Genomic DNA, 144,179 nt, shown 5'->3' on the forward strand with positions numbered 1-144,179 from the left:
TGTATAACCGTTTAAAGCCGGGTCAAGTACCTTACCTCTACAAGTCCCTTAGTCTAGTTTTGCTTCCGCGTGCAAGTGCTAGGAGTAGCACTAGACTTATTAGGAGCTCGAAAGTGAAGATTACTAGTTTTGCCACCCTCCTAAGACCGTGGGGGTATGGTGGGGCGAGGGTTGGGCTTGGGTTGGTGCATTAGTTGACACGTGGCTTGGGTGGCAGACATGGGCTAAACCCACATTCAACACGGTATGGTAGGGCAGGGGTTTGGGACGTGGGTTTGGTGGGCTTCGCTGGGTTGACCCGCTGGGCTATTTCAATATTATTTAAAACAACAAATTTAATTTTTTAATATTTTTAAATAAAGAAAATTACAAAAAAAAATTCCTAACTTTTATATTTGTTTTTTATCTCCTCTCAACGCCAAGACTAGTTGTAACTCGTCACCCTGTAGGTGATCAATGGGCTGGGATAGAATTTCAAATCATCCCGTTTTTGTTTCTGGGCATCTCTAGCGGCATCTTTAGCTTCTTTGCTCCTTCGTATTTCGGCCCTTTGTTGTTGGAATACGTTGAATGTATCCAACTTGCATGAAATGTCATCCAACTGCTCGCTATATATTCCCCTACGCGAGCTAGAACTCCCAGCTGAAGGCGAGTTAGTTTTTTGAGCACGCCTTCTTGAGGCATTTCTTCCATACTCAGGCCGGTTTGGGCTTGGCGAATCATCCAAAAGGTCCTCAAACTCTTGATCTCGTGCATCAGATTGGGCTTGGGACGAGGCCCTTGACCTTTTGGAAGACGAGTTAGTTTCGCTACCAATGGGGATAGTCGCCCACTTTGGATGGAACTTACAAATCTCCCAACAATGCATGAAACGGAAGTCGGTCCCCACATTTGATTTGAATGTGACCACTGCATTTGTGAAAATGTCGGCTTCGGTTTCACCACTTTTAGGGTTTTGCTTTGCTTTATTTAAAAAACCACTAAATTTTGTAAGTTGAGTGCTTATCTCGCTCCACTTTGAGGATAAGCTATCGTTTTCACGATAAACCTCCATTCCCATTTCTTCATGGAATACTCTACTAACCGATCCCAACAGGGCGGTTCGATGTTGCGAATTTCCTATTTTAATAAAAAAATTAATATATTACAAAGTTATATAAAAAATAACCATTAATAAAAACAAAGGTTAAGAATATAATGTTGAATGTTGAGATTGTTGACACCAAGCCCTCGCCAATGCAACTTCTACAGCAACGACCCATTTTTGTTGTTTTCGTTTGGCGGTTTCAACTACTTTATCCGCCTCGGTTTTTTTCTTATGACTTCTCTTTTTGATGGGTTTCGATGCGGGAGGACCATCATTGGATGGTTGAGTTTCGGGAACGGATTCGTTTTGTGAAAGGTCGATGGAGGTTGGTGAAAGGCCGATGGGCGATTGTGAAAACGGGGTAGATATCGAATCGTCGGTGTGTGGGAAGTTAGTAAACACACGATTCCCGATAGACGATGCATAACTCGCCATGTCGGGCATAGAAGAGTGTATGAAAAATGGACGAGGAATTAGACGATTGGGTGGTGGGCTAGGATTACTTTCTTGGAGTGCATACGGGTTGTTCGGGTCATAAGCACGGTTATAAGGATGCATTTTTTCGTTTTGTAGAAGGAGAATTGAAGATGTATAGAAGATGTGGTTGAATGTGGTAAAAAATGGAAGAAAAATATGAGTTTTATAGTGAAAGAATGGAAGAAAAAATTAATTTTTTTTAATATAGCCGTTGGCCAACGGCTAGCCCAACGGCTCTTTTCTTTTGGCCATACACAGCCCGCCATGTCAGCTCGGTTCCCCCGTCCCACGCCCAGCTTGAAACCCAAACCCCAAGGGCCACGCCTCAACCCAAGCCCACCCGAAGTGATGCCTTAAACGTTTTCCTCCAACCCACGTCCCATACAGCATGGCCTAATGAAATCATCCACAATGCTAAAGATTTCAGACTCCCACAAGCACACCATTACAGACACACGCCATCACAGACACCACATCATATTTTCACTCATTATTCAAAAAACACCCAAATTATCTTCAAAGCTACATTCTTTTTCAAACATCCTATCCTAAAATATAATAAAATAAATAAAATATAAATTTATATAGCCCTTAGTGTGAGATCCAGGTCCCACCAACATTCATCCGCATCCATCCGGAAATCCGAACGCGTTCGATCAAGATCAATTCATCCGCCTATTCACGTTGGAGATGCTCTAAATAGTTGTGTTTGAGCTCACGCAGGAAAAAAAAAAAGAAAAAAAAAGAAAAAAGAAAGACAGATTTTTTTTTTTTTTACAGAATATATTTTTTTCCGGTTCCGTGTAATTACGCGTTTGCACGCCACCACGGCCGTTTTGATAAAGTAATCATTCTTATATTCATATGGTCCAAAATCTGAATAGTCTACTCTTCTGAATATCAAATTAACAATTTGCAGATAACATTAACATTGACCCACTCACCAAACAGGTCACCTTCCCCTACTCTTCTTCTTCTTTTTACTCTGTCTAACCAGACCAAATCAGTCAATGAAAACACCCCGCTATCCAAACACCAAGATTCATATATAACCATCATCTTCTTCTTCAAACCACACATGTTTTGAAATCTTTTTTTAAAAAATAATATGGCTGGAGATACAAGTGAAGCTACAAGACAACTGGATCAAACACCCACATGGGCAGTTGCAGGTGTTTGTGCAGTCATCATCATTGTTTCCATAGCTTTGGAGAAGATTCTGCACAGAGTTGGAAAGGTACCAATTTTATTTTTATTTTTATTGTTCACCCTAAAATTAGGATGTTAAGATTTTTTTTTTTTTTTTTTTTTTTTTTTTTTTTTTTTTATAAATTTGCTCTATTTAGGTTATACATAAGCTTGATTTTTCATTTTAGTGTTGACCCTAAAATTAGGATGTTAAGAGTTTTAGCTTTTTTTTTTTTTTTAAGATTTTTTTTTGGTTGAAATTTGCAATATATAGGTTATACATGAGCTTGATTTTTCATTTTAGTGTTGACCCTAAAAGCAGGATGCTTAAAGTTTAATAAAGTTTCAGTCTTTATTGCTTTTGTGTGTGTCATGAAGTAATCTTGAATTCTGCACTAGATTTTTTTTTTTTTTTTTTTGAACGGCGAATTCTGCACTAGAATGATCTTTTTCTTACACAGTTTTCCCCGTGCCAGTTTTCTATTTTTTTTTTTAATTTTTATTGCTGACCCTAAAAATAGGATGCTTAGAATTTTAGTTTTTTCAACATGTTTTTTTTTTTATTATTGAAATTTGTCTTATTTAGGTTTGACATGAGCTTGATTTTTTTAATTTAGTGTTGACTGCTTATAGTTTAATAAAAAGTTTCATTCTGTTTTTGTTGTGATTCTTCTATTTTATTATTGACCCTAAAAATAAATTTAATAAAGTTTCAGTCTTTTTTTAATTTTGTTGTGATTCTTGATGAAATCTTGAATTTTGTACTAGAATGATCTTTAGCTTATTTTGAGGTTACTAAAGTAATGAAATTTTTTATCAGTTCTTCACAGATAAGCACAAGAAAGCTTTGTATGAGGCTCTGGAGAAGGTCAAAGCTGGTAAATAGCACAATTTAACTTCAACTTTTATCCCCAAATTTGTCAAGAATTATTATTTTTTTTGGTTATTTTAACGGTTTTCTTTTTTTTTTTTTTTTTTTGGAATGTGTAGAGTTGATGATTCTAGGGTTTATCTCACTGATATTGACTTTTAGTCAGTACTACATCGCAAAAATATGCATCCCGGTTGATGTTGCCGATACAATGTTGCCATGTGCTAAGAGGGATACAGACGAGAAAAAAGAAGAAGGGACCCACCGGTTGCTTCTATGGTATGCGGAAAACCGTAGGTCTTTGGCCGGTGCCTATGCGTCAACCTGCAAGAAGGTAACATAATTGATCAACCTGCAAGAAGATATTATAAATAGTTTACTGGATAAAGTGAAATATGCTCATATAATGTATATATGTGTGGGCGCTTGGGGGGCTAAAGTGAAAGTGCACTAATTTTAACGTTATTTTACTAATTTCGTGAAAATAACGTTAAAAGAGGGGGATGGTTAATCATGCATCATGTGGTGGCGTTGATAGCCGAAAGACAAGGGGGTACATGCACTAATCGGCGTTTGTCTCAATTGCTGAGTGTTATGTGCCTTATGTCCAAGGCTTGATACAAAACTACTATCGAGCCGGGGGTCTCATTGGAAGCAGCCTCTCTATTCCTACGAGGTCGAGGTAAGGCTGTCTACATCTCACCCTCCTCAGACCCTACCTTAGCTTTGCTATTGGTGGGATATACTGAGTATGATGATGATGATGATGATGATGATGATGATGATAAAAAGGCTAACGTGTAAAACAAATGCGACACATGGAGATTTTGGTTGTACGTAGAGCAACGCCCTGCGTACATGAAACTCTCGCGTCACGTTTTTTTAAAGCTAGATACCTTGTGCAATAATGTGTATCGATAGGTGACTGTTGTATTGATATTATGGGTCTTATTTTGACAGGGGAAGGTACCGATTATAACTGTGGATGGGCTGCACCAGTTGCACATACTCATATTCTTTTTAGCGGTTATACACGTTGCATACACTGCTATTACAATGGCTCTCGGGAGATTAAGGGTACATTACATTTACTACCATTTTGTCACTTGTTTTAACCTTTATGCATTGAGTGTAGAGTTTTAGTTGTTTGTTAGAACTCGCTAGTCGCTAGTTGGCCGGTGAGGTAGGGACTAGCGACTACTCGGGATTACTCGAGATTACTCGGGATTAATCGGATCGGAAATTTTATATGTAAATTTTATTATTTTTATAAATATGTATATATATACTCACACATCCATATCAATATAATACTTAAAAAGGTAAAAGTAGTTCAAAATACAAACTAAACTTACATATAAGTCATAACATAACAAGTCTCAGTACTTAAAATTCAAACATTAACAAATAGCTCAAATGTAATCGTCATCCCCGTAGTGTTCAATGATTTCGACACCATCAGACTCGTATTCTATCTCCTCGTCTACTTCATCCTCTTTCTCCGACTCAAATTTTTCGTCATATTAGGGTAAGGGATAAGGAAAATGGGCTAAAGTTGTAATCTTGGGCCTGTTTTGTAAGGATTTCAAATGGGCCGACTAGGGCGACTTGGGCCAACTAGGGCGGCTTTGACCGGCTTTGACCGACTAGCGATTTTTTTACTGATTAGTGAAAAATTACCCAGTAGGAGGCCGACTAGCGACTAGTCGGCGATTAATCGCCGAGTAATCGCGATTTTTGCAACACTGGTATTAGTTCAAGTTTCAAAACGGGTAGGGTTGACCCGCAAACACATTTTTGGTCGAATGTTATAAACAATTAATGAATTATATTGATACAATAATACTAGGTTGTATGAATTAAAACAGACTTTAATTGGCTTTCAACACGTTCTTCATTTAGTTAAATTTGTTCTTTTTACTCAACTGTTTAATTTTGCAGACCGCGCGTGGCTGGAAGCAGTGGGAGGAGGAGACATCATCCCATGACTACGAGTTTACCAATGGTAATTTTATTTTTATCGACTTTTAATAATATTTATATCTAATCTAACTTATAATAAAAGACTCCAAATAATGCCACATGGCATTCTCTCCTTCAACCTCAAAAAATTTATTTATATTTATTTAATAAATTTATTTTAATATTAATATATTAATTAATAACCAATATATAGATATCACTTAATTTTATCTTTATCTTTATCTAAAATTAATAAATAACTTCAATTTTACAATTTAGACCCTTTGTTTTTTTTTTTAACCCAAAGTTTTTCATCTTTTACAATTTAATCCCAACTCTTTTTTATTTTCAATTTTGGTTCACCATACTTTTCATCTTTCCCAAGTTTTTCGTTTCGTTCTAAATTTTGTAAGTTAACGCACCGCAACGTGCGCGTGGTGTTCAACATTTTTTCGTATACTTTTTCCCGTTTAATTGGCCCGTCGCGTCACATCTATTTTTCTGCGTTTGACAAGTTCGTCCAACACGCGGGTCTTGGATGGACTTAGTTATTTTTTTGTATGTTTAACGTTTCGGTTTAATTTCTCAGCAACGAGCGTGCGTGATTCAAAGATTTTACGTCTGTTTTTCGCTCGGCTTTATTTTTTCCCCGTTTTTATTTATTTTGTTTTTACGAGCTTTTTCCGGTGTTTGTGGTCGCTGACAATGGTATAGTATTGCTACTACTTAACACAGTTTTATTATAACCGCTGCAACGCAGGGGCTTAATACTAGTTTAATATATAAAATTACATTTATTCAACCCGTGTAATACACGGGGTTCTAACCTAGTTAACAATAAAGGAAATACCATTGTTGCTGAATTTACCCATGAACTCTAAATAATTCATGGAATTACAGATCCTTCACGATTCAGGCTTACCCACGAGACGTCTTTTGTGAGAGCACATACCAGTTTTTGGACTCGAATCCCGTTCTTCTTTTACATTGTAAGTTGTTGAGTGATCAATGACAAGAAATGGAATAAAAATTGTATATGTTTCGTGTATATTTACACTATACAACGTGATGTATATATTGCACCTCATGCAAGCTTTTTTCATGTAGGGATGCTTCTTCCGTCAATTCTTTAGGTCCGTTAGTAAGGCCGATTATATGACCTTGCGAAACGGATTCATAAGTGTAAGACTTTTGTTTTATTTATCTTTTCCCGTAATTATTTATCTATTTTTTGTTGTTTTCGTATGTGAGATATCGTTCTATGTATTCTTGCAGCTTCATTTAGCTCCAGGAACTAAATTCAACTTCCGAAAGTATATCAAACGGTCATTAGAGGATGATTTCCAAGTTGTCGTGGGAGTCAGGTACAAAAGATTTTGTCACCCGTCACGTAGGGCTGTAAACGAACCGAACGTTCAGCGAACAGTTCGTGAACCGTTCGGCGGGAAGTTCGTTTATGTTTGTTCGATTTGCTTAACGAACGAACACAAACAAAAAAATTTGTTTGGTTAGCTTAACGAACGAACACGAACATAGGTCTCATTCGTTCGACTGCGTTCGTGAACGTTCGGTAATATGTTTGGTTACGTTCGTCCGTGTTCGTTTGATTATATTAAAAAATAATATATAATAAACTTTTTATCTAAACATATTGAAAACTTGAAACCCTATTTTTTTTTAAGTTAGCTAAAATTTGGACATGCTAAGACATTTTTGGGGATAATTATGTCTAAGTTAGTTAAAGTTGATTCATCGTTTGGTGGTGTATTAGACTTCTTGTGTTTTGATTTATCATTTAATGGTTGTATTTAACTACTTATATCCAATCTTTTAAGGATAACAATATTTTTATTTTTTTTATTTTCAAGTTAAATGTTCGTTTGCATTCTTTTGTGTTCACTTGCGTTCGTTTGTGTTCGAGACCAGTGTTCACTTGCGTTCGTTTGTGTTCGAGACCAGTGTTCACGAACTGTTCGTGAACAATTGAATTTCCTTAACGAACAAACACGAACATAAACTTATGTTCGGTATGCGTTTGTGAACAGTTCGCGAACATGTTAATTTCCTTAACGAACGAACACGAACATGGCCTTGTTCGTGTTCGTTCGGTTCGTTTACAGCCCTACCATCACGTTAATCATCATTTTCATCAAGTTATCATGCTTATATTTCCATTAACATGTGTTCGTTCTGAATATTTCAGTCCTGTGCTCTGGGCATCGTTTGTCGTCTTCTTGCTTCTAAACGTTAACGGTAAGTCAACAACACTTTCTGAGTCAAACTGTTACTATTTCTACACACAATTCATATGGATCCTTAACCAACTATTTCGTTTTTATATGTTTGTAAGTTATTGGTAATTTTAAGACATTTCACAAGATGTTTGTAACAATTTTCGATATCAAATTAGAAGTGTAATCTGTTTGACTCAGAAAAAAAGTCAAAAGTCAATCTCTTTCAATACGCCTTGCTTTAAAATCCGCTAAATCTGGCAACTTTTCACCCTCTAAGATCCATATTTCTTGCAGGTTGGCAGACGTTATTTTGGGCATCGCTAGCTCCGTTAGTCGTAAGTGTCACACTTCCACTCGTTTAAAAAATTATCGAAAGATGTAAAAACGTGTAATCCGAACACGACCCATTTAACTGAATTATCTAAACAAGTCAAACGGGTTGACGTTTTAGCGGATTGTAAATGTGCTAAACTAGACAGCGGGTCGACCGTTTTAAATTAAACGGATTGATGGCTCAACATGCTTAATTAAACTGGTTAAACATGTCAACCCGAACATGACCCTTTTATTAAACAGGTTACATATGACAACCGAAAACCTAATCTTTTTTACTGCGCAGATTATCTTAGCTGTTGGAACGAAGCTTCAAGCCATCTTGACAAGAATGGCTCTTGAAATCACGGAAAGACACGCAGTCGTTCAAGGGATTCCTCTCGTACAAGCCTCCGATAAACACTTTTGGTTCTCGAGACCCCGCCTGATGCTCCATCTCATACACTTCGCTTTGTTTCAGGTACTTAGTGAAAATTTGATCAAATATCTGTTTATCCTCATCATGTCACTAACCGTTTTACTTGTGCTCGCAGAATGCATTCCAGTTAACTTACTTCTTTTGGATTTGGGTACGAAACTGATCTTTTTTTTATTATTATTTCTTAGAGTAAACTTCCGTTTTGCTCCCTGTGGTTTGGTCACTTTAACGGTTTTGCTACAAACCTTTAAAAATAGCCATTTTACTCCCTGATGTTTCGGTTTTTTTGCCAGTTTGCTCCCCGCCTCTAACTCCATCTAAATTGTTTGTTTTTCCATTTTGCTGCCCGCAGGGAGCAAACTGTCAACAAAACCAAAACATCAGGGAGTAAAATGGCTATTTTTAAAGGTTTGGGGCAAAACCGTTAAAGTAACCAAACCACAGGGAGCAAAACGGAAGTTTACTCTATTTCTTATTAATTATTGGAATTTTTTATGTGGTAACGTGACGTTGAATTCTTGTGCTTGAACAGTATGAGTATAGCATCAATTCTTGCTTCCATGATAATATGAGACTTGTGATAGTCAAACTTGTTCTAGGGTAAGAATTTTCTCTGCTGGTCAACTTTTGATAGTCAACTCTGGACTGTTTGCTGATTTCGGTTTGTGTTTAATGCAGGGTTTTTGTTTTAATCATGTGTGCCTACATAACTCTTCCTCTATATGCGCTTCTATCACAGGTTCGACAACGAGTCAATTTGAATTATACTTTATTTACAGCAGCAGCCAAACGATGAAACTTAACCAAAAAACAGTCAAAACAGTTACCAATAGAAATCTGTTGTAGTCGTTAAAGAGTTATAGTGACACAAAGAATTTCCAATTTGAAGTTTTGAACCATTGTTTTTATAAAAAAAGTGTCGGGTAAACTAAAAACTCGTTATGAATTTTTTTTACCCTCAAAGTGGGGTGTAAACGAGCTGAGCGAAGCTTAAGTTTGTCTATGCCCGAGCTCGAGATCTATTTCTAAAGCTCGGCTCGTGTGTATTTTGTCAAGCTTGAGCTCGTCCTGGGCTTGGCTTTTTTATTATTTATTAGTTATATAATTATTAGTTTTATTTATAGCATAGTATATATTACTTAGTTATTTTTATTATAATTTTATATAAAATAATAATTTCTATGTAAATATATATGTTTAAGGGAGAGGATCATGAGAAAACTACATCTAAATGAGAAAACTAGAAAACTAACTAAAAAAGCCTAAAAAAAAGCTAAAAAACATGCCAATTTTTTTTTTTACAAATTTTTATAAAAAAATCGCTATTTTTTATATATAAAAAAAATTAAAAAAAAAAAACGTGTACTGCACATGTGCATTATATGCGTACTACACATGTGCATTATATCCGTATTAGTGCACATGTGCAATACAACAAAAAAAATTATTTTTTTGAATTTTATTATTATTTTTTTTTGAAATTTTTTTTTCATACATAAAAAATAGCGATTTTTTTTATAAAAAATTGTAAAATTTTTTTTTTTGGTACGTTTTTTAGGCTTTTTTTAGTTGGTTTTTTTTGGTTTTCTCATTTAAACTAGTTTTCTCATGATCCATCCCCATATGTTTGGTATATTAAATAAAAGTTATATAAATAGCAGGCTCGTTTGGGTTCGCAAGCCTGATCGAGCTTGATAAGCGAAGCTTGGCCTCAAGCTTGTTTATTAAAAAAGCTCCAATAGAGTCTCGAGCTCATTTAAGTTCGGCTCAGTCCAAGCTTTTAGCGAGGCGATCATGAGTAGCTACGAGTGGCCTGGCTCGTTTACACCCCTACCCTCTATTTTTAAGGCGATAAATGAGATTTATACTAGTTTTTTGAAAGAGTATCACGACGACCCAGAAATAGCGACATTTTTCTGTCTGTCACTAATATTCTGTTGCTTAGATTGAATTGTTGGTTACGAACGCATATGCATATGATTTGTTTAACATATGTATATGATTTAAACAAGCTAGCTAGGCACGAGATATATTGACGTGATGGTTTATGTGCAGATGGGGTCGACCATGAAGAAATCCATATTTGACGAACAGACCGCAAAGGCGCTGAAGAAATGGCGAATGGCGGTGAAGAAGAAGCACCGTGGCAAAGGTGGAAGGTCCCCAGGCCCATCGACAGGGACCAGTCTTACCGCCAGCCCGGTTCACTCTATGGCATCGACCATCTACCCGACAGGTGGAGCTATGCTCCACCGTTTCAAGACGACCGGTCACTCCACACGCTCTTTCACATACGACGACACGGATGCATCAGATCTTGAAGCGGAACCACTCACTCCCAAAGATTCTTCTGCTCACTTGCTTGACGTGCGGGTTGATTATCAAAGTGATAACGAGATTGAGTTGGTCGAGTCGGCTCAACAAGATGAAACAAGAAATGAGGATGACTTTTCATTCGTTAAGCCCGCGAAGCCATTGGAATAGTTGAAAAATTGTCGTGGTGCGGATTTATTCTTTTAATTTTTAGTGTGCTTTTATGCCTTAATACCATTTTTATGTAATCTAATACAATGTTTTGAAGGAGTAAATAGGGAAGAGTATTTGGGATGAACCGTCTAATGTGATCGTCGTTATCGGGAAGAGTATCAAAGCAGGCCCATCGACATGGACTGCTTTGATACTCGAAGATGAAGTCAGAGAGATTCCATTAACAGATATCCCAAACATCGGAAATTTCTGATTCGGAATGGATATCCCAAACATCGTTATCGGGTCCGGTTTCTGATACCAATTTTTTTCACACTTCTACGATGGATATCCCAAACATCGAAAATTTCTAATTCGGAATTTTGGTTAAGTCGAGTTAGGCTTCGGATTAAGATTTACACACTCCTACATTCTACCTCATATAAAAGTACTTAAAAATACAATGTTTTAAAATAACTCAAGCCCATTTGGCCAAAAGGGACATGCAACCTAACCCTAAAAGAATAGAAACAAATGCTATAACTTGAAGCTTAGAGCTCTTTTGAACTTTTGATTTCATGAAATCCATAGCAAGGAGATCCACAAGTGCCATATAAATAAGTATCCCCGCCGATGCAGCATTAAGTATCCCTTGGAGGATAAGAGCGAGGTGGCTATTCTCGTCATATGTGTTTGAGATCCCAATCCCGATCGCAATCCCTATGGGAGTTGTAAGGGAAAATAATATGAACAACACTGCCACTTTCCTTACCTTGAATTTGGCCTGCAATATACTACTTTAGAATTGAATATTTTCATGGAAATTGATAACAAATTAACTAAAAAAGAGTTGTAATAGGTACCTCAGTGATGCAACTTCCAAGGCCCATGCCTTCAAACATTTGGTGAAAACTCAAAGCAACAATAAGTGGTTTGATTGTTTTGGGATTGACCGAAACTCCTAATGATATTCCAATTATTACTGAATGTATTACAATCCCAGCTTCCAATACCTTCATCACAATTCTTGATTTTTAGTATAACCATATAACTATTCGCCTAATGGAAACATGGTGTTGGATAAGATCTTGCGATTTTAACCAGTGAGGGTTTAATCCTCATGGTGTACAAGTGTAGTTTATTAGTAGAATTAGGCTATGTCTTGTTGATTAACTAAACCCATTGCCACATCATAGCCACGTCACTGTTACATAAGAACTTAACCATTAACTAAATACTCGTTAACAATGTGTTATTGATTAACTAAAGTAAACACCCAATACCAATAACTAAAAAAAAGATGGCATGTGATTGGTTGAAACATCTATGGGCCCCACAACCAAACCATCTTCCTAATCCTCCGTTAACCCATTAACCAAAACCACATTGACGAGGCCTATTAACAACGGTGTTCCCTCCGTTAACGGCTGAGCTGGCACATTAATGGCTCAGCTCGTTAACGAACAACGTATAATCTTATAAAGTGTTTGAGTTCTTGTTATAATTTTTTTTTTTGGTTAATATCACAACTAGTGATATAGAAAAAATGCCCAAAGAAGTAGTTAATGTACAAATATTCATTTAACTATTAGTATATTATAAGAAATTAATTAGTTTTAGAACTCAAAGAAAAAAACACTTTTTATTTGTTGCCTATTTAAATTCATAAACTTTTACTAAATAGATCTTCATTTCCATAGATGCCACCCTTTGACTAATATTAAAACTATTCTAATATTATGCTTATTATCATATTCATGATTTTATGGGTATTTCAAGATTAGTTTTTGTTGAGAAATTCATTCTTTCTAACCAAAAAACAAGCCCAATTATAGTAACTAAAATCTTCATATGTATTTAACATATTTTATAATAACCACTATTGACCAAAACTCTATTTATATTGGGAAAAAAAATGTTATGTTATATATTTTCCCCGACTCAAACACTTCTGAAAATATTAACAAAATAAAGCATGAACACTTTGGAAGAGGGAGGTCTAAGGTTCAAGTCTCACAGACGACAACAGTAATAAAAAAAAGCATGCGTGTGTACGTACCACCGACATAACTTTGTGATTGACAAGAACTTCCGACGAGCCATGTGCATGACCATGTTCGGTATGTGTATGAACATGCATGTGATCCTCCACCGTGTTGTTATTATAATAATTGGTAATCGCGGTTTCCCCCATCATCACGAGCACTGCGGCTAACATAGCCACAAAATTTGCCAATGGAAAATCACCCCAAGCCGTATCGCCAAGACAAGGGTTTTCCAAGCTCTCATTAGCGTCCGGAAACACATGAACAAAACCCGTTGCTAAAATAACACCAGCCGCAAAGAATTTTACCAACAAGAAGAAGTCACTCGATTTAAACATCTTCCCAAACAAAGGTATACAAACACCAAGGGCACCCGCCGCAAGAATTGAAGCGATGGCGATCAATTTAAATATGAGAGCTTGGGTCTTGTTGGAGTTGTTTAGGTCGCCTGAATTTTCTTCGCATGTACATTCTCCATGAATGCAGATTGGTAAGAGGAAAAGAAGAAACAAGAATTTAACATTCATGGTTTATTGGAGAAGATGAAGAGATATGTGTGATTATTAAGGGTGTGTTATAACAAGTGTGACGGAGAGATATATGTAGGGGTTGAGGAAGACGAGTGAAACTAGAATTGGTTAGATATGTCGACATTATGAATTTATTGAGTTCCGAAATTTGTGTTTTAACTTTCAGTCAATATTCTCAATAAATACTTTCTTTTTAAAGATGTATGGTTAGGATATCGCTAACCGGGTTAGTACTTAGTTTTTTTTTTTTTTGAAGATAACGCAACTTTTATAAACAACCGACGATACCGATACGCTCAAAACGAGCAACAAGTGTCCTGAATACAATGGGTTGGTACTTAGTATCACCTAGTTAATGTTAAAATCTCCTTTGCTTAGTATTTAACACAGAACCTTCAAGTGAAGCAAAACTTTTCACCTCTTCCTTGACCACCAGACCAAGAGATGATTCGTTTCAATCAATAAATACTAATTACTACTCTTTTGATTTCAAATATAAAATTTATATTTATATATGTTTTCGAAATTCAAATGAAAATTTTAACCTTATTAATTACCTAGTTTCCTAAATGATTATTATGTCGACATTAATATATAATGACCATTTAAATGACTAAAAATAACATAATAATACTTAAAATAGTTATTCACTACGGTTATAAACTTATTAGACACTAGTTTATAGACCCGCGCATTACACGTGTTGAATAAAGACAATATGTTACGTAAACCCGTGTAACGCATAGACTATAACCTAGTAACTTAGATAATAATAATTCATTATTATAATAATATAATAATTACGAATAGATAATAATAACAATAGCAATAACAATTTTTCTCATTTGTTCCTAAGTTTCTTTTTTTTGTCATTTTCATCCAACCCATTAACTTCATCAAAAAGGTGAGTTTAATGAGGGACATTTTTATCTTTTTACTTATTTAATTTATTGTTTTTTAATCCAAATAATACCCACCCCATTAGTTTATATAATCGCTTAAATGTGGACTTAAAAAGCTATGTAAATATCTTCTATTTAACTTAATCTTTGTTGATATTATATTACAAAAATAAATTAAAATATAATTTAAATTATATAAAATATAATTTAAATTTTAAACTATATACCATATTCATTTTTATAGGTTTTATTGGCATGACGGTATAAAATTCGTTAAATAAATAGTTATATTTGCAATAAAGTTTTTTTGTGTCGGACACCACATGTGTTATATATTAACAATAATTAGATATTAATCTAATATATTGTTAATAAAATAATAATATTGCTAAATTAAGAGATACATGTGTGTAGTTATTCGCAAACAAATTATTTGGTTAGATTAGAGAATCTAGGTCTACAAGTATATAATCTAATTTGGTTTGATCAGCAATGATTAAAAAATAAAATTTAATGTCACATATGAAAATAAAAATAAATAAATAAAATATACAATAGTATAAGATAAATATTTTTATGTATTACGTATTTATCTATACTTATATATAGATTAATAAATTGGATATATTAATATGATATAATAATAATATGTATTTATTTGTTGTTGTGTATAAATTAATAATTTGTTTATTAATGTGATATAATAATAAGAAGAAGAATATTAATAATAATATTAAAGGAGAGAATGTCACATGGCATTAAGATATAATTTTAAGGAGAGAATGACATGTGCCAATAATATGATTTCTTTTATTAGTATTAGATTAAGTCCAAAAGAGTAAAGTTTTTTAAGGCAACGTTTTCTCCTACTATATTCCACCAATAATCGTACATAAATCTCTTATACCCATATTTGAACCTAGGACCTCACCTTTAAGAGGCTAAGTCTCTATCAAGTGGGTTAGCCCCACATTGGCAAAAAAACGTTAAGTACATAGATGGTCTATGTGGTTTGTGCTAAATAACAGGTTTCAGTACTAACTTTTTTAGTTGCATGCTTGGGTTTATAGTTCTGATTTGTTACGAGTTTTAGTATTAACACTAACTTTTGTTTTGTTTTGTTTTTTTTAATCAAGTAAAATAACAAACATACCATTTTATAATTAGAAAGACCATTTATGTAATTAACTTCATTTTAATCATGATAACTGTCGTAAGGGTCAATCAAAAACCTAATTAAACTACGTAGATAGCGTAAGTATGGTATCGTATCCACAAGGAATTTGTGGTCAGTGTAGAAGATTTTAATGAAAACTAAAATTACCGAACTTGGGAGTTTGATTAATTGATTTTAAAAACAAGAAAACTAATTACAAAAGTTGTGATCAATATGAGAAAAAGCAACCCCCACCCGGAATCCTGATTGTTCGTTTAACACAAAAACCCGTTTATAAATTCAAAACACCACATAGACATGGCCTTGGGATTAATGGATTTGATTAATTATCAGAGATAGTTTTTAACATTCACCATGAAATCTAATAATCCGTTTAGTTATACCAATTACCCACCAAATTGCCAACTCGCTAACAATGCAAGGAAGTTGCCAATACGCTTGATAAAACGACAAATAATTCAAATATAAAGAAACGTTGCACAAATCCAACACGAGTAGTCAAGATTTACCGGTTTACCGAATCCACAAACAAAGTTCAATGAAAAACCATACAATCGTTCATCCGGGCGGGAGCTACAAGTATCTTAGCCACGCATCGTAGTCATTACTGCTTCAAGGTTGATTCGGGAACGATTAAACATCAATAGAAAGCTTGAAAGATGAAAGAATGATGAATAATTCATCCTGGAACTCGTATGTGATGGATGGGACTTGAATAATGAGAATTGGTGATCAATTAACCTATTTTTGGACTTTAAATAATATTTCTCGACGTCAACATCGTCTGCGCGTCGCAGACATATCCTAAAACACCCCCGCGTGTCGCGGGGGTCACCTGCTTGACCAACACGCTTTTAGTTTGACCGACATTAATTTGCAAACTCAGGCGAGTCGCGACACGTTCTCAAGACTCTTCCGTGTGTTATGATATCCAGGTTTGACTATTTAGTTTTCAGCCATGCATCGACTTGTTGGACCTTTCCTTTCAGCTTTGTTTCCTCGTTAACTCTTGTTAGAACCTGTTTAAGCAACGAAACATCAATGTACAATATATATATATATATATATATATATATATATAAACACATATGATTTACTATGTTTAACACGCTAAAACTGACACGAATTATTATAAATTACTACATATTTAGACCCGACATCACATCCCCACACTTTTCTTTTTTCGTCCCGAAAAAATTATATGCAATGGAATCACAAACAGAAACATCGGCATTCAATATATTCGTTTAATTATTAACACATCAAATCCCACGTTAACCAAGATTGCAAGTATATGATCCACCTAAACCCAACCGCCAGCTTCCGAGCCCTTATTCACGATTCATTTAAGTTCAATTAATTATAGTCATCTATTGATCTCACACTCAAAAGACTACAACGCCACCTAATCCCGTTTCAAGCTTATAAGATTAAAAGATAAATAATCTATCGTCTTATATATAAAACTCTTATGCTATTCCGATTAAACTTATGGTGGATAATGGATGATATTGCGAGCTTTTCATGTTTTTGTATACGATCAACTTAGCGGACATACCCCACCCGAGTCACCATCCCAGTGGTTAATGCCATAAGTCTCACATATTTATTTTTCTTTTTCTAACTCCGCCTAGAGGGTATGTGCCACATGAGTCACCATCCCCGTGGCAATACCATAGACTTCGTCAATACACACTAGCTCAAATGGATGGATGGAATATTTTTTTCGGGCGCCACACTGTTTCGGATTTATTTTCACAAAAAGAAACAGATGTGCCAATTTAATCCAAAAAACTTATAAGTTTTTTACTTATGATGTACCTCTTATACTCTTCACAGTTTCAGCTTTGCCATGACTCCTAAGGTGAGAACCCACAAGATTCCTAATTTAAGGTATTTTATATCAATCCTAAAGAACTCTTCAACTGGCTGGGCCTACCCACATATCCTAAATTAGACGTGTGACCGACCGTTTATTATCTCATATATATAGTAATAAAATGCCAACGATCCAATTATACATATCATTTTCCATTTATTGCAAAAACTCCTCGAAACATTTTCTTTTTTTTCAATTTTTTTCGGTTTTTTTTCAATTTTTCAATTTTTTATGACTACGACACGACTACGACACAACTACATAAACGCTAGTCTCCTTCCCCACACTTATTTCCTTCATTGTCCTCAATGGAGCGAGAAACTATCTACGACAAAAAACATCGACTCAACCCGAAACAAAAATACAAACAAAAGAAATAAAAGAGAAATAAAATGGAACAGACTCCCCTGATTTTCCTTTTTATCTGCACTCGCCTAATTCCAAGCCTTCCAAAATGTCACGGGTCCTTTAGTCGCACTCCAAGCTAATATCCCGAACCGTTTAACCACATTCTAGCAACATCATCAACATAACTATATCATATATATCAAATATCCCAACCGGATCACCCTTACATTTTTCCCATAAATATCAAGTATCAGATTTAAGTACAGACCATCATCATTAAGATAACAAAATAAAGGGAAAAAATACACATTAACCCAAAATTTCTGGTGGCTGACGTTGCTAGAACAACCTACTCCACTTCTCCAGTCTCTTTACCTGCATCTACATCCTCCATCTGCTCATCACCCCCAACTGACTGACCAGACTGATGTGGCGGAAACCAATCCGGTATAGCAATCTGCTGCAGCTCCATCATGTATCTCATCATGTTCGACTGCATCGCAAACATGTCAACCATAGTATCATAAACCGTCTCCAAAGTCAATGGACCGAGTCGTGGTAACCTCAACGGGTGCTGTGGTCGTGGTCGCTCAACTCGGGGAACAACAACATGTCGCCTCGTATGATGCCCCGACTGCATGGCCTCAGCTGCAGACATTCCCCTAAGTGGCAACAGCGCCAAAAACTTGACGTGTCGGAGCGTGTACAGATTTTTAACGTATTTTTAGTACCTTTTTTTACTCTTTAATCAAGCTTTAAATTTATAAAACACTATATAAAACTATCACTCTCTACAACACATTAGGGCAAGTGCACCCATCCTTGGCAAAGTATAGTGATAGTAAGATACCAAGGTCATCCAAGGACACAAGAGCTTTTAATACTGATATATCGTCGACGTCTAATCTAACCAAATGTAGAGAATTATTTTTTGTTTTTAAATAAATAAAAATATAGAGACAAAATAGATAAAACAGATAGACAAGATAGAATCACTTGGATCCGACTCATCATTTATGTATCCTTTGATGATTTCCTCGCTTTATGTTTTTTAAGAGATTATTTTAGTTATTGTGACATGTCCCTCTTTTGGAGGCAACGCTACCCTCAACCATATTGGTCTGAGTCAGCAGGGATACAATCCCGCAAGACCGGATTATTGAAAGATAATTAAGTAAGTTATTAATGCAAAAAGTAGCATATCCCTCTTTTGGAGGCAACGCTACCCTCGGCGTAAAAAACTTGATGTGTCATAAATCATAATATGTTGAGTTACTTGCAACCGTTTTATAGGTGGCTGTGTAGACTTCGTGTGATATACAAAAGAGTAGTGGTAGTGTAATAATCCAAACATTAAGTCGTATGAAACATAAAGCTGAAGTCCTGGACATCCCCTAAAGAACAACCACAATCCTACTGAATAACAACAAAAAGTAGCTGATTATCCCAACAATTGGTGCAACTAAAGCATCTATGTCGTCTTTGTTTGATGTCTTCCCACCATTTGCAAAAAAAATAGTTCCTTACATGTTTCTACTACCAAAAGGTGGGCTCTGTTTGCTACAGCCCTGTTCCAAAAAACTTGCTTGTCTTCTTTTGTTATCATATACAATTATTTGTTCATAATGCCTAAAAATATAACGATAAATGATTAGACAAACAATTTATATTAGTTATACCAAATTTTTAAATAACACAACATGATTATGTTTTTACAACATATAACTAATCTCCATCAACAAAAAAGGAGGCTATAGAGTCTACCAGCCATATATTGTAATATTAAAACAAAGGTTACAAGTTTACATGTTTTTCTTTCTCTTATATTCCTTCTGTTTTAGTTTCTATTGCTTTCATTTTTTTACTTTTAAGAAAATTAGAGTGTAAAAAAAACTATAAATCTTACAACATCTCTCCGTATTTCCTCAAGCTCTTTAGAAGATTTTGCAGAGAACTTCTCTTCATAGTACCTCTCTTTCCACCCGGGCACTCCCAGTTTCGTCTGACATCAAGAAAATATTAAAGATAAGTAATGCACTCATCGTAAGCAAAAAATATAGACTTTCTATGCATCTCTAATCACCTTATCTCCGTCTGGCTCGTCAGAATAAAAGCATCAGATTTCTCACGATGTATCTCCTTCAGTTTTGTTTTCAGTTCTTCTTTGTTGTCAAGTACCTAGAAATTAGTAACAGTTATGACAATAAAATCTCTTATCCACCACATATAAAAAAGTTCTTCAGTTTAGATTTACGGGAAACATATATAATCTCTTTCAAAGCTACACTCAACTTCAACTATGGCAGCACCAACAGTAGACCTGGAAGAGCTACGTGTAAGTTTTTGGGGTCATAGTGGCTCGGGTAGCCTTAGATTGGTATGGTGATGATGAAGGCCCAGAATCAAGTCATGAGCCATGAAACCACCCAACTGCAACTAATGATTCAGGTTCTGATTCTGGTCTAGCATCAACTCCTATTGTTTTTTAAGATTTCGCTTGAGCTTTGTCTCGTTTTATCCTCTCGCCTTGCCTCTGAACAAAACGTTTAAGAAGTAGACATTAAAACGGTTCAACCTTTTCAAAAACGTATTAATATATAAATCATGTTTTTTAACCTGATGCAACCTCTATACTATAAGAAAGAAAATCAACATAAACATATAACAAAAGATAGTCACCTTGCTTCCATTAGTTAGATACATGTTCAAGGTCCTGAACTCCTTTTTATATACGTGTAAAAGTAAATGTCACACCCGCTTAGAGGCGGAAGCGCGAGGTGTGATCGTGATTGATTCTCATTGCATACGAATAAGTAAACATACTACATGAATAAAACAACTCTAAATGCCATTCATAGATTCATGTTTTAAACATAAGTTAAGTAAAGTGTTTACATCACTTTCAAAAGATAACAAGTTTAAAAGTTTACCTCAAATTTCAAAATTCTAAATGTTCAAGGATTTACTCCTCATGTCACCGCAAAGGGACGGGATATGATAATAAATCCTACAAAAGTGGCATGGAGTGTAGACACATGACTTCTTGAAACATAAACCCGCAAAGCTTCCACTATCTTCCTGAAATACATGTAAGTCTGAAAAATCGTCAACAAAGTTGGTGTGAATTCATGCAGTTAATTTGTATAAAACGTATGAGTTGTATTCGTATGAAATATGGTATGTAATTGTAAAAATGAGATAAGTTGTAAATTGTAAATGTAAATAAGGAAATCGAGATCGCTAATGTTTAGCTAGGACATTAACATGTGTGACGACATGGGAAGCATCCAAACCTAGGCGATTTATACATCAGTTACCCTTCGACTGTGACCCAAAAGCACTCTTCCGTGTGGGTCAATGTGGACCAAGAGTGAGGCTGCCAATACCTGCTAGATCTTACCTTTTGCTCCTTGGTCTAAATTTAGATTAATGGTTCTTACATATACCCTACTTGCACATGATCTATTGTATCATTCCTTAGTTTTTAACATACCATTGTACATGTATTTTACCCAAAGTTTTGAAAACAAGAAAATGTTTAAAAGTGGGGACATGAACTTGCTGTTTTGCGTCTTCGTGCGTCTTAAACTTCACTGGTCTCTTCTTGGTTTGGGACGTAACCTATAAGTGTTCTACATATGTTAATATCTAAACTTATGATTTACTATGTACAAGTTGTCCATCTTGTTTTATGTATTTGTTTTGTTTTAGATGTATATGTTCTTGAATTGTTAATATATATTTTACAAATATATATAGAGTTTCGTATACTTGTGAGTTGTGTTAAGGGATTTAGTTCTTATTGTGGCTTCGTGCCTCGCACGAGTAAGATGTGCATGTCCGAGACATGTGTGGGCCGTGCCCATTATAGTCAGGTAACACCCGTTCGTCGCGTTATCATTAATTTAAATTGTGTTTTGTATTTATATGTATTTTATTCTGAAATAAATAATAAATATATATATATATATATTGAATTTAAATGCGATAAGTGTTAAAAATAATATATTTTTAACTTGTCCTCATATACTTATACTTGTATTATTTTCCAAAATAATTATAAGTGATTTGTTAAATAATATTTTATTTCTAAGTATAAGTATCCTTGAAATCTTACCAAGTGTATACTTAGGCAAGTATACATGTATTTAAGTATAAATACTCATGTATTGAGTATTAGATGTCAAAAATCACTCCTTATGGTTTTTATACTTTTCGGAATTATATTTCTTAAAAATAATATATTTTTAAGGCTTGTTCGAAAAATATATATATTTTTGTCATGCTTGTTATATATATATATATATATATATATATATATATATATATATATATATATATATATATATATAGGGAGAAAATCATGCGAGAACCACCTCTTATTGTGAGAACCGCGAGAACCAATGTGAACACACAAAAAATGCCTAAAAATAGCTAAAGATCACACAAAATTTTTTTTTTGAATTTTTTAATATTTTTTATAAAAAAATCGCTCCTTTTCGAAGCCAAAATTTTTTTTTTTAAAATTAAAAAAAAAAATTTTTCAAAAAATTTTTTTTTTTTTGCTTCTAAAAGTAGCGATTTTAACATAAAAAATATTAAAAAATTCAAAAAAAAAATTTAGATTTTTTTTTTGATTTTTTTAGGTTTTTTGGGGGTTTAGTTTTTAGCATTTTAGCTTGGGGGGGGGGGGTTAGGTTTTTGGGGGGTGGGGGAGGGGGGTTTAGGTTTTTTTGGGAGGGGGGGTGGGGTTAGGTTTTTTTTTAGGTTTTTTTAGCATTTAGCTTGAGGGGGGGTAGGTTTTTTTTTTTTTTGGGGAGGGGGGTGGGGGTTAGGTTTTTTTAGGTTTTTTTAGCTATTTTAGGTTGTGTTCACATTGGTTCTCAAGGTTCTCACAATAAGGGTGGTTCTCGCATGAGCCCCTCCCTATATATATATATATATATATATATATATATATATATATATATATCACTTATATATACATATATATAGGACAAAGATCCGTTAGTAACCACCCTTTATTGCGAGAACCGCGAGAACCAATGTGAACACAACAAAAAATGCTTAAAAATAGCTAAAAAACACACAAAAATTTTTCTTTTTTTTTTTAGTATTTTTTTGTAAAAAAATCGCTACTATAAGTAGCCAAAGAAAAAAAAATTAAAATTAAAAAAAATTGAAATTAAAAAAAAAATTGGCTACTAAAAGTAGCGATTTTAACATAAAAAATATTAAAAAATTAGATTTTTTTTTACTTTTTTAGATTTTTTTTTTAGATTTTTTTAGGTTTTTTGGGGGTTTAGTTTTAGCATTTTAGCATGGGGGGGGGGGTTAGGTTTTTTTAGTTTTTTTTTATGTTTTTTTAGCTATTTTAGGTTGTGTTCACATTGGTTCTTGCAATAAAGGTGGTTCCCGCATGAACTTTACCCTATATATATATATGTATATATATATGTATATATATATATGTATATATATATATATATATGTATATATATATATATGTAGGCTAAGTATCTATGGAAAACCCATTTAATCAAGAAAACTTGGCAAACCTTAATTGTGTGGTCAAGATTGATCCACATCATCTTTTTAAAACACATGTTAAAAGGGCATATTTGTCATTTGATCAAGCTATCATTTCACTTTCTTCCCAATCCCATCAACTCATTTATTACCCATCATTTCATTCTCCCTCTTTCTTCTTTCTTCTTCTTTTAGAATTCAAAAAATATCATTCTATCTCTTTCTTCTTCTTCTGTAAATTCACCATCATCATCATCATCATCATTCATTCTCTCTCTCCATGTTTCAAAATAAACACCAAGAACACGCACAAAGTTGTTGTTTATGAGGGGAGAAGCTGATATGTTTAGAGAGAGAAAGCTGTTTTCTAGAGTGAGAAACAACAATCTTCATCATGTTCATCAAGAACACCAAGAACACGCATACAAGTGTGTGTGTGTGTGAGAAAGAGAGAGAAAGTTGTTGTTTATGGTGGGAGAAGCTGTTGTGTTTAGAGAGAGAAAGTTGATTTCTAGAGTGAGAAACAACAATCTCCATCATCTTCATCAAGAACACCCAGAACACATATACAAGTGTGTGTGAGAGAGAAGTAAGTGTTTTAACATGTTCATCTCTTGAGTTTCTTGTCTGAATGGTTTTTTGAACTTTTTGTAGTGTTTATTTTGAAAATCATTTCATGCGTGATTTTTTTTTGTTCAAATGGTTGTTAATAAGTTTTTGTGTGTGAGAGAGAAGCAAGTGTTTTAACATGTTCATCGTGATTATCTATTGAGTTTCTTTTCAGAATGGTTTTTTTAACTTTTTGTAGTGTTTTATTTTGAAAATCATTTCACGCATGATTTTTTTGTTCAGATGGTTGTTAATAAGTTTTTGTGTGTTCGAAGTGTTCTAGTAATGGTTAAATGTTCATGTATTTTGCAGGTTTTTGATGGTAGATAATTAGTTTGAAAATTCATGTTAAATTTCTATGTTGTATTTCTCTCTTCAAAGTGTATTGATATTTTTTATGAAGATTAATGTTAAATTTCTAAATTGTTTGTCCAGCGATTTTGAGTTAATGATTGCTTTTAGTTGTTACATGTGTTACAACGTTAAAGTTACACATGAGTATAGTTGTTACATGTGTTACAACGTTAAGGTCACACATGAGTATACACGTTATACGTCTTTCATATAGTTGTTACATGTGTTACAACATTAGGGTTACACATGAGTATGCATGTATATATTTTCATAAGTTTAAAGGTTTACATTTTTTCATTTCTGCATGTGTTCAACATATATTGCCCCGAAGTATAACACATGTTACAACATACAGGATAAACATTTTAGAATGTAGCTGGCAGGAATGTAGCTAGCAGAAGTGTAACATATGTAACAAAATAAAAGGATAAATAGATTGTATATATTATAAAAAACATTACCATCAAACTTAAACTTAACATAAGTGTTTTATATGAATTTAAATATATAAAAGCATCCAAAAACTATCATACAGGACAAACACTAGAGAGGTAACACATGTATAGCCACGTTACACATGTTACATAGGAGATTAATAAGTTTTAACTATAGAAGATTAATATTGATGTACTTGTTTTGTTCACAGGTGAAAAGATGTTTTATGTTCAAGATGAAGATGGTTATCAAGAAGCGATGCCCGCCGAAGGATTAAAACGCACCATCAGGTTTTCATGGTGACGATGGTGTGTTTTTTGGTTGGCTGCTATGTGTTGTGAAGATGGATGTTGTTGTGAATACCATTTTTAGAAGCATTACAACTATTGATATAAAATTCATTTTTATTTTCATTGTTAGTATGCCCATTTTTGGATGAATATGGATGTTGTTGTGAAGGCAATTTTTTTTGGATGCAACAACTATATGTAACATGTGTAACCTTGACGTTGTAACACATGTAACACCTATATGTAACATGTGTAAGATGGCTTACATTTGTGTTAATAAGTTTAACACATGTTATATGTTTAAGTTTTTATAAAAAAGTTAGTTACCTTTAAGTATGATTGTAATGTGTGCAATTACTAACAACCCATGATGAAAAGTGACTTTTGTTTTGATTAACATTTGTAACTGGTGTTGGACGTAACATGTGTAACCTATTTGAGAGGTAACTAACTAATAGCAAAGAATGACCTGATAAAATATTGGTCATATCATTCCTTTGGTACATGTGTTACATACGTTAAAAAGGAAACGTTACATATGTACAATGGTTTTTATATATGTAACATGTTTAATGAAAAATAATAAACTACTATTAAACGCATGAGCTATTGAGTATCATTAATTAGAAAGTCAAAACATCTAACACATTACAATCATCTTAAACATTACAATCTAAAAAATATTACAATCTTAAAGAATACTTGTTTACCAATTGACGTGACATTTTGGATGATGTAATGCAGTTACATATGTAATTTAACTAAGTTTTAATTGGCACCTAAGGTTGCACATATGTAACCCATGTTTTTTAACATGTGTTACACTAGAGGGTAACACATGTATAGTCATGTTATACATGTTACATACAGTGTTTACACGTGTTACAACATCAAGGATACATATGTTTCATATAGTTTTTACAACCAAAAATGGCCTTCACGACAACATCCTTCTTCATCCATAATGCAACATGTGTAACAACGTCCAAAACTGTTGCTTCGTTTCTAGTATATAACGTGTGTGACATGGCGATCGTCAGAAAACACATAAAAGCCACATGTAACTTGTAACATGATATAGAACCAAGTATCGGTTTACTATGGATACGATGTAACACATGTTACAAACAACATGTAACATGTGTAACAATGCTAAAAAGTGTTGCATTTATTGTATAACGTGTGTGGCATGACGTATATCATGTAAAAAGTGAATGTTATGCATATTTACGGGTTGAGATTTTATAAAAGTTAGTTTCCCTATCCCACTATTGAGATTTTATATGCACCCGAAGTCCTATTTTTTCCAACCTCGCCATTAGATTTTATAAAAGTTAGTATCCCCAGTTATATTACATACATAAAAGGAAGTTGATTTTAGATCAATACATAACCGACATGTGTATTGTTCAAATTGCTAGTAATGTATGCAACTACTGAGAATGTGGGACTGGTGTAACAAAATAAAGGGACAAATAGATTATATATATTAAAGGAACAAAATTTATGTAACATGTGTTACGAGTTATACATGGACAATTACATCATTGTTAATCTTGTATAGTTAAATTTATCAACGCAAACATAACAACATTTATGTAACATGTGTTACGAGTTATACATGGACCCAAAGGGGGCTACACATATGTACCACATGTTTGGAACTTGTGTTACATTAGAGTGGTAACACATGTATAACATGTGTTACGTGTTACACATGTGTAAAATTTTTGTTGTAACACATGTAACAACCATATGTGACATGTGTAACATGGCTATACATGTGTTACCCCCTAGTATAACACACACAAACAGTTACCCAATAACTTGCGTAATATGATGTAGCAAAATAAACACATGGATACGCTGAATGTTACACATATTCCGAATACATTATGAAGTTTCTAAAGGTAACACATGTTATAACATATACGATAAAAAAAACCCCAAACAAGCTACATATAGGGGCTTACACATATGTAGCACATATTTGTAACTTGTGTAACACTATAGTGTTAACACATGTATAACATGTGTTACGTGTTATACATATGTAAACTTTTTGTTGTAACACATGTAACAACTATATGTGACATGTTAACATAGCTATACATGTGTTACCCCCTAGTATAACACATAAAAACAGTTACTATTCAGATCAAAAGCCCCAAACAAACAACCAAACCCACAAAAAACAGTTAATATTCAGATCAAAAGCCTCAAACAAGCAACCAAACCAAACACAACTTTTTATTTGTAAAATAAACGAGATCATCAACGATTAGATTATGAACTTTTCAAAGGTAACGAATATATATCAACAATAACATTCATTATCACAATTCTAAAAAAATTAATCCCTTTAAAACAAAAAAAAACCCTACAAACTATCAAATCTATTTTACCAATACACACACAAAATCATTCAACTTTTACCAAACAAATAACATTAAGACATGGAACCAGTCCATGTCATACGTGTGTGTGTTCTTGGTGTTCTAACAACCTTCTCTCTCTAAAAACCCATGTAACCAAACGATTTCTGACCTTCTTCTCTCACACACACTTGTGTGTGTGTTCTTGGTGTTCTAACAACTTTCTCTCTCTAAAAATCCATGAACCAAATGATTTCTAGCCTGCTTCTCTCTCACACACTTGTGTGTGTTCTTGGTCTTGGTGTTCTAATAACTTTCTCTCTCTAGAAACACATGCAACCGAATGATTCAGGCCTGCTTCTCTCTCACACACTTGTGTGTGTGTTCTTCATAAACACGAAGGAGAATCTTGTTTCTCTTTCTCTCACACACTTGTGTGTATGGTTTTGGTGTTTCTCTTTCTTTAATAATAACGATTCAGGCTTGCTTCACACACACACACACTTGTGTGTGTGTTCTTGGTGATTGAAACATGAAGAAAGAGAGAGGATGAGAGAATGGATGATGATGATGGTTTGATGGTGAATGTAGAGATAGAATGATATTAATGAAATGAAAAGTAATGATGGGTTTTTCTAGAAAAAAGTGGGTGTGTATGTGTCAGGAAGAAAAAGAGATCTTTTTGTTATTCCAATAATACCCTTAGATCCACTTTTTGTACTTTAAAGATATTTAATTTAAATATAAAAGACAACAAAAAATAGGAGCCATTGATCAAAGATAATGGATGGTGAGGATGAGGTTTACTAGGTTTTCTTAGTACAAATAAGTTTTCTATAAATCCATGCCCTATATATGTATATATATATATATATTTGTCCAAATACTTGTCCAAATGTCCAAAGTCCATGAATTTGATAAGGAATATATATATATAAATATATATTTTGGTATTTTTGTCCATACACCCATGTATGGGTGATTATGTATGTATTGTTTATAAATAATTCCTTGTGTATTTTTAAGTGTACTTGGTTTTTATACTCCTTTGGAGTATTTAGTGTATTTTAAGTTCCTAGATATACACTAATATATATTTACACATAATATACACATAGCACATAATTTTGGTGACCACTAAATATATATTTTTTTTCTAAAAATATACATATTTATACTTGTTTTAATTCTTGAAGAAAACTCTATCTCTTAACTTGTATTTTTGTATGAAAATTAGGGGAAAGCCATGTTTTAGTTTCTTGAACATTTTAGTAGAAAAAGTCTTGCAAACTTTATATTTTTCTAAGTGTCAAAATTTTATAAAAAATTTGACATACTTTCCCATAAAAATTGAGGTTTTCCCATGTTTTAAAACATGTGTTTATTTTCTTTTAAACATCAAAACTCAAGCTTCAACAATTTTGCAAGTAAGAACTGTCACACCAAGTGTTGTAAAAGTCGGATTCCAAGGCCGAGTACTCGGCGAGTACTCGGTCCTCGGAACCCCTCCGAGGCGACTTCCTCCTAGGCGGACTCAATTAGTCGGCCTCGGTTAAACACGGCACCTAGTTGGCCTAGTCGGCGCCTAGTCGGACGTAGTCGGAAAGAGTTGGCCTAGTCGGTCTAGGCGCTCAACATGGTTTGTTGACTTTTAATTAGTCAAAATCGGTCAACATCGGCCTACTCGGCCTTGTACTCGGACTACTCGACCTTGTACTCAGACTAGTCGGACTTGTATTCAGAATATTTGAACTTTAAACATGTTTCATTTTAAATTATACTCAGTTGACATGAATTATGCTTATTTTAACATATATATAATATATAACAATTAATTGAGTCCGCCTAGTTACCATGTCCGCGTACTCCCCGAGTACTCTCCGAGTACTCCGATTACTCCCAACTCCCCAGTCGGCCGACTAGGGACCGCCTAGCGACTTTTACAACGCTGGTCACACCCCAACCGATGGCGGAAACATCAGGGTGAGGCACTGAGCGAAACATATTGTTCAGGAAAATCCATAACAACTATAGTTACCAAATATTTAACGTCATGTCCCATACCATAACATATAAAGTAAAACAGTTATTACAGACATAGTGTTCTTAAAGACAAACATTGTTCCGAAAACTCATAAATTATTTAGTTTGTTTCTAGACTACCCTAGCTTGATTCCACGACATCCAGCAAATAAAAGCATCCTAAACACCTGTCACATACGTTAAAATAGGTCAATACACATAGTGTAAAGGTGAGCATACAAGTTTAATAACATATAGTAGCAAAAGCGATTTACGCATAACCAGCATGTAACACGTAGAAATGTGAAGCTAGTAGGCTATCGACAATGAAATATGCACAGACATGACCGCGAGTTGTAGAATGCGTAACACATATCACCGCGGTGACATGTGAAGAAATACCCTTAACAACCCCTGTCCACGACAGGTGCTGAGTCCAAACTATAGTACTATCGTTGCTAAGGTGTCAGACAACAATCACTGTGTAAACATAACATACAAGCATTCATCGAATAACACGTATAACATGCAGAGCGGTTAGCGTATAAAAGTGTTTGCGTTGTGTGTCGATGTGATTTGATATAGGTAACGTATGTAACACCCAAAAGTGCGTTAAGCAAAAAGGGATCGAGTATACTCACAGTTCGTGTTAAATAATTAACACAAGGTTGGATTGAAGGGAGCGCTAAAGAGATTAGCCTGATCAGATAACAACAGTATAAGCATTGAACAGTGTGTTAAACAGTGCGTCGAGTGAAACGAGGGACGGATAGTGATCCGATCGGATGACCGTCTGGACGGATGGCCATTCGGTCGGAGGGTCGTTCGTTTGGGATGGATGTGTTTGTGTATTAATTGAACGAAGTTTCCGTTGTAGCATTTTAAAAAGTGAGAAATATCTCTATTTGTCCAGCCATCCGGTCGGATGGTCATCCGGACGGATGGCCGTTCGATCGGATGGTAGTTCGTTTGAGTGGAAAGTTGCAAAGGATTATACCTTCCGTCCGGATAGTCATTCGATCGGATGGTCGTCCGATCGGATGACTATTCGTTGGAAGCTAACATTTTTGAAGTTTTGCAAAATGTTTAAGTGTTGAAAAATCAACAGTCACCTGATCAGATCGTCGTTCGATCGGATGGTGGTCCGATCGGACGGCAATTCGTTCGACAACCTGTTTGAGTTGAGGACTGGTAAAATCAGTTAAGTTTAGAAAGTTTTGCGGTTGAACCGAGACGTTAGGACAACGTGTCAAACAACGGAAACCCATCAGGTCCAACTCATCCGGTCGGACGGGAATCACCCCGTTCGATCCGAACCAGCTGTTCCTATCGGTGTTTCATGTTCAACCCGTAAGTCGGTCATCTCTTCGATAGTAATCAGTTCTCAGACCGAAACTTCACTAGAGAATGAGTAGAAGGCCTGAACGAGCTCCGATTCTATCGGTTTTGAGCAAAAGTGAAGAATGTTTGAAGAAAAGTTTGAAACATTTGAATTATGTTTAGATTTAGGTGAAATCAGTGTTTAAACATTGTGGAAATCTGTTAGATTCGGACCATTCTTGCTGGAATGAAGTCATTCTCCGGAGTTCATACAAACCCGCGATGACGTCACCCTAGAACAGCCCAAAATCAGGTGATTTCATGGTTAAAAGTTGTGATTTAATGGTGAAGTTTATGAGAAAGTGTGTGTTGATTGTGAAAGTACAAGATTTGGGATGCAAACTTACAGGAATCGCGAGGAATCGAGAGAAAAGTGGTCTGAGAGTGCGTGGGTCGGAGGAGAGCTGTCACATCATGAACAGTGATGTGACAGGTGGGGTATTTATAGGTGAAGAGGAGAGAAAGACGGTGTGAGTTAGTGGGCCGGAGGGCCTTTCGATCGGATGGTCATCCGGTCGGATGACCATTCGATCGAATGGTCCTTCGATCAGATGGCTCAAGTGAGTTGGTTTCTGACTTTTCATTTCGTGCTTTGAGCGTTGCGATGCGTTTAAGCGAATGTCGAATAAGCGATGCGATAGTTTCAAATAATAATAACACAAATAACATAACCAACATACAACAACATAAGTAACCTTGCGTTTCCAGTTCGCGATGAGATTGCGTTGCGATAGAGTTGCAATTGCGTTTTTGAATAACACCTTTAAACATATCATCTACACACACAAGTAAGGCACATAACAACACACACATAGAATAATAACCAATAAATGCGATTCAATTTGCGATGCGATAGCTATGAGATAGCGTTAAGTAGTTTAGCATTTTAACTGCGTTTATCGCATTGTTACTTCACATATTACAAATCGTAAACAAAACATAGCGGTAACTAGCATACATCGATTATCGAGTCGGAGAGTACAAGTAATAATTAAGCAAGGAATGACAGATCTGATTAGCAATCTTTTCTTCCTTTGACTTGTACTTTGACTTCAAAAAGGTGGGTTGTTACAAGAACCACTAAATTCATCCATACTTTTTCATGTAATAAACTTGAAGTTCCACAAAAATTTGTAGTAATTTAGATCTTCACTTTAAACATGTAGATCTACTTGAATTAAAGCTCACTTGTTAATTTTTGTAAACTTTGTTGAAACTTTAATTTGTAAACTTGTTCATCCACTTGATTAGTAGGTTTAAGAACATGAAAGCTTCATTTTAAAACAACTTACAAGTTCATTTTTAAGATCTTCAAGTTTACTAACATGTTTCATCATGGATCTTTCAAGATCCATGCTTACACTTGTTAGATCTAAGCTTCTAACAAGCTTACATATGATAGATCTTAGCAAAATCACAAAATCACAAAATCAACAACAACAACGTCATCACATACTTCAAACATCACTGAAACACTCTATTTTTTTAGATTAAGTTGTTTTTTTCAAATGTTCATCTTTTAAAGTTAAGTTCTCTTGATGGTTTAACTCGTACACATGTAACAAACTACTAACAAGAAGCAAAATGAAGATTAGAAGGCTTCCTACTAGCTCTTGTGGCTAGGGACGTGGCAAGAGAACAAAGAAGATGTAAAGATGACAAAGTTGGTGGATAAAAGCTCCACAAGAAGGTCCTTCCACTTCCAAAGCTTGTAGCCTCCTTAGATGATCTTCTTACACACTTGAACACCCTTGGAATGGCTTGAAATTAGCTTGATGATGGAGTTGAAATGATGGGTGTTGGAGCCGTGAGTTGAGGGAGAGGGAGGAGGGAGGAGTGAAATGTGTTTGAAATTTGGTTGTGGGAGATGAGAGGATAAGGTAGGTGATGTTGGTTACTTATAATCCATGCACATTATCTTTCCATCAAGTAATACTAATACCCACTAAGTTTAAAGCCAACATTAGGAGACAACATGAGGGCATGTGGGGCCCTCATGTTGACCGTCCACTTCCAGGGGTAAGATGTTCAAAGTTGAAAGTTGAAGGTGTAAGGTGTAAGTTTGATGTTTAATTATGTGTTATATGTGTTTAAGTGTTTTTAGGTGTTATAAGATCATATCTAGTTAAATAACACTAAAACAATGATTCTAGTTCATTTTTGGTGTTTTGGTAGTGTCCGGTTAATTGTTTGGTTGTTGGTTCGTTAAGATGCTATCTTGTGTAATTTATAAGGTATGATGTACCTTTTGTGCCATGGTTTCATCCCTAACACTTTTCAAGTTATTCTGGATGTTTTATACTATTTCTGCATCAATTATAATATGTTAAATGCTGACTTTTTGCTGAAAAATGCTGAATTTACTGTTTATAGTTCGTTTCGGACAGTTTTTGGTGCTTGTTTAAGTTTCCGAAAAGTGTTAACATAAACCCTTGTTCTCCCACTTGGGTTTTAATATATTTTTGATGTCGGACTGATGTGTGTGGTGTGTTATATAATTTTTTGTATATTTTTAGCCCTTTTTAACACTTTAGTCAAGTTTTAAATTTATAAAACACGATATTTTACTATCACTAAACACACATATGGGCAAGTGCACCCATCGTGAGCGTAGTATAGCGTTGGTAAGATACCGAGGTCGTCCAAGGACACAAGAGCTTTTAGTATCGGTTTATCCTCAATGTCTAATCAAATTAAAATTTTAGAAAAAGGTTTAAACATGAAAATAAAAAAACTAAAAATGCTGAAAATAAAAATAAAATAAAAACAGATAGACAAGATGAATCACTTGGATCCGACTCGCCTTTAGTGTAACCTTTGATGAATTTCGCACTTTTGCACTTTTTAAGAGATTATCTTAGTTATAGTAGTAGGCCCCTCTTTTGAAGGTAACGTTACCCTCAACCCAGTAGTTTGAGTCAGCAAGGATACAATCCTATAGGGTTGGATTATTGAAAGATAATTAATTAAGTTATTAATGGGGTAATGTGGTAGGCCCCTCTTTTGAAGGTGACGTAACCCTCGGCTAAGTGGTTTGAGTCAGCAGGGATACAATCCCAAGCAGCCGGGTTAATGTAATAATAGTAGTTTACATATGAGGGGATCAAGCCATTCGCACCCCCGCCATCCAATACCAATGGGTATTGAAGGAGGTCCTAGTAAGCTTGATCCAGGTCCTTGCAGGATCTATACACTGAACAAGGCAAGAACCTTACCAAACCATTCCCTTAACCCCCGACCAGGTAGCCAACATACCTCTATATAGACCATAGAGATATGAATGGTGTAAATCTTTTATTTTATATAGACAGTAAAATAACGCCAAGACACTACGGACAAATGATAAGGAAGTTTCACCTTCAACATAAGAAACTAGTTATTAATGTCATTAATACAAAACCAAATAAAAAGTGCGAAAAGATAAAAAAAAGTATTACACTAAATGCTTGTCTTCACCAAGTGATGTAAGAGACTTAGGCAAACATGGCCTTTGATTGTCAAGAACTCTTACTATCAATCTTGGATCCCGAGACTACTACACACACTCTATGATGTATGATGGATGATGGTGGTGGATGTGGGTTGTGATGGTGGTGGAGGGTGGGTGAAGTGTGAGAGAGGTGGTTTGCCAAGGGATGCTTTTGAAGTGAACCAAGCACCTCTATTTATAGCCTGCACAGAAGCCCGAACACGGCCCCGTTTCCATTGAGCACGGCCCCGTGTCCATCCACTTTCTCTTTTTTCATTAATTGCAGTTTGTCTGCATTAGTTGACCACGCCCCCGTGTGCAGAAGCGTATCTGTACTATCAAGATTTGCTTGGATTCTGTGAATCTTAGCGTTGACCACGACCGTGTGGAGCTGGGCACGCCCCCGTGTTGGGAGATAGAAGTTTCTATGCTTTTGTCTTTTCTGCAGACGATTGGGCACGCCCCCGTGTCCACTGGGCATGGGGTGTGTTCAGCCTCCTGATTTCTTGTTTTTGCTTGGGAAGATGCTGTCGAGGGGTCAGGCATGCCACGTTTATTCCTTTTCTTGTATTATTGTTAGATTTGGCTGCATTTTTGCTTCTTTTGTTCATTTAAGCTCATTTAACCCTGAAAATACAAAAGAAAGACAAAAGCACACTTTTTCCAACATTAGTATTAAAAAAGGGTTAGTTTATGCCTCATTTGATAGCAAACAAGGTTAATGGCAAGAGAAGCCCGTTAGGGCAAACATTACCAGGTGCACACTTTAAATTTAATTGCACAAATAGTAATATGCAACAAATACGTAGAGATTGAAAGTTGCATATGTAGATTAAAAACTTGAAAAAAAAACCCGAATAGAAAATCTATCCGGGATATTGTTTCCAAGAGAAACAAATAAAGGCATTACTTACATGGGGTGTAATGGGAAAATTATAAAAGGGTCATGTATACCAGGTATTGATCGCTTACTCTGGCCAAGTAAGTGGTGAACACGCGGTACCATGAACTTTTTATGATGGACATGCTTATATCCGATGTAGTAAGGACGGGGTGAATGGGACAAATTAAAAAGTACCCAAAAGAATCAAATGAGCAAAATATTTGATAATAATGTAAATGCACAGCCGGGTGACGGAAGCGTATTACATTAGGATAATGAGCCCGAGTGAAGGGACAAAGATTGATGAAAAATGATTTAGACATGTATTGGGAGGGAGTGTACTTACACTCGAACCCGGAGAATGCAAACATGTAAAATGATTAAGATATGCATTGGGAGGGAGTGTACTTACACTCGAACCCGGAAAAATGCAAACATGTAAAATGATTTAGACATGTATTGGGAGGGGGTGTACTTACACTCGAACCCGGAGAATGCAAACATGTAAAATGATTAAGATATGCATTGGGAGGGAGTGTACTTACACTCGAACCCGGAAAATGCAAATATGTCTCTTAACGGGTCATTTTTGTAAAACGTCAAACTTGAGGACAAAGTCGGAATATAAAAATGAAACGAGGTCCTAATGCATACCGGGAGTGTTGCAATAATAACGACTTCGGTAAAACACCCGGTTGATGGGTAAGAATTAAACACATGCGTAGACCGAGACACGGGAACTCGGACGGAAAGCTAAGAGACTCGGGTTTTGAGTCATAACTAAAAGACGACAAGATGATGTAAATAGAAATTTTGATAAATTATGTTCAACTATATTTTTAGTTGAACGGGTCGAATACAATATAATGCTGGATGGCATAAGTAAGCGCAAGCCGGATAACGGTAGAGTTAAACGCAAAAGAATAATGAGCCAGTAATGGTAAAGGATCCAATATGAGTATATGCAACCCAGAAAATGGAGAGCATAAGATGAACCGACGCATGAATGACGTGAAAAGTCATAGAGTCGGGATAATGATCCGAAATAAAACGATTGCAGTCACTGTGACACCTCGGATCTTTCCGGATAACCTTTCGATGTAACAAACGTGTACGTAATCGACTAACAGTAAAAATGTATGAAGAACTATTTGTTATTATGTGTTATGTGCCGATTTACTTATGTGTATGTATATATATATAAGTGTTATATATATGTGAACCAAACCCGAGACCCGACTCGAGACCACGGTCTCGAGTGAACAGTGAAACACTTGGGCCGGTTAAGGCCTTGTAGCCGAGAAACCCAACCCGGAAACCCTTAGCCCAACTCGGTGCACTATATAAACCCAACCCCACCTCCCTTAATCATTTTACACACTCTCTTCTCACACTCTCCTCTCATCTTCTTCACTAAACCCTAAAACCCTAAAGTTTTATCAACCAAGACCACTCCTCTCATCCCTCTCCTTCTTCTCGGGTTCAACCAACATCGAGAACATACTCGGCTTTAGCTCGGAACCACCAATCGGAAGCTCATTCATCGACCCATCATACCCACACACCTTGAATCTCTAACCGGTTAGTGCTTATATGTTTATGATTGTTGATGTTTGTTATGATTTTATGCTTGTTGATGTGATTAGAGGTTTTAGTATTCTTGTTGGTTTGAATGTTAAAGAATGTTGTTGGTTTGGTTGTTCATAGCTTTGGGTTATCCGATGAACGTTAAGGAGTTGGTTAGAATTGCATGTTCTTAGGATTTGTTTATTAACAAATATGAAATCTATGTTGGAATAGGTATTATAATCCTTGTCAAGAAATGATACATGGTTTTATAGCTTCCTGTTTGGATTCGGGTTTATTTAGAATTCATGATTTCTTGATTAAATGTTTGAAGTTTTATTGAATGAATGAAGAACAGTTTGAATGTGTATAATAGTTTGAAAATGCCGATTTTGATCCAAATTGGTGCACAAATCGACCAACAAACATGTTTTAGTGGAAATAGTACAACATTTACATGAAAATGCAATTTCATTGGATAGTACAAGTCTGCAGGTTCTAGAAGGGATTGCCATGCACGTTATCACGGTTGCGAGTCGCAACCTTTGGTTGCTACTCGAAACCACACATGATCAGTCGAAATCTCCCAGTTGCGAGTCGCAATCAGCACGCATCAAACCTGGTTGCGAGTCGCAACCACACCTGCTAAGTCGCAATCTCCAGTTACGAGTCGTAACCAAAGCGTGACGGACCGAGACCGCAGTTGCGAGTCGCAACCACCTTAGTTTCGACTGGGATGTTTTATGTTATTGGGCCTTGACTGTTTGTCTTGTTGTTTTGGGCTTCAACTGTTGGGCCTCCTATTGACTGGACTTCATTTTGATCTGCTACTGTATGTATATATGTTACTGTTTGTAGTTCTGCCTGTTAACTGCTTGTATACGTGTATGCTATACGTGTTTACTTGTACCCGACTTGACCCATATTTGGTAACCATGTTAGGACGTGGTGACCAACACACTTAACCAAGTAACGTATCATACCGAGCAACCCAAGGTGAGTTCACAACTTAAAAGCATGCGTCCCGGTGGTTTGGGACACGAGACCGAAACAACCCTATCCCCTTGAAAAGGGGATACCGTCTACACTCCTTCCCTAGTTATTGGGAAACAAACTTACTTTATCTTCCCTTGTATTGGGAAACCTTTTTAGTTAATTACTGTTTATACGGATTGCAACTAACGGCACTAAACGCAACTCTATCACTCAAGTCCCTACTACATAATACCGATTAGTCGCCGGTGCCAGGCGAACGGGTTATTAGTTGATAGCGCTATTTAGGTTTTACCAGCCTCACACCGTGCCATGGTATGGGATCGGTCGTGAACTAATGTACTCAGGCATCTGTCAATGATGATAGAACATTGACATCGGGGCATCCTGCGGAAACGCATTCGGTTACCTAGTGTTCGGTATTAGAAAACAGTTTAGTCGCTAACTTTTGGGGTAGCTCCCCATGGCATGTATAAACGGATAAATTAACTGGTGAAACAAGTTTTTGGTAATTAAAACTGGACAACTAGTGAACTCACTCAGCATTATTGTTGACCCCTTACTGCATGCTTTGCAGGTGGCCAGTGACTGGAGCAGCTGCTTGGGATGTGTAGTGGTCGTCTGCCCGTGTGTTGGGCATTTATTATGTTTACCTTGCGAACAATGTTCAAAACTGTTAATTATGCTTCCGCTACATTTTCTCTGAACTTAAAACTCTGAACTTGATATTTGCTAATCGTATGGTTAGTAAGTATTACTTCAATATTAACCAATGCTTAGTATAATTGGTGGCTAGATCCTGGTCAGTCACGCCCTCGAAGCGGGTGTTATCCGCGGGTGGATTTTGGGGGTGTGACAGTCACGAACTACAGTCAAGGTTAACAGATCTGAAACTTGAAACCAAATGATTTTGTAAATATAAACAAGGTGCCTTGACACCGAACATATATTTTAAGAAATAACGTTTTTATAAACCGAACATATATTTACTATCTAATAAGTCTTGACACAGATAAGTGCAAGACAATACATTCGAAAAGAAAGGTTTTCAATAAAAGATTTTAAGGAGGATAAATACCTTGAGAAAACAAAGTATATAAAAAGGCCCGAGTTAACGGGACATAAAATAAGACGGGTTATGACTTCCCGAACCCATTAAATTAACTAGGAATAATTAACCTAGTTGATAATATGTGATTAAGTTATAAATAGTGGATTGTAGCTTGAATTGATCGAAATAAAACTTTGAGGGACTAAAAGTGGGCAATTGGAAACAAGTTTTATAATTAAAACTTAAAAACACCAAAACACACACATATGTGTGTGTTTGGTCGATATATACAGGAGAAGAAAGAGGGCTTCTCTTCAAGAACCCTAACTCACGAAAATTGCCAAAATCAAAGAGAAATCGAGCCGGGCAATTGGGGCTTTTGATAAAATCGTGATCACCAAGCTTAGGGGATCATATGGTATGTTGAATTTCGATGTTTGATGATACTTGTGAAATTTGATAGTCATGCATGAGTGAAATCTTGTATGATATATGAAGGTTATAGTGAAATTGTGATTTCTATGAATCTAGGAACGAACCCTAGATGTGAATTTAGTAAAATAGTGCCATAAAACTAGAAGTTTAACTAATGACCTTGTAGGTGATAAGTGGGTTTTATGGTACTATGATGAACACTTGAAAAGTGATGATAATTATGTGAAATTATTGTTGTAATAATAGTTCTAGATGATGTCTATATACACTAGACATAGAGGCCTGAATTCGATGTTAAAACTTGGTTAAAACAATAACCATGAACTTGATAAAAGAAGTATACGAATTTCGCTCATAAGGTGTTCGATAAAATGCTTAAGTGAAATTGGGTACCTACTAGTTCGTAGATAGAACTTGATTAGAATAAGTATTTGGATAAATGCCTAATGACAGGGTGAAACGGGTTTCATCTATAGATGAAAACTCGTAGATTTTGCGTAATGAAAGAATAATGTAACGTTAATAATTGAGAGCTAAGATAACTTAGTGTTAAAATAGCATGAACTCGGAATAAATATTAGTTCAATTGGTGGCCTAAGAATAGAGCCATCGAGTAAAGGGCGGAACGCCAACATAAGTTTGTTAAACTTAGTTGCTCAATTTCACATGCTAACAGGCGGCTTGATTCCTAGGAAGTCAAACCGACCTATAATAGAGTTCGGTAAGAGAAGTAGTATAAAGTGTCATAAGGCGTAAAGGTTATGATCTTGAATGACTAATCTAACCACCTTGTGGAAATTACATGATAGTTTTGACGCTTAACAAGCTAGGTGGAAGCTTGGAAAGGAAGCGGGTCAAACAAATCAAGGATGGAGGAAAAGCATAATTCGGATGCAAGGTAAGTATAGCTTACACTAGTCATATATTTAGAATGTTCTTTTGTCGTATTGATTACGAATAAGACAAATGCCTAATTGAGATATGGTGTTCTGGCGTGTAGTTGTACGGAACAAGATAACCAAATAGGATAAGAAACCATATTGATGGTTAAAAAATGAGTTAAATCGGTAATTCAATCATATTATGACGAATGAAACATGTACTTTTAAGGGTTATCATATAAGGTAAATCATGATAACCAATAAGGGTAAAATTGTAATTTGGTCACTCGTTGACAATAATTGTTGGTTTTGAAAGATACTTATTTCGTAAGCCTTAATAGGCCAAAAAGCGTTAAGAGGTGATTTACAATTAAAATGACCGCGCGGTGTAAACCAGAGCGAGTCGTGTAGACGAGATGTGTAACACCCCAAAAATATAAACCCTTATATTATAAAGTTCAAAGAGTTAATAAACAAGAAATTACTGATTAAGAACTTAACCTAGTTAAATTTTAGTCTTGAAATAACTCATACTATGGTTAAAACACTTGAAGTTAGAGAAAATGGTAGTCAAGGGACTAAACTTGTCAAAAATCGAAAGTTTACTACTAATTGTGACAAAACCAAACCAAACACACCAAAATTGGTGTGTCTGGTCGATCAAGGAGAAGAGGGGCGAACAGGAGCTCTCCAAACCCTAATTTCACAACTAAAATCTGCAAATTGAAGCCTCAATCTCGTTCCAAATCAAGTTCTAAACACGAATTAGCAAACCCCTTGTTGTAAGGATCAAAAAGGTATGTAAAATCTTGGCATTTTGATCCATCACAATTCTAGGTTAACTTTGAAAAACTGAAATTTAGCCTAGATATGTAATGCATGGATGAATCTTGAAGTAATTTGATGTCTAGGATTAAACCCTATGTGATTTCTTGTCAAAACTTTGCATCATGTTTGTAAGGTTTGGGGGTTTACATGTGGGGAACAAATGGACTTGAAGGAAACTTGGTGAATACTAGAGATTTGACTCTTGTTCTAACAAAATCTGAATTTGTGAAATGATTCAGAAATATAGATGTCAAGATGTATGTAAAAACTTGTTAAATAAAGTGAAATTAGATGTTAAATTTCATGCCACGAACTTGGTAACGATTGTAGGAAAATCTGACCCGCTAGGTGTTTGTTGAAATGCCTAAGTGAGGACTTAAATGTTAAAATTTGGATAAAAACGCAGATTTGATAATGGTCCATAATGATGTGATTATGGTCATGAAAAGAGTTCTAAACATGTTGTGAAAACTGAATTTTCTAGGCAAAGAGTCCGGTTCATCTAGCGGACAAGCCGAGGGGAATTCACGAGGAAAAGGCGCGCTCTAAAGGTACGAAATTTATTGTTTCGTTACATTATACCTTATTGTTAGTTTTATGTAGTCAATTTTGAAACACGACAACCAAGATTTACCAATTCGTCACGAATATGACTAGTGTCTTAAACAAGTAAATGGGTCAAAACAAGTGAAAATGCATGAAATCTTACATATCCGTAATGGTGTGTAAGTTTAACACCCAAACGGGTCAAACAAGTTTTGGTAATAAGCACGAAGCATGACACTATTATATAATGCGTGAATTACATGATGGGTATGCCGTGTATCGAACACCATACTCAAATTAAGAAACCTTGTTCTTAATATAGGAGCTAAGGTGCAGATTCGATGCATGAAAATAGTATAAACAATTAAATAATAAGTCTTGTAATCTAGTGTGTAAGTCGATTTCGTAAGCACGCCCGCTCAAGAATAGTTGAGTAATATCATAAGCCAAATACAAGAATGGAGAAATAAGACCAGGCGCTTAACAAATTATGCGAAATAAAGCTGTTTTGATGCATAAAAGAATCAGCAAAACTGCATCAGAAACGAGGGAGTGATGTGCAGGGTGGGATCCTACTGACTTACGGTAGGCTCCAAATTGCCCAGAAGCCACCGTAATTTACGGTATCACCGTAAATTACGGTAGAGCCCAGCTTGATGAAATTTTTATTTCATTTTCTTGAATAAGTTTTCGGACCAAATTCGAATATGTGAATTCCCATCTATTATAACACTAATGCTTGTTTAAAACATTAGTTTTTCAGGTACTCAAGAAGGAGGATGGTGATCAAGCAAACGAATCGAACCGAACACTCAATTAGAACGCTTCCGCATCCGATCTTTTGTTCTAAAAACTATGTAAACTAATGGTAGTTATTGTCTTGAATATGGTTTTGTAATAACAATACATGTATGATGTGTCTCGATATGGTTGAAACGCTAAAAGTTTGTGTAAGCTCTCAAATATTTGGGAAATCAAATGCATATTGTTAATATAAATCTTGTACTATAAACTGAGTGTTACAAGTTGGTAATCAGAGCTTAAGGTTGCCAATAAGTGTTCGGTTCGAGCTTGATCAACATCCGGTAAGAGTAATTGCTTAAGTAAAATTTAAGGAGTATAGAAATAATTCACGAACAAATATGCATGGAAAAGAGTGTGTAAACACACTCAAACACAAGAAAAGCATGAAACAAGAATAATAGAATCAAGAGTGTGTAAGCACACTCAAACACAAGAAAGGCATGAAACAAGGATGATTGAGTCAAGTTACGAACTTGATCAAATCAAAACAAGTAAAGCATGTATTATAAATGAAATGTTTAACAATGTATGTAAACCTTTCAGTGTCAAAGATGGCAAGCGGAGGTGATGGTGATGCGGTGCCAAGAGTCACCGAACAAATGAGAATAGTGATTGCCGAAGAGGTTGGAAAGGCGATCGAAAACAGTTTGTCGAACTTCATTGATAAAATCCAAAATACGGTTTTATCAGTAGTAGAAGAGAGAATCAAGAAGCTAGAAGATAATTCGAATCTAGCAAAGGAAAAATATGGGGAACGAAAGCCTTGTTCATACAAGGAATTCATAGCTTGTAAACCACCTATATATAATGGGGAGGTTGATCCAATCGTGTGTCAACGATGGATAGGCGATATCGAGGGAGTATTCGAGAGAACTCACTGCGATGAGAATGACTACGTAGCTTATGGTACGGGTCAATTAAGAGGTCAAGCGAAAGATTGGTGGGATAATAAGAAGAAGGAGATTGGAAACGAAGCGGCCAAGGCCATGATGTGGGAGGAGTTTAAGACGCCGTTTCTTAAACACCATAGCCCCAAAGCGGTTATAAACAAGATCAAGGAAGAGTTCATGCAACTCAGACATAAGGGTGAATCCATAGACAAGATCACGGGGATGTTAATGGACAAAATGAAGTTCTGTGACGATCTGATAACGAACGAAGAGCAAAAAGTTTATTACTACCATAACATGCTAAGCGCAGAATATAGGGAGTTCATAACCCCTTCAAAGTATGAGACCCTTACCGAGATTGTCAATGCCGCTCGGGAAAGGGAGATTGAGCTGAAAAAGAGTATAGAGCGGGGTGAACGAAGGGCACAAGACATAAATCCAAGCCCTACCAAGAAAGCAAGAACGAATGAAACGACGAAGAAATCAGATGCAAAGGGCGGTACACCAAGTTGCAAAATCTGCGGCAAGAATCATAAGGGTGAATGTCGCTTCAAGGATAAGCCTTGTCCTATATGTCGAAAAACGGGACATATGGCTATATCATGCCCGGAAAAAGTGACCGTTTGTTACAACTGTTACCGAACGGGTCACAAAAGATCGGAGTGCCCAGAATTGGCAGGAAAGAAAGAAGGGCAAGACTCAAAAGGTGAAGCCACAAAAGCCAAAGCAAGATCTTTTCAGTTGACCGCTGTTGAAGCAAAGGTCGAACCTGACGTGGTCTCAGGTACATTCACTATAAATTCAATTCCCGCACGTGTGTTATTTGATACTGGTGCGAATAAATCCTTTGTTTCATATGGGTTTATTCGACACCCTTCATTTGTTCTAACAAAATTACCTATGCCTTTAGAAGTAGAGATAGGTAATAATAAAAGCTTTATTGTCTGTGATGTATGTGAAAACTGCACGATGAATATTGATGACGAGGAATACACAATAGACTTGATCCCGATGTCGATGGGAGAATTTCAAGTGGTAGTGGGAATGGATTGGCTATCCCGTTACCACGCAAAAGTGGTTTGTTTCCGAAAGAAAATAAAACTAACGTCTCCTAGCGGAAAACAAGTTACGATATATGGAGAAAAGGGAGGTAACCCGGTGATATGCACGATGCTAGAAGCTCATAAACTCATGAAACATGGATGCAAGGCCTTTATGGTATATGCAAGCGAAACGGAAAAAGAGCTCCTCAAAATTGGGGATGTACCGGTCGTGCGAGATTATGAAGACGTGTTCCCGGAAGAACTACCGGGGATACCGCCAGAACGGGAGGTAGAGTTCGGAATCGAGTTGATTCCGGGCGCGAAACCCGTGGCGAAGGCGCCATACCGGCTTGCGCCATCGGAATTATAAGAATTAATGTCTCAAATTCAGGAATTTCTTGACAAGGGATTTATTCGACCGAGTGTGTCCCCGTGGGGCGCACCAGTCTTATTCGTGAAAAAGAAGGATGGCAGTTTACGCATGTGTATTGATTACCGAGAGTTAAACAAACTCACGGTAAAGAATCGATACCCGCTCCCGAGAATTGATGATTTGTTTGACCAACTACAAGGAGCGAGTTGGTTCTCCAAAATTGATCTCCGATCCGGTTATCACCAGTTGAAAGTCAAGAAGGAGGACGTACCCAAGACGGCTTTCCGTACGAGGTACGGGCATTATGAATTCCTCGTAATGCCTTTCGGATTAACCAATGCGCCCGCGGCTTTCATGGACCTCATGAACCGGGTTTGCAAACCCATGCTAGATAAGTCGGTAATTGTATTTATCGACGACATTTTGATATATTCAAAGAGCGAGGCCGAGCACGTGTGTCATTTGCGGGAAATATTAGACACCCTCAGACGAGAGAAGTTGTATGCAAAATTCACGAAGTGTGCCTTCTGGCTACGGGAGGTACAGTTTCTTGGGCATCTTATTAGTGCTGATGGAGTACTAGTAGACCCGTCCAAGATAGAAGCTGTGTCGAAATGGAGCCCTCCAAGAAATCCCTCGGAAATCCGAAGCTTTTTAGGGCTTGCGGGATATTATCGGAGATTCATACAGGATTTCTCCAAAATTGCCTTACCATTGACCAAATTAACTCGTAAGGAGGAAAAGTTCGTGTGGGGCATTAAGCAAGAAGAAGCTTTCCAAACACTCAAGGAAAAATTGACCCACGCTCCGGTACTGACATTACCGGAAGGGACCGAAGACATGGTGGTTTACTCGGACGCTTCTCAATTGGGGCTCGGATGCGTGTTAATACAACGAGGCAAGGTCATCGCCTACGCCTCGAGGCAATTGAAGATTCATGAAAATAAATATCCGGTTCACGACTTAGAATTGGCAGCGGTGGTGTCTGCCTTAAAGATATGGAGACATTACTTGTACGGAGTAAAGTTTACAATCTTTACCGACCATAAAAGTTTGAAATATTTCTTCGACCAGAAGGAATTAAACATGCGGCAAAGACGGTGGTTGGAAACCGTCAAAGACTTCGATTGCGAAATACATTACCACCCCGGTAAGGCCAATGTAGTGGCCGATGCGCTGAGCCGCAAAACAGATTATACCCCGATACGGGTACGATCAATGCAACTGGTTGTGACTTCAAGTTTACTAGAACGAATTCGAGAAGCACAAGATGAAGCTGTAAAGGCGGAAAACTGGAAAAAGGAAAGAATTATTGGTCAAGTTAAAGACCTTGAAGTGGGCAGTCACGGCCTAAAGACTCGTTTTAATAGAATCTGGGTTCCTAACACATGTGGGGTTAAGAAGCTTCTACTTGATGAAGCTCATAAATCCCGTTATTCCATTCACCCGGGAGCGACCAAAATGTATCATGACTTGAAGCAAAGCTATTGGTGGCCCGGAATGAAGCGGGACACTGTGAAATACGTGGAAAAGTGTTTGACATGCCTACAAGTCAAGGCGGAACACCAAAATCCGTATGGTAAACATCAACGGTTAGAAATCCCGGTTTGGAAATGGGAGCAAATCACGATGGACCTATTGACCAAACTACCTAAAACAAGTCGTGGTTTTGATGCTATTTGGGTAGTCGTGGATAGGTTAACTAAAAGCGCCCACTTTATTCCGATTCGTGAAACTTATACATCTGAGAAAATGTCGGAGGTATACACCAATGAAATCATAGCAAGGCATGGGGTACCGATATCCATTGTGTCAGACAGAGATACTCGGTTTACTTCAAAATTCTAGCGTGAATTCCAAGAACAGATGGGAACTAAATTGTTCCTTAGCACTGCTTATCATCCACAAACGGATGGGCAGAGCGAAAGAACAATACAAACATTGGGTGATATGCTGCGGGCTTGCATTATTGATTTTGGGGGTAGTTGGGATGTCCATTTACCCTTGGTCGAATTCGCATATAACAATAGCTATCACGCGAGCATTAAAATGGCCCCGTACGAGCTATTATATGGTAGAAAGTGTCGGACTCCGGTATGTTGGGGAGAAGTGGGTCCGCGAGGGCTAGCACCAACTGATATAATCCGAGCCACAAATGCGAAAATCGACATAGTTCGGGCACACTTGAAAGCGGCTCAAGACCGGCAAAAGGCATATGCAGATAAAAGAAATAGGCCAATTGAGTTTCAGGTTGGCGATATGGTCATGCTAAAGGTTTCCCCATGGAAGGGTATTATTAGATTCAGAAAAAGGGGAAAGTTAAGCCCGAGATTCATTGGGCCATTTAGAATCATTGAACGGGTTGGTAAGGTAGCTTATCGACTTGAATTACCCGAAGAGTTGAGTGGGATTCATAACACATTCCACGTATCACATCTCCAAAAATGTTTGGCCGACGAGACCGCTCATGTCCACTACGATGATTTCGAGGTAGATAACAGTCTCAACTATGCAGTAAAACCGATTGCGATTTTAGATCGTAAAGAGAAAAGCTTGAGGAACAAAGTGATAAATCAAGTCAAGGTCAAATGGGACCACAGAAAAGGGTCAGACACTACTTGGGAACCCGAAGAGGAGATGCGGCGTCTCTACCCTACATTATTTGGTACGTAATTCGGTTTCGGGGACGAAACCCTTTTAAGGGGGGTGGACTTGTAACACCCCAAAAATATAAACCCTTATATTATAAAGTTCAAAGAGTTAATAAACAAGAAATTACCGATTAAGAACTTAACCTAGTTAAATTTTAGTCTTGAAATAACTCATACTATGGTTAAAACACTTGAAGTTAGAGAAAATGGTAGTCAAGGGACTAAACTTGTCAAAAATCGAAAGTTTACTACTAATTGTGACAAAACCAAACCAAACACACCAAAATTGGTGTGTCTGGTCGATCAAGGAGAAGAGGGGCGAACAGGAGCTCTCCAAACCCTAATTTCACAACTAAAATCTGCAAATTGAAGCCTCAATCTCGTTCCAAATCAAGTTCTAAACACGAATTAGCAAACCCCTTGTTGTAAGGATCAAAAAGGTATGTAAAATCTTGGCATTTTGATCCATCACAATTCTAGGTTAACTTTGAAAAACTGAAATTTAGCCTAGATATGTAATGCATGGATGAATCTTGAAGTAATTTGATGTCTAGGATTAAACCCTATGTGATTTCTTGTCAAAACTTTGCATCATGTTTGTAAGGTTTGGGGGTTTACATGTGGGGAACAAATGGACTTGAAGGAAACTTGGTGAATACTAGAGATTTGACTCTTGTTCTAACAAAATCTGAATTTGTGAAATGATTCAGAAATATAGATGTCAAGATGTATGTAAAAACTTGTTAAATAAAGTGAAATTAGATGTTAAATTTCATGCCACGAACTTGGTAACGATTGTAGGAAAATCTGACCCGCTAGGTGTTTGTTGAAATGCCTAAGTGAGGACTTAAATGTTAAAATTTGGATAAAAACGCAGATTTGATAATGGTCCATAATGATGTGATTATGGTCATGAAAAGAGTTCTAAACATGTTGTGAAAACTGAATTTTCTAGGCAAAGAGTCCGATTCATCTAGCGGACAAGCCGAGGGGAATTCACGAGGAAAAGGCGCGCTCTAAAGGTACGAAATTTATTGTTTCGTTACATTATACCTTATTGTTAGTTTTATGTAGTCAATTTTGAAACACGACAACCAAGATTTACCAATTCGTCACGAATATGACTAGTGTCTTAAACAAGTAAATGGGTCAAAACAAGTGAAAATGCATGAAATCTTACATATCCGTAATGGTGTGTAAGTTTAACACCCAAACGGGTCAAACAAGTTTTGGTAATAAGCACGAAGCATGACACTATTATATAATGCGTGAATTACATGATGGGTATGCCGTGTATCGAACACCATACTCAAATTAAGAAACCTTGTTCTTAATATAGGAGCTAAGGTGCAGATCCGATGCATGAAAATAGTATAAACAATTAAATAATAAGTCTTGTAATCTAGTGTGTAAGTCGATTTCGTAAGCATGCCCGCTCAAGAATAGTTGAGTAATATCATAAGCCAAATACAAGAATGGAGAAATAAGACCAGGCGCTTAACAAATTATGCGAAATAAAGCTGTTTTGATGCATAAAAGAATCAGCAAAACTGCATCAGAAACGAGGGAGTGATGTGCAGGGCTTACCGTAAATTACGGTGGTACCGTAATTTACGGTGGCCTGCAAATCTGTTACGGTGGGATCCTACTGACTTACGGTAGGCTCCAAATTGCCCAGAAGCCACCGTAATTTACGGTATCACCGTAAATTACGGTAGAGCCCAGCTTGATGAAATTTTTATTTCATTTTCTTGAATAAGTTTTCGGACCAAATTCGAATATGTGAATTCCCATCTATTATAACACTAATGCTTGTTTAAAACATTAGTTTTTCAGGTACTCAAGAAGGAGGATGGTGATCAAGCAAACGAATCGAACCGAACACTCAATTAGAACGCTTCCGCATCTGATCTTTTGTTCTAAAAACTATGTAAACTAATGGTAGTTATTGTCTTGAATATGGTTTTGTAATAACAATACATGTATGATGTGTCTCGATATGGTTGAAACGCTAAAAGTTTTTGTAAGCTCTCAAATATTTGGGAAATCAAATGCATATTGTTAATATAAATCTTGTACTATAAACTGAGTGTTACAAGATGGCAATAAGCTTCATCTCGCTAATATAATCGGTCATTTAGACCAAACGGGTCAAAAGGTGAAAATATCACTTTTTGACAATATCGACTGATGGTTTATTGAGTTGCATGATTACAGAAATAATTATCGAGTGGTTATTTACATCGCTATTACTTAGCGGCTATTGAGGCAAGGTATTTAAATGGGTCAATATAATGATCCGAGCCAGGTACGCCTTATAGGATAACTCCCATTTAAACGTAAGGTTTAATGAGAGTTAATTGGAGTCTAAAATAGATTTTGGTTACTTAAATAGGTAAACCGAATGTTACAAACGATGGTCATTACGTTTGAAAGGCCTATTGACCTTTCAAATAAAATCATAGTTAAAAAGAGGGCTTATGGGTCAAACATGTTACAGTAATCCCTCATCGTTAATGAAGGGCCAAGATGGACTAAAACGCCCTTATAAGTTAAACTGAGCAAACAACCCTTAAAGGTTGTTTGGAAACAAGTTTTATGATTTGATAAATACTTAGAATAAGTGTAGAAGCTGAAAGAGGTAATACGTTAGTCAAACGTTACTATTTGAGTCTTTGCCGTAAAATAATGATTCGAGAGGTAAAAATTTGGTTTATATAGATCACCACATTAAACCCACCATAAATACAGTTGTGGTGGAAGATTATATGATGAGAAATGTGGTAATGAAATGCTAGAAGCAATCAAATGTGATTTTTGGTTTGAAAGTGCTTAAATACCCTTAACGGGTCAAAATAAGCACTTGAGCGTAAACGGGTTTTAAGTACGTAAGAAACTCGTAACTTAAACCTAATATGATAGGAGATAATAAAATTATGATTTTCATGAGTTTAGGGAGCATATAAACCCGTTTGTTTGATTTGTACATGAACGGGTCAAAACAGCAAGGTAACAAGAATAATGCAGAAGCTACCGTAAGTTACGGTAGCTACCGTAACTTACGGTAGCGACTGAAATGGTTACGGTAGATCTCAACTGGCTTACGGCATCCCCTGAATGTCCAGTGGCTACCGTAAGTTACGGCAGCGCCTAGTTATTTTGTTGAGTTTTGTTTTACGAACCCATTTGAACAAGTTTTAAACCCCGTTTGACTAAAGCATTTCATGTTTATGAAATGTAGGTACATTTTGGATACCGGAAGACGATCAAGCTCAACGAAGAACCGAACACGATAAAGATACATGCTTCCGCACGTTGCCTCATCGTAAATTTTAAACGGCGGATTCGATCACGTTATGTTGAATAACTTATTATTTGTAAAAGTTTTAATAAACCCGTATTTATATAGTATGTGTAGTCTTAACTACACATCTAATTGTTGGTATTTACATGGAAAACCGTTAAATAGTAACTAGGGTCTTACAAGTTGGTAATCATAGCTCAAGGTTAAAAGAATAAAGTGTTCGGTTCGAGGCTTGATCACAAATCCGGTAAGTACAATGGTTTAGTATCATTAAAGTGTTGAGAACAACACACATGGTTATTGTCACACCCTGGCTTTGCGGAAGCGTGGTTAATGTTTGGTGTGACTTCTTAATACCATAGCTTAATCATAACAAGCTATATGAAATAAACCATGCAAGATCATCCATTAAATTAAGTTTTAAAAACCAAATACAACAACATTGTCTTAGGACGTTGACTCAAGCAACTGAAACTACAACATAAAACATAAAAACATTGTTCAACAGACACAAACATCAACATGATAATAACGCAGTTTAAGGACTGTGACTCGTCCAGGAAAAAGTCACATCCCCTAAACCCGAATGACCTCGTAACACTTTGCAGCGGGAAAACGTAACATACCGCGCCAGATCTTTAGTTCCCTGAAATACATGTAAGTTGGAAAAATCAACAATAATGTTGAGCGAGTTCATGTGTAAGTGAGTATGTAAAACCTTTGTATGTATAAAATCCTGGTATGTAGCAAATAAGGAAAAAGAGATCACCAATGGTTTGCAAGGCCATTGATATGTGTGAAGTGCAAGTAGGAAGACTCAAACCTAGCGGATTTATGCGTTGGGCACAAAGTCACCCCGAGGTCCGTTATGCTGGGCCTGGGGCTGGGCTCGCTACACCCAGATAGATCTACCGCTCCTGTCCCTCGGTCCTACCCTGAGGATTAATGGCCTCAAGTTTCCGCCTACCCACTCACATGATCTAAGTAGTAAACCTCCTTACGCTAACCATACCATGTATAAAGTACTCATAAATATAGTAACATGTATTTCACCCCCGCAGTTTAGAAAACTGAAAACAGTTAAGAGAAAAGGGGGACATGAACTCACAGTGGTGCGTCTCTACCAAGTAAGTCTCCTGATCGAACCGCTGTGCGACGACCTACACGTACTAAATCTATTAGACGGACGACCGTGCCTTAGCTTAAGGTTTAAGTTTTTGGGGAAATAGTTAGACAACCATTTCGTGTTTACACTTTGTAAATACTTGGTAATTATTTTCCTTCCCAAGGATGGGGATTTAATACATGTGCGTTCGTATAACTTCGAAATATATTATTAAGTCTCACTTAAAATATATTTTAATTCTAACTCCAAAGTATAACTTTCCTCAAACCACCAAACAGAGGAACCCAAATCCTTTTCTCAAAACATAACGTTCCTTCCTCGTTTGGCACCAATTGCTTCTCCATCCCACGGAGATATTCTTCTTCAAGGTTTCTTTCCTTAAGAGCTTCTCTCTGCGCGGCACGAATGCGCAGAGAAAGATCGGTTTGGATAATCATCTCCAAAGCCCTAACCCTTATGGGCTTGATCCTTTCTTTTCGACTTAGGGCGTCGGCGACCACATTCGCCTTCCCTGGATGATACTTTATCTCGCAGTCGTAATCATTCAACAACTCAACCCATCGTCTCTGTCTCATATTCAGCTCCTTCTGGTTGAATATGTGTTGTAGGTTCTTATGATCTGTGAAAATTGTACACTTCGTACCATATAGGTAGTGTCTCTAGATCTTTAAAGCAAATATCACTACGCCAAGTTCCAAGTCATGTGGGGTATAATTCTTTTCGTGCACTTTCAGTTGACGCGAAGCGTAAGCTATAACTTTCTGGCGTTGCATCAACACACAACCCAATCCTTGATGCGAGGCGTCATAGTATACCACATAATCGTCTGTACCTTCCGGTAGTGCTAAGATTGGCGCATTGCAGAGCTTATCCTTTAATAGCTGGAACGCTTCTTCCTGTTTGATTCCCCAATCAAACTTCTTATCTTTTTGGGTGAGGAGCGTCAATGGTTGAGCGATCTTTGAAAAATCCTCAATGAACCTTCGATAGTAGCCAGCCAAACCCAAGAATTGTCGAATCTCGGTTGGCGTCTTTGGGGTCTCCCAATTCTTGATCGCCTCGATCTTGGTGGGATCCACATGAATTCCATCTCCATTCCCACGTGTCCAAGAAATTGGACTTCACGTAGCCAAAACTTGCACTTCGAGAATTTGGCGTACAGCTGCTCCTTCTTCAGCAACTCCAAAATAGCTCTTAGATGCTGTTCGTGCTCAGCCTTTGTCTTTGAATAAATCAAAATGTCGTCGATGAACACAATCACGAACTTGTCCAAATATGGCTTGCAAACTCTGTTCATTAGATCCATGAAAACTGCAGGTGCGTTTGTCAACCCAAACGGCATAACTAGGAACTCGTAGTGTCCATAGCGAGTTCTGAAGGCTGTCTTCGGGATACTTTCCTCCTGTATCCTTAACTGATGGTATCTAGATCGAATATCGATCTTAGAGTAAAATCTTGAACCTTGCAGTTGGTCGAATAAATCATCTATCCTTGGCAGAGGGTATCTATTCTTGATCGTCAGCTTATTCAACTCTCGGTAGTCGATACACATACGGAAACTACCGTCCTTCTTCTTGATAAACAGGACCGGAGCTCCCCAAGGCGAGAAGCTTGGTCGGATAAATCCTTTGTCTAACAACACTTGAAGTTGTGTCGACAATTCCTGCATCTCAGATGGGGCAAGTCGATAAGGTGCCTTAGCCACAGGTGCGGCGCCTGGAACTAAGTCGATGCGGAACTCTACTTGCCTCTGAGGCGGCAATCCAGGCAAGTCCTCTGGGAAGACTTCTGGATATTCCCTCACGACAGGGATGTCTTCGATTTTCGGCTCAGCAGCTTTCTTATCTACAATGTGTGCCAGGAAGGCAGCACATCCCTTTTGTAAACACTTACGAGCTTTCAGGCATCTGATAGTTCTTAAAGGCGTATCACGCTTCTCCCCATGAACCACAATTGTTTCTCCATCTTCGATTGGGATACGAACGACCTTTTCGTGACAAACAATCTCGGCCTTGTTACTCGATAGCCAATCCGTTCCCACTACCACATCAAAGCTTCCCAACTCGACAGGTAGTAAGTCTAGCGTAAACCCGTGCCCTCCAAATTCCATCACACATCCTTGGACAACCTCACTGGTCTCAACTAGTTTCCCATTTGTTAATTCGATCGAATATGGGACGTCTAACTTACTAGGCGTCAAACCAATAATATTCTTAAATTCTAGTGACACGAAGCTATAATCGGCACCAGTATCAAACAAAATAGATGCAAAAGTTTTGGTTGTTAGGGAACGTACCAGTAATCACGCCTGGATCCTGGCATGCTTCACAAACTCCGATGTTGGATGCTCTTTCACGGTCTTGTTTCAACTTCGGGCATTCCCTCTTAAGATGTCCAACGTCCCCACAATGGAAGCATCCTGGCACTCGGCTATTTCCTTTCCCATTTCCACCTTGAGCGTTGTTACTGTTTTCTCCTTGTCTGGGACTCTTCATCCCACAATCATCCTTGTTATGTCCTTTCCTCCCGCACCTAGGCTTCCGACATCCACATTCATGGTGATACTTGCACCCAGCACGTCTTGGTTTAGTTTCTAAGTAAATCTTATCATTGGCCTGTTTGTTGTTAGGGCAATCTTTCTTGAAATGCCCTTTGTCTCCGCAGTCAAAACAACCTCGAATAGATCTTTGTTCATCATTATTCGTTCGGGTATCTTCGGTGAGCTTCCTTTTGTTCTTTCCGGACGACTCTACCTGAGTCTCCTTGTCAGGGTTTGCAAGTTTTTCTAGTCTAATGGCTTCCGTAACGAGTGCCAAGCCCATCTTACTTGCAGCCATAGTTGTTGGTGGCGCAGATGCTGTCATTAAGCTCAGGACTTGAGGTGCCAGTTCCCAAATGAAATGTCCTAATTTCCTCAATTCTGGTTCCACCAAGTACGGAACGACTCGTGCCAAATCATGAAGTCTTTGCATGTATTCCAACATTTTCGGACCTTCCATTATCAGGCTCTGGAATTCACCTTCCAACCTCTGGGTTTCTGTTTGGGTGCAATACTTCTTACGCATTATTCCTTTCAACTCATCCCAAGTCAACGCGTATGCTGTAGTTAGGCCCATTATCCGAACCTAAAGATTCCACCATAATCGAGCTCCATCTTGAAACAACTCAGAAACGTATGGGACTTGTTGTTCTGGCGTACAACCACTCATTCGAAAGATGGATTCCATACTTTCAATCCATTTCACAAAAGCTATGGCACCCCCAGTGCCGTCGAACTTCGGAGGCTTGTAGTTGAGGAAGTGCCAGTAGGGACAACCGTTATTTTCTGAGGTGCCTCCGCTAGGTTCGGAGCGTAGGGCCTCGTGCTGTGCTATAGCTGCAGCAATTATCTCTTGAAGTTCTGCCTCCAAGGTGGGCATGCGCATTTCGCGTCTGGGTGGCATCTTCTAAAAGATGTTTCACGTAGGTTAGGTCATAGCAAGTCAAGTGCACGTATGTACTCATCAATATCAACACATAACATCTCATGCTAAAAATAAATCAACCACATAACATCTCATGTCATAGAACTTAAACAGTAGATCAAACATCAAAAGTGATGAGAATACTGCGATTGCATTGCCATAAATCGAGATCACAATGTAAAGTTTTCAAGTACACAACTGTATCATACAACCTCAATGACTTAGTAGGGGACGACCCTAGACAAGCCGTGAGATCGCTGGACGTATTCAGGAATCCTTGGTTCGTCCATTTTCAAATTCCAGGACTCCACCTAAAGCTTCTGGATTCCAGTCCTAGAACAACATTTCTTCTCAATCATTTCCTTGAGCTCGTCCCAGCTCAGTGCATAAGCAGCATCTGTGCCAAGGGCCTGAACCTGATGGTCCCACCATGAGATTGTGCCATCTAGAAATGATCCCGAGGTAAAGGTAACACTCTGTTGGGGCGAACAGTTAGTCATTCTTAGAATGGAGTCAATCTTTTCGGACCAACGAACAAATGCAACGGCGCCTCCTGTTCCGTCGAAGTTCAAAGGCTTGCAGTTCAGGAACTGCTTATAGGTGCAGTCAGTTGGAGGGTTATTTCCAGTAGTGCCATCGCTGTGCTCAAAGCGGAGGGCTTCATGTCGTGCAATTGCCTGTGAGATGCGTTTTTACAGCTCGGCTTCTATCCTTGGCAACGTACTGGTGTTTGTGTCATGCCTGGGTGGCATTCTCTTCTGCCGAAGTGGCATGAAGCGGGTTAGACAACATTTCAATTGTCTATGAGATACATAGCACCATAAGCCATCATGTAATCACCCAAATTCACACGTAAATATACTCAATGTATGAGTGAGGAAATAAACTCTGAGCCTTCACATAGGTTTGCCAATTTGGCTCGTTGCTTGAAATAGAATGAACTCGAGGCTACATCGCCTTGGTCATTCGTGTTTGAGTTATTTCCTGCTACATTGGTTTTCATTAGCTTGACCCGCAGAGTCCACCAGGATTTCTGTGCACTACAAGTCGTTATTACGTGGGCCCCCGTAATAATAAATTGTCTTGCACAGTTAACCCAAATTTTCTCTCGTCCAAGCAGATGATCAATCAAGGAGCAACAGCAGGTGCATCGGCATAAACAGGGTCATGCTCCAATGCGGGGTCAAGAGCAACGCCTGGCTCAGGGCCACGGCTGGCTCCGGATCAACAAACTCCATCTCAAAATCAGCTGGATCAACAAACACCGGGGTTACAGGATCCTCCAAGGGCTGGTCTAAGTGTATGAACTCAATGTCATGGTCTGGATCAAAACCAGGTGGAAAACAGGATCATCCTCAATATCGTGATCAAACTCAAAGCTGTGTGCGGGAACTGGTGCAGCTGATGACGCCATATCAGGGTCGGTGTCGTGTGAATGGTGCTGCACTCCCTGTATATGCGAAGATGCGGACGTCAGAAACTCAAATGAGTCTGGGACAGGGGAATGGGCATGAGCTTCCTCTGCAGGAGCGTCCGCAAGCAGTAGGCTATTACTAGCAGTAATAGGGCCTCGCCCTCAAGTGGGTCCTCCTCTAATAGTTTGACATCGTCGTTGGAGACAACGTCGGGGGGCATATCAACAATGGGATAAGTGGCAAGGAGCACAGGAGCAGGGATCACCACGAGTGGCAATCCCCAACAAGATGGCCATCAGCAGGCTCTGCTACGACATCGGGCAGCGCAAAGGGATGAAAGTCGTCATCGTCTGTGCTGGTAGTATCGGAAACGTACACCTCGTGCTTTGATGAAACTGTGTCGCCTGATACTATGGCCATGGAATCTGTAGTGTCCGATTCTCCAGTATCTGATGAAGGCATGACGTTTTGTAATATAAACACACATATGCACAAATAATCAATCATATAGTCAAATAAACATATTAGTCACCAATAAGCAATCATATAGTTCTCCTAGTCCCACTAGCCTCCCAGTCTGCTAGACTGAATCTCCTAGTCTCTCAAACTACCTTCCCAGCCTTTCGGATTGTTCTTCCTAGTCCCACTAGCCTACTTCCTCAGCCTTCCAGACCAAGCCTCAGCCTCTTAGACTGAGCCTCAGCCTCCCAGACTGAGCCTATAAATAATAAATGAAATGTGCTCAACATTTGTTTGTAAAAACGTTTTGGATCTGGACTTAAGTGGTATGCAGTGTAAAAATGTTTTCGTGAGAGCCCTAGTGATCATAGTCTAGACTCGAGAAGGAATCCTAGTTCGCTATGATCAGAGCTCTGATACCAAGCTGTCACACCCTGGCTTTGCGGAAACGTGGTTAATGTTTGGTGTAACTTCTTAATACCATAGCTTAATCATAACAAGCTATATGAAATAAACCATGCAAGATCATCCATTAAATTAAGTTTTAAAAACCAAATACAACAACATTGTCTTAGGACGTTGACTCAAGCAACTGAAACTACAACATAAAACATAAAAACATTGTTCAACAGACACAAACATCAACATGATAATAACGCAGTTTAAGGACTATGACTCGTCCAGGAAAAAGTCACATCCCCTAAACCCGGATGACCTCGTAACACTTTGCAGCGGGAAAACGTAACATACCGCGCCAGATCTTTAGTTCCCTGAAATACATGTAAGTTGGAAAAATCAACAATAATGTTGAGCGAGTTCATGTGTAAGTGAGTATGTAAAACCTTTGTATGTATAAAATCCTGGTATGTAGCAAATAAGGAAAAAGAGATCACCAATGGTTTGCAAGGCCATTGATATGTGTGAAGTGCAAGTAGGAAGACTCAAACCTAGCGGATTTATGCGTTGGGCACAAAGTCACCCCGAGGTCCGTTATGCTGGGCCTGGGGCTGGGCTCGCTACACCCAGATAGATCTACCGCTCCTATCCCTCGGTCCTACCCTGAGGATTAATGGCCTCAAGTTTCCGCCTACCCACTCACATGATCTAAGTAGTAAACCTCCTTACGCTAACCATACCATGTATAAAGTACTCATAAATATAGTAACATGTATTTCACCCCCGCAGTTTAGAAAACTGAAAATAGTTAAGAGAAAAGGGGGACATGAACTCACAGTGGTGCGTCTCTACCAAGTAAGTCTCCTGATCGAACCGCTGTGCGACGATCTACACGTACTAAATCTATTAGACGGACGGCCGTGCCTTAGCTTAAGGTTTAAGTTTTTGGGGAAATAGTTAGACAACCATTTCGTGTTTACACTTTGTAAATACTTGGTAATTATTTTCCTTCCCAAGGATGGGGATTTAATACATGTGCGTTCGTATAACTTCGAAATATATTATTAAGTCTCACTTAAAATATATTTTAATTCTAACTCCAAAATATAAATATTTTTCCCAAAAATATTATATTTTATTTCATAAAATTTTCCAAAATAAAATCCTTGACGAAATACGTGTTCATTAGTATTTTCTGAGAATACGTAAGTTACGTTTTAAAGGTCGGGTGGTAATAATAATTACTGGTGTAACTTAAATAATTATTGTGAAGGCGTTCGTATTATTTTGGAATCGTTAACATTTGGTAATATTATTTTTACCCTAAAAAAATATTTGTATAGTTCACAAAATAATCATAAAAATCTCACAAGTGTTGTTATGAAAAATATATACTAAATATATATTTATCAAGTTTTATTTTGTGAAAATCCCACCTCCGACACTTAGTAATTTTGTAATAAAGATCGTGGCGAAATTTATATTTTGAAAACAAGTTAAAAATGTATTCATAACACTTGTGGTGAAAATATTTTCCAAGTGTTAGGTTTTTGGAAAAATTTCGCCAGAGTTTCCCCTGTAACTGGAGGTGGCCACGCTTTTAAGCGTATCATTTTCTTTTCAAAATCCAAATCAACAATGTTCCCAACATTAATCAAACAATATTCAAACCATCAAACTAGTCAATATAGTTATAAATTGCCAAAAATTCATGAACTTGTGGTTTATCCAAAATATGTAGTAACTTTCATTAATTTTTGTGGATCTTTTATATAATCTACTTGGTTTCTTGTGAATCTCGTTTTTAAAGAAAATATATTCTCACATCTTCTTGTAAAATTTGACAAAAAATAGTTCTTTGTCGAAACTTAGTGTTACGCAAGTGTTTACACACTTGTGTGTTTACAAAAATCATTCTTATTCATGAAAGAGCCGGTTTTAAAAATATGTTTTATTTTGGCACTTGGTTCTTTGAAAATACCACTTGTAGATCCGTAGATCTACTAGTTTTGAACACTATTTCATAAGTAAAATCGTTTTTACACAAGTTCATGCTTCGTAAGTGGTAGTGTTCATCATTTAACCCCTTTTTACACTTAAACATACTCTATTTCATGATCCATGAACATGACTAATCCGGTTTAGATGATGATCTGTGCTACCACAACATAGATCGGCACTAAATAATTACACAAAACAAGTTTTACAAGATTTACACAACAACATAGCTTTTAACCAACATATTCATCATTTTAGTAGACTTTTAACATATCATCTTGTAAGTTCATGAGTTTTAACCGTCATATTTCATTTTAACCACTTTAAAATAGATCGAGAGGGCGTTTATAGCAACTTACTACTAGCTCGAGGCTAGGGAAGAAACTAGTCGAAAAACGCGTGGATAAAAGCAATGAGGTGAGGTTCTTCACGATCCGAATGCACCAAGCTTCCTTGTGTGAGATCCTTGACCCTTGTATGCACTTGGAAATGCAAGATCAAAATCGAAAGGTGGTTGGGTGTTTGGGGGTGTGTTCGGCCGAGAGGGAGCAAGGAGAGGGAGAGAGGTGTGATGTTGTGTAAAGTGGTGAAGGTTATGGTGTGTTATAGTTGTTACTTATAGGCAAAATTCATGTCCATTAACCAAGAGTCCTCATGTCTCCAAGATATTAGGCAAGGATGAATTAAATAATCACCATAGTACAAAGGGTGGTCACATTGTGACCGAACTCGGTTAGGGGGGGGGGGTTATCCGGTTCCATTTCAACTAAATGTTAAGTATTAGTTGGATGATTAGGAGGTTAACTCGGTTACTAGTATGTTATGCATTAAAGCGGGTGTTAGGGTATTCAGGGACCCTAACTGGTTCAGAAAAATAAAAACAATGTTGTTGGCAATATTTTTATGTTCCGGGTAAAGTCCGGTTGTTCGGTCGGATAGTGATCCGTTAAAGTGCTTAACAAAGCTTTAAAGTGTCGTTATTACTATTTTTAGTGACACAACTTATTCCCGACACCTTGGAAAGTGTCTAGTAATATTTTTCTCATGTTTTGGCACTTTATTAGTTAGCTAGATGCTGAATTTTTGATTAAAGTGCTGAATTTTGTACTTAGAGTACGTTTTAGGCACATCCGGTCACTGTAACTTATACCTAGTGACGCAGTTCTACAACCCTTATATCCCTACACTCTCTACTAGTGTAGTAAACTATCTCGGGCTCATACAGGCCTTAGAGGCAGTGTCTGCCTGATGCTGGCTATATTAGCATGTTTAATGGGTTATCCGTTCATGGTGCTACTGTGCTTTCGTGCATCAAGGTTGTCACTAGAGTTCAGTATGTAAATAATAGAGTGACATCAAATAGAGTATGATGCAAGTAAGTGTACGTATCAGAATTCAAGTAGCAGTTTGTCCATAATTTCAATCAAGCACAGTAATTAATTATTAATTAAGTCGTACGGATACCTGGTTTAGTGAGGGTTGTCACAGTTATCGTGCAATACACGTTACACCAATAAAAACGATATAGAATAGATTTAGTCAACGAGATTACACGCGTTGATGCGTATAGTAGAAAAGCCTTGTATTATAATACGGGCATCCATTAATGTCGAAATTACTAATTGTTGTAAATGTTTTAGTTGAAGGACACTCGCATATGGAGATAGCGAGAGTTAACAAATCGCGGATTTGACAAAGGAACGGTCTAAAGAACATGCTCACCAAGGACCTAAATCGCGTGGTGATAGCAAACAAGGTTAATGGCAAGAGAAGCCCGTTAGGGCAAGCATTACCAGGAGCACACTTTAAATTTAATTGCACAAATAGTAATATGCAACAAATACGTAGAGATTGAAAGTTGCATATGTAGATTAAAAACTTGAAAAAAAACCCGAATAGAAAATCTATCCGAGATATTGTTTCCAAGAGAAACAAATAAAGGCATTACTTACATGGGGTGTAATGTGAAAATTATAAAAGCGTCATGTATACCAGGTATTGATCGCTTACTCTGGCCAAGTAAGTGGTGAGCACGTGGTACCATGAACTTTTTATGATGGACATGCTTATATCCGATGTAGTAAGGACGGGGTGAATGGGACAAATTAAAAAGTACCCAAAAGAATCAAATGAGCAAAATATTTGATAATAATGTAAATGCACAGCCGGGTGACGGAAGCATATTACATTAGGATAATGAGCCCGAGTGAAGGGACAAAGATTGATGAAAAATGATTTAGACATGTATTGGGAGGGGGTGTACTTACACTCGAACCCGGAAAATGTAACATCCGTCAAAACCGGGTCTCCGAAATTCGACCCGGATTGCAAAACCGGATCCTTTTCAATTATTATTATTATTATTATTATTATTATTATTATTATTATTATTATTATTATTATTATTATTATTATTATTATTATTATTTTTATTTATTATTTATTTTTTTAATTAATCATCACGTTTTGCGTTGGATTAAAACCGGAATAAAAGTGGAGATTTATAAGCGAGACTCTGTTAACTCGGTTAATGGTTCTAAGGGAAACAATTAACTACGTTAAAATTGGTGGCTTTAAAACAAGTTTTTAACTTAGAAGGATCAAAACCGTCAAGATATTAAAGTTACAAGTTAAGGGGTTGTTTTTGTAATTTATGGAAACTATCTATTTAAAACGGGTTAGCTAACTAGGTTAGGAAACCTAGTTAAGTTAGTATATATTTTAATTAACTAGCTTAGTTTATAAAAGAAACTAACTAACTGAGTTAGTGTTTGGGTTAATCAAGTTAATAGTGTGTGTAAGATTTCAGGGACCAGTTTGTCAATTAATGGAAGTTAGAAAGTGCAGGGTCCAAATCTGTATTTAATGAAACCTTAAATTAGAAACAAAGAAAAATAGCGGGTTCAGTAGGAGTCGAACCCGGGTACACCACACACAACAACAACAACTCAACCACTCCACCACCTTGCACTTTGTGTAAGAAACTCATGCTGCATAATAATTAAACGCAACCTCAGAGCCTAAAACCCATCATCTTCCTACTTCGTTGACCTGAAACGCAAAAAGGACGTGAAAATAGAAACCAAAACGTTTTGAACGTCAATTTTAATGACTAATTAAGTCTGATAATCATCCTTAACAATGTATAACTTCGAGTTAATGCTTTTCTTGACCTTTAATCGTCCCATAGTCATCTTAATCGAATCAACCATCATCACCATGAAAGCTTTTGTTCAACATGTGGGTTTTCAATCAAATCGTGGAATTGGCTTCTAAAACTTTTACCATTTGTTCTCTTGATCAAACCATACGAAACCCCATTGGAATTTCTCCATTTCATCATCTCTACATCGCGAATTTAATCGAAGAACGAATCTAGGGCTTGTAACTTGTACAGATGATATCTCCTTCAATTCTCAACCTTTTCAGGTAATTCCAAAGCCTATTGTGCTTTATTTTTCATCCTCTACAAAAGCCCTCTATCAATTTCAGTGATAAGAGGCTGAATTATTCGAATTTAATTTTAGTTGAAATTAGGGTTCTTCGCTTTTAGAATTTGGGGCTTTTAGATTTAAACCTACGTTCTTGATGAAATTGAAAGTATAATGTTGTTATATATCATATTAGCATGTTATGTGTAAACTTTGGGAATTTTTAGATATCAAATTGGAATTTTGGTGAATTATATATGTTTTAATCGCCATTTAAATCAAATAAAAATACAAGATAGTCTTAAATAAATTCAGTATATATTTTTGTTGATTATTTCAGGTTATATAAACACTATGAAATTTCTATTTAATTTTTCCTTTTTTTTGGGGAATTCATGAATTGAAATTTGGATTTATACATGTTTTAATTATTTAAAAATACTAGTTTATCACAAATAAATTCTATAAATATTATTACTGATTTTTTTATATATATATTCTATAACTAGGCTATCACCCGGGAACATCCCGGGATAGGAAAAATTATATTTGAAATACAAATACATAGATAAAATTAGTAAACTAATTAGTGTGTTCTTTCCCTTCCTAAGAAAATCTTTTATTCGGTTTTAATAATATCCCAATTTGGCCTCCATGAGTGTTTAAAGGTTTCATGTGGAATTATTAACTTTTAGGTTAAGACTGAAATATATTTATAATAATGTTTGGAGATGGTGAAGATATTTCTATGTGATGATTGTGTGAAGTTTTGAGAAGTGATAGTTGTTGATGTTTAATAATGCCCTGTAATAGTTTGGATATTTGGTCCAGATAGCAAAGGATTAAAAACATATTTACATAAACCCCGTTAACTTTTGTAAAATGTACATAGATATAGTCAAACTCATTTAGTATGATAGTATTTTTTTAAACCTTATTAATTAAATGAAAACAGAAAAAAGAAAAATAAATATTAAATTGAAATATGTTTAAAGCTTTGACTGGCATTTTTGAAAAGATTGAATTCTATTTGTGTATAAAATCTTTGAAATTACTAATACAAATATTAAATTAAATAGGAAAGTTGTGTAAACGTATATAAGTAAATTTGAATAATATATTTTTTATTGACATATGGTATTATAGTAATAGAAAATGTAATTATACCAGGTTAATGGGCCGCTTTATAAAAAATGATTGGGCCGCTTTATAAAAAATAATCCAAAATCACATATACCAACAAATACTGGCCGACAAATTTAATTTGTAAACTATCATTGGGCCGTCCAAAACAACTAATCAGAATCCCTGATTTTAATTGGGCCGCAATTATGAACCAATATATTTATTGACCATACCAAAAAATGAAACAAAATACAAAATCCTAGTATTATTATAGTAATGAAAAGATTTAATTTGAGATACTTGAAAGAAAATAGATAGTTCGAAAAACAAAACATAAAAAGATGAAATAGTTAATAGTATCTAATTAAATCATATTTTCTAAAGGAAAGGCGAAACGATTGTCTCCAAAAATAATGCACCTTTCGGTCCGTTGTAGTTGTCAACATGTTGGATGTAGTTAAAAGAATCATTGCAAAGCACAACTTCAACAGTATCTCCCCAAATACTTGTTATCAACCACTTGTTGTTTTGAATTATATTTGTCCTTTCCTGCGTCTCCATATGATGAACTATGCGAGCCCTATTGAAAGAAAATACCTTGATCCACTCATCATGTTCATATTTGACCAAATCTGCAATTAGTTCACCAGCATATTGAACGACAATCACATGCAGCTTGTTGGAAATTGTTAGAAAATGTCCTTGACAAGGATTGACTTCCATATGCTCCGGAAAACGAAGTATACTAAAAGTTTCAGATATAACATCGAAAACAACTATGTTCCTTTCACCGGGTGGAATCCAGTAATTGGAAACCATGAAATATATTTTTTTGTCGGAATAAATTCCAGGAGACCATGAATAAAAGTTTGAACCTAACTGAGTTCCGTTCAAGAAATTCAATTTTCTCCATGAGTCATTATGTCGTGAATATACACGAGCAGTAACTACGTCCCAGTAACAATTAATATGAAGCACTTTTAGATCGTTGTGCTCGTCAAAGTACATTCCACCCGTATCGTTGTGTCGACCAAAATAACGACTAAAATAGTCGTCCGATATCAACTTAAAACGCCTCGTCGTTGGATTCCAAAGGACGAGCTCATTGTAACTCCTTTTAATGCAAAGTAAAATCAGTCCGTTAAACGAACCTATAATGCTTAAAAAGGATGGCTCGACATCGTATGGAAAAGTAACTGTTTCGCTTGTATCTTCTTCTAAGTTGCCAGCTACAATGTCATCAACGACAATTGAATTTTCTTTCAAGGAGAGCAACTTCTTTTGTATTGAATTTCCAACTCGTCGAGCATGGATGAAAACAAACTTTGGTGTAGATAATTCATAACACCATTGTTTAGAAACACATTTGAAACGACAAACTACCTTTGCAGGTAGTCTCAATAAGATCTCTTCAAATATCATGTAATCCCCAACACGTTCCATGATTCGTAATACCCTGAAAAAAATTAAAAAAAAAACGATTGTATAAGCTTTTTAAGATTTATTAATTATTATATAGTTGTAACAGGAACATTTGTAATACAAAATACAACAAAAATAAAGTATAATATTCTGATTTACAATAAAATATTTAGCATTCATCTTTTTGTGAGTAATACAAATTGAACCAAAAAGACTCATATACATAAAATTGCTAGTTGTATAAAAACTTGAAAATTATCAATGGAACATTGAACATTTATAATACAGTATACATTAACTAACCGTGTAACTGCAGATGTTATGTATAAGAGTTGAAGCATGAGAATGAATTACAGAAAATATGGGTATTTATAGGACTTTCATCATATATTGGAAATCTATTATTATTAAAAAAAGATGTCAACTTTAAATTAAAAAATACGTAACATATATATTATCCATAAATATCATATTTCCATACACATGACTACAAACGTATATTATGTTAACTCTTGTTAATGTTAGTACCAAATAATGCAATAATATATAACAAATCTTTGAGGAAAATTAAAGGCGATTCAAAATCTATTTATAGAATGATTTTATATATTTTTAAGCAAATAATGAAATAATTATGTAAGATTCATCGCATTTTTTTTTAAAAAAATGTAGTACGAATTTTATTGATAATTTGATTGCAAATCAATTGGAAGATTGACTAAAATTGGTTTGGTGATATATTTAAGTATATATTTAAATATAAATATAATGTTGCTATTAAGTGGCCAAAGATTAATCAATCTTTTGTAATGATTATAAGGAATAATTGTTTGCTATAATAAATATAACAATTTGTTAGATATCTTATTATTTTGAAAAGCCTTTAGTGCAGCAAGTTTAAAAATTAATCTTAGATAATGGATAAATTAAATTGGTTGGTCAATGAGTTTATTTTTGGTTGTATTGGATCAAATGGGTCAATTTACATACCTTGGGTTACAATTCATTATGTTTAGACCTTCTAGATTCAAAAAAAGTGTTTTCATATTGGGCCAACTTCCTTTTGACCCACACAAAAAATTTTTGCATTGTTTCTTACTTTATGATAAATATGTATTAGTGTAATAACATATATGTAAAAATCGTTTAAAGAAACCGAAATAAATTTGAATTAAGAGCACCTTTTATATTATTAATAAAATATTAAAAAAACATATAACGATCAAATACCCACATCAAACATACTAAAAATCCAAAATACCATTGTTACAAATGTAAAAATCAAAAAAACTGATTTTAAATAATAGAAATATGAGCTAATTTAATTTCTTGCTAACTTTCTCCGAAGTCTTGAAAGTACTTGAAGTTGAAGACATGTAGACGTCATCCAATGTACGTTTTTTATTTTTATTGGTATCACAACTGGTGTTAACATCATCGTCCTTCACACTTGGGATGTGATTTTTCTTCTTTATAAATTCTTTATCATTTACCTAAAACAAATGTGAAAATAAATTAAAAAAATAATATAATTAAAAATTATATAAATATTAATTTATTAGTTTGAAACGTATATTGAAAAAAAAAATTACCTCCGTAATCTTCATCTTTTCTTTGAGCTTATTAATAATTGACTCATCATCAGTCAAGTTCGTGACAAAATACATCTCATCAAAGTTAGTAAGATTATAATTTTTCCTTTTTTTTTGGGAATTCATGAATTTAAATTTGGATTTATACATGTTTTAATTATTTAAAAATACTAGTTTATCACAAATAAATTCTATAAATATTATTACTGATTTTTATATATATATATTCTATAATTGTTTTGAGACTCTTATACAAATTTTCTATAATTTTAGATAATTATCTTATTAATGGATTAATGGATCTTCATTTAAGTAAATAAAATTTCTTTATAAAATTTATTATTTTAAATTAGAACATGTGATAACCATGAAATCAAAGGTATGATTTTGTTAGATAAATTTTATTAATTAATCAAAACTGGTAGCATTTAAACGATTACGATAACATACTAAATTGATTATTACTACATAATTAATCATGACTTTTTATATAAGTATCGATTTATCTATTATATTGAATAATCATTTAAGCCCCAAATAGGAGAACCCAAATTCCTAAAAATTTACAAATTGTCCTTTCGTTTAGTATTTCGTTTATTTAGAATCTTGGTTATATTTATTCTAGGGTGATTTAGTCAATTGTTATACCTCGTGTACTCGTGCGATAATTCTCGTGGATTAACTCTTCGCAACATGTGAGTAATTTCTTCCATTTCCCCTTTTTTTAATCTTTTACAAATTTTGGGGTGCATCACGTTACACTTTTCGATTTACTTAACATGCTATGATCAAGTGTTATTATGTGAACGTCTTATGTATATTCTATTATTCTATATGCTATCTGATGTCAAGTCTATTGCATGCTATTATTCTAGTGGATCCACACGGCTGACTAGGTTCCCCACGGCCATGGGTTGTAGCCTAGTATCGCCAACAGTATTAGACTCGCTCCTCGGGGTTTGAGCCTAATGCACGCTATTATCAGGAGTCTATTTATTTTGGTTGTTTGTGTTGTTATTGGTGGTGTATTCTTGTTTGGTAAATTTGGATTTATGGATATGTTTACTATGTTGATGATATGAGACCATTTACACACTAACCTTGAGGTGCATGTTAAAAATATTTTTTTTTAAAAAGAAATAAATATAAAACTGTTTTTCTATAAAACGGAGGAAATTGTTCACCAACTTATTTGTTGGCCCAAAAATATATTTTTCTAACGTGGTGCAGGTTTTCAAAGTTGATGATCAAGTGATGTGGACACGTAGCATGGGCCTTAGGAAAATAAATTGAAATCTTGATATGTTTGTTTTGAACAATGTATGAACAATTTTGATTATTATATGATATGTGACTATTTAAATGAATATGCTTTAAATATTGAAACAATAATTAGTTGTCATGAGCTATGGGCAATCATCATGCGCCGTACCTTTCCGCTGCGGGTCGGGGTGTGACAGAAAATGCAAACATGTAAAATGATTTAGACATGTATTGGGAGGGGGTGTACTTACACTCGAACACAGAAAATCAAACATGTAAAATGATTTAGACATGTATTGGGAGGGGGTGTACTTACACTCGAACCCGGAGAATGCAAACATGTAAAATGATTAAGATATGCATTGGGAGAGAGTGTACTTACACTCGAACCCGGTAAATGCAAATATGTCTCTTAACGGGTCATTTTATAATACGTCAAACTTGAGAACAAAGTCGGAATATAAAAATGAAACGAGGTCCTAATGCATACCGGGAGGGTTGCAATAATAACGACTTCGGTAAAACACCCGGTTGATGGGTAAGAATTAAACACATGCGTAGACCGAGAAACGGGAACTCGGATGGAAAGCTAAGAGACTCGGGTTTTGAGTCATAACTAAAAGACGACAAGATGATGTAAATAGAAATTTTAATAAATTATGTTCAACTATTTTTTTAGTTGAACGGGTCGAATACGATATAATGCCGGATGGCATAAGTAAGCGCAAGCCGGATAACGGTAGAGTTAAACGCAAAAGAATAATGAGCCAGTAATGGTAAAGGATCCAATATGAGTATATGCAACCCAGAAAATGGAGAGCATAAGATGAACCGACGCATGAATGACGTGAAAAGTCATAGAGTCGGGATAATGATCCGAAATAAAACGATTGCAGTAACGAACTACAGTCAAGGTTAACAGATCTGAAACTTGAAACCAAATGATTTTATAAATATAAACAAGGTGCCTTGACACCGAACATATATTTTAAGAAATAACGTTTTTATAAACCTAAATTCTGATTGGAATTTAGATAGTAAATGTTAAAGATATAAGTCTTGACACAGATAAGTGCAAGACAATACATTCGAAAAGAAAGGTTTTCGATAAGAAAGGTTGGAATAAACCTAAACATGACGTGACGCAATGACGATCAAGAAAAGTAATGTGAAGTAATCATATTATAACCCGAGTGATGGGTATAAAGTAACTGGACCGATAAGTCTAGTTAGTGAGACCGATTAAGGTCAAAATTCAAATTAAGAAATTGCTTAATACGTTATTCACTACGAAGAGTAACGTAGAATAAATATAATTTATAAACTTATGTGACTAAGTGGCCAACGTTTGGCGACCCGGTCAAGTAAACAACAAAGGTATATAGATACAAGAGATAAAGTGACGGCCCATGAGACCTCACTAACAGAAAATACTGATCACTTATTTTGAGGGATCATAAAGCTATAAGTTCACGAACAAAGGAGGTGTTATTTTAAAAGTGAAAAATTTCACTATAGACCCCGAACAGATTAAAATAATGGACTCATGAAGAGTCTGAAAGTGTAAAAGCAATGGATTTCGCTAAGTTAATCGAACCGGTTGAAATAACGAAATTAACTTATTTTAAGTTGCGTCGTTTTATATGAAGGCACGCATACTTTATATTCAAAAAGGTATTACCATGCTTTTATGGTAATACTAACAAATGGTTAAAGTGTTAGGTAAGAAAGGTTTCGGGGACGAAACCTCTTTAAGGGGGATATACTTGTAACACCCCGAAAATGGGTTTGGTAATCGAACCCCATTAATACTAAAAGAAGGGTAAAATACCGTTAGCGGTAAAAGTAACCCGGTAAATATTAGGATTTGAATAAATAATCCTAATATTAAATAAAAAGTGAATAAAAGATTTTAAGGAGGATAAATACCTTGAGAAAACAAAGTATATAAAAAGGCCCGAATTAACGGGACATAAAATAAGACGGGTTATGATTTCCCGAACCCATTAAATTAACTATGAATAATTAACCTAGTTAATAATATGTGATTAAGTTATAAATAGTGGATTGTAGCTTGAATTGATCGAAATAAAACTTTGAGGGACTAAAAGTGGGCAATTGGAAACAAGTTTTATAATTAAAACTTAAAAACACCAAAACACACACATATGTGTGTGTTTGGTCGATGTATACAGGAGAAGAAAGAGGGCTTCTCTTCAAGAACCCTAACTCACGAAAATTGCCAAAATCAAAGAGAAATCGAGCCGGGCAATTGGGGCTTTTGATAAAATCGTGATCACCAAGCTTAGGGGATCATATGGTATGTTGAATTTCGATGTTTGATGATACTTGTGAAATTTGATAGTCATGCATGAGTGAAATCTTGTATGATATATGAAGGTTATAGTGAAATTGTGATTTCTATGAATCTAGGAACGAACCCAAGATGTGAATTTAGTAAAATAGTGTCATAAAACTAGAAATTTAACTAATGACCTTGTAGGTGATAAGTGGGTTTTATGGTACTATGATGAACACTTGAAAGTGATGATAATTATGTGAAATTATTGTTGTAATAATAGTTCTAGATGATGTCTATATACACTAGACATAGAGGGCTGAATTCGATGTTAAAACTTGGTTAAAACAATAACCATGAACTTGATAAAAGAAGTATACGAATTTCGCTCATAAGGTGTTTGATAAAATGCTTAAGTGAAATTGGGTACCTACTAGTTCGTAGATAGAACTTGATTAGAATAAGTATTTGGATAAATGCCTAATGACAGGGTGAAACGGGTTTCATCTATAGATGAAAACCCGTAGATTTTGCGTAATGAAAGAATAATGTAACGTTAATAATTGAGAGCTAAGATAACTTAGTGTTAAAATAGAATGAACTCGGAATAAATATTAGTTCAATTGGTGGCCTAAGAATAGAGCCATCGAGTAAAGGGCGGAACGCCAACATAAGTTTGTTAAACTTAGTTGCTCAATTTCACATGCTAACAGGCGGCTTGACTCCTAGGAAGTCAAACCGACCTATAATAGAGTTCGGTAAGAAAAGTAGTATAAAGTGTCATAAGGCGTAAAGGTTATGATCTTGAATGACTAATCTAACCACCTTGTGGAAATTACATGATAGTTTTCACGCTTAACAAGCTAGGTGGAAGCTTGGAAAGGAAGCGGGTCAAACAAATCAAGGATGGAGGAAAAGCATAATTCGGATGCAAGGTAAGTATAGCTTACACTAGTCATATGTTTAGAATGTTCTTTTGTCGTATTGATTACGAATAAGACAAATGCCTAATTGAGATATGGTGTTCCGGCGTGTAGTTGTACGGAACAAGATAACCAAATAGGATAAGAAACCATATTGATGGTTAAAAAATGAGTTAAATCGGTAATTCAATCATATTATGACGAATGAAACATGTACTTTTAAGGGTTATCATATAAAGTAAATCATGATAACCAATAAGGGTAAAATTGTAATTTGGTCACTCGTTGACAATAATTGTTGGTTTTGAAAGATACTTATTTCGTAAGCCTTAATAGGCCAAAAAGCGTTAAGAGGTGATTTACAATTAAAATGACCGCGCGGTGTAAACCAGAGCGAGTCGTGTAGACGAGATGGCAATAAGCTTCATCTCGCTAATATAATCGGTCATTTAGACCAAACGGGTCAAAAGGTGAAAATATCACTTTTTGACAATATCGACTGATGGTTTATTGAGTTGCATGATTACAGAAATAATTATTGAGTGGTTATTTACATCGCTATTACTTAGCGGCTATTGAGGCAAGGTATTTAAATGGGTCAATATAATGATCCGAGCCAGGTACGCCTAATAGGATAACTCCCATTTAAACGTAAGGTTTAATGAGAGTTAATTGGAGTCTAAAATAGATTTTGGTTACTTAAATAGGTAAACCGAATGTTACAAACGATGGTCATTACGTTTGAAAGGCCTATTGACCTTTCAAATAAAATCATAGTTAAAAAGAGGGCTTATGGGTCAAACATGTTACAGTAATCCCTCATCGTTAATGAAGGGCCAAGATGGACTAAAACGCCCTTATAAGTTAAACTGAGCAAACAACCCTTAAAGGTTGTTTGGAAACAAGTTTTATGATTTAATAAATACTTAGAATAAGTGTAGAAGCTGAAAGAGGTAATACGTTAGTCAAACGTTACTATTTGAGTCTTTGCCGTAAAATAATGATTCGAGAGGTAAAAATTTGGTTATATAGATCACCACATTAAACCCACCATAAATACAGTTGTGGTGGAAGATTATATGATGAGAAATGTGGTAATGAAATGCTAGAAGCAATCGAATGTGATTTTTGGTTTGAAAGTGCTTAAATACCCTTAACGGGTCAAAATAAGCTCTTGAGCGTAAACGGGTTTTAAGTACGTAAGAAACTCGTAACTTAAACCTAATATGATAGGAGATAATAAAATTATGATTTTCATGAGTTTAGGGAGCATATAAACCCGTTTGTTTGATTTGTACGTGAACGGGTCAAAACAGCAAGGTAGCAAGAATAATGCAGAAGCTACCGTAAGTTACGGTAGCTACCGTAACTTACGGTAGCGACTGAAATGGTTACGGTAGATCTCAACTGGCTTAGGGCAGCCCCTGAATGTCCAGTGGCTACCGTAACTTACGGTGGCTACCGTAACTTACGGTGGCTACCGTAAGTTACGGCAGCGCCTAGTTATTTTGTTGAGTTTTGTTTTACGAACCCATTTGAACAAGTTTTAAACCCCGTTTGACTAAAGCATTTCATGTTTATGAAATGTAGGTACATTTTGGATACCGGAAGACGATAAAGCTCAACGAAGAACCGAACACGATAAAGATACATGCTTCCGCACATTGCCTCGTCGTAAATTTTAAACGGTGGATTCGATCACGTTATGTTGAATAACTTATTATTTGTAAAAGTTTTAATAAACCCGTATTTATATAGTATGTGTAGTATTAACTACACATCTAATTGTTGGTATTTACATGGAAAACCGTTAAATAGTAAGTAGGGTCTTACAGTATGACATGCAAGCATATAATGTTGACGTTAAAACACATAATTACATACAATAAATAATTATTAAAGTAGTACGGAAGTTACCGGATTTGTGCCGATTGTCACAGTAAATTTATTGCACCCTGAGGAGACAATAATCTATTTGTAATATGAAATGTTTTCTTAAATCCATGTGCGTACGGTAGATAATATGAAGCGAGAGCCAAGAATGCTACTCCGGGATAGGTTATGCAGTCAAAAAAATTTCAACCATATTTTTGTTTTCTTCCCAGATGCAACACCAACACAAAATGCTAAATCCAATTAGCCTTTTAAGTTGCGATTTTTGCTTCAAAACCACGGCAACAGTGGTAAAAGTACACAATACCTACTAATTTGAATCTATAGCTTTTAAAGCAAAATGGTAGTCCTTGACTTAAGTGTCATACAACCTCATACACTAAAATCATAAGAACAGAGAGTAAATTAGAAGTAAAAAACTTAGATATATACACTATTTAGAACATGAAATATGGTTATCACTTTCACAACATACCTCTTAAGATAAGGCCCTAATTCCTGTCTTTGTTGCTGCAATTGTTTCAATTTTTAAAAATTGAAACACTTTTAGTTACTAAAGTCAAGCCTCAAAATTTAACTTATTCAAAGCATAAAAGAGGATGAGAAAAAGACAACGATATGACTGTTACAAAGAGAGGAAAAAGTATATTCTAAATTTAGAATAACTTGTGTGAGTTCTTAGAGCAAGGTCAAATGGAAAAGTGTTCATTCAGGACAGGAGCTTCCAAAAAAACATCAACCTTAGTATATCATTTCAACGAAAAGCATATATTGATTGTAGATTAGATAAAAGGAAATCTGAGATACAATTGTTTCTATGATCCTTATGAGTTGGAAGTTCAAAAATCAATCTTAGGGAGTAAGAAAACAATTGCAGTGATAGCAAAGGAACTTAGGGTTTGCAACTGACAACATAAACCATAGAAAAACTCGAAACAAAAATGCAATTACTTGAGGACATTCGTCTGATTTGAGACTTGAGATTTGAAAATTGTGCGCCATTCGCTTGTTTGACTACGGTGGCATGCCTGGTTCTTTCTTGTAATTGTAAAGATTACTTTTTTCTTGTATCATGTATGCATATTCAGAAATAGAAGAAACCCTGCTGACAATTAATACATTAAATTTGGACATTTCAACTGATAGGAGATGAAGGGGTTGACACTTAATACATTCAATTTCAATGAAAGGTATCTAATGGGCGATGAAGATGAAGAGAAAAGGAGGGGTAGCATGGGAATATGTTATAAAGGTGTTGAAATCCCTAAAATGCCCCTAAAGTATCTTAAATTTTTGGACAATACGCAAGTTTACCCCCTCTAAAATAGCTTGGCTCTCTTGTACATATTACTTCAAAATGTGTACATAATGTAAAATTACTATAAGGATAGAAAACCTAATTTGCTTAATAAGGTAGTATAGATATAGATATAGATATAGATATCTATACTATATTAATAAGCATATCCAAATGACTTCTTAAGGTCATATGAATTTCTTTAAAACACCCTTAATGCATGATGTACAACCCTCTAAAGCACACTACTAATTTACCTTTCTAGTTATACCCTCAATCACACAAAAAACGCGGCCAACAAAAACCCTAAATTTCATTTCAAATTTCAAATTGAGAGCCCCTTTTTTCATTTTCGTTCTCTCTCTCCCTCAAAGATCTGGATTTGGATCTGTGGATCCAAAAGGAAAAACAATCAGAGATCTTCAACAGCTTCGAACTCCACTACGATCCCTCCACACACTCCCTCGATCGCACATTCCTTGAGAAGAAACAAGAACTTTGTGAGTTTCGAACTCCTCTATTCACAGGTATGATTTTATAGGCGTTTTGATTCCCATCTCAGTTTATACTCGGGATTTTGAGAATCCCATGTTTCTTTTTTCAGATTCAGTTCATTCTCTCTGGACTTAGGGTTTTCACATCACACACGGAGGAACCCCAATTTCTTGAGTGTTTGTGGTGATTGCATCAAGAGCAGGGGATTTTGAGAAGCCCATGTTTCTTTTCACATCACATCACACACGGATTTGGTACAATTTGTAAATTGTTTCACTTTTTATTGTTTTTGCTAGGACTGTATTCAATCAGCTAGGGTTTTCATCTTTTACAAACAAGGGGAAGCTGCGGCCGTCAATATGGTTCTCAAGTACGTTTTCTCATCTTTAATTTATCACTTCAACATATATATCCATCATCTATATCTATATTGAAACATGTTACACAATATTGTTTCTATTGTCTGCATAAGTTAGGGTTTCAAACGCATGAAATTTGATTTATTGCTCATAAGGAACTCAGGTTTTCACTAAATCTGTATGATTTTCACTTCATTACCTGTTTATATGCGAATTTAATTGCTGTATTGATTAATAATAGGCTATTGATGCTTGATTTTAGGTTTTTCTAGAGATGCTATTTGGTTATAATGTTTAATTTTACTTTTACTTTGGTTGTTGTTATAGGATTGAGCTATGCAGATTTAGTGGCCAGAAGATTTACCCTGGCAAGGGTATTAGATTCATCAGATCTGATTCACAGGTATATAATGGTGAATCTGTTTTGGATATTTCAATTTTAGTGCAGTTTTTGAATGTGTAGATTGATTGTTGTGTTTAGGTGTTTTTGTTTGCAAATTCCAAATGCAAAAGGTACTTTCATAACAAGTTGAAGCCGTCAAAGCTTACATGGACCGCGATGTACCGAAAGCAGCACAAGACGGTGTGAAGGGGTATGGTCCCAAAAACCCGCGCAAAACTTCCTCCAGGTCGCGCGACAGACCATACTCCTTAATCAATTACACTTCTGATTTCAACCTCGCACGGGCTGAGCAGCATTAGCCAACGTTGCGCGGGTCCAAACGAGACAACTAATAACTTAGCATCCAGAAGATGAGCCTCCTAGCGCCCATACCTCGCGCATACCAGTTTCCATGTGAAACATGGGCGCGCAAGGATGCGGCGTAAAGACGACTTAAAGTACAAAAGGTACAAGTGTCAGATGAAAAGAGCCAATCCATATCCTCCAGGCTCTGCTCAATCGTGCTCCACGATCATCTGACATGCAGGAGACAAAAGGTACTCAAGGACGCCAACGTGGCACCAATCACGGGGCAGAGACACCTGCCCCACGATCTCCACTAACTGGCTGATGACAGAGACCGACAACAGCGACACGTGGCTCCACTCATGGTGCGCCAGCACCAAGAGGCGTCCAGAACACACTAACGGTCGACACCAGTGAGACAAAAGGCATATCCGTTCTACTGTCGTCTTCTGGCCCAAGGCCCACCATCCCACATCCTCTACACCACTCCGACTATAAATAGAACACTTCATTCACAAGTTAATTCATTCTATTCTCTCTGCTCTCACTCATTACTCACCTTAATCTCCTCGAGATAGTTACTTATTCTCACGCCGGAGCCTGGTTAAAAGGGAAACCCCCATATTCCCCTCTTAACGAGCTAACGATGTTCTGTTTTGCAGGATAATCACTCATTAAGGAGCTCGAGAAATCAAAGAAGATTAACCCTTATGGTAGAAACATAAACCAAACTAATTAACCCCTAAATTAGTTACATGTTTCTTCATTGGCGCCCACCGGTTTTTTCTACAAACCACTTTCATCTTCTTTTCTTTGAGCTTTTCGTTGTCTTTCCTCCGACCATGGCTGGTCAAGGAATCGTTCCCGAATTTGGATTCGGAACAAATGCACATGTGACAGTGGGGGAGGACAATCAGAATCTCCAAGCCCAGCAAATCGAAGAAATTGGTGAAATCGAAGTCACCAACACTGGGGACCTCACGCGAGCATCACTCGCATCATCCAGTCAACAACCCCAGGAAACGACGCCGGGCCTTCAAATCCGACCCCACCCCAGAACATTTCAGCGTTACTAGGGCTACCCGAAGGCGAAACTCCAGCCTCGTGGTATACCAAGCAGATTGCCACCATCAATGCGGCGTATCAATCTCTGAGCGCACAGCAAGCAGTTCTCACAGCAGAGCCGTCCTTGGTCACACCACAGGACCTGAATCAAGGGGCGCGCAAGCCACCTCAATAGAGAAATCTCCAAGGAAGAATCAACAGGCCTCCTCCCCAGAGAAGACCAAGCGTGCACGACACGCGCGACACACGGGGAGAAACGGAAAGTTACTATGACCACCCGTCTAACATCCAGAGAGGACCAGTCCACAGCCGGCTCACCCTGCGCAACATGAACAATGAATGGGATGACACCGACCCAAATGATCCAACGTGGCAAGATGATGAAGGCTCTTCGGTCTTCAATCGCTTGCAGAGAAACCATGAATACTACAAGCCAAAACAACATGTCGGGTACACCGAAGAAGCGGAGCGAGACTTTCGCCTTGCTTATCGACCAGCGGAAGCTGCAGAACATTCAAAGTTCATTCCAAAGATCGCACCGGCACCATTATCAAAAGAGAAATTACCACCGACAGTTGGAAAGTTTAATGGGTTGACTGATCCTGATGATCACGTCAGAGTTTTCATAAGCGTGGGCTGCATGGGAGGATGGAATATGCCCATGTGGTGCCATTTGTTCATTCAAACCTTTACAGGAGCTGTCCGTGCATGGTTTGACAGCCTCCCCCTGGGAAAAATCAAATCATGGGTTGATTTCAGGACTCAATTCGTCAATCATTTCAGCCAACAAAGGCGTTACCAGTGTGATACAGCTGAGGTAATGGATATTTGCCGCAGAGAGAATGAAGGTTTGGAAGATTTCATCACTCGCTTTAACAATGAGTGTTTGGAGATTGGTGGCGTGAGTGAACAGCTTATGCGCGCTGCCTTCAAGAAAGCAATTCGCTGTGATAGCCTCATCAGGACTATCACCGAAAAGGATGGGATGCCCAAGGAGTGGGACAAGCTTATGGACGCAGCAAAGATCGTTGCACAGACATAAGAATCCCTGAGTGGGTCCAAATCTGGCTATGACACCAAAGAGCATCACTCATCCCATCATTACTCAAGGGATCACTCGCGCGATTCTAGCAGACACGAGAAGAGGAAAAGATACTTCGACTGGAGTTCAAGATCAAGTGAGGACAAAAGCAGGCGTTGGGAGGATGCTCGCGCTACAATCGACAGAGCACGACACACGAAGACAGACAGAGAAGACCACCAGGAGAGGAAATGGACTCCACTGACCAAGACGCCTCTTGAGGTCCTCAACATAGAGAAGCTGGATCTCAAAGATCCACTACCAATGCGCAGCAAGAAGGGCCAGGACCCTAACCTGTTCTGTGAATTTCACAAGGACACAGGCCACTTGACTAACGACTGCATCCAACTGCGTGTAGAAATCGAGAAAGCTCTGAAGAGTGGCAAGTTGGATCACCTCCTGAAAAACGTGCGCAAGGACATCAAGAAGATCCAGAGGAGTGGGTGATCGCTAGCCTCGCCACATCACCTATCAAGAATAAACACCGGGAAAACCACCGCGCTTGACGACAGTCAACGTTTAGGTGACTTGACACCGTGAAGAATCAAAATTCCACCACAGGTGGTGTGCGCAAGAAAAATATGTAATGTAGTACTGCTGTAAACAGGGGCTACGAGCCTAACAAATTTGCTAATACAAGCGCTCTTTACATATTGAATCCTTACTCTACAATATTTTCTAGTTACAAATGCATGTTAAACTTTTTATTAACACGAAAACACTACAGTAAATTACGAGCCATCGAGTTGTGCCTTCAAGGTTCCCTGTGAACATAGCGGGACCGAGCAATTACACTCACACAAGAACCATACTTACGTTTATTCGCGCTAACTTGACCAGAGTTTCTAGCAACAGTGCAACAATTGTAACTCGAAAATGGAAAGCAAAACGTAAAGATCATATTCAAAAGGCGCAAAAGCGCAACCATTACAAACCATTATACAAGTGCGACAGCGCACGGAAAATCTGAAAACAAAGTTACAAGGCACAAAGCCTATTAACACTATTCGGGTTGATCACCATCCCCATCGTCATCGCCTTTATCATCACCACTATCGTTTCTGTCACACCCCAACCGATGGCGGAAACATCGGGATGAGACGAAGTGTGTAGATTGCTCAAAACGTCATAACACTATGTGACAATAATTAATTTAAATTCAAATTTCATTTCAAAACTAAATGTCATACATAATTCACAAGGAAATAACAACTTTGTTTCATAACATAACATAACAAACAAAATGATAGATTAATCTAGGTGTGTATCTAGTCCACCCTAAACTTGTTTCATGAATCATCCATACTTCAATAATCAACCTGCAACATGTATTAAAATAGAGTTTCAATGCAAAAGCAAAGAGCGAGTATACAAGTTTGTTTACATAGCATAATAGAATAAAAACTCATATCCAACATGAACATAACAAAATAGTTTCAACGTGCTAGTTTACGTAGTCCAAGTGATAGCCCAAGTTTCCCAATGCGTTTAAAGTACCTAACCCAAAGTTTAACGGGAGGTTGATATGTCTCCTCCTAACAATACCCCAAAGACTAACGGGGAGGTGCATTACTCCTATAGCGCTACTATTGTTAAGGCGGAACTACACACAAGAATTAAACGTTCACATTGCACAAAAAGTCTCAAGATTCACAAGTTTCATGTTTCATGTTTAAATGGATAGAGTAAGTTTCAAATAAGTTTCAAGTGTCGTGTGCGTTTAATATAGAATACATGTTGCACCCAAAGTGTTAAAAGTAGAAATGGGTTCGAGTATACTCACGGTTTACAAGTGGTGACTTGAAGTTCCGAGAGCAAGTTTGTAGATGAGTTAGTTTGGAGCACCTTGTCCTTCTACACAAGGAAACGTAGGTGTGTGAGTTTGGCGTAAACGGAAGATTATAGATTCGGAGTTTTTAAAATATAAAGAAAGTAACATAGGTGAAAATAATCATCTTGTACACATAACTCTTGTTCTTGACACTATTGAAACTCAAAAGAGTTGGTATGATTTCATGGATTCTAAGATCCATTAGAGTCGTAACAAGGGCATGGTCATAGATGATGTAACGTCCACTTAACAAATAACTATTAAGTCATCATCAAGTCTTAGTTACTTAGATGTATACATATAGAATAACTTAGATATTATATAGTTGTACAAGTCTTAAGATTCAAGCATGAGGTAGGAGATTAATGTCTCCATTTAGGTACCTCTTTGTCTCATAGAATACATACATGAGGTAGGAAGAACAAGCTTCCATTTAGGCACCTCTATTGTTCACCACTACACTTGTTGTTATAAACAACAAGGAGCGTCATGAACATACAAGTATCAAAGTATTAACAACAACTAATCTATAGTAAAACATCAAGTAATGAGTGGATTCTTATGAAGGATAGCCCAAGCTAATCCAACCATCACACATTCAACAAGTTTCACACTTGAACATTACTTGTGGGTAAAACCCTAATTAAAACAGAAGGTTTATGAGGTTTTAACCTCTGATTTAGATGTCTCAACCATGTTTTTAAGCTTAACCAACCATAAGAGGGGTTGTAAGCATTAGGACATTGGTTTGAGATGTGTTTCACACAAGTTAGATGAAGTTTGCATAAGTTTGAAACAAAACAGAAAGTTTTAGTCCATTTTAGGGCAAATCCAAGCCTGATTCTTCCAAGGAAAAACCAAGGATTCAAACCCAAGGAATTAACAAAGCAATAGGAAGAAGAACCAAGTGATTTGGTTGAGAAATGAGCAAGTTACACTCACTTTAGTAAAGCTTCACGAATCTGTCCAAAACTCAGATTCTCAGCTGATTAGAGAGCAATTTAGTGAAGATTTAGGAGTTGTGAAAGTGTAAAGAGGGTTGGAGAAGGTGGGTATTTATAATGGAAGAGTTAGAAGGTGATTGGAGGTGGATTAAAGGTGATTGGGTGAGGTTGGAGAGTTGGATTTCGTGCAAAATTTGAAAGAAAACACAAGTCTGCCGAAACAAGGCGCTCGCGTAGCGCTAGCAACCAGGCTATACCCGTCGCGCTACGCTAGCACATGGATTATGAAATTAAGTTTGAAAAATGACAATTTGGCCCCTGTAGTTCATAGTTTAGGGTTTTTAAGAGTTTTAGGGGATGTTCTTGTCATATAAGCATTGTTTAAGGGCAAGACAAGTATGATTATCATAAACCAAGTATAATTGAGTGCATGAATGTCGAAATTTAGTATCGTTCTCGTTCAAAACACGTTCAATGCATAAGTTTAGTTTAATTATAAGTTTCGCACATAGTTTCCAAGAATCACGATTAAACATAGACTGATTCACCAAATCGAACATACGAGTATACATAGAATGCGTTTAACATAGATGTAACAAAATATAAGCTTCATTAATGATCCAAGTCTCGATTTTGATAAAGATTACAAGGAAAGAAACGATTACAAGAATACAAAGTTTCCAAAAATAGAATTACGAATCAAACTTTCTATAAATGGAAAGTACAAAATAGCCGGGCGTTACAGTCTCCCCTCCTTTAGGAAATTTCGTCCCGAAATTTAGGAAGACGTAGGGAAAAGATGAGGATACTTTGACTTCATATCCTTTTTGAGTTCCCAAGTAAATTCAGCGCCACGTTTTCCTTCTCATCTAACCTTGACGATAGGAATCTTGCTGCGCCTTAATAGCTTGACTTCTTGCTCAACGATTTCCACTAGTTTTTCCACAAAATGCATAGTATCGTTGATTTGAAGATCTTCGAGAGGAACTTGAAGTCCTTCATCAGCGAGACATTTCTTTAGGTTCGAGACGTGGAACGTTGGATGAACGTTGCTGAGCTCTTGGGGTAAGTCGAGTCGATAAGCCACCTTACCAATCCTTTCGAGTATCTTGAAAGGACCGACATAACGAGGGGTAAGTTTTCCCTTTTTACCAAAACGAACCACTCCTTTCCAAGGAGATACTTTGAGTAGGACATGGTCCCCAACGTTGAACTCCATTGGTTTTCGTCCCTTGTCAGCATAGCTCTTTTGACGATTTCGAGCCTTGAGTAGATTGTCACGGATTTGGAGAATCTTATCCGTTGCCTCTTGTATGATCTCAGGGCCAGAAAAATGCTTATCACCAATCTCGTGCCAGCTTAAAGGAGATCGGCATTTGCGACCATACAATGCCTCGAAAGGAGCCATCTGAATACTAGAGTGGTAGCTATTGTTGTACGAGAACTCGATCAAAGGTAAATGCACATCCCAACTACCACCAAAGTCGATGACACAAGAACGGAGCATGTCCTCTAGGGTTTGGATAGTACGTTCAGTCTGTCCATCCGTTTGAGGATGAAAGGCCGTACTGAGATTTAAATGAGTACCCATAGCGGACTGAAAAGTTTGCCAGAGACGCGAAGTGAATCGACCATCACGATCAGAAATGATGTCGAGAGGAACACCATGATGGCGTATAACTTCATTGGTATAGATACGAGCAAGTCGTTCAACCTTGAAATCCTCACGAATGGGAATGAATTGTGCAGACTTGGTCAAACGATCAATGACCACCCAAATACTATCGTAACCAGCAGGTGTACGAGGAAGTTTAGTTATGAAGTCCATCGCAATGCTATCCCATTTCCAAACAGGGATTTCAGGTTGTTCGAGTAGACCAGAAGGTCGTTGATGCTCGGCTTTGACTTTCGAACAGGTAAGACACTTGGAAACGTACACAGCAATGTCTCTCTTCATACCAGGCCACCAATAGGATGTACGTAGATTATGGTACATCTTGTCGGCGCCAGGATGAATTGAGTACCTAGATTTGTGTGCTTCGTTCATGATAAGGTCACGAAGATTGTCGCGATCTGGGATCTAGACGCGATCACAACAATAGAGAAGACCATCAGGTTTCGAAACGAGTTGATTTTCAGAAGCTCCACGTATTTCTACAGCCATGGAACCTTCATTGATAGACGAGTATTGCGCTTCACGAATACGATTGTGAAGATCGCTCGAGATATGAAAACAACGAATGACATCTACATGAGCTTTACGACTAAGTGCATCGGCCACGACATTCGCCTTACCAGGATGGTAGCGAATCTCGCAATCATAGTCGTTAAGTAATTCCACCCAACGTCGCTGTCGCATATTGAGTTCCTTTTGGTCAAAGATGTGTTGCAGGCTCTTATGGTCAGTGAAAACCACACACTTAGTACCATATAGGTAGTGTCGCCAAATCTTTAACGCAAAAACAACTGCGCCAAGCTCGAGGTCGTGGGTAGTATAATTTTTCTCATGTATTTTGAGTTGGCGAGAGGCGTAAGCGATGACTTTGTCTCGTTGCATGAGCACACAACCAAGACCACGATTTGATGCATCACAATACACCACGAAATCATCATTCCCATCAGGGAGAGCGAGAATAGGAGCGTTGCAAAGCAAGTCCTTGAGAGTTTGAAAAGATTCCTCTTGCTCAGGACCCCAAGCAAAAGGTTTCTCCTTTTGAGTCAACGAAGTGAGAGGAACGGCGATCTTTGAAAAAATCGAGATGAATCGACGGTAATAACCCGCCAAACCTAAGAAAGAACGGATTTCAGAAGGAGATTTAGGCGCGGTCCAATTCTTCACAGCTTCGATTTTTGCAGGGTCGACATGGATTCCTTTTTCACTAACAACGTGTCCAAGGAATTGAACTTCTTTGATCCAAAACTCGCATTTAGAAAACTTAGCGTGTCACACCCCCAAATAACCACCTAGGGCATGTCCCTATTGGAGGTGCAACGATCCAACAAAGAGCCACCAATCATATCAAACACAAGTTATAATGTATTGAAATACCCAATTGAAAGAAATGTATCGTTTGAAAAGTTAAACCAAAACCAAAGTATTGAGCGGAAGCATAAAAGTATAAATGTATCTAAACCAAATCAATGTAATTGTTTATCATGACCATAACCACTCCAGCAGCATCAGACAGCAAGCTCCCAAGTTCCTTCAATAATTACCTACAAGCATGTAAACAAGTGTGTCAGACTACGCTGGTGAGTTCAAGGTTTTGTTAACAAGTTATGTTACCATATGTATGTTAATGCGATTTAATGTTGCGTTACGATGTTGCTCATGTTAGATACCCTAGGTAGTGTGCCCATAAGTATCCGGGGAGTGGGTACCCCTTAACGACCGTTTGCTATGTTGCCTTCGTTAGATACCCTAGGGAGAGTGCCCATATGTATCCGAGGAGTGTGCCTCTAACAACCATAGCCATACCCAGATAATTAGTTCACGCCCGTCCTTACGGCCCGGTGTGAGGTTTCCCACCTAATAGCGCTATCAACTAAATACCTCCATTGCCCTCCAGGCAATCAGATGATCAACCCCATGTTCAATAACCAAAACCGATTAAGTTGTTTACCCAATGTTTCCCTTCCAAATGTTTACCAGTTGTCCCAAACCACCGGGACGCATGCTTGAGAAAAGTGCAGTGAACTCACCTTCGGTTTGCTCGGTATATTACGTAAGGTTACTTGTTTAACAGTCTGGCAAAACGTCCTAACATGGTTACCAGTAACAGTCAGTTTCGAGTGCACAAACTCTAGATGTTTCACACATGATTAATTCACATAGTCCTATTCACATACTACATAGTCCATGTATAAATAACGCACATACTAAGATACATGTTGCATCATTATCTAATGCACAACATTCATTTGAGCCACATAACATTTCGTATTACGGCATACTTAATGAACAACAACTTAACAGCCCATACGCGATGAAACACCGACGTTTCGTCGAAGCCATGCATGACGAAACTCCTTTAGGTTTCGTCGAGTCCCCTATGGCGAAACCCCTCTAGGTTTCGTCGACAATAATACCGCCTGCAAAACCTACTGTTTGATTACATCATTCTCATTTATATCCGACCAAATCAAAAGCAAGTCACCGATTATCAAAGCCTAATCCCTATTTAAGAGAGCACTAGTAGTCATCATATCAAATCTTAAATGCACATGCAAGACAAGAACAAAATGGCCAACAACCCTTTTAAAAATTATTATGTGATTGGACCTTCAAAGCATTTGACATCCGTTTATTAAAGTTACACATGGTTCACCTTTTTATAAATGCTCAATTCATTTATTTGACTGCAAGTCCTTTCATGTGAACTGCCACTACCACATGAAACATTTATTGATTCATCATGTTACTTCCTAATCACATAATCACCATGACTTCCTTGAATTCAGCGATTTATCAATGGCAATTGTTATAGTGATCATGCTCACATGCAATTATGTCCCCTTATCTTCCAACTAATCTGTGAACATCATGCATAAACTTAAATCTTCACATGAGCACTCAGATTTAGATCATTGTAAGTCATGGAAGTTTTGGTGTACTCGATACCCTACATCACCGAACATGACTCATGCAGGCAACATCAACCAAATAACAACCAATCGATCATCCCATACAACCCTAGTTTATCGATGATATAATAACAATCAGGATGAAACAAAACAACTTATCGATTCAAGTCATAACTACTCATCAACGTTAGTCATCAAATCATTCATTACCCCCACATAACACTTTTGAATTTTTATTAGTTCCAAGGTCGGCAGAATGGATTATAACAATTTACACATAGTCAAGACAATCAACAAGAACTACATCCCATATTCATCATGAACTTTAATCTACTAAACGACTTGCATGAAGAGACATAACACGCATATTATACAAAAAATCATACTAACCGGAATAGTGAGTGCACAAGAATCTGAGACTTTGATGAAGAGGGGGGTATCTACTGCCGTCGAACGATCAAGAAGGAGAAAGGCTTTTGTGATGAAATTCTAGGTGTTGGCGTGTGTAAATTTGAGAGAGATAGAGTTTGCTTTATGATGAAACCATCCTAATGTGATACATATACGGATTGATAGAGATTTTAGGCGGTTTGTTTGTTACAACCGATCTGGGCCTAAGCCCACCTCACTATAAACATTAGTCTATTTCTAGTTAAATGAACAGGATGTCCGGGTAATACTAATGGGCCGATTCCCTACTTGGCCGGCCGATAATGGACTCAAGCCCAATGTTTAATCAGCCTGATTATTAGCCTAGATGTGTACAAATCCATTTACTTGGTTGCTACTATTTAATTTAGATTGCCATAGGATGTAAGTAAACTGTTTCTTTGATGGGCCGATTTCAGCCCAATATGTTCCTATTGGACCACGAGGGTTTTGGGTGCGGCCCAATTAAAATGGCTATCATAACACGAACACGAGGACATGGAAACATATAAAAGAGAAATACGAGAAACAAGATAACGTGACGAATAGATACTGACCTTGAAAGTTAGGGTTGTCACATCATCCCCAACTTGAAAGAAATTTCGTCCCGAAATTTGAAAACGGTCACTGAGGAAGCTAGTTTTGTTAAGCGTTTTCGCGGGGTGTCACATCATCCCCTACTTGAAAGAATTTTCGTCCCGAAAATTGATCTAAAACAATGGCTTGAAGTGAGTTCCGACGAACTCGATCTATAGATACTTTACAACGCCTGGGGGGGGCTAATCTTGTGATCAGTGGAAGTCATGGTATGGTGGTTAGCGTTTTGTTATATCAGTTGCCGATCAAAGAAACAGGGAATTAGTGAGGTTCGTACAAAGAATCGAGCGAAACAGGGGTCCATTAAACATCCGAAGGATTTGGCCAGCAAATTTGTTGTCAAAAAGTAATTTCCAGTAGTGGTGCATGGCGGCATGGCACAACAGGGAGGTTCGTTACATTGCGGTCGCGCGAGTGTATCATTTGTCCAAAACAGAGTTTGGTGGGTAAAGGTTAGTGTTGCAAAACGACAAACGCGTGTAACTGTGACTGCTTCACTTTTAACGGCGATGACAAGTGAAGGTGATAAGGTTCGTCTACAGGGATGCGTGGGTATAGTTCTCCTAATCCCGTGTTCGGAAGTTCCATCTAGCGATGCCATCACATGGTTAACTCTATTGAAACAAAGGTGCACTGGAGGCCCTTGTGATCGGTCTAATTGGTGCATTCGGTACCGTCCAAGTAATGCCTCCCACTTAAATCCCATGACCACGGTTTCCACCGGAGGTTGTAGGTCGTGCAGTTCCTCTCCGTAACACCATCATGGTATATCGCTGGATCATCGGTACCCTCGGATAGAAGCGTTGCTTCGCGTGTTGTAGGGTTGGGTTTCAAAAGCTGTAAGGACGTTCTCCGATTTTATTTCTCAGGAATTCACAGCTCCCCGCTATGCTAAGGGGGTTGAAGTTGCGAAACCTTCGAAAATCCTATGATGAAGCTGTGATGGTATCTAGCAAACCTAAGGGATTTCTGTTTCCCATAAGGAATCTGAAATTGCATAAGGTCAACCTGAAATTCCGCCTAACGATGTGGAAGTAAACCAGCTCACTCCTCAGAAGGCATGTCGGAAAATTCACGGATAAGTGGAAGACACTCGATCTTCCTTTCTTAAAGTGGCGAATCGGTGACAAGAGCTAGTATGGCAGGGTAGCCCTTCCGTAGACACTTCCGGGCTTTCACGACTGGGGCAATGCCAACAATGGCACCACTACGATGATCTTAAACTGATAAGGATTCCCCACTGGGGAGAGGGAACGCACGATTTTCGGGTTGCAGAGAATTTTCCGCTTGATACCTAGATAACCAAGTCCATGTCAACGACCATGTCAAAACTTACAAGAGTATTGCATCAACCAATAGAGGCATTGCATCAATCCATAGGCATCGGATAATACAAAGGCCAGCGAGAGGTTTACCATAATTAAGGTAACTGTCGTAGAGTCAAAGATGTGACTCTTGTGGTGCAAGGGTAAAAAGAGGTAAAGTGACGATTCAGTACAAGAAATATCCTTTAAACGATAGAATAAGAAACCCATTCAAATTAAACCATATAAGTCACTACATCGAATATTCGCAAAAGTTTTAATCACCATGATTGTTTATACGAAAACAACTGAAAGAAGAAGAAGAAAAAAAATAACTAGGTAAACGATTGAAAGACGAGTCAGTCATCCACGTCACCATCCCCGAGGTCACTACCATCATCATCGTCTCCGTCATTATCCGAGACCTCCTCTGGCTCTTCTTCCTCCTCTTCCGGCTCTTCATCAGACCCTTCCGCCTCTGGTTCGGGAGGTGCCGGGACTGGGGCTGGCTCGGGTTCAGGTGCGAAGCGAGCTTCCTCCAAGTGATGGACCCTCCAATCTATCATACCTATCTTTTCGGCATGCGAGTTAAGCCTTTCATGATCCAATCGAGCGTCTCTCAGTATCATACCTTGTACCTCACGCCCTTTTAGGGCTTCTGCCTTCAAGTCAGTAGTCCTCCTAATAAGTTCCTGTATCTGCTTCTCTTGAGCTTCCAATCGCCCTCCTTGGGTATCAACCTTTCTTAGTAATTTCTGATTTTGCTCCATTAAGACTTGGTTTTGTTCTATTAGAATCTGGTTATAATCTCGGAGGGCCTTACTCACAGCCGACTTGGCCTGAGCGCTGAGGGAGTTAACTGGTAGTGCATGCGTAGGTCGGGAGGACGACTCCCCGCCCTGTGCGAGTCTCTTCCTATAAGCAGCACGCGTCTCCATCTGACGCGGGGGTGAGTGGGTATCAGCGGGTGCCTTCCCTGGCGCCCGGGATTGGTCGGAAGATGCGGACGGTGTAGACATGCCTGTCGAGTTGATGACGTAACGCAAGTTAAACGAAAGAATGCACACTCACAACGTTTCAAAAGAGGGTATTAACGCAGGAAGGAAAAAAAATGACAGAAAGAGTAAGCACACAAGGTTTCAATCAATAATTGCTACGTCCGTTTCCTCGTCCACTCATGTTTCTATAATAGGAGAATGAAACGAATTTAGGCGTCGAGAACGAGAAAAGTATTCAGGTTTATCATGTTAGGGGCGATTAACTACTATGTTCATACACAAACAGGGAAGAACCCCTCTTACACTCGTTAAGCCTCATTGGGATTTGCATGCACCACGCGTTGTTATTATGTGTGCACCCATGATAATAAGGCGGTTTGCATGCTCCTCTCAATGCTTCTTAACTTATGTTTGAAGTTTCTCCCACTCCAATCAACACAAAATAAGCAATACCAACAAGTTTAGAATTTACTAAATGCAAGTGTTATGTTGCACTATCAATGTGTCATGATGCCTATCATGTCGTATCGTGCATGCTATAGTTACGTTTACTAGGCATATAAAGCATAAGCTAACGAGGAACGAACCTTGCAGTCTGAAGCTGAGTGTCATGGTCATTGTTTGGATCAATTCGGTTATAGTCTGGTTTTATGAAAACGTTTTTAAAACCGAGTTCTCTATAACCTGGCTCTGATACCAAACTGTCACACCCCCAAATAACCACCTAGGGCATGTCCCTATTGGAGGTGCAACGATCCAACAAAGAGCCACCAATCATATCAAACACAAGTTATAATGTATTGAAATACCCAATTGAAAGAAATGTATCGTTTGAAAAGTTAAACCAAAACCAAAGTATTGAGCGGAAGCATAAAAGTATAAATGTATCTAAACCAAATCAATGTAATTGTTTATCATGACCATAACCACTCCAGCAGCATCAGACAGCAAGCTCCCAAGTTCCTTCAATAATTACCTACAAGCATGTAAACAAGTGTGTCAGACTACGCTGGTGAGTTCAAGGTTTTGTTAACAAGTTATGTTACCATATGTATGTTAATGCGATTTAATGTTGCGTTACGATGTTGCTCATGTTAGATACCCTAGGGAGTGTGCCCATAAGTATCCGGGGAGTGGGTACCCCTTAACGACCGTTTGCTATGTTGCCTTCGTTAGATACCCTAGGGAGAGTGCCCATATGTATCCGAGGAGTGTGCCTCTAACAACCATAGCCATACCCAGATAATTAGTTCACGCCCGTCCTTACGGCCCGGTGTGAGGTTTCCCACCTAATAGCGCTATCAACTAAATACCTCCATTGCCCTCCAGGCAATCAGATGATCAACCCCATGTTCAATAACCAAAACCGATTAAGTTGTTTACCCAATGTTTCCCTTCCAAATGTTTACCAGTTGTCCCAAACCACCGGGACGCATGCTTGAGAAAAGTGCAGTGAACTCACCTTCGGTTTGCTCGGTATATTACGTAAGGTTACTTGTTTAACAGTCTGGCAAAACGTCCTAACATGGTTACCAGTAACAGTCAGTTTCGAGTGCACAAACTCTAGATGTTTCACACATGATTAATTCACATAGTCCTATTCACATACTACATAGTCCATGTATAAATAACGCACATACTAAGATACATGTTGCATCATTATCTAATGCACAACATTCATTTGAGCCACATAACATTTCGTATTACGGCATACTTAATGAACAACAACTTAACAGCCCATACGCGATGAAACACCGACGTTTCGTCGAAGCCATGCATGACGAAACTCCTTTAGGTTTCGTCGAGTCCCCTATGGCGAAACCCCTCTAGGTTTCGTCGACAATAATACCGCCTGCAAAACCTACTGTTTGATTACATCATTCTCATTTATATCCGACCAAATCAAAAGCAAGTCACCGATTATCAAAGCCTAATCCCTATTTAAGAGAGCACTAGTAGTCATCATATCAAATCTTAAATGCACATGCAAGACAAGAACAAAATGGCCAACAACCCTTTTAAAAATTATTATGTGATTGGACCTTCAAAGCATTTGACATCCGTTTATTAAAGTTACACATGGTTCACCTTTTTATAAATGCTCAATTCATTTATTTGACTCCAAGTCCTTTCATGTGAACTGCCACTACCACATGAAACATTTATTGATTCATCATGTTACTTCCTAATCACATAATCACCATGACTTCCTTGAATTCAGCGATTTATCAATGGCAATTGTTATAGTGATCATGCTCACATGCAATTATGTCCCCTTATCTTCCAACTAATCTGTGAACATCATGCATAAACTTAAATCTTCACATGAGCACTCAGATTTAGATCATTGTAAGTCATGGAAGTTTTGGTGTACTCGATACCCTACATCACCGAACATGACTCATGCAGGCAACATCAACCAAATAACAACCAATCGATCATCCCATACAACCCTAGTTTATCGATGATATAATAACAATCAGGATGAAACAAAACAACTTATCGATTCAAGTCATAACTACTCATCAACGTTAGTCATCAAATCATTCATTACCCCCACATAACACTTTTGAATTTTTATTAGTTCCAAGGTCGGCAGAATGGATTATAACAATTTACACATAGTCAAGACAATCAACAAGAACTACATCCCATATTCATCATGAACTTTAATCTACTAAACGACTTGCATGAAGAGACATAACACGCATATTATACAAAAAATCATACTAACCGGAATAGTGAGTGCACAAGAATCTGAGACTTTGATGAAGAGGGGGGTATCTACTGCCGTCGAACGATCAAGAAGGAGAAAGGCTTTTGTGATGAAATTCTAGGTGTTGGCGTGTGTAAATTTGAGAGAGATAGAGTTTGCTTTATGATGAAACCATCCTAATGTGATACATATACGGATTGATAGAGATTTTAGGCGGTTTGTTTGTTACAACCGATCTGGGCCTAAGCCCACCTCACTATAAACATTAGTCTATTTCTAGTTAAATGAACAGGATGTCCGGGTAATACTAATGGGCCGATTCCCTACTTGGCCGGCCGATAATGGACTCAAGCCCAATGTTTAATCAGCCTGATTATTAGCCTAGATGTGTACAAATCCATTTACTTGGTTGCTACTATTTAATTTAGATTGCCATAGGATGTAAGTAAACTGTTTCTTTGATGGGCCGATTTCAGCCCAATATGTTCCTATTGGACCACGAGGGTTTTGGGTGCGGCCCAATTAAAATGGCTATCATAACACGAACACGAGGACATGGAAACATATAAAAGAGAAATACGAGAAACAAGATAACGTGACGAATAGATACTGACCTTGAAAGTTAGGGTTGTCACATAGCGTATAAACGTTCACCACGCAAAAGTTCGAGTATAAGACGAAGATGACGCTCATGATCGGCTCGAGATTTAGAATAAATGAGGATATCGTCAATAAAGACAATTACGAAGCGATCCAAATAAGGTTTACAAACACGATTCATGAGGTCCATGAACACAGCGGGTGCGTTGGTTAAGCCAAAAGGCATAACCACGAACTCGTAATGTCCATAGCGAGTACGAAAAGCGGTTTTGGGAACGTCCTCTTCGAGGACTCGAAGTTGGTGATAACCAGAACGAAGATCGATTTTGGAGAAACAGGTAGCGCCTTGGAGTTGATCAAAGAGATCGTCGATACGCGGAAGAGGGTAGCGATTCTTGACGGTGAGTTTGTTGAGCTCACGATAATCGATACACATGCGAAAGGAACCATCTTTCTTTTTAACGAAGAGCACGGGAGCACCCCAAGGAGAGGTACTTGGACGAATGAAACCCTTCTCGAGGAGTTCTTGGAGTTGCGAGGATAATTCTTGCATCTCAGAAGGTGCAAGACGATAAGGAGCCTTAGCAACAGGAGTTGCACCAGGTACGAGATCAATACGAAAATCAACGGATCGAGGAGGAGGAGGACCGGGCAAATCTTCAGGGAAGACGTCAGGGAAATCGCGCACCACTGAAACATCACTTAGGCTTTTTCCCTTGCCTTTTTCTTCCACAACGTGGGCTAAAAAGGCAAAGTACTGTTTGCGTAAGTACTTGTTTGCTTGTGTGCAGGACATCAACTTTAGTCCCCTTGAAGGTCGGTCTCCATAAACGTGTAAAACATCACCAGAGGGAAGAGGTAAGCGAACGAATTTCTCGTGACAAGCGATTTCAGCATGATTCTTTTGTAACCAATCCATGCCTATGATGACGTCGAAACTACCCAGTTGCATGGGTATGAGATCGATAGAGAAAACGTGCTCGTTAAGAATAAGACGACAATCGAGGAGAATGGAATCGACTAGGATAGACTTGCCATTGGCGACTTCAACGGAAAACGACTTAGGTAGCTTAGAGCGTGCACATTTTAACAATGATTCGAATTCTAAGGACACAAAGCTTTTATCCGCACCAGTATCAAATAGTATCGAAGCATAGAGATGGTTAACAAGAAACGTACTGTAACAACCCTCACTAAAATTAATATTTAGTATGATAATTATGCAATAAGGAACCCTAATTAAGTTTAGTATGATTAATTAATCAGTTAATCAATATTAATTAAGCTAACAAGATTAATTAAGCTAAGTAAGGTCTATTAAAAATAAATATATATGAGGTCGTATAAGAACATTTAATAATAATAATAAAATATATTATTTTTTTCCTTACTCCGTTTTTAATGAAACTTAGGTTAAAACATAGATAAAAATATGCTCGTTCTAAAGACATATTCGTCGTTTTATAAAACGTTATATTTTAAAAGTTATACAAGAAAAACGAGTTAAGCAGCTGAAATAAAATAACTAAGCTAGCTAGCTAGCACGTCAAGCTAGCTAGCAAGCACGTCACTTGAATCCCACATCGAACAGGAATTGAGCTGCCTGCTTGCTTGCTATAAATAAGAAGCTTAGGATTCATTTTTCTTTGCTCATTTCTCTTCTTCTTCTCTCTATACGTTGGTGTTCTAACCAATAATCACTCAATCGCTATTACGATTCATTTTCCGAGTGATCAATATATCCAAGGAATGCCTAAGTGCCGCCCACATTGGGTTATGCTTTGTCGTTTGTCGGTAATCCGATAAATGAGTTGAAGCATTGTACTTTGTCGTTGTCGATAATTCGATAATGAGTTGAAGTACTATACTTTGTCGTTTGTCATTTTGATAAATGAGTTGAAGTATTGCACTTGGTCATTCATTGTGAGAATTTGATCTCGGGAAATTATCGTAACTGCTGTGTTGATCATTAACCCGGTTTTTGTGAAATTCGTTAAGGTTCTAATCTCATGACTACCGTTAAGATTTGATTTGGGTTTTACACCAATACGTATTCTATTCTGTTAAACCACCAAAAACACTCCCAACTACACCCTTACAATCAAACAAACTATTAAATCATCAGAAGATCCAGAATAATAAAGTGCATGCTTAATTATCGGAAGAAATAGAATCAAGAAGTTGTTAACTCAATCCTACATGCTGATTTGTGAGTCATTCTCTTTTTATCAATTGTTTTACAATACTCCAAACCAAATTTTTTTTAAAAGTTATAATTACAGTGATTAAGTTTATGTAATCACCAAATTACAGTCGGTATGTGGGGTATTGTGCACAGTATTATTATTGTTTTAATCACATTAGGTGGGCGAGCCTAAAAGAAAGTGATATACGTCACTCATTGGGCCAGCCAATGGTGATATGACCACAGTCACAGAGCTGGTCTGTGACAAATACCTATTCTTGAAATGTTGGTTGATAATAAACATATGTAAAAACCCTTAATACTGTAAATTATAACAAATGTGTCGTTTTTAGTAAAATGAATGAACTCACTCAGTATTTCCCGCTGACAAAACCTTTTTAAAACGCGTTTCAGGTAATTACAGTAGATTGGAGTAAGGATTGGATCCGGCACTAAAAGACTTCAAGAAGTGGCTTATTTTATTAATTAAATCAACTTAAGAAATATTGTTTTCATCAAAAGCTACCTTTGTAAAACATGGAATTTATTCCATCTTTTTAAATAAAATCCGGTGTTTCTAAACTCTGATATTTTTCCTAACTCACGGTCCTGATGAAATTTCCGCTGCAATGTTTTTCAAAATAATCACCGGTACCACTGGACTGCTCACGGCACCGATTCCGGCCAGGATGGGGTCGGGGGTCGTGACAGAAGGTGGTATCAGAGCTAAGCCACTGCTTTAAGCCTATAAGTGTTGTGATAACAATACTTAAATAAAAGAGTTAGGAGATTGCTATTAACTGGTAGCACATTTGACAGAATTTAGACTTGAACATAAGAAAAGATGCCTTAGTATGAGCTAAGCCACTTGTTTATGCAAATAGGTGTTATAATAATACCTAAGCTTAAACAGAAAGTTAGAAACTTAATATTATCTGATAACATTCTGAATGAGATTTAGACTTGAACTTAAGAATTTTTGCCTTAAAATAAACTTTAAGGTAAATTACTTATATATAAGTATAATGTAATGGATACTGGTATGTCATAAGAATAACGGTTAGCAGGCAATAGCACTTACTTGCTATTTATTCTTGCCTATTGATATTATTTGGTCTAAAATAAGATATGTTATGGGAATACAAATTTCTTTGATTCTGGATAAAAGTCCTAATAAAAGAGACACTTTTAAAATCTTGAAAAGATACTATTTATGGGAAATAAAAAAAAAAATTTCTCCGGCAAAACTGGGTATAGAGTAGCAGACTCTCCAGCTTGTCCGGATATACTGAGGTTACCTCTCCGGCGCGAACTGGGTAAGATGGGGTATATATAAAATGTCAAACAAGTGACAAGATTTCCCTAAATAAGTATCATGGCCTGCTATCAGACTTGTTTTTGGAAATAAGAATCTGTTAAATACATTAACCTTATAAAGGGTATGTATATTACAGCATGTGAAATATATGATTATATAGATATGTATATCTATAAGAAATTTCAAAAGCCATAACAATTGATAATTAAGGATAAAGCACAGGTATATGTGTGTCAATAATAAATTTAGATTCCTTTATCAAGAATCTCTTACCTATATCGATATCAAACATTATTTTGTTTGATCATCTACCTCGTAACTCGAGCAACAATAATAAATGGAAACCCATTAAGTTGGGACACCATCAAAAATATAAGAATTACCAATACGTTACCATAAATTATTAACGCCATAACTTATGAACGCAAGTAAGAAGCATGTTAAGTTGTGCTAATACACAAGAAAACACATGAACCTTAAATTATACGTCCACAAAGGTCAAAGTATATCACATACAAAGACCTTTGGAAAATATAAATTAGGCACGATGACACCAATACTAATTCTGTTAGTAGAAAACTACTAATCCAAAAAGAAGCACTTTGCCATATGATCCTACAACCGACATAAATCTCGCTGAAGTACGTTGTAACAAGATTTCACAATTATCGGTGCACAGTATAATCAGAGTCATAATTATCATCACTACAAAAGGAGTCATATACCTTTGCAAATTCCCTATTTTATTTTATTCAACATTCCCTGGTAATGTCACTTAACACGAAATTCCAGCTAAAGTTTTTATATTTCTTTTCGTTGAAATTCTGACTTTTACATATAAAAAGTTGACTTTCGCATTTCTACTTCCTCTAATAATCGTCATATCATGAAGATTTCTTTCATAATAGCAAATATTGATCCATTTCGTTTCTTGGTAAATCCACACGATACACATGCACTATTTGTTGCATGTGGTTCATTTGAGTTATAAGACCCTAGGAAGGCATCCTTTCAATTTGTTTTATCAAAAGTTCAAATATCGTTCCGCTATACTTGATCTTTGCATTGTAAACCGTGTTTTTACAAAGCAATGACTCTTTTCAATGAATTTATTGAAAAACTCGATTTTCTTTTGAAAGGGATACATGGTTTCTTTGTGATCATGTTTGAACTTTCTTATTAAAACTCGTTTTATCCAAACCCAGTTAACTTGCTCGCAATACGTACTCAATTCAAAGTCCCATATGATGGATTGAAACCATCATATTCAAAATAGTCCTAACAAGCACTTCAATTCTCTTAAACCATAACATGCTTGTTTAGTCTTCGAATTCATCAAATCATCTCTTTGATCACGAGCACTTTGTAACGACATTTTTACAAAAAAATTGAAGATTGCGCTAATCTAGGATTTAATTATTTAGTTATCTATATTGAATCCGCTTTGTTAATTTATTTTATAAAAGCAATCTTAACACAACTATGTGCTAAAATAATGATCCACCATTTCATGTCCTAAATTCCGTAGTCCTTACAACCAATCGAGCCTTTCGTGATATTTCTTACCTTATCATCATTAATCGAAAAACATTGTATAAACTTAATTGATTATATATAGAAACTTACAATATAGTATTTCTGTAATTAAAATTTTGTTAAAACCATTAAGGTAAAGAAATTATATTTTTACGTATAAAATTTTGTTTAAAGTATATTCTCATTTAAGTTTATGCATTTATTATTGACAATTAATATCAATTTTATTATTAGTAATATTATTGGTATTATTATTTTCAGATACTAGGATTATTGTCAAGGACAGGTATTGAATAGTCTAGCCTTAGTTAGGCATGGACTGGCCACCTATGCTTAAACAAGGCAGCACTAACCAATATCCAACCATGATAATAACTATTTAGTATATATATATATATATATATATATAAATTAAGTCATCATACTTAGTTAGTAAATTTCAATTACATGTAAAAATATTTTTATATTATATATAGAAATATATATACTTCGTACTTTAAAGAGAAAACATATTTTCATAAAAATAATTAAAGGAACGAACAAAATTATCTAAATAATTGTCTAAGCATTCATGAACAAAACATATTATAAATAAATGATCATCTTAATTAATATTTCACAACTATTAAATACTTATAGAAATATTCTTTTATAATATATACATATTAAAATATCAAATGTCATTTACGCAACCCAATATTTAAGTATGCTTGATATTAGAATAAACATTTATTATTTTACTTTTATGATTTAAAATACCCTATTATAAAATCTTATAGTTAAACATACTTAATTTTAAAAAATGATAATCATGAATTCTAGAATATTGGGTAAACCTATTTATAAAACATATATCATAATTTTATCAAAACTATTACGGGTTTTGATATTTTAAACCTATCTATATTTTATTATTCTACTTTATGATAACATAAAAAGGAAAAGGTATTTAGTAAATCAAAATATCACCTATCGTTAATCAAACATTTTGATTAAAATCATCTGAATATAATTATGTATTAAGACAAAAAAAAAATATATATACTAACTTTATTGTCTTTTCATGTATTCTTACAAATCACCCATCTCAGCACACTGATTTTCTCGTATCATAATTCAATATTTGACAAATCATTTTCATATTTTCATTTCATTTTGACCCAGTCAATCTTAAGTCTTCTTTAGGTACCAATCAAGATAAGGTTCCTTCTGACAAAGAATTTTAGTAATTCCAAAAAGTTCTTTACATTCATTTTAAGAATCTAATAGATCATATATCTTTTGGCTTAAACCCAATCACCTTGAAAAAACGATACCATTTCATCTCATTCGTTTGAACATTTCATCTTTTGAAATATCTAGATTCGCTTCCTTGAAACTCACAATTTCGAAAACGGTGAATTTATTCGGTCATCATTATTGAATTCTTTCAAACATTACAAACACTTTGTAGCATCTGAATAGAGCTGTAGCCTGTGTTAAACCCTATTCATGAGTCATTCGTTTGATTTGTCATATTCTTGGTACAATTCTGTACTCAGATTACAATACACTAAATCCTGTTGTCCAGTACCATTTCAGTAAACGATATTGATTTTCGAATAATCATTACCAAATCATTTTCCATACTTCCATTCACAAATAAATATTTATCAATTCAGAATCTCCCTCAATTGATAAAAGTAAGTTCATTTCGGATATTGGATCCAATTATTCCTACAAATCATTTTATTTTTCATATCCCTCAAAATATCTTTTGATTCCATTCCACGCTACATTATTCCTCTTAATTAAAAGAAGAAACATAACCCCAAGAAAATATCATAGTTTAAATCTCGAGGACGAGATTTTTATTAAGGTGGGGAGGATGTAACAACCCTCACTAAAATTAATATTTAGTATGATAATTATGCAATAAGGAAACCCTAATTAAGTTTAGTATGATTAATTAATCAGTTAATCAATATTAATTAAGCTAACAAGATTAATTAAGCTAAGTAAGGTCTATTAAAAATAAATATATATGAGGTCGTATAAGAACATTTAATATTAATAATAAAATATATTATTTTTTTCCTTACTCCGTTTTTAATGAAACTTAGGTTAAAACATAGATAAAAATATGCTCGTTCTAAAGACATATTCGTCGTTTTATAAAACGTTATATTTTAAAAGTTATACAAGAAAAACGAGTTAAGCAGCTGAAATAAAATAACTAAGCTAGCTAGCTAGCACGTCAAGCTAGCTAGCAAGCACGTCACTTGAATCCCACATCGAACAGGAATTGAGCTGCCTGCTTGCTTGCTATAAATAAGAAGCTTAGGATTCATTTTTCTTTGCTCATTTCTCTTCTTCTTCTCTCTATACGTTGGTGTTCTAACCAATAATCACTCAATCGCTATTACGATTCATTTTCCGAGTGATCAATATATCCAAGGAATGCCTAAGTGCCGCCCACATTGGGTTATGCTTTGTCGTTTGTCGGTAATCCGATAAATGAGTTGAAGCATTGTACTTTGTCGTTGTCGATAATTCGATAATGAGTTGAAGTACTATACTTTGTCGTTTGTCATTTTGATAAATGAGTTGAAGTATTGCACTTGGTCATTCATTGTGAGAATTTGATCTCGGGAAATTATCGTAACTGCTGTGTTGATCATTAACCCGGTTTTTGTGAAATTCGTTAAGGTTCTAATCTCATGACTACCGTTAAGATTTGATTTGGGTTTTACACCAATACGTATTCTATTCTGTTAAACCACCAAAAACACTCCCAACTACACCCTTACAATCAAACAAACTATTAAATCATCAGAAGATCCAGAATAATAAAGTGCATGCTTAATTATCGGAAGAAATAGAATCAAGAAGTTGTTAACTCAATCCTACATGCTGATTTGTGAGTCATTCTCTTTTTATCAATTGTTTTACAATACTCCAAACCAAATTTTTTTTAAAAGTTATAATTACAGTGATTAAGTTTATGTAATCACCAAATTACAGTCGGTATGTGGGGTATTGTGCACAGTATTATTATTGTTTTAATCACATTAGGTGGGCGAGCCTAAAAGAAAGTGATATACGTCACTCATTGGGCCAGCCAATGGTGATATGACCACAGTCACAGAGCTGGTCTGTGACAAATACCTATTCTTGAAATGTTGGTTGATAATAAACATATGTAAAAACCCTTAATACTGTAAATTATAACAAATGTGTCGTTTTTAGTAAAATGAATGAACTCACTCAGTATTTCCCGCTGACAAAACCTTTTTAAAACGCGTTTCAGGTAATTACAGTAGATTGGAGTAAGGATTGGATCCGGCACTAAAAGACTTCAAGAAGTGGCTTATTTTATTAATTAAATCAACTTAAGAAATATTGTTTTCATCAAAAGCTACCTTTGTAAAACATGGAATTTATTCCATCTTTTTAAATAAAATCCGGTGTTTCTAAACTCTGATATTTTTCCTAACTCACGGTCCTGATGAAATTTCCGCTGCAATGTTTTTCAAAATAATCACCGGTACCACTGGACTGCTCACGGCACCGATTCCGGCCAGGATGGGGTCGGGGGTCGTGACACGTACCGTTAACGACATCATTGTCGTTGCGTGCTTGATTTGCGTTTAGGTTGAAGACGCGTCCACGAGGAGGCTGCTGCTGCTCTTGGATCCATTGAGGGCATTGGGGACGAAGATGATTAACATCCCCACATTTGAAACATGCCCTAGCGGGTCTTGCATTTTGGGGAGCAGGTGGAGCTTGTTGAGCTTGTTGAGCTGGTTGCGCTGGCTGCACTGGTTGAGCTGGCTGCCCTTGGCGACAATAGTTGATGGTATGACCATAACGGTTGCAATTTTCACAACGACGACACCTAGCATTAGCGGGATGATGGAAGTTACAAGTGGCACACTTGGGGTGAATCCCAGTGTACGGCTTGGGGGCATCAACAGGAGCAACAGGATTTGGGTTAACAGGCGGCACAATCGCGTTACAAACGGGGTTTGATTGATTTCGCTTCTTTCCCCTATTATTATTCGATTGTTGGGTAATTTGATGGGCTGGCTTAGAAGAAACGGGGTTTGCGGCTTGCTTATCGCGAACGCGATTGTTGTTCAAAGACGCGGCCAAACGGTAAATGTCTTCGATGCTATCGAGTTTGGCTGCCTCAATTGTGTCACGCATACTAGGGGGTAAACCATTGATATACTTGCTTTTCTTGCGATCAGGGGTCGAAACAAGGTGAGGGACAATGAAGCTAAGTTGCTTGAAACGGGTGGTGTAGGCTAGGTTGTCATCACCAATCTGCTTTAGAACCCAAAATTCTTCCTCTAACTTTCTTTGCTCATGCGGAGGACAGAACTCATCCATCATTAGGGCCTTAGTCTCCTCCCAGGTCAACGCATAAGCCAACTCGTTCGAACGGATGTTTCTTTCATTTGACCACCACTCAAGAGCGCGGGCTTGGAATACCCCGGTTGCGCTACGTGTCTTGAGTTCGTCAGGGCAATCGCTATTGATGAATGTGACCTCTATGCTGTCAAACCACTCAAGCATAGCGGTCACCCCATCATTGCCAGTAAATGGCTTGGGATTGCACGAAGAAAAGTGCTTAAAGTTGAACGAGGCGGGCTTGCGTATTTCGACCTTAGAGTCGACGGAAGAGTGAGGAGTTTCAGATGCACGAATCTCGGAAATGACCTTTGGGACGACGCGAGCGAATTGATCGGCCATGAAAGCCATCATCTTCTTGGTGGAGCGAGACTTTGACTTCTTAGACGCGTTGGAGAGACGAGAAGACATCTAAGATTTAAAGAACGAAATGAGTGAGACTTGGTCATAATGTTTGTTTATGAAAACGAAATTGATCACATAGCATAAAGAGTCACATAGCATAAAGGTTCAAGTTGATTTTCATAGCATAAAAGTTTAAACGTTTCATATAGCATAGTCATGAATTCCACATAGCATAACATGAATAAACGAAAGCATTGTAAATTTAGTTTGTTCACGAGGGATTATTATTGTTTGTGATTGCGATAACGTGCGAAATGTTTAAAACGACATTTTGAAATGAATGAACGTTCAAGTATAAAAGTCACATATAAATTGAGATACATAAAAGAGAGGCTCAATAAAACATTGGAGTGTTTCGGGTAGAGAAACGTCGACTATTCCAAAGTGGGTCGAAAGTTCTTTCGAATTAGAGATATTGTGCTTTGGCCTATAAGTAAGATACTCTCGTCGAGAAGCGATTAACGGTATCTTACCCTTCCGGTTACTACACATCTCTAAATGATTGAAACATTCGGGACTTTGGCGAGAATAAAAATCAAGGAATGGGACTTAATCGACAAGATGCGGGCTTCACCCCTAACTTGACGATTTCGTACCCTAAATGTGGTTGGTACTCGTCGGCCAAAATAAATTTTGACACTTTGACGAGGGTCCACTAGAGTTGAAATGGAAATTACCATTAAGTTGTGGATGTCACTCCTAGCTTAATGGTGGAATTTCGTGCAAAAAAATAGATTAAAGGTAGAATGAGAGTCGTTTACCAAATTGTGGGTTTCACGCCTATTTTGGTAAATTCTTCTCGTTGGTGTTACAAGAGTATAAAAATAGCATAAGTGTATTCGTGTTAGCCTTAGGGAAGGCACATAAATTTAATCAAAAGTATAGCTAGGAAGCATGCATGGTAGAGTACAAAAGTTTTAAACAACAAATGAGAGGCAAAATTCCTAGAACTATAGATTAGGGCAAAAGCATGGCAATTTTCCTAATTCCCTATAGTTATGGCTCTGATACCAATCTGTCACACCCCAACCGATGGCGGAAACATCGGGATGAGACGAAGTGTGTAGATTGCTCAAAACGTCATAACACTATGTGACAATAATTAATTTAAATTCAAATTTCATTTCAAAACTAAATGTCATACATAATTCAAAAGGAAATAACAACTTTGTTTCATAACATAACATAACAAACAAAATGATAGATTAATCTAGGTGTGTATCTAGTCCACCCTAAACTTGTTTCATGAATCATCCATACTTCAATAATCAACCTGCAACATGTATTAAAATAGAGTTTCAATGCAAAAGCAAAGAGCGAGTATACAAGTTTGTTTACATAGCATAATAGAATAAAAACTCATATCCAACATGAACATAACAAAATAGTTTCAACGTGCTAGTTTACGTAGTCCAAGTGATAGCCCAAGTTTCCCAATGCGTTTAAAGTACCTAACCCAAAGTTTAACGGGAGGTTGATATGTCTCCTCCTAACAATACCCCAAAGACTAACGGGGAGGTGCATTACTCCTATAGCGCTACTATTGTTAAGGCGGAACTACACACAAGAATTAAACGTTCACATTGCACAAAAAGTCTCAAGATTCACAAGTTTCATGTTTCATGTTTAAATGGATAGAGTAAGTTTCAAATAAGTTTCAAGTGTCGTGTGCGTTTAATATAGAATACATGTTGCACCCAAAGTGTTAAAAGTAGAAATGGGTTCGAGTATACTCACGGTTTACAAGTGGTGACTTGAAGTTCCGAGAGCAAGTTTGTAGATGAGTTAGTTTGGAGCACCTTGTCCTTCTACACAAGGAAACGTAGGTGTGTGAGTTTGGCGTAAACGGAAGATTATAGATTCGGAGTTTTTAAAATATAAAGAAAGTAACATAGGTGAAAATAATCATCTTGTACACATAACTCTTGTTCTTGACACTATTGAAACTCAAAAGAGTTGGTATGATTTCATGGATTCTAAGATCCATTAGAGTCGTAACAAGGGCATGGTCATAGATGATGTAACGTCCACTTAACAAATAACTATTAAGTCATCATCAAGTCTTAGTTACTTAGATGTATACATATAGAATAACTTAGATATTATATAGTTGTACAAGTCTTAAGATTCAAGCATGAGGTAGGAGATTAATGTCTCCATTTAGGTACCTCTTTGTCTCATAGAATACATACATGAGGTAGGAAGAACAAGCTTCCATTTAGGCACCTCTATTGTTCACCACTACACTTGTTGTTATAAACAACAAGGAGCGTCATGAACATACAAGTATCAAAGTATTAACAACAACTAATCTATAGTAAAACATCAAGTAATGAGTGGATTCTTATGAAGGATAGCCCAAGCTAATCCAACCATCACACATTCAACAAGTTTCACACTTGAACATTACTTGTGGGTAAAACCCTAATTAAAACAGAAGGTTTATGAGGTTTTAACCTCTGATTTAGATGTCTCAACCATGTTTTTAAGCTTAACCAACCATAAGAGGGGTTGTAAGCATTAGGACATTGGTTTGAGATGTGTTTCACACAAGTTAGATGAAGTTTGCATAAGTTTGAAACAAAACAGAAAGTTTTAGTCCATTTTAGGGCAAATCCAAGCCTGATTCTTCCAAGGAAAAACCAAGGATTCAAACCCAAGGAATTAACAAAGCAATAGGAAGAAGAACCAAGTGATTTGGTTGAGAAATGAGCAAGTTACACTCACTTTAGTAAAGCTTCACGAATCTGTCCAAAACTCAGATTCTCAGCTGATTAGAGAGCAATTTAGTGAAGATTTAGGAGTTGTGAAAGTGTAAAGAGGGTTGGAGAAGGTGGGTATTTATAATGGAAGAGTTAGAAGGTGATTGGAGGTGGATTAAAGGTGATTGGGTGAGGTTGGAGAGTTGGATTTCGTGCAAAATTTGAAAGAAAACACAAGTCTGCCGAAACAAGGCGCTCGCGTAGCGCTAGCAACCAGGCTATACCCGTCGCGCTACGCTAGCACATGGATTATGAAATTAAGTTTGAAAAATGACAATTTGGCCCCTGTAGTTCATAGTTTAGGGTTTTTAAGAGTTTTAGGGGATGTTCTTGTCATATAAGCATTGTTTAAGGGCAAGACAAGTATGATTATCATAAACCAAGTATAATTGAGTGCATGAATGTCGAAATTTAGTATCGTTCTCGTTCAAAACACGTTCAATGCATAAGTTTAGTTTAATTATAAGTTTCGCACATAGTTTCCAAGAATCACGATTAAACATAGACTGATTCACCAAATCGAACATACGAGTATACATAGAATGCGTTTAACATAGATGTAACAAAATATAAGCTTCATTAATGATCCAAGTCTCGATTTTGATAAAGATTACAAGGAAAGAAACGATTACAAGAATACAAAGTTTCCAAAAATAGAATTACGAATCAAACTTTCTATAAATGGAAAGTACAAAATAGCCGGGCGTTACAGTTTCCACCCCGGTCATCACCTGCCGGCTCCTCATCGGATACTTCAATCATCTCTGGTGGGTCCAAGATAGCCTTAAGACGAGCACACCAGTCATCATGCTCTAGAGCCTTCGTGATCAAATCTATCACAGGCAAAGCCAGATGATCATATGTTTATTCAACACCAGTCAACGCCGCATTAGCTTCTTCAGCCACTGAGCAATGACTCGTGTCAAACTCTTGCCCAAAAATCTCCTCAGCATGCTGCGCACATTCTAGATAGCCTCCACGATGACCAACTGCGCGCGAGGCATCTATAAGAGCAGCAACAGTTCCATCTAGTTCCCCTGCATTCAAGATGGAGTTGGCCATCTACAAAAAAGAAAAGAAGGGGGAATCAGAAGCCGTTCCATAATAAATAAAACACAAGTTAAAAAGAGGCAGTACCAGCACTAAACCCCTACTGCGCAGCCATTCCGCCTCCGAGGCCAGGGTATCAACAACGCCCTGGACCTCAGCATAATTGTTTTGCGCCACATTAAGGGCGGAAGAACTAATGGCGCGTGCCTCTTCGGCCTGTCGCTTGGCTTCCTCGGCAGTAATAGCTTTGGACTTTTCAGCTTCAAGATCGATCTCCAAGGACTCATTTTTCTCAACCTGCTATTGCAGGCGACGTTTCAACTCAGCGATTTCAACGTCCTTGGCAGCCAAATCCTTGTCCTTGCCAGATATTTGCGCTTTAAGCTCAGCCTACGAGAAGTAAAAGACTTACAAAAATTCTACAAGCTAAATCATGAGCAAAAAAGGATAGTAACATACCTCAGCCTGCTCCTTAACGGCTCGCGCATCTTCCATTTTCTTCTTCAAATCCGCAGCTTGGCTCTCAAGATCGGTAATCTTAGCGTGAGCCGCATACATGCGCTCGTTATCAGTAGCACAAATCGCCTTCCAGTCGGCACGCTCCTTTGCTAGGAGTTCTTCGGCAGCACGGAATTTGCCCTTAAGGCCTTCACGGCCCCACTCCTCCGCTTTCCTGTCCGTTTCATACTTCTCCTCCTCATCAAAGGCAGCCTTCGACTTCTCAAAGTTCTTGACTTGCCTTAACATCTGTTCACGGTATTTCTCCCAATCGTCCCTTTCCTTAACCATGGTTCGCCACTCGCGAACGATCTGATGGTTAGCAGCACGAGTGTTGGCTTCACCAACAACATAAGCATGATATAGAGCGCTGTGGGTTCGCTCTCTTTGTCGGTTCACCTCACCAGGAGGAATGGAGTTCAGAAGCCAGTCGCGGCACGACGCGAATTCCAAAAAAGTGTCCTTCTGTTTTAAACCCCATGGCGGTTGGTGCGGAGCGTCGCCTCGACCCTCCTCTGTATAAGACTTGTAATAGATGTCTCCCAGGGTATCCATCGGACCTATGGGAGAGTGTGGCATCGCACCCTGCTTTCCCGTGCCAGCTTGACCGGCAGCGAAACCGGCGCTTGCACCACCAGCAGCAGCTGTTTCCTCCTTAGCAGTTGGACCAGATCCCACAGCTGAAGTTATCGGGGCAGTTTGAACGGGGGTTTCGCTGGACAAGGGCTTAACAGGTTTCTCCAACTCTGGGCCTTTCCCCCTTGCTTGTACGGGCTGGTCAAGCCCCGTGATTAGAGTTGCCTCCGGACCCTGCGCCTTCTCGACAGGGATGCAGCAGTAACCTCGGGCTCCTCGGGCTCAGTGAGAGGCTTATCAGCAACCTTTTTCCCCTCCACCCCCTTCTCCTTCACAGGCTTTTCAACAGCTTTTTCTTTCTCCTTCGCAGATTGAGGAGCCGTGAAAGGTTTAATAGTGACCTTGGTGACTTTGGGCCTTTTAAACACCGGCTCCGAAGGCTCCGTAATGGTTACACCCTTCTTCTCAGGGACCTTCTTTTCAGCCTCTGCAGGAATAAAAATGTTAGTAAGAAGCAAAGCGAGGCTTAAAGAAAAAACAAACTAACAACCAGGGGAAAATTTGTAAAGTGAGCGCAAGTTACTCCTTTTTCCAATCAAAGGAGCGCCTCCAGGCTTCGACATCATAGAGGTCCCGAGCACCGCCTCCCTACTCCTCTTCCTAATCAACTTCACTGCAGCTTCCTCTTCTATCTCCTCCTCATCATATCCCTCTTCATGTGCAGCAGAAGAAGGGGTGGCCCCAGCATCAGGGTTGCGAGAACCCACGCTCCCAGAGCTTCTTGAGCCTGCAGCACCCGCCTTCTTCTCGCCTATGCGCGACAAACCCTTAGATGAATCACTTATAAGAACATAATCTTCTAAGCTACTTTGTCGAAGGCGGAAGGTACCTTTATCAGCAACTACAGTGGTTGCGCGACTACTTCCACTTTTCCGGCTAGTCACATCAGCATCAAGGGTGACGCCTTTCTTCTTCTTCGACTTCTTCTTCTTCTCCTCCGGGTCAATACCTAAGTCGCGCAGTACACCTGCAAAGATGGTAGACCAGGAACTTAACTCACCATTGGAAGATCCGACAGACTCCTTGCTGGAGAGATAAATAATCTCTTTCCCAGCGGAAGTCAAAGCGCGCAGAGGGCGAGGTTTAGGAATGTGCGCACCTTCAGTGGAGGTAGGTGGATCAGCAAAAGCATCAGCAACTGGGTACATGAAGTAACCCTTGATCTGGTCGTACCAGTATTCTTCGCCCGCTTTAAGTGGGCGCGCGCCCATTAACCCTCCAAAGGTTGAGAAGGCAGCTTGGTAAAGTTGCACTTCTGCACGCGCAGGTACAAGATTAAAAATGATTACAAAAAAAATTAAAGTCAAAAGGAATGACGCGACTAAGCTTGGTCATTAAGCTTCAGAACCGGGACATCCTTACTATCCGGCGCCCATTGATCACTCATGCCAGCAGTCACCAGAACATTCTCACCAAACACCCGGTTTGGGGTAGGAGTAAGCTGCTGATACCAATTCTCATGCTTCGGAATTGGTAGATCTTCCTTCAGTATCGGCTCAGACCAGGCGCGAAAGGTCATGGCGATTGGGATAACCTCCTCACGAATATAGAAGAACTTTGGTTTCCAGTCATGGAAACTCTTGGGAGGATTCAGGAGTATCTTCTTTGTTGCACCTCGACTGGCAAAAGAATAGAATCCCATATTCCTGATGAGCTGATAGAAGACCCGGAACCTTTCCACAGTAGGTTCAATACCATGAGCCCGACAAAGGAACTCGAAATGTCGAACTCGGGCCATCCCAGGAGGACTCAACTGGGAAACATGGAATCCATAAAATCCAAGAATATGGGCCATAAAGTTTGTCGCCGGCAACCGAAAGTTACCTTGGTGGAATAAATCTTCAAACAAGGTAATGTAACCCGGTGGCGCATCGGCGGCCGTCTGGTTCTGACCAGGGTATCTAGCATCCCATTCCGGTGGGAACCGGAAACTCCGAACAATTTGCTCAAAAAGCCCTAGATCCCAACGGAGGACGGGAACAGGACCTTCTTCTCCAGGTATATCTTAATGGTGTGCTTCAGCCATGAGTATCTAAGCCAAGAATCTAGAACAGAGGTTTTGAAGATATGAAGGTTTCTGCAAAGGTCTGCTCGAAATCACTTGAAGATTTGAAGATCCAACAAGAGAATTGAGAAAAAAAGGGAAGCAGTTGAAGGAAAGAGTGCTCCCCTCTTGCACCCCATCGACTATATATACCCATCGCATTTAATGCGATGGGTAAACGTGCCGAGAACACCGCGCGCGTGCCCAATCACAAAACGCCACGTAAGGCGGGATTTTCGGAGTGACGGTTACCACGCGCGCGTGGTCCTCACTCGCCTGACAGAAAACCGAAACCGTCAAGAACAAGTTGATGACAGTCGTGTCAGCGCTCAACTCAAACGTCACCATCAATGACATTTGCACCAACCCGTCAGAATTCAAATTTCCATGATTTTCCCGCCCACAATTTACTCAAAACTTCATGCAGAAGATACTAAAGCCGCACGTTGTCTGCAATTTGTCAAACAGCCCTGCGCATTTCAAAACCAAAGGCAGTGTGTTAAAAGAACAAGCCTGGTAGCTGCGCCGCAGTAATCAACAAGCAATTACACGCGCGCCACCAACCAGGGCCAACCAAGCAACATCAGAGCATTTAACTTCTTTTTTCTAAGTCCAGAGCTCCAACCATTTACTTGCGCATGGTGCAGCACTGGACTGGGGGGACTTGAAGGGGTATGGTCCCAAAAACCCGCGCAAACCTTCCTCCAGGTCGCGCGACAGACCATACTCCTTAATCAATTACACTTCTGATTTCAACCTCGCGCAGGCTGAGCACCATTAGCCAACGTCGCGCGGGTCCAAACGAGACAACTAATAACTTAGCATCCAGAAGATGAGCCTCCTAGCGCCCATACCTCGCGCAGAACAGTTTCCATGTGAAACATGGGCGCGCATGGATGCGGCGTAAAGACGTCTTAAAGTACAAAAGGTACAAGTGTCAGATGAAAAGAGCCAATCCATATCCTCCAGGCTCTGCTCAATCGTGCTCCACGATCATCTGACATGCAGGAGACAAAAGGTACTCAAGAACGCCAACTTGCACCAATCACGGGGCAGAGCCACCTGCCCCACGATCTCCACTAACTGGCTGATGACAGAGACCGACAACAGTGACACGTGGCTCCACTCATGGTGCGCCAGCACCAAGAGGCGTCCAGAACACACTAACGGTCGACACCAGTGAGACAAAAGGCATATCCGTTCTACTGTCGTCTTCCGGCCCAAGGCCCATCATCCCACATCCTCTACACCACTCCGGCTATAAATAGAACACTTCATTCATAGGTCACAGGTTAATTCATTCTATTCTCTCTGCTCTCACTCATTACTCACCTTAATCTCCTCGAGATAGTTACTTATTCTCACGCCGGAGCCTGGTTAAGAGGGAAACCCCCATATTCCCCTCTTAACGAGCTAATAGTGTTCTGTTTTGCAGGATAATCATTCATTAAGGAGCTCGAGAAATCAAAGAAGATTAACCCTTATGGTAGAAACATAAACCAAACTAATTAACCCCTAAATTAGTTACGTGTTTCTTCAAGGTGGGAGATGTTTGTTGAGTTACATGTTATGTGATGTGTTGGAATATGATTTTGGTTCATGTGTTGATGGTGTTTTGATTATTTGAAACAGGATCTTGCGCAAGAGGCTGTGAAGAAGAGGCGTCGTGCAACCAAGAAGCCGTATTCCAGGCTATTGTGGGAGCTACTTTGGAAGTTATTCAGAGGAAGAGAAGTGAGAAACCTGAAGTCCGTGATGCTGCCAGAGAGGCTGCTCTTCGGTATGGCTGTTGTTTTATGTTTTAGTTGTAGTTAGAAGTGGAAAACACCAAAATAGGCAGGGTGCGTAAATGGGTTTGCGTCAAATTATGCACCTTTTAATACCTGCTGCTCTTCGGTATGGCTGTTGTTTTATGTTTTAGTTGTAGTTAGAAGTGGAAAACACCAAAATAGGCAGGGTGCGTAAATGGGTTTGCGTCAAATTATGCACCTTTTAATACCTGGGCGGTTTAGAAGTTGCAACTATGCTTGTGCCAAAGAGCAAGGATTTCAAGTTATCTATCCATAGGTTTAAAGAGTTTTTATTATTTTCTGTGCAAACCGGGAAATCTACAGCCATTTATGCTTGTGCCAAAGAGGAAGGGTTTCAAGTTATCGAAGTACGTTAATATTTAATATCAATTAGTGTTTTCTTATTACAAATATCTTATAAGCTGGTTGACATTTTAGGTGAATACATCAGATTGGGGAAACGGTGCGCTATCAACTTTGGTTCTTTCATATTCACCAAAAAGCGAGCGTGCTTGGACTCATAGGTAACATTTGGGTAGGTAGCTCCTCTATTGGAATAAAATATCTGTTTCATAATAATTATATTTCTTCAAATCATCTTAATTTGAATTAGATCTTGTTGCTTTATGAAAGTAGTGTTTGTATCAGAGTTCAATTTATTAGAGGTATATTGATCTGTTTTTCAATTCTTATGTTATATATATAGAGAGAAGGGTTAAAATAAGAACTCCCCCGAGTTGTGAGAACTTGAGAATTCATTGCAAAAAAGTTTTTTTTTTTAAACTGACGAATTTTTTTATGCAATTGTTTAAAAAAAACCATATACTCAATCTTACATCAGTGTAAAACAAATTTACATAAGCGTGACGTTCTCAAACTGGTGATGTCACACGTTTTGTTGCACAAATTTACATGTCGAATAAATGTCGGATCGTCGTTTTATTTCACGGATATCTTATTTAGATGTTAATCTACGTTTGTGCAAAATTTGGTTGAAAAAATCGCACGGGAAGTAGGATTTTCAGCGGAGTTCTCACGGTTCTTGCAACTCGGAGGAGTTCTTATCTGAACCAGATCCTCTCTCTATATATCTATACTATATATAATAGAGGAACGTGTTTACAAGGCTGCTCAACCCAACCAGACCAGTTCTAAAAGTTACGGGCTTTGACTAAACGTGTCCGTTTTCCACCTCTAATATGCATCTATCGTTATCAAATCTATATATATAATATATGAATAAAGTGTGGGACACGTGTCCCTTTATGATGCAACCATTTGTGATTTTTGGCGGGAAAATTGTGGGATGTGTAAGGTTCACGCACGGGATCCGGATTTGTTTGCCCATGCCCTTTATTTTGACCCGGGTATATAAGATACCTAAATTCTGTAAATCATTCAATCTCCCAATTACAAACCCTAACTCGTTTCATCTTCTTCCCAGCCCTGCTCTTCTCAGTCGAAGATTAATGTTCGGATTCAGCATCGGAAGTTAAAGGATAGTTTAAGAAGTTAGAGATACGCAATTTGCAATCATTTACTATCAATCTTTTTTAAAATTTATAATTAATATGTGGTTTACTTGGTATTATCAATGAAATTTTTTAGAATCCAGCGAATCTATCTGTTTTTATGTTAATAACAATTGCAAAAGAGTAATTATGTCGTTTCATCTCTGTTATTATTTCGTTAATTCTGTTTAATTTGTATTTGTTTGCAATATTGTTCATCTGATTTTTGTTCATGGATGCACGTATATTTGTAAATCAATGATTCGTCTGTCTTTACTTAGATTACTAACATTGTTTGTCTTTACATTTCATCCTCAGATTTTGCCTCATGTATCCGTATTTGGTTTTGGCTCAAATGATCAAATGTCATAGTGTACAGGTGATGTTTTTCAAACTCTCTCTAGATAGAATTTTGTTTTACCTATGATATGAGTAAACTGTACTATTAAAATTTCTTTATGTGTACATTAATTTATTTGGTCAGTGCAAAATCCTAAAAAATGTATACATTGTTTATAAAAAACGGATTCTTTAGGTAAGTGTAAATATGTTTTTTTTTTGAATTTATTAGTTTTAATAGCAAATCAATAGTAACAAATTAGGAAATTAAAACCGTTACCGAAATTACTATCTCTTAAATTTATATTTTTGCAAATGATTTATAACTTCCAAAAATATGTTCCAGTTATTCCATAATTTTCTCATTTTTTATTGTATAAATAAGACCAGAAGTTAAAGAGTTGCACTCCACATTCAAATTATTTTTCTTTCTCGTGCTGTGGTTTTCGAAATCTGAGGTTAAACCATTTTCCCTGTTTTGAATTATTTTCTTCATTCTTATATAGATCAGAATGAGAATCAATTACTAAAACTTTCTTTCTTTACCAGTGAAATGGAGAACAATCAGATTACTATGTTCAGGTCACTTAATGCTCATTCCACCAACTATACCATCAAAGCTAAGATCATATCTATGTGGGATAAAAAAATGAATGGTTATGATAACCAGATCTATCGTGTTGACATGTTGTTAATGGATGAAGAGGTAACATATTTTAAAGTTTTTATATAATTATTAATATCCTTTTTTTAACAATAGTTATACGTGTTCATGTTCTAAAATTCGTTATCTATAATTTATATTTCAGGGTGCCTTCATTCAATGTAGCTGTTTACATAAGCTTTTCAAACGGTTCCTTAAGTTTTTGGTAGTTGATGACTGTTTATTGATTCATAAACCATCTCTAGCCAAAGATACAACCAAGATTAAGGTTACTGGAAAAGATCAGAAGCTATCTTTTTATGCTTTCACGTCTGTTCTGAAAACTGATAACTGGTCTGGTCCTCGGTACTTATTTAAATTCACTGATTTTAAATCTGTGTTGAGTAAAAAAATTGAAGTGAATACACCAATAGGTAACTACTTTAAAATTTTTATTTTTTTTTATTTTTAATTATGATCAGTTGTTTATATTTTATCATACTATTTTAATATACAGATTTCATCGGTTATTTGGTTGTCTCATATCCTATTGAAGATGCAAATAGGGAGGATGGATCTAAAACAAAACGAATGAGCATTACCCTAAAGGATCTCGAGTAATAATGTTATAAACAACAAGTCAATATATATGTTTTTAAGTCACTATATGTATTAATATATTCTTTTGCTATTAAATAATTCAATGACTTTGTAAATTTACAGAGATCAGAAGATTAGTGTAACGTTGTGGGAAAATTATGCAATCACTTTGTCAAACTACATGAATGACAAAAACCGACCTGCTCATGTGGTTATACTTGTCCATTTTGGAACAGTTAACATATATCAAGGTATTAACTATATTTTAGGACATGGTATTCTAACAATGTCTTTTAATTATCTATATTAGTTTTTACAATGATCAAACGATTTTTTTTTACGTATCATTCAAAATAAATGTGTGTTATAATCAGGTAAAGTTGGCCTGACTAACATGTTTGAAGCAAGTCGTGTCTTCATAAATTCTGATATTCATGAGATCAAAGAATTCAAAGACAGGTATATCATTAATAACTTATTATTCGTTTTAAAATTATTTCAATTTTTTATTAATATATTATACTTTAATAGGTATCCTGAGAAGGAGTTATCTAAATCATCTTCAAGTAAACAATCATGCTCACAAGTGATATCGAATACAGAAGATGAGTTTCTAAATGCTGAAGATTTTGTGTTGACCGGTTTTATTGCTTCAATTGATGTGGTATGTATATCAAAAATATATATGCTTAGCGTATCTTATATGTCCTTTTACATATTTATCTCTAACTATAATCTTTATCTACTTAATAGGAGAAAAAGGTTATCATTGTTGGTACTGTTATAGCAATTTCAAATGATAAGCCTTGGTATTATTTATCATGCAATGTTTGTAAGAAGCAAATTGAAGAGAAATCTGAGTTGGTTGAAAGAGATGATGGCAGCTTTGACGTGTTGGATGACAAGTCGTTTGAGTGTATAAACCCAGATTGTGATGCTGTTGACATTGTTCCTGTTCATCGGTATCTATACATTTTTACAATTACTTTCAATTGTCATTTTTAACAATTATTAACATTTTATCGTATAATAGATACAAGATACCTCTAAGGGTTCAGGATTCCACTGGAACCATTTCCTGTACTTTGTTTGATTATGAAGCTATTAAGCTTTTGAAAAAAACCTCGAAAGAACTACTAGATATTTACTCGAAGGTACAAATATTTATCATTCTGAGAAAAGTTATTCATGTTTTATTAAACAATCTATATATATGTTACTACTTCTTTCCCATTATACAAGTTGACACTTCCACCGAAGGATCGTTTCAATCACTTCCATCTGAGTTTGATGTGTTGTTGAACAAAAAGTTTGCATTCCAAATCAAAATTTCCAATTTTAACATTACCAACCAGGTTGAAAACTATGGAATTTCAATGTTATCTTCCGATGAGGATCTACTTTCTGCTCTGGAGAAAAAATGGAAAGTTAATGAGGTTATTCTTTTCTTCCAAGCATAATAATATTTCAGTTATTAATAACTAGATTTCTTTATTCATAAATTGAAACTGTTCTGAATTTTTGTAGTCTGACGTGTCTGAGTCAAATGTTCAATGTTTGTCCGATTCAGTTGGTAATGTCAAAGGTTTAGGGAAGGTATTTTACTTGTGTTGTTCTACACATTTTTTACCTGTACAATGATTATATTCTTATCAAACTGAGGCATTTTTTGGTTGACTAATCTCAATCTGTGATGGGTGACAGCGTTACGCCAGATCCTATAGATGGTAGTGATCAAGATCCGTCAAAGTTCGAAAACATTAAACGTAACCTGGAAGATGTTTATGATGTTGATGCTGTTGATAGCTCTTCTACTAAACGTCGTAACAGTCTTGGGAATGTTGAAATAAACAATTCTGTCAGCTTGGACCTCATCACCCCAAAAATTGAGAAATAAAGATTTTGAAGTATGGTCTACAAATGGTGTTGCATGATTTGCATTTTTATAATTTTTAATTATTATGCTTTTTATGAAGACAAATTTATTACTTTGACGGTTATTATTGCTTGATAATGGATACTGTTTTTTTGGTGAGTGTTTATGACATTGTCATTTCCTTTGGTATATTTTGTGTTTATTTTAAAGAGGTTAAAAGATCTTTGATATAAATTTCTTACATGGTGCAAAATGTGAATTTACCGATAAGGACAAATATATATATTAGTTTTGAATAAGATTTCATACAAAAATTGAAAATATTTATTGTGTATTTTAAGATTATATATCTTGAATGTACAAGTATAATCCTAATCTTATGTATTTGAATTTTTATTTGTCAATAGTACTTAACTATTATCCAGTTAAATTTAAAAAGATTGCTTTAATGTATTTTATGATTTTGTAAATATTATAACAATAGTAATGATTACCCAAAATAATGGTTTCTTTTTTTAGGTTCTAATCAATAAATATCTAATAAAATTAAGATTTTATTCTTATTTATTGTATTCACCCAAACCCTAATACGGTCACCAAGATACTTACTGTTACTTTCATAGATTTGTAAATGATTTATAACTTATAACAATAAACTAAAAATATATCACTATATCGTTAATTTATGTATAATATTTAAATGTGTTAATAATTACCCATATACTATTGTCTTTTTTAATTATACATTTTAAATCTTAATGATTAGATATATACATACCTATCATTTAAATAAAATAACAAATAAAAATTCTATATATTAAAACAATATGTGATCAATTCCATAATTGAAATTTAGAAGATATCTTACGTATGGAAAACTCCTATTTTGACATTATCAATTCCTATTTTGAAATTCTTTACTCTTATCTATCTATTATACTAAATGAATTCTCTTAGGCCACAAGAGTTATTCTTAGCCAATCATTTTGATGATGTGGACACCCTCTTAGGCTAGAGAATTAGCTTTGGGCGGCAATTCATTTTCCTTTTTATTAACACGCGCTCTTTGTCTCTCTCTCTCTCTCTCTCTCTCTCTCTCTTTAATAAAAAACCCTAACTCTTCATTTCCTTCGATCATCGCCCTTTTTCTTTATCATCGAGTTTCTTTTATCTTCCCCCTTCATTATCCTCTGTAAACCCTAAAGGAATTTACACCAGTTCTTCGAGGATTACTGATTCAATCCGATGGAATAATGGATCTTTCATATGTCGTTGTTGTTCTGCAAGCAACAGAGTCCCAATCGTGCTGAACGAAAAGCCGCTGAAGATAACCTCAATCAAGTATACAATTTCATCTATCTTCGATTTTAGGTAATTTGTATTTCCATTTTTTATTGATATAAATTATTTTAGGTTATACATCATTTGCTATGTGAAACATTAAATCCCCTATTTTCGAAGATTATGAACAACAAATATGCTATACAATGTATAGTAGACTATGGCGATTCGATTACAAACCCTAATTCAAAGATTGCCTTTTATTCAATATGTTTTGCTTTTTGTTTTCATTAGTTTTCTTATTTCAAATCTATATAATATGGTTCTGTATTTTATGTTATTAGTGTTCATCGAGATTATGATATAGAGGTTGAGAGTTTGGTTTTTTATCTTGATTTTGAAGAGAACTGATTATAGAACATGTTAGTGGGTCAGGTTCAATCCGTTTAGGAGGTTATTTGATAGACTTTCCATGTGGGTACCATGATTATCTTGATTGATGATTCATAATTTTAAATTCAAATTTCAAATTTGAATTAATTATGGGGTCAAAGATTTGATGTAATTAGGTATTGATTAGCTGCATGATTTGATTGTAGATAAAGACGACATGTTCTTAAAGAGGTGGGTTCAATGAACCTAGATAATCAATGCATAATTATATGTTAACGCTACTTATGTTATAATTCGTGTTGATATATTTACATTTAATAATGCAGGTTCTCCCTAAAGCTTATCTTAGGAAACACATGACCGGAAAGTTGTGAAGAATCTAAGCAGGTTCTTCATTACGCATTATTGTATGTTCATGTTTTATTTGAGATTGTTAGATACAATGTGGAGGGGCGTATCTCCATTTTATTAGAAACCCTGAGTAATCAATTGATAAGTATAATCACTATGTTTGGGGTTTTATGTTTTTTCTAAAATTTTTTATTGCAAATAAATATAACTCCTCTGTTAGCATTAGAGATGAGTTAAGAGGGGTAGAAATCTGTGTTGGTTGTTACATTTTTCATCAGATGATCATTATCCACCTCTAATTTCGGCAGCAGAAAAGTGATAATCAAGGGTACTGGTATGAAGGAAGAAACTCAATATAGAGTCGTCAAGATCGTCATTAATTATGTGATTAATCGCTTTTGTTTCATTAAATTCATGATCTCATATTGCTTCAGTCCCAATGAAATTATCTTTTGTATAATTTGGTTACGTTTGTGCAGGTGTTTGAGAATTGTAGTGTGGAGAAGGATGTCGCAGAATATGTAAAGAAGAAAAACTTTGGTAAATTTATATTTTGTTATAATTTATGTTTCGCTTCATGACATGCTCACAATTATATCGGGACTCAAGTAGCTTATATGGACCCTTGCTGGTTGAGTTATCATACTTTTATATGTTTTTCAGTGATTAGTGTTAGTAATAATTTATACTTGATTTTGAAACATAGATCTAATAATTTGGGCAAAAAAATAGCATCTTGAAAAGCTCTCAGTGAGTAGGAATTGGTTAAGATCTAAGCATGGCGTCGCCTAATTGGAGGACGACAAGTTTCCTATTGATGGTTATACTACAGCGATGGTTATGGTGAGATGATTGATTGTTCGGATATATGTTTTGAACATAATGATATTACTTTGAAAAAATATCTCAAAATTGTTTGGATATGCAGGACATTTTGTAGTCCTCGGTAGGATTTGCAATGGTTTTAACTTTTATGAATGGTTTATGCTGTGAATGATATTATTGTTATGTTTGGTCTTGCAGATGTTGTTGCTGATGCCAGCAAAGCAATAGAATTGGACCACTCAAATCCAAGGCTTATTTGCGTAAGGGGTGAGTTTTTTTTAACAAAATAGAGTTTGTTATTATTAAGTTTTTGCATAATACATTTATGTATCTGTGTTATGCACCAAGCTACTTAAAAGTGGGTGCTATTTCTTCTTGTGTGGTGATTGAAAAGTTTAACAGAACAATGAAACACTGGTTGTTCATGAGATCTAATTTGATTGGTAATGGAGTTTCTTGGCTGTATTACAAATATGTGAACTATAATAATTTTTTAAGTTATTTTCTGATTTTAGGCCCAAAATCAGATCATATTGTTGTTAAAAAAATCAGATACATATCTCAATCAGGAAGTACTGTACCTTTTTTTGTTGGTTAAAGCCACATTGTAGAGGTTTTTATCCAAGATGCATGCGTGTAACTTTTCGGAAGACTATGTAACCATCTAAAATTTTCTGCATTATTCATCTTCACCTAATATTTTATGATAAGATGTCTATTGTGAGAACAATTATAAGATTTTTTATTAATAGGGAATTGAAACTATTGACAGTTCTTAAATTAGGGTTTTAATCAATTTATTCAAATAACAGTTATAAGATTTTGTTTGTTTTGTGAAGAACACTACTTTGACCTACTAAAGATCATGAAAAGGCCAACTCAGCGGCTTTAGCTCAAGGCATAAAAAGATAGCAAAACAAATTTCTTTGCATCATAGAAAGCGATGAGCATTTGGTACTGTACCGGTCATTTTCGGTATCGATACCCATTTTTCGGTACCTTTTATATCGGTACTGGTACTTGCTCATCCCTTATCATAGATAGACTTTGGTTCAATCTTTTAATTAGTTTCAGTGGTACTTGCGATTTGATGAAGATTTCTGCTCCGTGGTGTTCTGCTTGTCCAGAAATGGCGGTGAATACGGATAAATTTGAACTATACTTCAAACTAGCAGATGTAGATCAAGACGGACGCGTTAGTGGCTCTGAAGCTGTTTCGTTCTTTCAAGCCTTTGGTTTACCTAAGCCGGTTCTCGCACAGGTTATTGATGTTTAGTGATTTTGCTTTACTGTTAGAATTTTGTGTTTTTTTATTGAGTCTGTTTGATGTATACGATCATGTAGTCGTAGGATTGATTTCGGTTAGATTTAGGTCAGATTTGCTTTGTTACAGATTAGGATGCATATGTTAAATGTGAATTGTGTGAGTTACATTTAGGTATATAGTATTGACAACTGATTAGGTGTTTTTGGTTATGGATTTTGGAAATGATCGTTTGATATTAATTTGTTAGAATTTTTGCATTTTACCATGTCAAGTGAATCCCAAAAATTTGGTGAATGCAGGATAAAAAGATGAAAATGGCTGCTTTGGCTTTCGGTGAAGATCAAAGAGGAACTTCAACTGCTCCTTTAACAAATGAAGATTTAAGATTTTTGTTCATGGGGGCACGTTAAAACTTTCGATTAGTCAGGTGGTATTGTTGGGTATTTTGTTGAGATAAAATGCTCATTTGACATATATATCAGATGCAAATCACATAAAAAACTTTGAATTTTTAATCAATAATAAATAAGAAAACATTTTTTATGGGAACGTGAAAAGCGCACGGGAAGATGAACTTAAACTTAAAAGCGGCAGAGACAATAAGAGGAAAACGTTGTTTAGAACGTGTTCGGGTCCATATGCGTTTTGTGCAAGATGAGTTCGGATGAAAAAGGTGTCGTTTTGAGTACTGATCTATTTTGCATGTTTTTCGATATGTTTGTTTATTTCAACAGATCATGATAAATGTCTTCATTAACATTTTGAAACTATAACGCAAGCGGAATCCTCGATCATTGGAAACACAAATAAAAGCCATTCAGGAACATTATGCTGGTGACAGGTTATACCTTTTTTCCTATCCTTTTCAACTAATTCTTTGTGTATTTTGAAAATATGTCGATTATGTTAGATTGATCCACACATATGGGCAAGTAATCAACAAAAGTTTTGGACATTAATCTTGAATATTGAATAAGTAGATTTCGCGTCTGGTTATCTTTATAAGTTTACGCATGGTTTCTTAAGCGTGTAAATGTTTTCATACACCTAATGATCTTTATTTCGGTTCGTCTCTTTTGTTAGGGAAGTTGATTGATATATTAATAAAAAAGGGTGGGATTGATCTTTACTTGCTCGGCGGTTTGCTCACAATGTGGTTTTGTGCATATCATGTGTTCGACGAAATGCCAATGTGGTTTTAACATTTTTTTTATGTCAAATGTTTTATTAGAGAATCCAACTCACAAATCAGCTTCTAAGAAATCATGTTCTATATATTTTATGTAAATATTACGTCAACTTAAGTGTAGTTTAATTACTTTTCTACTGTGCTGTTGCAATCAAAATGGCAGAGCTTATCTTCTGCCTTTAAAATTTCTAACTCTTGAAATATTGATTCTGGACACTAATGGTATGGATACCGGTTACTGAATTACCCGAAAAGCACTGATTCGGGACATTTTCTTGGAATCGGTTTGGTATCGGTATTTATCGGTTTTTACCTTCACATACTGGTCCGTACCAGTACCGAACCTTACCGCACCGGGTATTTTTGATATTGTTACGGGTACCCATTTTTTTGGGATTTTTGGTACTGGTACCTGTTGGTACCGAGCTCATCCCTAATGAAACATATATCTACCCATTTATCTAATTTGTTTCCCTTTTATATCTGTATGAATAATTATTGGGTATAATGGTTCAATATTTGTAATTCATTGTCTTATTTGCAGATTGTTGCAACCTTTTCCATCCATGTTAAATAAAGAACATTTTATTTGATGATGTAGCCAACAGTTAAATAAGGTAAAACCTTGGGTGTAGATCTCACTTTTGAAATCGATGTTATGAAATTGGATTTAAGACCAGTATTTTCAGATGCTAAATTCTCAAAGGAAAGGTATGTGATTTCATACGCCTAATGTTTTCATGCATTTTTTGTTTTTCTTAGATAATTTTCGTTTATTTTATGAACACACAACAGTTTGATAATATTTATGCGCAGAAAGTGATTCATATTTCTTTGAATGTAGTCTTGAAACAACCCGTCATGTGTCTGTGATTACAATTACTTTTTCAAAGAAGGAGCTTGATTCGTCATCTGTCGAGTAAGATAGAGCTGTCTGCTGGTTTTTATTTGACTTCTATGGATTCGGTTTCGAAGTGTGTTGTATGTTTTAGAGTTAATTGATAAGAATGTATGTTAAGTGTTTGTAGAATGCCTGAGTGAATATGATGTGTGATTTTGAGTTTAGATGTGAATTAGGTGTTTTAATTCGAATGTTTAGAGTCCATGTTCAGTGTTTGCATAAACGCCTAGGTGAAAATGATGTTTAATTTTGAGGTTCGATCTTGGTTTTAAAAAGCGAGAGGCGCACAAAAGCGTGGTTTGTGGAAAACCCAGAAATTGTGCTTTTCTTGCGCTTTTTGGAAAAGGTGCGTCTCGAGTGACGTTAGGCGCTGAGGCCTGCACCTTAGTGCGCCTCACGCCTAGGCGCGCTCCATGCGTGCTTTTTAAAACCTAGGGTTTGATGTTTATTAAATGTTTTATATGACTATATGTGTGGATTGCAATAACGGTAGACAAAAACCAGCTATGATTTATCATGATCAGTTGTTAAATATCCGGTCTTTGAACAACAATGATCAAACGTCTGATCTGAATAGTAATAACCCTTATCAGAGCAGTAGAATTCAGTTGCAACAACAGAAGAATCCAGATTCTGCGTTATACTCAAGCACCGCCTTCTGCTCGACCACTGGCAGGACTGCTCAAACTGCTCCTAAAAGCGAGATACCTGCTAGAGTTTATCAAACAAGGAATTATGCTGGTTCTCAGTTTGTTCAGGTTCCTTCGAGCCAACATCAGCATCCAAAGTTGCTAGGAGACAAATCAGGTGGTATTTTCTTGCCAACGTGCTGGTACTCTTGGTTCCCTTTTTGTTTACTTTTGAAATTGTTATTATTATCATTATTGTTCCTAATTTATTCACATCCAATATTACCTGAAATTAATCACAAGTTTCAAGACGCTAATGACAAATCATAATTTTGTGGGCTGCAGGTAAGTGATAATTCGAGTAGATGCAAATCATATGGTGCCTCGCCTATTCAACTTTTTCATGTACACACTTAAACTATATTCTACAGGTTCTTATTGTCAAAAGGTTATAGGAAAATTGACTATTAGTCAAACACTTTCCTTTCTCATGGGGCAAAGCGAGTAGAAGTTTTTGGGTTTTAATCATGTACAATTTTAAAATAATATGCGGATGTTCACCTGTTGAAAATACATTTGACTGAGACGTTGAACCGCGTGATATAGGGGTATTTCTTTCTTAAGGATGAATAAGATAGCCTCTGATGACAGGTCATATTAGTCAACTATTTCAACCATAAATAAAAATTAATATTTCTACTTTAGAAATAGTGAATCTGAATGGGACAATTCAACAAATAGGAAGTTTGGAAGGTCTCACATCATGGTAAAACCTATTCCAACCCCCCCCCCCCCCCCCCCCGCGCTTTATTTCAAGGCACTTTGGTAAATATAACTGAACATAATTTGTCAGGTGATGGCCTGATAGGTTGCATATAGAATTAGCCAGACTCAAGTTGATACATTCTCATGAGCTGACTTCTACACAAAAGATAGTTATGCTACATGCTACCCCTACCATTATGAAACAAGTTCCCATTTGACTTTTGAGGTAATACTTATCACTTTTGCACTTTATATAAGACAAAACCAATTATTTGGAAAAAAAAATCTTCTTTGAAGAACACAATTTCTTTTTATTAATAAAGGTGATAGATTCGCTAAAGACAGCCTCATGCTTAATATAGAGAAATTCCATGAACGAATTCCATCTATACCTTCTGAGCTAAAAAGATGTTCGTATGTATCACATCTGAATATTTTCACCATTCCTTACTTAACTATAGTCGTTCTCAAGATCAGTTCAATATGGTGATAGCAAATAAATTTAAGGAGATCTACAATTTTGCATTCGCCTGAGCAAAGGAGAGGTATGTAGCTAACTTATTCCATTAGGTTTTTCTTTTATTATCTTTCCTAAAGCTTTTCACTTTGGTGAGTTAGTTAACGGGTCAAATATCAATGATAATTTGGGTTCCATTCTTTGATTTATTTAATTCAATCTGATAAAAGATAGTATTGCATGATGGTGAACCGTGAACCCCATTTAAAAAAAGGTAAGCGACTTGGGCTTTTGAGCAACAAGGTGGGTTAAAATGGGTTAGGTGTAACATAGATTAAGCAACTTGGGCTTTTGAGCAAAAAAAAAAAAATTTGTCTTGCGTGAATACATGAATGAGATGAATGTACAATATGGTTTACAATTATGTGTAGCACTTAATTTGTTTAACATATTTTCACATAATTAAAGTTATTCCTTAATTTATTGAATTTCTTAATTTATCCGTAAGTAAATTTGCAATGCAGACAATTCTATGAATCTCGGGTTCACTTACAATGTTCTTACACATTTGTTATCTAGATTATGGGTTATTATTTTTATTATTGTTATTATTATTTATTTATTTATTTGCAGTTTACATCAGTTCTCCGGTTGATGTTGTAGTGATGAAGTATGCTACAAGAATGGAGGGCCACTTTCAACTCATCTAACGTTTTATGTGTGCCCGTTTGATATAAAGCACAACCCATTTCATTCATTAATATAACTTTGTATTTTATTTTTTTATACACTTTAGATTTATATAATTTAAGATGATTTCAAAGGTATGGAGTTTCTTGGCTGTATTACAAATATGTGAACTATAATAATTTTTTAAGTTATTTTCTGATTTTAGGCCAAAAATCAAATCATATTGTTGTTAAAAAAAATCAGATACATATCTCAATCAGGAAGTACTGTACCTTTTTTTGTTGGTTAAAACCACATTGTAGAGGTTTTTATCCAAGATGCATGCGTGTAACTTTTCGGAAGACTATCTAACCATCTAAAATTTTCTGCATTATTCATCTTCACCTAATATTTTATGATAAGATGTCTATTATGAGAACAATTATAAGATTTTTTATTAATAGGGAATTGAAACTATTGATAGTTCTTAAATTAGGGTTTTAATCAATTTATTCAAATAACAGTTATAAGATTTTGTTTGTTTTGTGAAGAACACTACTTTGACCTACAAAAGATCATGAAAAGGCCAACTCAGCGGCTTTAGCTCAAGGCACAAAAATATGGCAAAACAAATTTCTTTGCATCATAGAAAGCGATGAGCATTTGGTACTGTAGCGGTCATTTTCGGTATCGATACCCATTTTTCGGTACCTTTTATACCGGTACTGGTACTTGCTCATCCCTAATCATAGATAGACTTTGGTTCAATCTTTTAATTAGTTTCAGTGGTACTTGCGATTTGATGAAGATTTCTGCTCCGTGGTGTTCTGCTTGTGTAGAAATGGCGGTGAATACGGATAAATTTGAACTGTACTTCAAACGAGCAGATGTAGATCAAGACGGACGCGTTAGTGGCTCTGAAGCTGTTTCGGTCTTTCAAGCCTTTGGTTTACCTAAGCCGGTTCTCGCACAGGTTATTGATGTTTAGTGATTTTGCTTTATTGTTAGAATTTTGTGTTTTTTTATTGTGTCTGTTTGATGTATACGATCATGTAGTCGTAGGATTGATTTCGGTTAGATTTAGGTCAGATTTGCTTTGTTACAGATTAGGATGCATATGTTAAATGTGAATTGTGTGAGTTACATTTAGGTATAGAGTATTGACAACTGATTAGGTGTTTTTGGTTATGGATTTTGGAAATGATCGTTTGATATAAAGTAATCTTTCCTATGGATTTAAACAAGTTGATTGGAAAGATGTTTGCTTTTAAAATTGAGATAACAACTTATAATCTGACTAACTCTGATGAAATGTATGTTGTTACAAACATGACCGATGATGAGTCAATTATTAAAGAGCTCAAAGAAAAGATGAAGATTACTGAGGTATTTTTTATAAAAATAGATGATTCATATTAATATATTAATATTTAAAGATTATGTAATTCTATTATTAGTAACTTAGTTTTGACATTTGTCTCAGGGAAACAATAAAGAATTTTATCTAAAGAAAAAGTCATATTCCAAACGTTAAGAATGATGATGCTAATACCAGTTCTAATATCAATAAAATCAACAAGCATAAATTGGTTGACGTCAAGGATTCGGAGAAGGTTAGCAAGAAAGAGACTTAGCTCCCCTCTCTATGAATTTAAAGCAGTTTTTATGATTTTTACGTTTTAAACATTGGATTTTTTGAATATTTCAGTTTGTTTGACGTGGTTGTTTGATCTTTATATGTTTTTTTATATATATGAATAAATCTATCATTTTTAACCAATATTTTTTCCCTTTCAACTTAATCAACTTATCATTTGTCGTGTAAGGATTTCATTACAATGATCAGAGTACTAAGTTTGACATTAATCGATGAGTCTTAATAAAAGAAAAAAACAAAATACATACAATTTCCTAAAACACGTTGTTTATAATATGTTTATGAATTTTATTAGTTGAAAATTCAACTAAAAGAATAATATAATATAATTTAAAAACAAACAATATAATATTTTGTATGGATTTACGAAACATTTTTTAACTGAGATCTCATTAAGAATTAAAAGGTTATTAGCTTTACACGAAAACTATGAATGCACATGGAGACAAAGTTAGGATACTGATGAAAAGGAACAACTAAATTATTGTGGAAAGGGAAAGAAGATACTAATGAGTTTGAAAATATTGTTTATGTACCTTTTATTATTGAAAACTAAATTTTCCTAACCCGGAATGTTCCCGGGTGATTTTACATGGGCAATAACCATACCGCTAAACCGGTAGAATATTTGCAACTGGTTTTTAGTACATTTAATTAAGATCCGAATGTGCTAGAATTAATGATTGGATGTGTACTGATATTATGCTTGGATTTCTATTAAAAAATTAGTAGTTACTTTTTTCGTACTTTGTAAATATTTACTTTTATGGGTAGATTTAATTCTTTTTGTTATTTAAAAAAAATCAATAGGAAAACGAGGGTCTCATAATCAGCACTCATCGAACTCAAAGGTTTGACATAGAAGATTTGGGATCATAAGCTATGGTATGAATTTCTGCTATTTTTTTATACTGTGGAAATTGTGTGAAATAGGGAGGTGGAGTTAGTTAATATTTTTAGGTGGCACCACATTGGATATTTAACCTTGGCATCTGGGCCAGATACTGCTACAGTGTGGATGCCACATTACTTGAATAACTTGATTACTTCGTTTGTTCGATAGGCTTAGACTTGGAGAACCATGTGACAGGATAATGGATTTGGTGACCACTTAATTTAGAGAAAAGGCTATTTTTTTAATTAACATTTCTTAGTTTTTTTTTTAGTTTAACTTGTGACATTGGGCTATGAAAAAAAAATTAAAGATACAACACGATTTGCAGCCATGGTATGATTAAATTTAAAGAAAGAATGTTATTTAACTACTTTATTTAGTTTATATATTTTTTGTAACAATTTATTCACATTATGTTTTTATTCATGATTCGTTTCAATAAATTTCAGTTTTTATTGCCTTTTTAGCTTGGTTTCTGTTCTATTTGATCTATCAACTATTTCTCCATCAAATCAACACTGTTGAATAATATAATTTTATTGTAAGACCACCCGTGCACCTATATATTTATAATTTTTTAGTTCAGTATAATCTTTATACGTTTATATCGAAAAGTTTTTTTATTACAAAGTTCATCTCAATGTCATTAGATATTATATGTTTGATCAATTGTATGTTGCCTTATCAAGGATGAAAACAAGAGATGGGGTCAAACTACTCATACTTGACAACAACGGAAAACCTACAGATAAAACAACTAATGTGGTGTATAAAGAGATTTTCAACGAATTGTGATATCTGCATATTCATGGTTAATAAAAAGTTTTTACATGATCCGTTTCAACACGTGTATTTATTCATAACATTTTATGTAAACAACGATGATGATGAGATATTATCTTTAATCAACCCGTGTAACACACGGGTTCTTAGGCTAGTATATAGCATAATCAAATCATTGTTTTTGTAATTGGTTTTAATAACACAATGGTTGAGCTTCCTTTTCATTTGATACTTTTCCAGATTTTAATAAGGATCGATACGAAATCAATACATCGATTCAAGTTGGTCTCTAAACAATGGCGTGATGGTTTATCATCACGTGAATTTGCTTTTAAACGTGGTTGTTATGTTGAAGATTATCTTGTAATGTTTATTGTGTTATATTATTTACAGTACCAACAATGACTTATTTTACCAACTTTCATTATGCAATAAACTCACATGTTTGAAATCTATTTTTTTTAGGAAATGCTCCAAGACCAAGGTTTGTTCATTTCTTCGTCTGTTTTGATGGAGTTGTGGCCGCGTGAACTCATTGAACTTTATGGACTTCATGATCAACATGCAAGTGAAGAAAACGTAAACGTTATAGAGGAAATGGTGGTTATTGAAAATGGTGAACGTACTATTTATCAAGTATATGATGATGACAATTAGCAATTTTCCATTGTTAAAATAAGATGTTTTTGGGTTAATGGAAAATCTTATTATGGTTCTTACTATTAGATATTTTGGTTTTATTCAACTTATGGACATTTCTTAAAATCTTTTATCAAATATATTGCTTAATTATAGAATTATAAAATCTAATCTTTTTAGAGTAACAAATAACTTTCATTAGAAACTTACGCAATCATAATTAGTATCAATTAATTATGTACTTATATTTTGTGCTAGAATTTAGCAACAATTTGCCTAATTTGTCTATCGACTTTCTATAAATGATCGAAGAATTGTGTATAACTTTGTGTCATCAATCATTTTCTTTATTCAATTTTTTAGTGGCATTTTCCTGTTCACTTTAGTTTTGTGTTTTTGCTTGTCATTCCTTCTAACAAGTAAGTTTGCATCCATTTACCGTTTCTTTGTCTAAAATAATTTACTTTGAAACTCAATCCTTCTGCTTAGTATTATCCATCAGGTATGTTTACCACTCTTATTATCTTATCTGCTAAACGAATAGACAATGGTTTATTACATGTTATTTTTTTAAATTCAATGTTTTCGTTAGTTTGATGCAACACAGAAACAGGATGATTAACATTCATATATATTCTTATATATTGTTCTACTAACCGATAATAGTTTGGCTTTACATCTACATGTTACATAATCATGTAGCAAAAAAAACTAACAGCATTGTCTTCATAACCAATTATATGGTTACCCCCAAAAACCCTTATCATTAACAATCCATAAGCCAACAAAATATAACACTACTACCATCCTTTCACATATTACTATTTTCGATCCACACTTTTTAACTCGAGCACGTGTGTAGACGTAACAAAGTTGAAGTGTAGAATGTCACCATTCTTCAAACTGTTTGCAGACATAAATTTATCCCACTTCACCATTTTGTAACGCGGTTTGCCACCATTTTGTTCTGTTTCCACTTCATTAGACATGATTTTTCCTTCCAAAGTCTGAATCTTCAATTCATGAAGTTCTTCTGTAAGACCTGATCTCCTTGCAACCTCAACAGGAAGTCGCTACATAAAATATGTTACATGTCATTAATATAATTTACCTTATTAACTACTTACATTATGTTATACATTATATTTTAAATTTTCATGCCAATCTGTTTTCTCCTTTTCGAGTAAACTCATAATTTTCAGTATCAACTTCAGCCTTTGATGGAATTCCACTACCAAGCTTCCTTTTATTTTCTTTTCCAATTTTTGATACCTTCTCATTGTAGTTTATACTCTGTCAATTTAAATATTTTTATTAATGAAATTCATTAAATTCTTGTGAAAGATGTTATTCAACAATAACTGATAAGTGTATAATACATGTGATTAAAATAAAGTTTACCTCTCTTTTGATTGATGATCCGCGATAGTTTGGAACTTTTGGTGTCACCACTTCTGGAGTTTTGTCAACCTCCTTTCCTTTTTTTGATGTTGATTCAATCACCTTTACAAAAAAAATGTGTTTTTTGTAAATCTTTTAAATATATAATGTTAGGGATCAAAAGTATAAATATTTAATTTACACTAACCATATGTAAAGCTGTGATAATGTATACTAAATGTTTATTACCTCATCTTTGACGTTAACCTCAGAAGTAGAAGCATTAATTTTAGGTGATGTAAATTGGTCACAATCTAGAATGCCTTGTGTCCTATTCAACATCTGCTAATTTTCAATTCCAAAGATGTTATCCTCATATTTAATGAATGTTCAATTTCATTTCTATACCAAACTAATGCAACAATAGTATAGTATTTCATTAATCAATATTTTATCATATACTTGATGCAAATTATAATCCAGTACCTCATTCATCACTAAATCTCCACTTGTATCCCTTTCACTTTCAGATTCACTAAACTTCTGCTGGACAAAAAAAAATTAAAATATAAGCAATATGAATTATGTGATATATGTTGTGTGTAAGAAAAAAATACTTACATAGCAAACACTTTCTTGGAATGTTCTTTTAGATATTATTTCACAAAAATCATTATCTTCGGATTTTTCGTGAAAACCCAATTCAACTTCAATTCCATTCCTGAATACCCTCAATTGAAACACAAAATTATCAATCTTTTCAAAGATCATTGTGTCACCCTCCATAATTTCCAACCTCTCACACAGTTTCGGCCATCCGTCCGTAAAAACATAGGTAACATGAATCTTGGATGCCATCACATCCCAGTACTTACCAGCTGCATATAGTTGGTAAATGTCGTTTACCTCGTGATTTTTGAAAAATATGGTAACAAACTCACTTGGAATTACCTGCAAGTTATTAAAGTAAGTATATAAATATTACTATTAACATAGCTATTTCAAATCAATTATTTATAGAGTTTGAATAACTATTAATTATTAAATAGTATGCTTACCGTAAGAACCAACTTTGCGAAGTTGTTCATTGTTATGAATGATTCACCACACACATTCTTTAAGAAAGGATAAACCTCCAACTCTTTATCCCCTAAGCTTCTAAACAGCAGCCAAGTGTTTTTTAACAAATTAAGACTGTTAACAACAGCCCTCCAACCATCTGTTAACACTGGTAGCTTATTCATGTGTCTAAGTCTTACAGTCCAATGTCTACCGTCTTGATGGTGAACCTCTATGTTCATGTCTTGCCAATCTTTTCCCCATTTTTTGATCACAAATTCAACAGGTACCAGCTGGATTAACAGGTACATGAAACATAAAAAATAGGCTTATGTCAATATTACATATTTCATACGATGTTTAGATCCATCAAATTAGAGATGAAAGTACACATACCAATGATAGATCTTTAGGTTCTTCCATCAGTTGAACAAATGATAATACCATCTTTTAAACTGCAATGTAGTGATATATTTATATTTTTTCTTAATTTTTATGGTTTGATTTGGAATTATAAAGCTACTTTAAAACATGAAGAACATATAAAAGACAATTATTCCAAATAAATATCATTTTCTGACTAAAAATCATTCTTGACAATATTATGAACATTTAATAATTAAACAGTACTTACTTATAAAGCTAAGTATTTTCCTATTAAGTTATCCGACCCCTAAATGTATTTTGTATGTTAATCTCATATTCGGTTACCTAATTTTGTACAAAATTAATAACTTAAAACAGAGTCAATGTTATTTAAACATGTATTCAATCCTATTCTTAGTTAGATAGTTTAAAATTTATAGCAACCCACTAAATCAATGATATTCAAAACATGCAACCTATAAATGTCACACCCCCAAAATCCACCTGCGGATAACACCCGCTTCGGGGGCGTGACTGACCAGGATACAGCCACCAATTATACCGAATACTTAAGTTGATAACAAAAGTAATACTTACTATTCATAAGCTTAGCAAATATTAAGTTCAGAGTTTAAAGTTTTAAGTTCCAAAAATAGTATTAAGTAGCGGAAGCATAAATAAAGTAGTAGTTAAACAAGTCCATGGTCCAAAATAAGGTAACACCCAACACAAGGGTGAACAGACACTACACGTTCCCAAACAGCAAGCTCCTTCGTCACGGGTTACCTGCAAAGCATGCAGTAAGGGGTCAACAATAATGCTGAGTGAGTTCACTAGTTGTCCAGTTTTAATTACCAAAAACTTTGTTTCACCGGTTAAATTATCCGTTTATACATGCCCTGGGGAGCTACCCCAAAAGTTAGCGACTAAACTGTTTTTTCCAATACCGAACACTAGGTAACCGTTGCGTATCCGCAGGATGCCCCGATGTCAATGTTCTATCATCATTGACGGATTTCTGAGTACATTAGTTCACGACCGATCCCAAACCAGGGCACGGTGTGAGGCTGGTAAACACCTAAATAGCGCTATCAACTAATAACCCGTTCGCCTAACCCGGCGACTAATCGGTATTTGTAGTAGGGACTTGAGTGATAGAGTTTCGTTTAGTGCCGTTAGTTGCAATCCGTATAAACAGTAATTAACCAAAAGGTTTCCCAATACCCGGGAAGGAAAAGTAAGTTTTGTTCCCAATAACTAGGGAAAGTATGTAAATGGTATCCCCTTTTACCAGGGGATAGAGTTGTTAGTCTCGTGTCCCAAACCACCGGGACGCATGCTTTTAAGTTGTGAACTCACCTTGGGTTGCTCGGTAGGTTTAGGTTACATGTCAATCACGTTGGTCACCACGTCCTAACATGGTTACCGGTATAGGTCAGGTTCGGTGTACAAGCATTCACGTAAAACACATATAGGCACGTAACTAATACGTATCAAGCATATAAGTAAACAGTGGGTTACTGGGCCGGCCTAAGTAATTAAGCAGTCAACAGCAACACATAATCCAGTCAACAGATAGTCCAAGTTAAACACATATGGGCCCAGTAACCAAAATGAACAGCCCACTCGCAACCAGCTGGTCTCGAGTCGCAACCAGGTGGTTTCGGCTTGTCACGCTGTGGTTGCGAGTCGTAACCGTGGTCTCGAGTCATCATGCTGTGGTTGCGAGTCGCAACCGACGTAGTCTCGAGTCGCAATCACGTGGTTTCGACTTGTCATGCTTTGGTTGCGAGTCGCAACGGTGTGGTTTCGAGTCGGAATGCTGTGGTTGCGAGTCGTAATGCCGTCGTTGCGAGTCGTAATCTGTCACTTTCATGTACACGTGATGATGCAGATATGACAGTCCAAATTGTACCAAGAATTCAGGCCCATTTTAGGAAACAACCAATAATATTTCACTAACACTTTGCCTAATCTGAATGCTAGTAAAGATAGATCAAACTTTGCCATTTTTAAAACCTTCAAACCATATTCAAACAAGTTCTTCTTATGTTCATAGTTTTCTAGGGTTTTCATGCCAACATAAACACATATTTATGAACCGAAAATCACATATTTTGACAAGATCATGATGCTAAACAAGAAAACATACATTATATAGCCGAAAATCTTATGCTAAACATCATCATTCTTGCAAGAAACAAGGAAGCATAGTGTAGTTGGCTATGAACACTTGTAAACTACCAATATCATGTCATTTTAGTCATGTTAACACATATCCTCAAACTTTACAAAACAACCTAGTAATCATGCATAAACTACTAACCAAACATTTTTCTAGTTCATACAATATACTTAAATCTTATACACATAGTAACAACACTAACCGGTTGTGAAGAAGGAGGATGAGCCGAAAGAAAGGAAGAAAATGAGAGAAGATGAAGTGTCCGAGTGATGGTCTTGACCGAGTGTCTTGTCCGATATCCTTGCTTGAACCGAGATCAAGGAGAAGGAAAGTGGTGTTTGTAGAGGGTTTCTAGTGAGAGAGATTAGAAGAAGTGTTGGTGTGTAAAATGAAGCAAGTGGGGAAAAGGGTGGGATTTATACAAGGGGTCACGAGTTGGGCTTGGGGGTTTCGGCCCAACCGGTTTCGGCTCACTAGGCCCACTCGAGACCGAGTGGCCCACTCGCAACCGCCCGGTTGCGAGTCATGGTCTCGGGTCATGGTCTCGACTCTTATATATACATATAATACATACATACATCACATGTCATGCACAAATCACGTTTCCATTTAAATATATATATATACACACAAAATATTACAAGGTGATCGTTCGGAAAAACCTCGAGTGTCACATTATCCCCAAGTTTTAAGAACTTTCGTCCCGAAAGTTGAAGCAGCCACTGCCAAGCTAGCGTGTTTTAACGGGGTGTCACATCATCCCCCCGTTAGTTTGGAATTTCGTCCCGAAATTCGGTTGTAGCTTCAGTGCTGGGGTTTTCGTTTGGGAACAACTGGGGATACTTGGACTTCATCTGGTCCTCCCGCTCCCAGGTAAACTCTGGGCCGCGCCGTGAGTTCCAACGAACTCGCACAAGGGGTATCTGGCTACGTTTGAGGGTTTTGATCTCTCGATCCGTGATCTCAATCGGTTCCTCAGTAAAGTGTAGCTGTTCATCAATCGTCAGTTCCTTAAAAGGAATTACAAGTGTTTCATCCGACAAACACTTCTTCAGGTTAGATATGTGAAAAACGTTGTGTACTGCACTCAGCTCTGCAGGTAGGTTCAATCTATAAGCAACCTTACCGATTTTCTCGGTAATTTCGAATGGTCCAACATACCGTGGATTCAGTTTACCTCGTTTACCGAAACGAACCACACCCTTCCAGGGTGAGACTTTAAGTAGAACCCGGTCCCCGACCTGGAATTCTAGTGGTTTCCTACGCTTATCAGCGTAGCTTTTCTGACGGTCACGAGCTGCCGCCATGCGTTGCCTGATCTGGGAAATCTTTTCCGTTGTGTCTACCACTAGTTCTGGGCCTGTGAGCTGACTGTCACCTATTTCCGCCCAGCACAGAGGTGATCGGCATTTACGACCGTACAATGCCTCAAAAGGTGCCGCCTGAATGCTAGTGTGGTAGCTGTTGTTGTAGGAGAATTCCACCAACGGTAGATGCTTCTCCCAGTTCTTGCCAAAATCGATCACACATGCTCTAAGCATGTCTTCCAGGGTTTGGATGGTGCGTTCAGACTGCCCATCCGTTTGCGGGTGATAAGCGGTGCTCATGTCCAAACGTGAGCCAAAGGATTTGTGCATAGCTTGCCACAACTCGGAAGTAAAACGAGCGTCTCGGTCGGAAATAATAGAAGTTGGCACCCCGTGCCTGGAGACTACTTCCTTTAAATAGATTTCTGCCAAGGTTGAGAACTTGTCTGTTTCCTTAATGGCCAGAAAGTGTGCAGACTTAGTCAATCGATCTACTATCACCCAAATAGTATCATTCCCGCGTTGAGATCTAGGTAGCCCTGTAACAAAATCCATGGAAATTTGCTCCCATTTCCATTTCGGGATTTCGGGTTGCTGTAGTAGGCCTGCTGGTTTCTGATACTCGATCTTGACTCTTGCGCAGGTCAAACATTTACCAACATAGGCTGCTATGTGGGCTTTCATGCCAGGCCACCAGTATGTGGTCCTTAAGTCGTGGTACATCTTATCTGAACCAGGATGTACTGAATAACGGGACTTATGGGCTTCGTCCATCACAAGCTCTCGTAAATCTCCGTAAAGTGGGACCCAAATGCGCCCTGCCACATAGTAGGCGCCGTCTTCTTTCTGTTCTAGTTGATGTCTCGATCCTCGCAGGGACTCGGCCCTGATGTTTTCCGGTTTCAGAGCTTCAATCTGAGCATTTCGGATCTGGGTAGGGAGACTAGACTGGATGGTAAGTTGTAACGCTCGCACGCGCTTTGGTACAGTGTCTTTCCGGCTGAGGGCGTCTGCCACAACATTGGCCTTGCCCGGATGGTACTTGATGGCGCATTCGTAATCATTCAGAAGTTCAACCCATCGACGTTGTCGCATGTTTAACTCCTTCTGCTTAAAGATATGCTCGAGACTCCTGTGATCGGTGTAAATGGTGCACTTGGTACCGTACAGGTAATGTCTCCATATCTTAAGCGCAAATATCACCGCTCCCAGTTCCAAGTCGTGTGTTGTGTAATTCCTTTCATGTGTCTTAAGTTGCCGAGAGGCGTAAGCAATAACTTTCTCGCGTTGCATCAACACGCAACCGAGCCCATGAATAGACGCATCGCAGTAGACCACAAAGTCGTCAGTGCCTTCAGGTAACGAGAGAATAGGAGCACTGCAGAGGTTATCCTTAAGCCTCTGAAAAGCAGATTCCTGTGCTTCATTCCACTTGTAGGTGACGCCCTTCTGAGTGAGCGTAGTGAGGGGTTGTGCAATCTTTGAGAATCCCTGAATGAATCTGCGGTAGTAACCTGCCAATCCCAAAAATTGGCGAACTTCAGTCGGAGTCTTAGGGGTAGGCCAATTCTTTATAGAGTCGATCTTAGCTGGGTCGACGTGGATTCCATCCTTGTTAACCACGTGCCCAAGGAAATGGACTTCTCGAAGCCAGAAGTCGCATTTCGAGAACTTGGCATACAGTTGCTCATTGCGAAGGAGTTCGAGGATAAGGCGTAGGTGCTGTTCATGCTCTTCCTGACTTTTCGAGTAGATCAGGATGTCGTCTATAAACACAATCACGAACTTGTCGAGGTAGGGTTTGCATACCCGGTTCATGAGGTCCATGAACACTGCAGGGGCGTTGGTCATTCCAAAGGGCATAACGAGGAATTCATAATGACCATACCGAGTTCTGAATGCAGTTTTGGAAATATCTTCATTACGGACCCTTAACTGATGGTAGCCTGATCGCAAGTCAATCTTAGAATAGTAGCTCGATCCTTGCAGTTGATCAAACAAATCGTCGATTCGCGGGAGAGGGTAACGATTCTTGATGGTAACCTTGTTCAACTCACGGTAGTCAATACACATTCGGAACGTGCCATCCTTCTTCTTAACGAAGAGTACCGGTGCTCCCCAGGGTGACGAACTAGGACGGATAAACCCTTTATCCAATAGTTCCTGTAGTTGTGCCGAGAGTTCCTTCAATTCTGCGGGGGCTAATCGATAAGGTGCACGAGCTATAGGCGCTGCTCCGGGAGCTAGCTCGATTTGGAATTCGACCTGACGATGGGGAGGGAGTCCAGGTAATTCCTCAGGAAATACCTCGGGGTAGTCACGCACTACTGGAAAGTCTTCAATCCTCTTTTCCTTTTCCTGCGTGTTGGTAACAAGTGCTAAGATAGCGGTGTGCCCTTTTCGTAAACACTTCTGGGCCTTCAAGAAAGAAATAACGCCGGAGATTTCTCCACTTTTGCCACCTCGTACAATGAGAGGTTTGCTAGAACGGCGAGGAATACGAACTGCTTTCTCTTGACAGAGGATCTCAGCGCGATGCTTGGATAACCAATCCATACCAATAACGACGTCGAAGCTTCCGAGAGTAACAGGGAAAAGATCGATACTAAATGTCTGACCAGACAACTCTAGTTTGCAGCCTTTGACAACATGCGAGGCCTCGATGTTTCTACCATTAGCTAACTCGACGATATGAGGAGAACTTAGTAACGAAAGCGGACGCTTAAGCTTCTTACTAATACGTAAGGATACATAACTAGCATCGGCACCGGAATCAAATAACACAGAAACATAACGATCATCGAGTAGGAACTTACCCGCCACGACATTGGGGTCATTCCTTGCTTCTCCAGCTCCAATCACGAAAGCTCTTCCTCTAGCACCATTCCCAGCATTGTTGTTCTGATTGTTGTTCCCAGCTCCCTGATTATTGTTGCGGTTCTGATTCAGTTCAGGGCAATCCTTCTTAAAGTGCCCCTCAGCTCCACACTTAAAACATGCCCGGTTGTTTCCCTGCTGCTGTTGCTGTTGGGGTTGTTGCTGATTCTGTCTAGCTGGGAACTGACTTCGACAATCCTTGGCGTCGTGCCCCATCTTGTGGCATCGCTGACACTGGCCCTTGTTACATGCCCCATTGTGGTGCTTGTTACACTTGTTGCACTTAGGGTAGCTTCCCCGGTAGCCACCCTGTTGCTGAGTGCCCTTGTTGTTTTCAGTTTTCCTTTGCTGAGCTGGGGCCTGAGTGGGGTTAATATCCTTGCTTTGACTTCCTTCCCACTTACGCTTGCTGTCACTAGAAGTTCCGACAGTAGCACTGATCCTTTTGGGCAACCTGCCCTCTTCTACGGCCTGATCAGTAAGTTTGTGAGCAAGTCGAACGATCGGCTGAATGGTAGTGTGGTTGGCTGAAGTGACATGGCTTCGAATTTCTGGAGCCAAACCCTTGATGTACAGTTCAATCCTTCGGTACATTGGTCGAGACATGTTTGGGCAAAGAGCAGCATAATCATTGGACAACTTGGTGTAAGTTTCAATTTCCGACCCAACCATCTTGAGTTCATAGTACTCATTCTCAAGTTTGTGGATGTCATCCCGGTGACAGTATTCATCCTTAATCATATCCTTGAAATCCTCCCACGCAGTAGCATTTGCAGTTTCCAACCCAAACATCTGAATTTGCGCCTTCCACCAAGAAAGCGCGCTTCCTTCAAGCGTAGCAGTAGCAAACTTCACCCAGTTCGCAGGGGGACACTCACAAACAGCAAAAACAGCTTCAATTTTCTCAATCCAATGCAGAAGACCTATGGCACCCTCAGTGTCGTTGAAAGGGAGAGGCTTGCAATCCATGAAAGTTTTGAAAGTACACACTGGTGGTTGCGCAGGTGCATGCTGACCTGTTCGTGAGAAGCGAAGCGTATAGGTTTAGAGGCGAAAAGTCGATGTGGCGGTAGGATCTAAACATCCTAAAACAACGAGCTTACCTAAAGGGTGAGCTGCAAAAGCCGCAGCCACTGTGTTGAGCAGGTTAGTGAACTGAGCCTGCGTCATGTTAATGTTTCCTCGTCCGCGTCCACTCATTGTCTTCATGACCAGAAAACACAGTATGAGTGTGATGCCGTAATGTAGCGAGAATAAGATAGAAGAGAGAGGTGTATCTATCTAGTTTTAGGCACACTAGTACGTATAGCATAACAGGAACACAAAGTAAGCAAACAAGTAAACACTGGTCCGAGCTATGAGGTCAAAAGTGTTGAGCCTTGCACTTGGAGTGTAGTGTCGTTACGAGTCACGGGTTATAGTCTGGTTTTCTCCAAAAAGATTTTTCCCTTTTTAAAACCAAGTTCACTATAACCAATGGCTCTGATACCAATCTGTCACACCCCCAAAATCCACCTGCGGATAACACCCGCTTCGGGGGCGTGACTGACCAGGATACAGCCACCAATTATACCGAATACTTAAGTTGATAACAAAAGTAATACTTACTATTCATAAGCTTAGCAAATATTAAGTTCAGAGTTTAAAGTTTTAAGTTCCAAAAATAGTATTAAGTAGCGGAAGCATAAATAAAGTAGTAGTTAAACAAGTCCATGGTCCAAAATAAGGTAACACCCAACACAAGGGTGAACAGACACTACACGTTCCCAAACAGCAAGCTCCTTCGTCACGGGTTACCTGCAAAGCATGCAGTAAGGGGTCAACAATAATGTTGAGTGAGTTCACTAGTTGTCCAGTTTTAATTACCAAAAACTTTGTTTCACCGGTTAAATTATCCGTTTATACATGCCCTGGGGAGCTACCCCAAAAGTTAGCGACTAAACTGTTTTTTCCAATACCGAACACTAGGTAACCGTTGCGTATCCGCAGGATGCCCCGATGTCAATGTTCTATCATCATTGACGGATTTCTGAGTACATTAGTTCACGACCGATCCCAAACCAGGGCACGGTGTGAGGCTGGTAAACACCTAAATAGCGCTATCAACTAATAACCCGTTCGCCTAACCCGGCGACTAATCGGTATTTGTAGTAGGGACTTGAGTGATAGAGTTTCGTTTAGTGCCGTTAGTTGCAATCCGTATAAACAGTAATTAACCAAAAGGTTTCCCAATACCCGGGAAGAAAAAGTAAGTTTTGTTCCCAATAACTAGGGAAAGTATGTAAATGGTATCCCCTTTTACCAGGGGATAGAGTTGTTAGTCTCGTGTCCCAAACCACCGGGACGCATGCTTTTAAGTTGTGAACTCACCTTGGGTTGCTCGGTAGGTTTAGGTTACTTGTCAATCACGTTGGTCACCACGTCCTAACATGGTTACCGGTATAGGTCAGGTTCGGTGTACAAGCATTCACGTAAAACACATATAGGCACGTAACTAATACGTATCAAGCATATAAGTAAACAGTGGGTTACTGGGCCGGCCTAAGTAATTAAGCAGTCAACAGCAACACATAATCCAGTCAACAGATAGTCCAAGTTAAACACATATGGGCCCAGTAACCAAAATGAACAGCCCACTCGCAACCAGCTGGTCTCGAGTCGCAACCAGGTGGTTTCGGCTTGTCACGCTGTGGTTGCGAGTCGTAACCGTGGTCTCGAGTCATCATGCTGTGGTTGCGAGTCGCAACCGACGTAGTCTCGAGTCGCAATCACGTGGTTTCGACTTGTCATGCTTTGGTTGCGAGTCGCAACGGTGTGGTTTCGAGTCGGAATGCTGTGGTTGCGAGTCGTAATGCCGTCGTTGCGAGTCGTAATCTGTCACTTTCATGTACACGTGATGATGCAGATATGACAGTCCAAATTGTACCAAGAATTCAGGCCCATTTTAGGAAACAACCAATAATATTTCACTAACACTTTGCCTAATCTGAATGCTAGTAAAGATAGATCAAACTTTGCCATTTTTAAAACCTTCAAACCATATTCAAACAAGTTCTTCTTATGTTCATAGTTTTCTAGGGTTTTCATGCCAACATAAACACATATTTATGAACCGAAAATCACATATTTTGACAAGATCATGATGCTAAACAAGAAAACATACATTATATAGCCGAAAATCTTATGCTAAACATCATCATTCTTGCAAGAAACAAGGAAGCATAGTGTAGTTGGCTATGAACACTTGTAAACTACCAATATCATGTCATTTTAGTCATGTTAACACATATCCTCAAACTTTACAAAACAACCTAGTAATCATGCATAAACTACTAACCAAACATTTTTCTAGTTCATACAATATACTTAAATCTTATACACATAGTAACAACACTAACCGGTTGTGAAGAAGGAGGATGAGCCGAAAGAAAGGAAGAAAATGAGAGAAGATGAAGTGTCCGAGTGATGGTCTTGACCGAGTGTCTTGTCCGATATCCTTGCTTGAACCGAGATCAAGGAGAAGGAAAGTGGTGTTTGTAGAGGGTTTCTAGTGAGAGAGATTAGAAGAAGTGTTGGTGTGTAAAATGAAGCAAGTGGGGAAAAGGGTGGGATTTATACAAGGGGTCACGAGTTGGGCTTGGGGGTTTCGGCCCAACCGGTTTCGGCTCACTAGGCCCACTCGAGACCGAGTGGCCCACTCGCAACCGCCCGGTTGCGAGTCATGGTCTCGGGTCGTGGTCTCGACTCTTATATATACATATAATACATACATACATCACATGTCATGCACAAATCACGTTTCCATTTAAATATATATATATACACACAAAATATTACAAGGTGATCGTTCGGAAAAACCTCGAGTGTCACAATAAATACTACTGATATATGATTTCATAATGTAACTCTGTTCTAACTCCATCCGAATTAAAGTTACTTATACATTTCACAGATTATTATTATTCAAAGAGTAGTCAATGAGTAGTATATCGATGATAAGAATCATACCTTTTTGTTTAAAATTGTCCGAGAAGGTATGTTGCAATCCCTTTGATTATCTTCCAGTTTATGTATACAGCTTTTTCAAAACCCTAGATGTTGAAGAAGACGATTGTTTGTGTTTTAGTTAGTAAGAGAAATGATGTGTATATGGTAATAATGAAATGTTTTATGGGGAGAAGATATTGATTGATGGGTTAGTAAAGAAACGGCTATGAGATGATTACATTTTTTTTTAATTAATTCTTATATATGTTTTCAATTATATAATTTAGGAGATGTTAAATAAGAGAAGATTAGAAAATACCCCGTTGAGTGATATCACTTTAGTTCCGGAATCCATTAACAGTAAGTTTTGTCTTAACATTATCTTTTACGTTAACGGTTAAATAAATTTGATTCTTTTATTAAATTTCTTTTTATTCCCTTTTATTATGATATAATTATTTAGGTACACTTGGAAGGACACCATTGTCGAACATTACCAATGGTAAAATTTTACATTGTATAAGTCTTCAAATAGCGTTTTGCTTTAATATTTATTGTATTCTACTGATAAAATGTATTTTTTTAATATATTTAGGTACAAATGATGCAGTTCCTTTATTATGTAACTCAAATGGTATGTCATATTTTAATGTAACGTTTTTTTATTGAAAATTGTTTATAAAATCTATTTTTTTATTTTATATATAAACTGTTTGTTTCAACCTAAAAAATTAATAAAATGAACATTTCAGCATTACTTGCTGCTCATAGAAGAAAAATGCGGAAGATTTATCTTGATAATAGGCGAACAAAGTCAAATAAAAGAAGAAGTGCACCAAGTGGTAGAGGATCCTCTAAAATTGTTAACAACTCCCAGTTCATCGACGAAGAAAATTGTAATCCGAATCTTCCTTCTTCATCTAATAGTTTTCAGACAGTGCGTAACTTTACATCTTTAACAACGACAACACCCTTAAGTGGCATAACAACTGGTACGTAATCTGATAATATTTTAAAAGAATATCTCATCTCAAAATATATCTATATATATTCTAAAGTTTAGTTATATGTTCTATTTTAAAACCAAAATTTATGGTTGTTTTAAATGAGGTCATTTACATATATCCCCCTCCTAAGATCATTTATTACATATATACCCAACCCATAAAATCAATTACATATTTTCCCCTTTTAAATCATACATATTACATATTTACCCATTTTATTAAAATCACTCCTATTGAATTACTATTTTACCCTTAATGAACTTATTAAATGATTATTACATTTTTCCCCTTTCTATTACCATTACTTACATATTTTATGATTTAATGTGTAATATAATTGTTTACAAATAAGATATTAACTGTCACACCCCCAAATTACCACCTAGGGAGTGTCCCTGTTAGGCGTGTGACGACTAGCAATGAGCCACCAATTACATTGAATCACAAGTTTGAAATAAAGTTCCATTATTTAAAAATACTGAAAACCCAAACATAAGTTATCCTAAAACCATAAGTTCAGCGGAAGCGTTAATGTATCATAATATAAATGCTATCCAAACAATCATAGAAAATAAATGTCTGATAGATAAATCCATCAATGCAACCATGACCACTCTCGCCCTCCAGCCAGCAAGTTCCTGCTTCCAAGTACCTAACGACCTGCGAGCATGTAACAAGTATATCAGACAAAGCTGGCGAGTCCACAGTTTAAGAAATCGTTTGTTACCAGTTGAGTGTAAAACAGTTCAATACCCAATGCAAGTAATATTGTTAATATCTCAATTCCGAACAATGACGGCTCCTGAAATACACGACTGCCCTTCCCACGTACTCCTATCTAGTACTGGGCCAGACTGGGTCATTAGTTCACCTCCGTCCTCTACAGGAGCGGTGTGAGGGTGCCAAACCTAAGTAGCGCTACTAACTAATACCCGATGAGGGACTTACAAAAGATGATAGGTGAGAATATTAACCAATATACTCGTTTTTACCCAAAGACTCATTTCCCCCATGGGATACCCACTGACTGTCCCCAACCACTGGGACGCATGCTCGAATGTAGTGAACTCACCTTTGGTTTGCTCGGTAGGACTAGTTACTTGTTCAACACAATTTGATCAACCACACCCTAAGACGGTTACCATACAATAATCAGTTTAGCATAAACAACCAGTCACGCATCTTTACATATTCTAGCAATAAAGTCATGTGCACATATTTAAAGTTGAACACACACCTAACGAGTTTGCATGCAAATCACCTAGCCATGCACATATCTTATTATGAACACTACTACACA

General features: G+C 36.9%; 3 protein-coding genes and 1 long non-coding RNA gene across 14 annotated transcripts; 2 read left to right on the plus strand and 2 right to left on the minus strand.

Annotated features, from left to right (window-relative positions):
* Nucleotides 1–2,255: 2,255 nt before the first annotated feature.
* On the plus strand, nucleotides 2,256–11,181 carry LOC110912452 (MLO-like protein 10). Its single transcript, XM_022157162.2, has 15 exons — nucleotides 2,256–2,801; nucleotides 3,573–3,630; nucleotides 3,743–3,957; nucleotides 4,584–4,700; nucleotides 5,565–5,628; nucleotides 6,486–6,574; nucleotides 6,693–6,767; nucleotides 6,861–6,949; nucleotides 7,789–7,838; nucleotides 8,114–8,154; nucleotides 8,439–8,612; nucleotides 8,686–8,721; nucleotides 9,103–9,170; nucleotides 9,249–9,309; nucleotides 10,626–11,181. The coding sequence occupies exons 1-15, from the start codon at nucleotides 2,673–2,675 to the stop codon at nucleotides 11,052–11,054; spliced, it is 1,695 nt and encodes a 564-aa protein (XP_022012854.1). The 5' UTR covers nucleotides 2,256–2,672; the 3' UTR covers nucleotides 11,055–11,181.
* A 333-nt stretch (nucleotides 11,182–11,514) lies between these two features.
* LOC110912454 (probable zinc transporter 12) lies at nucleotides 11,515–13,771 on the minus strand. Its single transcript, XM_022157163.2, has 3 exons — nucleotides 13,096–13,771; nucleotides 11,900–12,049; nucleotides 11,515–11,820 (listed from the first exon to the last, which is right to left on the minus strand). Exons 1-3 carry the CDS (start codon nucleotides 13,606–13,608, stop codon nucleotides 11,515–11,517), a joined length of 969 nt encoding a protein of 322 aa, XP_022012855.1. The 5' UTR covers nucleotides 13,609–13,771.
* Nucleotides 13,772–19,440: 5,669 nt separating this feature from the next.
* Nucleotides 19,441–75,447, minus strand: LOC110914191 (putative F-box protein At5g50220). Its single transcript, XM_022159003.2, has 5 exons — nucleotides 75,380–75,447; nucleotides 64,640–65,498; nucleotides 20,001–20,095; nucleotides 19,824–19,919; nucleotides 19,441–19,546 (listed from the first exon to the last, which is right to left on the minus strand). Exons 1-5 carry the CDS (start codon nucleotides 75,445–75,447, stop codon nucleotides 19,441–19,443), a joined length of 1,224 nt encoding a protein of 407 aa, XP_022014695.2.
* Nucleotides 75,448–117,088: 41,641 nt separating this feature from the next.
* Nucleotides 117,089–124,940, plus strand: LOC118487116. 11 transcript variants are annotated; one of them, XR_004880294.1, is made up of 14 exons: nucleotides 117,089–117,381; nucleotides 118,011–118,071; nucleotides 118,515–118,575; nucleotides 118,742–118,878; nucleotides 119,059–119,127; nucleotides 119,988–120,121; nucleotides 120,427–120,968; nucleotides 121,861–122,235; nucleotides 122,811–123,024; nucleotides 123,192–123,251; nucleotides 123,700–123,837; nucleotides 123,935–124,025; nucleotides 124,105–124,156; nucleotides 124,702–124,940. It is a non-coding gene; the product is annotated as an uncharacterized LOC118487116 (long non-coding RNA). The 11 variants fall into 11 exon arrangements; XR_004880297.1 differs by having other exon boundaries at nucleotides 124,732–124,940; XR_004880291.1 differs by having other exon boundaries at nucleotides 121,861–122,027; nucleotides 122,161–122,235; nucleotides 123,935–124,156.
* Nucleotides 124,941–144,179: the final 19,239 nt, after the last annotated feature.

This window comes from Helianthus annuus, chromosome 15 (genome assembly GCF_002127325.2).
Source record: "Helianthus annuus cultivar XRQ/B chromosome 15, HanXRQr2.0-SUNRISE, whole genome shotgun sequence".
NCBI lineage: Eukaryota > Viridiplantae > Streptophyta > Magnoliopsida > Asterales > Asteraceae > Helianthus > Helianthus annuus.

Excerpts from the sequence above, each read along its gene's own strand:
- LOC110914191 (XM_022159003.2), bottom strand. The coding sequence starts at position 75,447 with ATGGGCTTCTCAAAATCCCCTGCTCTTGATGCAATCACCACAAACACT. Across the intron at positions 65,499-75,379 it reads CAAGAAATTGGGGTTCCTCC|GGTATTACGAATCATGGAAC; the intron begins GTGTGTGATGTG and ends AATTTTTTTCAG. Across the intron at positions 19,920-20,000 it reads ACGAGCCAGACGGAGATAAG|ACGAAACTGGGAGTGCCCGG; the intron begins GTGATTAGAGAT and ends TCTTGATGTCAG.
- LOC110912452 (XM_022157162.2), top strand. The coding sequence starts at position 2,673 with ATGGCTGGAGATACAAGTGAAGCTACAAGACAACTGGATCAAACACCC. Across the intron at positions 4,701-5,564 it reads TGGCTCTCGGGAGATTAAGG|ACCGCGCGTGGCTGGAAGCA; the intron begins GTACATTACATT and ends TTAATTTTGCAG. Across the intron at positions 9,310-10,625 it reads TATATGCGCTTCTATCACAG|ATGGGGTCGACCATGAAGAA; the intron begins GTTCGACAACGA and ends GTTTATGTGCAG.
- LOC110912454 (XM_022157163.2), bottom strand. The coding sequence starts at position 13,608 with ATGAATGTTAAATTCTTGTTTCTTCTTTTCCTCTTACCAATCTGCATT. Across the intron at positions 12,050-13,095 it reads ATCACAAAGTTATGTCGGTG|GTATTGGAAGCTGGGATTGT; the intron begins GTACGTACACAC and ends ATTGTGATGAAG. Across the intron at positions 11,821-11,899 it reads TTGGAAGTTGCATCACTGAG|GCCAAATTCAAGGTAAGGAA; the intron begins GTACCTATTACA and ends AGTATATTGCAG.